This window comes from Bos grunniens, chromosome 13 (assembly GCF_055505025.1).
Source record: "Bos grunniens cultivar Pamir isolate PY7600 chromosome 13, Bosgru_T2T1.0, whole genome shotgun sequence".
Lineage (NCBI taxonomy): Eukaryota > Metazoa > Chordata > Mammalia > Artiodactyla > Bovidae > Bos > Bos grunniens.
This window is the reverse complement of record NC_141177.1, coordinates 22,953,845-23,098,023: the sequence shown is the minus strand read 5'-3', so window position 1 is coordinate 23,098,023 and position 144,179 is coordinate 22,953,845. Positions and strand designations below refer to the sequence as shown.

At 43.9% G+C, this 144,179-nt stretch overlaps 2 protein-coding genes and 1 pseudogene across 4 annotated transcripts; all 3 read left to right on the top strand.

The window, feature by feature from the left end:
• Window positions 1-17,038: 17,038 nt before the first annotated feature.
• Window positions 17,039-23,296, top strand: TCF15 (transcription factor 15). Its single transcript, XM_086332624.1, has 2 exons — window positions 17,039-17,665; window positions 22,599-23,296. The coding sequence occupies exons 1-2, from the start codon at window positions 17,147-17,149 to the stop codon at window positions 22,671-22,673; spliced, it is 594 nt and encodes a 197-aa protein (XP_086188750.1). The 5' UTR covers window positions 17,039-17,146; the 3' UTR covers window positions 22,674-23,296.
• A 34,117-nt stretch (window positions 23,297-57,413) lies between these two features.
• Window positions 57,414-57,991, top strand: LOC147360472 (deoxyuridine 5'-triphosphate nucleotidohydrolase pseudogene; annotated as a pseudogene).
• Window positions 57,992-74,000: 16,009 nt separating this feature from the next.
• Window positions 74,001-131,746, top strand: CSNK2A1 (casein kinase 2 alpha 1). 3 transcript variants are annotated; one of them, XM_086332621.1, is made up of 14 exons: window positions 74,001-74,119; window positions 79,847-80,046; window positions 106,588-106,799; window positions 109,059-109,170; window positions 113,312-113,413; window positions 113,928-113,978; window positions 115,163-115,222; window positions 116,686-116,769; window positions 121,367-121,477; window positions 122,215-122,316; window positions 126,070-126,170; window positions 126,908-127,056; window positions 128,252-128,338; window positions 130,358-131,746. In XM_086332621.1, exons 3-14 carry the CDS (start codon window positions 106,699-106,701, stop codon window positions 130,471-130,473), a joined length of 1,176 nt encoding a protein of 391 aa, XP_086188747.1. In that variant the 5' UTR covers window positions 74,001-74,119; window positions 79,847-80,046; window positions 106,588-106,698; the 3' UTR covers window positions 130,474-131,746. The 3 variants fall into 3 exon arrangements, with proteins under 3 accessions (XP_086188747.1, XP_086188746.1, XP_086188745.1); XM_086332620.1 differs by lacking the exon at window positions 79,847-80,046; XM_086332619.1 differs by lacking the exons at window positions 79,847-80,046; window positions 106,588-106,799.
• Window positions 131,747-144,179: the final 12,433 nt, after the last annotated feature.

Here is a 144,179-nt window from a genome sequence, read left to right as displayed (position 1 = left end):
TTAGCATCTGCATGCAAATTGAGTTTCTTTTGTTGACTGATGCAGAAGGCACAGAGGACAGCCGTATCAGAAGTGGTTTTGCTCACCCAGGGTTCATAGCCCTGTGACCAAAACAGTTACCTCTCGGGGTAGAGGCAGCCAGAGGAGCTCCAGTCCAGCTTGGCAAATCAGGGCAGGCTTCCTGGAGGATGCAATGGATGAGCTGAGTCTTAAAAAGTGAGAGGATCAACCAAGAAAAATGACATCGGGCATCCCAGGACAGGGAGAATTAGGGATGCTCACATTGAGAGGCAGGAGCGTGAATGTTTGAGAGATGGAGTCTGGGTTTGAGTTCCCGGTTGCCGTTCCTAGTCGGTGACATTGGGCAGAACACCTTGCCTCTCTGAGCCTCCGTTTATTGTAAAATAGGTGTGATAATAATTGTGCTATCTTCAAGGGAGAAAATGTAGCAAGGAGCCTTCTAGATGGAAAACAACAACAACAACAACAACAACCCTCAAACTGTCAGCTCTGACTGGGAAGCCACAGGTAAAGGTGAGCGGCTTAGGCTGTCTGGGGATCAGAAGAGGAAATGGGCAGAGATTTGCCCAGTGCCACCCAGTATCCAAGAGGAGGACATGGACCACACCCCCACTGACTTACCACAGCCTGACCTATGACCCCTCCCTGTCTGCTCTTACTCCTCACATCCCCCCGACCCCACAAGTTCACTTGAGACAGGGGGTGTCACTTCTTCCCTGTATGTGCCCCATCCAAGAAATCTTGTGAGGCCTCCAAAGGGGATCACCTGATCTAAAGGTGAGGCCTTGAAGAGGGGGCGTGACTGCTGGCCTGGTAAGGGCTCCCCTCTGCTCCTTTCTCTGCATCTCCATTCAGCAGGAATTCCTCAGTCCAGCACAGAGTTCCGGCAGATTTTATGGACCAGCCGCAACAGACAAATGGAGAAGAAAACTTCCCTCTGGAGCTCTGCTCAGCTCTCAAAATGTGATTTCCGCTCTGCTGGAAGGAGCCTGGGCTGCTTTAACCCTCTGTGGGAGGGGACCACAGGGTCTGATTCACGATCTTCCTAGCTGACTGCCCTGCCTGCCCACCCCATTGGCTCCCTTCCTTCCTCAGCGGCTCTTACTCTGGCCCCCACCCTGCCCTGGGGCTCAGCTTCCCCTCCTCCCTTTGCAGAACTGCCTCAAAGACCCCAAAGCCCCTTTAGGATCATCCGCAAAGCATCCACTTGCCATGAGCATGCCACATGCCAGCATCTTGTAAACACAGGCTCATGAGAAGTCTGGAGTGAGGTGGTTGAGTACATGGGCATTGGATGTGAACAGAAATGGGTTTGAGATCAAGCTTTGCCTGTTCCAGTTTGCAAGATCTTGGACTAAGTCCCTTCACCTTGCTAGGTCAGAGTTTCCTCATCTGTAAAATGGGCTTCATGATAGGATCTGTCTCATAGGAGTGTTGTGAGGAATCAGTGAGATCAGAAATGTAAAGTGTTTAGCATGTAGCCTTCAATAAATGATAGTTGTTATTATGACTACCTCCTCCCCTCCACAAACCCGACAGGGTAGGTATCATCACCCACACTTGACTACATGACAAAATCAAGGCTCTTGGGACTCGTCTTCACTTGCTCAATGCCTTACTTTCTACAATTATCAATCAGGACTGCAAACCCTGAGCCTGTCAAATAATACAGTCAATCCTTATTATTTGGAGATTCCGTATTCGTGAATTGGCCTGCTCCCTAAAATTTATTTGTAACACCAAAATGAATACTTTCTAGTGGCTTTATGGTCATTCACGGATGTGTGCAGAGTGAAGAAAAATTTGAGTCACCAACACCCACCCACTTTTCCAGCTCAAGTGGATCATACTAACTCTGCCTTCTCTCTCCACTCTTATGCTGTAAACAAGTGTCTTGCTTGTGGTCTATTTAGCACCACTCTTTGCACATTTTCATGCTTTTTGTTGGTGATTTCTCTGTTTAAAATGATCTCAAGCATAGTACTAAAGTGCTATCTGATGTCACCAAACTCAAGAGGGCTGTGAGGTGTCTTACAGAGAAAACAATGTGTGTTAGATGAGCTTTGTTCAAGTGTGAGTTATAATGCTGTCGTCCATAATTTTAATGTGAATGAATCAACAGGATACATTAGCTAGTGCATGTGTACATGCTCAGTCATGTTCTATTCTTTGTGACCCCGTGGACTAGAGCCCGCCAGGCTCCTCTGTCCATGGGATTCTCCAAGCAAGAATACTGGAGTGGGTTGCCATTTTCTTCTCCAGGGGATCTTCCCAATGCAGGGATCAAACCTGAGTCTCCTGTGTCTCCTGCATTGCAGGCAGATGCTTTACCACTTAAGCCATCAAGGGGAAGCATCATATATAATAGATAAGGCATCCTTATCTAATCTGCTGCTGCTGCTGCTGCTAAGTCACTTCAGTCGTGCCCAACTCTGTGTGACCCCATAGACAGCAGCCCACTAGGCTCCCCCGTCCCTGGGATTCTCCAGGCAAGAACACTGGAGTGGGTTGCCATTTCCTTCTCCAATGCATGAAAGTGAAAAGTGAAAGTGAAGTCGCTCAAGTTGTGTCCGACCCTCAGCAACCCCATGGACTGCAGCCTACCAGGCTCCTCCATCCATGGGATTTTCCAGGCAGAAGTACTGGAGTGGGGTGCCATTGCCTTCTCCGTTATCTAATCTAAAGCACACCTAAAACAAGGCTATTTATTGATCAGTTGATGAAAATGTGACTAGAGTCTCACAGCAGACTACCTCTATATTTTTCCCTAGGAGTGATGTGTTCTGTATTTGCTAATTCAGTGTTGGTGGTAACTTTACAGACCATAATTACAGCAAATAATAAAAAAATCAATTAAATTTTCAGGGGTTTGGTACTTTCAGGTGTGAAGATAATACTTAGGAGGCATTGCAGTGAGCTGCAGTGACAATTAGCATTGCTATGGGACAAATTACCCTACAAGTTAGTGTCTTAAAATACCCATTTTCTTATGTTCACAGAGTCTATGGTTCAGGATTCATAATAATCGACACAGCAGGGAATGCTTGCCGCTGCTCCCTGATATCTGAGGCTTCAACTGGGAAGACCCAAAAGTAGGGGTGAGGGAAGAGGGAGGCTCAAGAGGGAAGGGATATACACATAGCTATAACTGCTCTGCATTGTTATACTGCAGAAACCAGCACAACGTTTAAAGCAATTATCCTCCAATTAAAAAAAAAGTGAAGATGTTTCAACAGCTAGGGATGGAATCATACAAAGGCATTTTCATTCACCCATCTGTCCCCTGGGCTGGGAGGATGGGAAACATAGTATAATCGATTAGAAGCACCATCATGTGGCCTGGGCTTCCTCACAGAACAGCAGTCTCAGGGAATTTGAACCTGTTACATGGCAACTCTGAGCTCTAAGTAAAGAGGGTTCCAGTGAACAAGGCAGAAGATGCGTCACCTCTAAGACCCTGCTTCAGAAGTCACAGAGGGTCACTTCTGTCAAATTCAACTGGTCAGGACCTTCCCTGGTGGTCCAATTGTTAAGAATCCACCTGCCAATGCAGGGGACACTGATTTGATCCCTGGTCCGGGAAGATCCCACAAGCTGCAGGGCAACTAAGGCTGTGTGACAAACTACTGAGTCCTCTCGCCTAGAGCCTGTGCTCCACGGCAAGAGAAACCACCTTAATGAGAAGCTTGAGCATCACAACAAAGAACAGCCACCGCCCCACCTCTCCCACCACTCCCCCCACCCCCGCCACCAATTAATGCAACTAAAGAAAGCCCCAGAGAAGGCAATGGCACCCCACTCCCGTACTCTTGCCTGGAAAATCCCATGGACGGAGGAGCCTGGTAGGCTGCAGTCCAAGGGGTCATGAAGAGTCGGACACGACTGAGCGACTTCACTTTCACTTTTCACTTTAATGCATTGGAGAAGGAAATGGCAACCCACTCCAGTGTTCTTGCCTGGAGAATCCCAGGGACAGAGGAGCCTGGTGGGCTGCCGTCTACGGGGTCTCACAGAGTCGGACACGACTAAAGCGACTTAGCAGCAGCACAGAGAAAGCCTGCATGCAGCAACGAAGACCCAACACAGCCAAAAATAAATAAATAATTTTTAAAATTCAACTAATCAAGCAGCCACCAACCTGTCCAGACTCAAGGACAGGGGACATAGCTCCTCGTTATTAATAGAAAGAGTTGGGGGAAGGGTATGTTTTCAAACCACCACAGCCATTAACACCAACTTAATAAAATTAGAGACCCAGGTCCAAATCTTTGACTCTTCCCTTCTCCTAGTTGGGCAATTGTGGGCAAGTTCCTTAACCCCCTCTTAACCCCTCATTTCCCTTTCTGTTACATGATGGTAATTACAGGCCCCCACTTCTAGGATGGTGAGGATGAAATGAGACAGTGGATACGAGACTGTTACTCAGTGCCTGACACGCAGTGCAGCACAGATGGTGACAGTATGAACGTTATTCGTATGAGACCTGGATGGACTGATAACAGCTTGTATTTGACTGCATGGAAGAAAAATCCCATAGAGTAGCTTCACCAAATAGGAGTTTTGTTTTGTCTTTTTTTTTTTTCTCCCCCAAGAGATTAGGAACTACTGTGGCTGCTCAAGGAAATTATCCAGGACCCAGCTATTGTGGCTTTCCACTCTGCCGACCTCAGCATGTGACCTTTGTCCTCACGGCAGCAAGTTAGCTGCTACACCTCCAGGAACTGCATCTCCATTCCAAGCAGGAAGAAGTTGAAGGGGAAGGGACAAAAACTCCTTAGGAGACTCTGTCATTTCACTTACGGAAGTAGGCCCTCCCTAGGAACTTCTGTCTTCATCTCATGGGCCAGAATGAGGCATATGGCCACCCCTAGCTGCAGTGAAACCTGAGAAGGGGATTATTAACAGGGAGCCATTGCCACCCTAGACAAACTGAGGTTCTGTTGCTAGGGAAGGCGTAGATATTGTGTAAGCAGATAGAGAAGTCTACATGCCAATCCAGGAGGACGACTCACAAATGTACCTGTTGTGCCAGCATCACCACTGACAACTGAGGTTAGACGGAAATACAACTTAATCATGAGCGAGTGAGTGAAAGTCCCTCAGTCATGTCCAACTCCTTATGACCCCATAGACTATGCAGTCCATGGAATTCTCCAGGGCAGAATACTGGAGTGGGTATCCTTTCCCTTCTCCAGGAGATCTTCCCAACCCAGGGATAGAACCCAGGTCTCCCACATTGCTGGTGGATTCTTTACCAGCTGGGCCACAAGGGAAGCCCACAACTTCATCATGGGACTCCCTTATTTAAGGTAACTGAGACGCTGTAATCTGGATCCAGACCACCTCCCTCAGAAAGCCTTTCCAGTCTGCACAAGGTATCTGATGTCACTCTTCTCTGAAATCCTGTTGTCTGGTCTGGGCTACCAAACCTGGAGCTGGGGATAGATGATCTGTCTATGCCAGAGTTCTCAGGGGCCCACTCCCCGACTTGCACCCCCTCCACCATGCAGAGTACAAAGCGGAGTAGAGCTGTCCACAGGCACAGTCAGCAGCTGAGCTGGGAAAGAGGTGTCTGCCCCTGACACTCAGCCTTGAGTATTTTTAATAGGACTCTGACTTTTCAAAGGACTCCTTCAATGGTGGTTTCATTTAACAAGTTTTTAACTTCTGTATCATCTTAGTGACTGTGTCACCTGGCACTGGTATGAGTGCCAGCCTGAGCCAGGTGGGTATCTGGGCAGGCTAAATTACTTAGTACTTTCTAGAGGCCATCATACAGCTTGATGGCCTCTAAACATGAGACTGATACTCCTTTGGAGGGATGGAGCTGAAGGCAAACAGCCATAGCAGGAGCAACCTCCTCTCTATTAGTGAGCAATTTCACCTTGGCCTCAAATTTGCATCCCCAACCCCACAAAATCAGAACACTGCAGTTAAAAGGCCTTTTCTCCCTGGGGTGGAGTTTTGTGAGCATCTGAGTTTAAAATACCCTAAAGTGGGTCTCTTCCCTCCTCATCCAAATTGTCACAAACAATTTATCAAAGAATTCCTGTCACTCCCTAGCTGTATGACCTTAGGCAAGTTACTTAAATCTCTCTGCTCCTTACTCTACTCATCTGTTAAATGGGGATATTAGTAGTACTTAGCTCATGGGGCTGTTCTGAGGATTAATTGAGAAGATGCCTACAAATATTTATAAGAGTGCCTGGCAAATAGTAATCTCTCAAATAGTATTCTTCCTATTTTCATTGCTCTTTCCCTGATGAAAGTGCCAGGAAACACATTTCCCCCCCACCCCACCCCCAACATTCTATACTTCTAATGATGTTTTGGTGTCCCATAGAGAGTGGGGCTCTGGGAAAATGCCCAGAATCCCTTTCTTAACCCAACTCTGCCCGGTAACCAGCAGTCAGCTGCTCACTCCCCCTCACTCTTATCTAATGTACTTTCAAGAAGAATGGGATACCCACTCATACCAAGATAACTGTCATGGACAACAGCTGGAGAAACGTCCTCTGCAGTCTTTACTGAGTGTCTGTGTGGGGAGGGGTGAGGGGGTTTGCGGGGGGAGAGTATGTGATCAAATAAGCCTAGAAAATGAAGACTGAAAAAAAGCCTATGGACGTTATTTGTGCAGGATTTCTCAGGGATTTTAATAGGCTAATATCTGCCGCTCTCTAGAGAGAAGATGCAAAATGCAGCTACCCAGACTTTTTCTTATCATGAAACTCTGGGCATCTTCCAGAACAAGAGTTCCCAGGAATTCATTCTTAAAAATAATGGCCTGGAGGGACCTCACAGGGACTGAGCTCTTGTGATGGAATCAAAGATACCAGCTCCTCACCGGAGGAACCACATGGGGTCAATGATGCCTTCTTATTAATAGAGCAACAAAACAAAATAAAACCTGGCATCTTTATGGAAGGACAATTTAAGTGTTTATTCGACAGATATTTCTGGATACATATTATGTGCAGGGTACTGCTCTAGGTCTTGATCTTGCTCTCTAAGAATTTCAATGGGATGATGCAAGTGGGAAAAATTGCTATCAGGCCAAATTCTGCTTCCACAACTTACTAGTTGTGTGACCTTGAGAAAACCTCTTTCAAGGATTATATAATGGTAACAGCTAACACTTATGCCAAGTGCCAGGATTGTTACAAATGCTATGAATTTTGAGTCATTTAATCCTTACAATAACCCTCTACAGGTAGGCTCTCTTAGAGCCCATGATTTACAGCCAAGGAAACTGAGGCACAGAGAAATTGGGTAAATTTTTCAAGATCACAGGGATGGTAAGTGGCAGAGCTGAATACAGGCAGGCTCCCAAATCTCAAATTTAACCATGTGACACTGCATCATCTCCAGAGGTAACCTCTATGGCAGGCATCACTAGGGAGTTCCAGTATCTAGTCTTCCTTTCTTCTATAGGAAAAGAAACCCAGCAATGAAGACTACATTCCTTAGTCTCCTTTTCAGGAAAGTACCTTCAAAGGGCAAGGTCTGGCCAATGGGACGTGAGCAGAAGTGAAGTTGTAACTCCCAGACAAGTGTCCTCAGCAGATGAAGTGTTCCCTTCCTTCTGATTCATCCTCCTTTTGCCTCCTTCACAGACAGAATGGCTCCAGCAGCCATGCTGATCCATGAGACGACCTAGGGAGTGGAGGTCACAGATGGTGGAGCAAAAAGACGAGCAGAGCCTGGGTCCTTGATACCATCTGCTTTAGTGAATTAATGTTACATAGCAAAATACTCTAAACTTAGGGGCTTACGACATCACTCATTATTTATTATCTTTATATTTCTTTGTTATTTTTCACAGTTCTTGCAGGTTGGGAATCCAGGATCCACATCAAGGGAGGTTCAGTCACATGGCTCCAAGTTGGTGCTGGCTGTAGGCTGGGGGCCTCAGTTCCTCTCTATATGTATCTCTCCACAGGACAACTTGAATGTCTCCTGATTGGTGGTTGCCATCCCCACAGTTAGTGATTCAAGAGAACAAGGCAGAAACTAAGTACAGGCAGACCTTGCTTTATTGCACCTGATTTTATTGCACTTCATAGATAATGTATTTTTCATGAATTGAAGGTTTATGGCAACCCTTCCTCAAGCAAGTCTATTGGAGCCATTTTCCTATAAGCCTTATTTCTAAACTAAGGTATGTTCTAGACATACTGCTATTACACACTTAATAGACTACAATATAGTATAAACATGACTTTAATCTGCATTGGGAAGTCAAAAAATCTGTGTGATTCACCTTTTTTTGCAATGCTCATTTTATTGATGTGGTCTGGAATGGAATCCTCGGTATTTCCAGGTCTGCCTATATCTTTATCACCTCGATTCTACCATCAAAGTCAGATCTGATTCGATGGGGGGAGGTGTCTACACAAGGGGGTGACAGGGAACAAGGATCACTGGAAGCTATGTACACTATGGAATGTCAGACCAGCCCTACCTGCAAACACCTTGAATGCCAAAGAGAAATACACTTCTATTTTGCCTAACTGAAATTAAGATTGTGATTAATATATCTATGAGTTCTTGGCACACAGTAGGTCCTCATTGGGCTTCCCTGGTGGCGCAGATGGTAAAGAATTCGCCTGCAGTGCAGGAGACCTGGGTTTGATCCCTGGGTTGGGACACAGAAGGGAATGGCTATCCACTCCAGTATTCTTGCCTGGAGAATTCCATGGTCAGAGGAGGCTGGTGGGCTACAGTCCATGAGGTAACAGAAAGTTAGACACAACTGAGCAACTAACAGTTTCACTTTCAATTTTCAGGCTCTCATTAAATGCTGCTGCTAAGTCACCTCAGTCGTGTCTGACTCTGTGTGACCCCATAGAAGGCAGCCCACCAGGCTCCTCTGTCCCTGGGATTCTCCAGGCAAGAATACTGGAGTGGGTTGCCACTTCCTTCTCCAATGCATGAAAGTGAAAAGTGAAAGTGAAGTCACTCAGTAGTGTCTGGCTCCTCGAAACCCCGTGGACCTCAGCCCCCCAGGCTCCTCCGTCCATGGGATTTTCCAGGCAAGAGTACTGGAGTGGGTTGCCATTGCCTTCTCCAAGTCACTATGTGAAGTGAAGTCGCTCAGTCGTGTCTGACTCTTTGCGACCCCATGGACGGTAGCCTACCAGGCTCTGGGTCCGTGGAATTTTCCAGGCATGAATACTGGAGTGGGCTGCCATTTCCTTCTCCACATTAAATGCTAACTACCATTAATCTTTTTTCCAAGTAGACTGAGTTGTAGGACTTTGTCCTTGTTTGTGTGTCCCCTTGTTTGCACACAAACACTTGTACCACCACCATCAAGGTCAAGGTTTGGTATAAAGTAGGTTTAAGAGGCTGTGTATTGGCCTTTTAACTCGTTCATTCATTCATACGATAAGCATTCACTATTACCCACAATGTCCGGGTTCTGGCCTAAGATTCTGGGGTAATTTCCCTGCCTGGAGAACTCATAGTCTAGTGGGAGAGGCAAGCACAGTGAGGCAGAAAACAACCCACTTCTCTGTCATCAGAGAAACTCAGATTAAGACAGCAAGTAGGATAATTCCAAGTGCCAGGGATGACATGGGGGAAAGTGGTCCCTTTGCCCCTGTTGGGCATGTGGACGGCAGCAGTCATCCTAGACTGCAGTCAGACAGCACTTAGGCTATGTGTAAACTCTCCACTTCCGGAATCCTCCCCCTGGGTGTACAGGCCAGAGAAACATGCACAGGAGTCCAGGAGAGCCATGCACCAAAGTTTGTCATAGCTTTGTTCGGGGAGGTGGGAAGTGGAGTTAGCCACAGTGCCCATTAGTCAGAGAGTGGAGAAAGGAGGCATGGTGGACACATGCACGCCACAAATACTAAGCAGAAGGAAGAAGCAATGACTCCAGTTAGATTTCACGTGGAGCTTGGGGTCAAGTAAACAAAACAACCTAGAAACAGACCTATGAAAACTTCACATCTGTGTAAGTTTACTAACAGGAGGGCATGGCAACCCACTCCAGGATTCTTGCCTGGATAAACCCATGGTCAGAAGACCCTGGTGGGCTACAGTCCATCGGGTCACAAAGAGTGGGACAAGACTGAAGCACTTAGCGTACATGCAATAACCCACTCACACAAATCAGCACCATATATTTGTATAAGGACACCCACATGTTCAAAGACATGCATCAAAAACATTAGAGTAAATACAGAATATCCAACACAATATAGAGAAGGATGTTGGAGGACTGACACCACCCGACTTGGAGATTTACAATAAAGCTACAGTAATCAAGACCGTGTGGAGCACAGATATTCTCTTCAACCAATGGTGCTGGAACAATAGACATCAACATGCAGAAAGATGAATCTAGACACAGACCTTTCACCCCTTGCAAAAATTAACTCAGAATAGACCCTAGGCTGAAAAGTCAAACACAAAACTATAAAACTTCTGGAATATAATGGAGGAGAAAACTTAGATGACATCAGGTATGGTAATGACTTTTTAGATATGACACAATCCATGTAAGAAATAATTGAGAAGCTAGTCGTCACTAAGATTATAAACTTTGGGGGAAAAAAAGATTATAAACTTCTGCTATGCAAAAGACAATGCCATGAGAATAAGACAAACAACAGACTGGGAGAAAATATTTTGCAAAAGACACATCTGATAAAGGACTGTTACCCAAAATAATACAAAGAACTCAAAACTCAACAATGAGAAAGCAACCCTATTAAAAAATGAGCCAAAGACCTTAGCAGACACCTCACTAAAGAAGATGTACAGATGGCAAATAAGCATATGAAAAGGTGCTCTTCATCATACATCATAAGGGAATGTAAATTAAAATGACATATCGCTACACACCTATGAGAGTGGCAAAAACCTGGAACACTGTCTACACCAAATGCTGATGAGAATGTGGAGCAATAGGAACTCTCATCTATTTCTGGTGGGAATGCAAAATACTACAACCACTTTGGAAGACAATTTGGCGGTTTCTCATAAAATTAAACATACTCTTATCATCTGATCCAGCAGTTGTTCTCCTTGGTATTTCCCCAAAGGAAGTGAACATTTATATCCACCCAAAACCTGCACACAGATGTTTATAGCAACCTGATTGTTAATTGCAAAAACCTGGCAGCAACCAATATATCCTTCAGTAGGTAACTGGATAAATAAATTATGGTACATCTAGACAATGGAATATTATTCAGTGCTTCAAATAATGAGCTATCAAGCCATGAAATGATATGGAGGAACATTAAGTACATTCTGTTAAGTGAAAGAAGTAGATCTGAAAAGGCTGCTGCTGCTGCTAAGTTGCTTCAGTCGTGTCCGACTCTGTGCGACCGGATAGACGGCAGCCCACCAGGCTCCCCCGTCCCTGGGATTCTCCAGGCAAGAACACTGGAGTGGGTTGCCATTTCCTTCTCCAATGCATGAAAGTGAAAAATGAAAGTGAAGTCGCTCAGTCGTTTCCGACTCTTAGCGACCCCATGGTCTGCAGCCTACCAGGCTCCTCTGTCCATGGGATTTTCCAGGCAAGAGTACTGGAGTGGGGTGCCATTGCCTTCTCCATCTGAAAAGGCTACATACTATCTAATTCCAACTACATGACATTCTGGTAAAGTTTAAAACTATGGAGACAATAACAAGATCAGTGGTTGCAGGCATTGTGGGTAGATGAACAAACAGAACACAGAGGAATGTTAGGGTAGTAAAAATACTCTGTATGCTACTATAATCATGGATATGGGTCAGCATACGTTTATCCAAAGCCATAGAATGTACAACACCAAGAGGGAAACTAAGGTAAACTATGGATTCTGGGTGACCATGATATGTCAATGGAGGTTTAACAACTATAACAGATGTACCACTCTCCTGGAAGTGTTGATGACAGGGAGGCTATTTACTTGTGGGGACAAGGAGTCTATGGGAAATCTCTGAATTTCTCAAGTTTGTTTAAACCTAAAATTGCCCTTAAAAAATTGTCTTTAAAAACATAGAGTGGGGACTTTCCTGGTGTGTGTGCTTAGTTGTTCAGTTGTGTCCAACTCTTTGAGACCCAGGCTCCTCTTGCAGCCACCAGGCTCCTCTATCCATGGGATTCTCTAGGCAAGAATACTGGAGTGGGTAGCCATTCTCTTCTCCAGGAGACCTTCCAGACCCAGGGATCGAACCTGGGTCTCCTGCATTGCAGGCAGCTTCTTTACTGTCTGGTCTAGTTGTTAAGAATCCGCCTGTCAATGCAGGAGACATGGGTTCAATCCCTGGTCCAGAAGATTCCACATGTCTTGGAGCAACTAAGCCAGTGTGCCACAACTACTGAAACCCACACACCCTAGAACCTGTGCTCTGCAACAAGAGAAGTCCCGGCTCACCACCACTGGAGAAAGCCTGCGTGCAGCAATGAAGACCCAGTGCAGCCAAAAATAAATAAATGTATTAAAAGAAAAGAATTTTTAAATAGGGTGGTTGCCATGTAGGGGGATTCCCTGATAGCTCAGTTGGTAAAGAATCTTCCTGCGATGCAGGAGACCCCAGTTCAATTCCTGGGTCGGGAAGATCTGCTAGAGAAGGGCTAGGCTACCCATTCTAGTGTTCTTGGGCTTCCCTTGTGGTTCAGCTGGTAAAGAATCCATCTGCAATGCGGGAGACCTGAGTTAGATCCCTGAGTTGGGAAGATCCCCTGGAGAAAGGAATAGCTACCCACTCCAGTATTCTGGCCTGGAGAATTCCATGGACTGTATAGTCCATGGGATTGCAAAGAGTTGGATACAACTGAGCCATGTAGGGAGAGGGAAAGGGAGTGGGGAATCAGGGAGAGAAGTCAAAACACGGTATATCAACACAGGACTTTGCATCAAGGTGGAGAAGGAGCCACAAAGGGGGCTCCACTGAGAAGCTCCACTGAACTTTGATAGAGCAGGAGAGCTGCCTGGTCAGACCCAAAGGAGTGGGCACTCCAAAAGAGGTGGTCAGACGGGTAAAGCTGGGGCTGCAGAGGAGCTGCAAGTGTTTCAGATGACTGAAGTTAGGGTGCCGTGGTCGGGAAGGCAGGGGCCATCTGTGGTCCTCTCAGCCTGGAAGACCCTCCTCCTCTAACCTGGCAGGCCTCAGCCCTCACACGCCCCTGGGATGCCTAAGCTGTGTGGTCGAGGAAGACTGAGCTGAGCTCCCCTGCTGGCCCCTGTAAGACGTTGTTGTTTAGTCGCTCAGTTGCGTCCTACTCTTTGTGACTCCATGGACTCTACCCGCCAGGCTCCTCTGTCCAGGAGATTTTCCAGGCAAGAATAGTGGAGTGGGTTACCATTTCCTTCTCCAGAGGATCTTCTTGACCCAGAGATAAAACCAGAGTCTCCTGCTTGGCAGGTGGATTCTTTACCACTCTGCCACCTTGGCAAGACCCGTTTTCCCTCTTGGAACTTCAGTTTCTTCACCTGTAATGTAGGAATAACAATACCTACCTCAGAAGGTTGTGATGGGCAAAGTACAAAATATAAAGTCCCTGCTGTAAGAAGCTTTCAGTAAGTCTCCTATATACAAACCTTCAAGTTGCAAACTTCCAAAGATGCAAACGTGCATTCCATCAACATCAGGTGTGAATGAAACTGCAGCTTGCCCTCCGTCTCCTATTGCTGACAATCCTTCAGCTCTACCGTCTCCCACCTCCTCTCCCTCCCGTAACTCTTCTTGCCATTCACTCGACACCAGCCTCTGTATGCCAGCTGCTGTACCGTACTACTGTACTTTTCAAGGTACTGTACTGTAAGATTAAAAATATTTTATTTATTTTTTTAAGTATGATTTGTGTGAAAATTATTATAAACCTATTAAAGTACAGTACTATATAGCCAACTGTGTTAGTCAGGTACCTCAGCTAACTTTGTTGGACTTATGAACAAATTGGACTTTTGAACACCCTCTAGGGCTGGAACTCATTCATAAGCAGGGGACTTATCTTCCTGATGAAGACAGACAGCTGGCAGACAAGTAAATATGTGGTGTGTTTGCTGCTGTATTCCCAGTACCCAGAATCACGCCTGACACAGAGTAGGTACTCAATTAATGTTTGTGGATGAATGAATAAATGAATGAGTGAAAGAAATGATAAATACTCTGGAAAAAAAATAAAACAGGGGAAGGGGAGAGGGAGAGCCAGAGAGGTGCTGGCGGGTAGGGAAGGCCTACCTGAGGAGATGAGATTTGAGGGAAGATGGGGAGGAAGGAACGGAACTAGCATTGGGAATATTTGGGGACAGTTGGCGCCTGGCAGAAGTGTGCTCCAGGGATAGCAAGAAGCCCCATGTGGCTGGAGCAGGTTGAGGAACAGAAGAGGGGAGGGGCTGAAAGCCTAGTGTGGGTGGGCTGAGAATGTGGCAGGAGCCCCCTCCCCCTCCTAGGAAAAAGGCCTAAGAGAGTCCAAGCTGCTCAACGACTTCCTAGGGAGAATGCTCCTTGGCAGGGCCCAGCCCCTGACACGGCTAACGGCTAGCACCAACCACTGCTCTCGGGTGCTGTGCATTCCGTGTGCCAGGCCCCAGCTTTACTGGCATCAACTCGGGGAACAACCACCAAAAGCTCTAGGAATGTGGAGGTGGTAGTTTACTTGCTCAGTCCTGTCCAACTCTTGCCACCCCATGGACTGTAGCACGCCAGACTCTGTCCATGGAATCCTCCAGGTGAGAGTACTGGAGTGGGTAGCCGTTTCCTTCTCCAGGGGATCTTCCTGACCCGGGGATCGAACCCAGATCTTCTGCAGTGCATGCAGATTCTTTACCGACTGAGCCATCAGGGAAGCCCTAGGAATAAGTACTATTATTACTCCTCCGTTTTCAAAGCAGGAAGCTGAGACTCCAAGAGGCAGCTAACCTTGGGCCGGAACTGGGTCTCTCTGATGCCAGGCCCTGGCTTGCACCGTCCACATTGTCCTGGAATTCTTTGTTTACAGCTTGCCTTCCCCTCTGGGCTGCAGAAGGCCTTGAGTCTCATTCATGGTTTTATTTTACTCCCAGGGTCCCCTGTGTCAAAACCTGCCTGAGGAGCGAATGAATGAATACGCCTTCCAAGGAAGCCCCCCTCCCCGCCTTCCGGGCCCAGTTCACGCCCTATTTGGCTCCTCCGGGTCGTGCTGGAAGGGGAGGGGGCTGGACAGAGGAATCTCAAGCTGCCTGAGGGTCCAGAGCAGAAGAGAGGGGGAGAAGGTGGGGGGGGAAGCGAAAGTGAAGGGAGCGGGAGCCCCTGTGAGGAGGCGCAGACAGGGAAGGAAATCTCCCGGTAATAATTCATCGGCTCAGGAAGCAGCAGCCTGGCCTGGGGCTGTGTGTGGGGCTGGCCCTGCAGGGAGGGGGCCGAGCAGACTCCTTCTCCTCCTCTCCAAAGCCCAGCCTGGCTGGGGTCATGGTCAAATGAGGTGGGAGAAAGCCAGGTGTGGGAACAGACCTTCCCGAAGACCCTAGGGCCTGAAGACTTCAGGGACTGCTCTCCCAGCGGCCAAGGAAAACCCTCCAGCTCCCCGCCTCTCCCCCATTCTGGCCTGGGTCTGGAGAGCCAGGAAAGCACAGCATGGCAGAGCTGAGAGGTATCGTCCAGAGAACTGATGCCCAGAAGGAAGATGGAGCCTAAACGTACCTAGAGCTCCTCTGACTTCACTCCCTGGGCTCTCTCTGCTTCACGGGCCGCCATGTGGGCCAAAGAGAAAGTTATTGTCAAGGCCAAGTGAATCCAGGTTAGGCCAGCCCCACAGAAGGGAGCTGGGAAAGGGACGTGAGCAACCTGGGGACCCCAGCAACCATCATCATTTCAGTAATTCTTCCCAGAGCCTCTGAGGAAAAGGACGTGTCAGAAATCTGGCTGAACAATCTAAGGTTTCCAGAAGGAAGGAAGGCAACAAGGGAAGATAGTTCCTCCCACCCACTCTCTCTGTAAGCGCCTGTGTTTTGAGGGGGTGGTGTTGGCACTTCAAGCAGAAGGAAAGGGGAGGGTGTGGATTGGGAGCCAGGGGGGCTGCAGCAGCCATACAGGATGGGACTGTGGAGAGTGAGGGAGAGAAGTTCTCCTTGTATTGGGGGTGGAGACAGAACAGGGGTGATCATGAAGACAAGCAGGCTAGGGCCAGTGCTCTCACTCACTCTGAAGGACAGAGCTCTCTTCTGTCAATCAGGGGCACTTCCCCACAACTTCAGCAGAGAACAGTAACCATCAGTAAAGCACTCAGCCTTGTGTCTGGCACAACCATTTTGGTGGTAGAACCTCAACCAAAACGCCAACTCTGTGAAAGCCGAGAATTCGTTTTGTTCACATTTCTCTTCTCACCTAAAACCATGCCTGGCACAGCCGGGACCCAGAAAGTATTTGTTGAATGAATAATGAATAAAGCTACTGGCGTTTGTGTGTTTCGTTTTCGTTTTCTCTCTCTCTCTCACCGCCTCTCCCTTCTAAGTTTGTTGTCAGGGACGTGACACCACTGAGTCCTTATTTGGAAAGATTATTAGTGTTTCTCCGATTGTTCTCCGTGGACACCACCATCCTGTAGAGAATGCAGATTCCTGGGTCTGCTGAATCAGATTGGGAGGAATCTGGGCATTTATCAAGTTAAAAGATCCCCCCTCCCTTATTTGACAACACGTGAGTTGTAGCATCAAAACAGCGGAATTTGAGGGCAGAAAAACCCGAGTTGGTTTCCCTGCAACCCTCTTTCCAAACAAGGAATTGAAGCCAAGAGAGAAGGGATCTGCTCGCAGTCTCCGGGCGGTCTAGGCTGAAGATGAGCCTGGATCTAGGTACAGTCCATCCCACCCTCGCCGACCCCCACGTTTACCCAGCTCGCCAGCGGGGACCTGGAGCCTTCAGGGCGGGCCACCAGCTCGCGGGCCGCTTTCAACCTGGGGGACGGGGGCGGTGGGCGCCTAGCCATTGGCCGGGCGGCGGCGGGAGCCTCCCCATTGGCCGGGGCGGTGCCCCCCCGCCCCGGCCGGGGCGGCCTCCGGACTGGCCCCTCCCTCGGCTATAAGGCTGCGGCCGGAGGGGCCGTGGGAGCGCGCGGGAGCGCACGGCGGGGCGCGGCAGACGCCAGGACGCTGCTCATCCAGGGGGAACGCTGCTCATCCAGGGACGAGGCCGGGTGCCCATGGCGTTCGCACTGCTGCGCCCCGTTGGCGCGCACGTGCTGTACCCGGACGTGCGGCTGTTGAGCGAGGACGAGGAGAACCGGAGCGAGAGCGACGCCTCCGATCAGTCGTTCGGCTGCTGCGAGGGCCTGGAGGCGGCACGGCGCGGCCCGGGCCCCGGGGGCGGGCGGCGGGCGGCGGGCAGCGCGGGCCCGGTGGTGGTGGTGCGACAGCGCCAGGCGGCCAACGCGCGGGAGCGGGACCGCACGCAGAGCGTGAACACGGCCTTCACGGCGCTGCGCACGCTCATCCCCACCGAGCCGGTGGACCGCAAGCTGTCCAAGATCGAGACGCTGCGCCTGGCGTCCAGCTACATCGCACATCTGGCCAACGTGCTGCTGCTGGGCGACGCGGCCGACGACGGGCAGCCGTGCTTCCGAGCTGCGGGCAGTGCCAAGAGCGCGGTCTCCGCCGCCCCCGAAGGCGGCCGCCAGCCACGCTCCATCTGCACCTTCTGCCTCAGCAACCAGCGAAAGGGGGTGAGTGCGCGCCGCGCTCCAGCACTGCGCCCGTGGGGTCAGGGAACTGGCCCCTTAGGTAGCAAGAGAGAGGCAGAGACCCCAGTGAAGAGAGAGGGGAAGCAACACCGAGTCGTCGGGGGTGCGGCCCTCCAAGCCCAGGGTTTGGTGTGGAGCACAGCAGTTCACAGTGTCCCCCAAACGCGGGGTGCAGAGAAGCCCGGCGCTCAGGCGTGCTTTAGAGGATGGAGATTGCTCCTCCAGGGACACTCCCTCCAACTAGAGGTCTGCTGGGAAGAGCGCTTGGGGAGATCATAACAAAGGCATCGTTTATTGGGCTCTACCTACGTAGGGGCGCCTTCGTGGTCTTTCTTTTTACCTTCGCAGGACCCCATCAGGCAGGTAGCTTTGCTGGTTTCATCACTGATGAGGATCTGAGGCTCAGGGGTGCCCTCATCACCCAGCTCGGAAGCCAGAATGCAGGCTCCGGGTCTGCTGGGTGTGTGTGACCTGAACTGCCCTTTTTGTTAAAGATTTGTCCTGCATCCCGAGACTGACCCAGGGACAGGGGGCTAGAAGAAAAGGGGACGCACACCCCCAGTCAAGAGCCCGAGGTACCCAGCTCATGAGCAGTAAGCATGAATGAGGGGGTCCCCTGAGGATACCCACCCCTTAAAGAGATGCAGTGTCCAGGAAAAGCACTGTTGAGTCATTGGGGCAGAGCTTGAGGTAGGCTTCTGTGGTCTGCCCTAGGTAAGGATGGGTACCAGGCTGGTAGGGACTGGGTAAGGGTGAGCAGCTGCAGAGGTCGCTGAGGGGCACTTGTGGCGGAAAGCTGGTTCATCTCTGCACCAGTCCCAGGGAGCCTGCTTTACCCCTAGCCTTTCCCTTTCTGGCCTGGGCTTTTCTTAGTGTAAGGAGTCTTGTCTGTGTGACAGCTTTGCATCCCAACAGCTTCCATTTGCAACTGCAGAAACTGAGGCTGAGAGAGTCCCTGACCGGCCCATGGCCTTTTGGAAAGTGACAGGGCATTGGGGGCACAGGGAACTCTGCTCAGAATTCTGTAATAACTTAAATGGGAAAAGAATTTGAAAAATGATCGTTGTTCTTCAGTCGCTCAGTTGTGTCCGACTCTTTTCTACCCAACGGACTGCAGTGCGCCAGGCTTCCTTGTCCTTCACCAGCTCCCAGAGTTTGCTCAAGTTCATGTCCGTTGAGTTGTTGATGCCAACTGACCATCTCATCCTCTGTCATCCCCTTCTCCTAAAAAAGGATAGATACATGTATATGTATAACTGAATCACTTTGCTGTACACTTGAAGCTAACACAACGTTGTTGATTAACTCTAACATAAAATAAAAAATTTTTTAAAAAGCATGGGGGATTGGAGCCAGGCCTCTGGGTCCCCCAGTCTTTGGTTCTCAAAGCTGCCCCAGCTCCTCTCTTCACTCTGTTTGAGGAAAGCCCCTGTGTCCTAGCCTCAGACCACCCCCTTCCAGCTCATCAGACTCCCGCCCTGGCCTCTCACCCTGATGGCTGCCTCTGTTTCCCTAAGTCAGTCTTGGTAGGCTCAGACTTGAACTCTCTCCAGGGTCCCTGTTACTCCCAGCTGTGGGCCCCTGTCTGTGCTCCAGGCTGGACTGAGAAGCTAGGGTGGGCCTGCGGGCAATCCAGCCCACGCTGTGAAGGGCTGACTGGGCCCTCAGCGATATTCCCTGACTGCCTTTCACCCATTCACTCAGTTCAGCAAACCTCAGCTACCTGACAGCTGCTTTCCGTTGGCTCTGAGAACATTCCCAGAGAAGCAGGTTGTAGGTGCCGATGTACTGCAGTCAGAAACTCCCAGTGTGGTGTCAGGGCAGGGCTGGAGGTGAAAAGAGGGATGCTATGGTCTGATGGGGGTGCACAGAGGGACTGTCAGGGCCAGAGGAAGCCCCTGGCCCAGGGGCTAAGTCCCTGATGATGTTGGAGGATGGAGGCGGGCAGGTTGAAGGGTAGGGGAAGGTGTTCTAGGAGCAAGACACAGCTAGAGCTGGCGTCAGAAACCATGACCTAAAGAAGGGAAGACCTTGAAAGTGGCACCACACAAAGAGGAGGCGAAGACAGGCCAGTGACAGCAGTGTCGGCAGTCTTGATGAGCACTGATCTCTCGTGCTAACCGCCCTCCGTGTGTTACCATTAAAATCCCCCAGCAGGGACTTCCCTGGAGGTCCAGTGGTTAAGATTCTGAGTTTCCAATGCAGGAAACACAGGTTCCATCCCTGGTCGGGGAACTAAGATCCCACATGTTGCATGGTGCAGAAAAGAAAAAAAAAAAGATAAAAACCCTCAATAGCTGGGGAAGAAGGTGCTCTGGTTATCCCTACCTGTTTAGAAATAGCATCACTGGTTCAGAGACACTGCCCATGAAGAAGCCAGGATTCAAACTCAGGCCTGCTCGATTGGGAAATAGGAAAGGTTAGTGTGGGAAGGCCTGGTAACAGCAGGTAGCCTGGGGGCTTCTCTGCTGGTCTCACGGCCTCGCCTGGATCTGGCTCCTTCCCTGGGATCTGTCTACAGGACCTAGAACCCAGCCAAATTTGGCTATAGAAGCCATGCTGTCAAGTCCACAGACTCCTCTGGGAGTAGGCAGAAGGGGCGATCCTGGCCGGCTCTGGCTCCTCAAAGACTTGAGGATTCAACTGGAAGAAAACTGGCTGTCTTGGGGAGACCATGGGAGCCTTCTGGAGAGCTCTAAAGCCCTGGACCCTATCCCTTCACTCCGAGCTACCGCCTTGCCCCAAGCTGGCTGGTCAGGGGTTGGGGTCACCATGGAGATAGCTCCCTGCCGCATCTTGTTTAAGGAGGGTTAGGTGTGGCCCTCTGTGGTAGAAATAGCAAGGGGAGGTAGGGGGTTCTTTTCTCTGCCCTGTTTTCCCTTTTGTCACCTGAGGGTAGGGGTCACATAAGATCATCTTGTAAAGCCTTCCCCACTTGGGGTACCAGCCCAGGAGTCGTGGAGCAAGGAGATGCCATCATCAGGTGATGCTGATGCTAATACTTGTGAATGTTCGTTGAACACTTGCTATGTTCCTGACTCTGCTAAGGGCTTTACCTGTGTTAATGTGTATAATCCTCATGGTAACTACACGTGGGGAAACCAAGGCTCCATTAGCTGAAGTCACTTGCCCGAGGTCTGACAGGTAGTCCAAGATAGAGCTGGGGTTGAAGCCCAGGTCTGCTTTGCTCTAACCACCTACTAACTACAGTGCTTCCCAGAGCCCTTGGCACTCAGGGGCAAAGGGACAAAGAATCTGGGGCCTAGTCAAGGCCTCTTCTAAATGTGTTTGGCAGTTTATAAGCCTCTTTTGCAGCTGCACTTGCGTTTGATTGCACCCCTGTGGGGGCAAGTAGAATCATTTTGTCCCCATTTCATAGATGGAGAGATTGAGGTTCAGGGAGGTGAACAGTCTCAGCATTCTCAGGGGAATGCCAGTCTCACGATGACTGCCAGATGTGGGGTAGAGGCAGCTCTCCTGACCCTGAAAAGGTGGGAAGCTGGTTTTCTATGCTCCAACCTCAACCCGACCCCCACCCCCACCTCCATCCGCCCTTCTCAGCCACGGCTGCCAGAGTTTGTCTGAGAAGCCCAAGCCCCAGGCTCTGCTGGGACTGTGGCCTCAGCCCTCAAAATAGCCTTGCCTGTGAATGAACACGCTGTCCCTGGGCCCAGAGAGCCTCAAGGGAGGCTGGGCTCGCATCTGGATGGATCTGCCCCAACCTGGGCCCAGGAGTGGAGGGGGGCAGGGGGCAGAGCTCCCAGATGGTCAGCTATTTCTCTAGATGGCTGAGAAAAAGGCTGGTCCCGTCATCCCCTAGTCAGGCTCAGGAATGAGCGTTTACAGTGGGATTTCAGACCCCACCATGTCCTGGAAACCAGACAGACTGTGGACAACATGGATTTTCTAGCCCAGCCCTTTTTACCAACTGGCTGGGTGCCTCTGAGCCATTCATGCAGTGCTGGAGGACGCAAAAGAAGGGGTGCTCTGATGTCTGTGACTTCGCTGGTTTACAGTGAGGCTGAAACCCTGGAGTCAGACTTCAGAATAGCGGGGAGAGACTGTCCCTGCCGCGTGAGGGAAACAGGTGGCCTCCAGGCCTGCCACCATTAGCTCATCTTCCAGTGGACACCCCTGATCCAATCAGCATTGGTTGGTAACTGCTCCATGCCAGTTCCCAGGCTGGAACTGGGGCTACAGAGTGAAGGACTTTCCCCAGCCACCCCACTGAGTTCCCAGCCTGATGGGAGAACAGAGAGATCCCATATTCCCCTTCTGGGTTTTATCCTGGCCCCAGAAAGGCAAGGACTGCCAGGCAATTGCAGGAACAGAGAAATCTTCCTAGGACAGGACCGGAGTGCATATTCCTGGGAACACCTTGAATGAAGGCAGGGAGGCCAGAATTCCAGAATCTACTTTTGAGGCTGATGAGGAGGCCACTGAGTCCCCAGCCCGGGCAGTAGGAGAACCACTGTGGAATGTGTTATGCCCTTGAGTGTAAAATTGTATGACTTGACCTATATTGGATTTTTTTAAGCAACAGATTACATGGCAAAGAAATGAAAAAGGTAAAAAAGTATACAGAGTTTTTTAAAAAGCCTCCCTCCCATCCTGTCTCCTTATCACACTCTTCTTCTCTGAGGAAACCATTAGCAGTTTCCCATGTACCCTTCTCTCTGGACATCTCAGCACACAGGAGCACGCACTCAGTCCTTGATCTTGTCTTTAAATGATGTTATTGCAGCATCATCCCCTGTTAGTCCATATAGTGTCTTCTGCGTTCTGCTTCATGAACTTGATTGTGTGGCTAAGTGATGTGTTTATCAAGTCCCCTATTGCTGGGCACAGAGATTAGTTCCAGTGTTCAAGGGGAGCCAGTTGAACCCCCTAATACCTCTTTTTTCCCTTCCTACAGGGAAGCCGTCGTGACCTGGGGGGCAGCTGCTTGAAGGTGAGGGGGGTAGCCCCACTCCGAGTGCCACGGAGATGAGCCTGGATCCCTGTTTCATTTGCTCCAAGCAGGACCCTGAGAAGAAGGCCAGAGGCCAGCCACTGGGTGAAAAGGGGAGAAGACCCCAGGAGCCAAACCTGGGTCCCTTCTTTGTGTAGGGACCAGAGGACAATGACCTGGGCCCACGTCCCTCAGAGCAGGCCCCCGGGACATCTCCGCCCCACCCTGGAGAGCCGTGAGGACCCATCCAGCCGGCCCCAGCCCTGGCTGGTCAGAGACAAGGCAGATCTTTTGGAAAAACATAGACTGTTGGTGACAGGATGTGTGCGTGTCTACGGATGAGTGTGGGTGTATGTGTGAGAGAGAGAATTGATGGGTTTAAAATAAAAGGTATTTTTAAGTAAAAGATGTTCCCAGCTGCAGAAGGGAGGGGCCTAGGGACATCAGAGGTCAGAGGTGGCGCTTCTCCTGGACCTTGGAAGAGACACAGGTGTCACAGGGGCCGCCCTGTGCCCTGGAGGGGGTGGGGCTGAAGGAAGATAGGGGTCTTCCTCTCCAGAAATCGAGAGAACCAGTCTTTCATCGCTGTCTTCTTGAACAACTGTTGGGTATCTGGTGTGGCTGGTAAAAGAAAAATCTTAATTTTATTTATTTTTGAATGAGGCATGTATTCATCCATGTGGTTCACGATTCAAAAGGTACAGAGGGGTATGTGGTAAAAAAAAGCCTCCCTCCCTCCTGTCCTCCGGCCACAGCTCTCCCGCCGCAGACAGGCTCAGCCACTGGCTTTGTGTGACTTCTCTATTGTGTGTGAATAACCAAGCAAATACAGGAATACTCACGTATGCTTTCTTCCACCCTTTACACAGACAGTAGCCCCTTGTTACCTTCTTTCTTCTCCGTGCATTTTTTTTTTTCCTCTTAATCTAGTTTGGCTCTTATCCCAAGTCAGTACATAAAGGTAAAGGGTTCTCTTCCTTTCTGTAGTAGCTGTTTGTTCCATCTTATGAACGTACCATACTTTAATCCATCCCTTATCCATGTCTTTACAAACAGGGTTGGGAAGGCATGTGGTTTTCCACATGTGCAAATGAGTGTGTGCTAACAGAGGGTACTCTTACCCATGTTGTAACTGAGATGATTTGAAGAAATAATGACACCCAAAGGCGCATGGCTGGAGCATGGCAGGTTAATGATGTGAGGTCTGTCCACCTGTAAAGCCCAAAGTGAGCTCCTTCCCCTGCCCTGGAGATGCCCCAGTCGGGGTGCCAGCCCCTGTGACCCTTGTTATCCTCCCAGCAGCCCTGGGATATGGTGTTTCCCCATCTCACAGGTCCAGCCGAGAGGGTGATGGGAACGGCTGGTGAGTGCAGCCATTCTTGGCTCTCTCTGTGGGGCTCTGTCCCTGTGGGTCCAGGATCAGAGAAGCTGGGGAAGCTGGAGGCACGGAACAAGGAGAAGGGCCAGGAGAGACGGCAGAGCCAGGCAGCCACGCTTTCCTCCAGGTACTTTCGTATGCCTATTTTTAAATTTATTTTTTTTTAACAGACACTTTTTACCAGCTGAAGCCTGGCTCCAGATTCCATGCTGTACCCACTCTGTCACACCCTGTATTTGGCCCTCAGTCAGAGCCTGAAATGGGGCTGCCCATTTTGCAGATCAGCAAACAGTCCCCCTCTGGGAGCTAATTAGGAAAGCACATTGTACATCCCACACCTACTCAGGTCCAGGCAGCCCCTGGCAAAGCCACGGGAAAAGGACTGTGACCTTGTCAATGGCAGGAAACCTGGGAGTGAGGACAGAGCAGATAGTTGGATGCTCCGGGCTAGCGGCCCACTTCTGCCACCAGATTTGCTGGGCGACCCCAGAGAAGGTGCGTGACCCCTCCCAGTCTCCCTAGCCTAATCCCTAACCAGCAAGAACAGCTGAGACAGAATAATAACTATTTGTTTTGCCTTGTTAAATAGTTTTTATTATGCCATTTATGCATTGGGTAAACAAAGCCAGTTGTATCCAGTAGATGCAGTGAAAAGTATGTACCTCCCTCAGGCTCCTCCGCAAAGGCAACTGCTATTAGCAGTTTCCTGTGTGTCCTTCCAGAAATGCTCTTTACTGATTACTGGTTCTGAAAAAGTATTTATAGATGTCTCTGCTTATGTATTCATTGTATGTGTATATATATATATATACACATACTCAAATACTGCAGGATCTTAGAAATATCACCCATCCCAAAGACAACCACTGTTAACACTATAATAATCCTGCAGAGTTTCTGTAAAACACATACGCTTAAATAATCATTTACAACATACTAAGTTAAAACTTTTATCAAAGTGTAACATAAGTGCGGGACGGTCCATGTGCCATTAAGTATACTTTCACAGGCTGAGCATACCTGCGCACCCAGCATGCAGAGCAAGAAATGCGATTAGCATCATCCTAGGAGCCCCTCACGCACACCTCCTCGAACGGGGTTGCTGCCATTGTATTCCCCTTGAGATAGACAATGCACTTACAGAGCTCACACTTCAGAAGACACAGAGTAAACTGACGAGTCTCCTCTCCCAGCCACTCGCTTCCGGTTCTCAGAGGCAATTCTGTTAACCAGAGCTTAGGGATTCTTATAGAAATAGTCTTTGTAGATACAGGCATATCACATGTATCTTGTTTTTCCACATGAGAGGTGACATTTCACACACTGATATGCACTTGCGTGTTTTTTTTTCCCTAAACAATACATCTTGGACACGCTTCAGTGTTGAAAGAGCTGCTTCATGCTTTTTTGCTGCCTCATGCTTTTCTGCAGCTGCATAGTGCTCCATTCTGCACATTTTGTTGCTGTTGTCTTCCCTGGGCCTCATTCCTGGGTAGTGGACGGTTAACATCTTGGGGCCCATGTAAGCTACAAGGCCAGCACAACACACCTGACTTGGGAGAGGCACGGCTGTGGACCAGTATCTCTGGGAGCCGCTTGCCAAACATCCCTGCCCCCAACACACACGCTTTCTGCCTTTAGGATGGGACAGCCCAGCCATTCCATGTTGCCTGAGTGAGGGCTTACTCAGGGCTAGAGGAGTTAAAGGAGTTCAGGGAGGAGAAACCCAGGGCTGAGGCAGGTGGGATGAGCAACTTCATCCAGGCCACCTGGGACCCTGAAGGGGACACCTAAATATCAGTTCGCACCCTCCACCCAAACCTTCTTAGCCACAAGGAGCATCAGCACAAGAAGGATCTCAGAGTGCATCGTTTCATCATGAGAAGTTGAGCCCATACAGATGAAGCAAACTGCCCGAGGTCCCCTAGCTAGTCCCTGGCTCTGCTGAGCCACTAGGAGCCCAAGTCTTCCTGCCTGCCATTCAGGACGCTCTTCTCTAATTCCTCAGTTGCAAGTTGGAAAGCCTCAGAGGCCACCCACGGCAATGGAGAAACAGAGAGGGACAGCAAAGGGCCAGAGCTGCACAGCTTTTGGAGCTGAGAATGCAAACTCCCTCTGTCTAGCTCAGGGCTCCTCCACCACTTTTAGTTCCCCTCAGTGGCCCAGACCACTTCCATTTTATGATGCTCCCATTAGATTTAAAAAAATAAACACACTACACAATGGAATCCCCCAAACTCTAGCATATTCAGCAAGTTAACTTATTAAGCAACCATATACAATCACAAGAATGATGAATTATCATGAGAACTTAGAAGATTTACAAAATCATCAGTCTATAGGACACACATGTAAGGTTGACCATCTTTGTTCAACCCGTCTGCATCTCTTGCTATTGTATATTTTACATCCTGTGGGCTTTATATCTAAAGTCTAGACAGGGACAGCAAGATGCCATGTGCCCCTGGCCTGAGTCCTGTCCTACCGGGGGTTGATGCTATAGAGGATGTTACTGGGCAGTTGACAAAACTGGAGTAAGAACAACAGATTAAGGTATCCTATCAGTGTCACACTTGGGGCTTCCCAGATGGCTCAGTGGTAAAGAATCTGCTTGCCAGTGTAGGAGACACAGGAGACTCAGGTTCAACACCTGGGTTGGGGAGATCCCCTTGAGAAGGACACAGCAACCCACTCCAGTGCCTGGAAAATCCCACAGACATAGGAGCTTGGTGGGCTGTAGTCTATGGGGTTATAGAGTCAGACACAACTTAGCAACGGAGCATGCACACATATATCAACATTACATTTACTGAATTTGATAACAGTATGGTGATGTAAGAGGGTATTCTGGTGCTTCAGAAACACACTCTGAAGTATTATGGAGTAGAATAACATGATGTAGGTGATATACTATCAAATGGAATAGAAAAAAGTAACTGCAAGAGTGAGAGCAAGACAAAGCAAATGTGGCAAACTGTTAAAACTTGGTGAATCCAGGTAGAGGGTATATTGGAGTTCTTTGCACTCCTTCCATTACTTCTCTGCATGTTTGTAAATAACTCCAGAGCAAAAAGTTAAAACAGAGCTGAGATCTTGGCCCTCTAGGAGGTAAGGCCTGCCAATGGTCTCTTGGCCAGCTCTGACCTGCCCTGCTCCAGCTGCCCCAGCAGAGACAGAAAAACCCCCAGTGGACCCAGGCATTTCTGCCCATGACTCTCAGGCCCCTGTGCCCTTCAGGAGGCTAAGGTGGTCCCAACCCCAGAGGCTCCTGCCACCATGATTTATATCCCTGTGAGCTTCAGCAGCTGTGAGCACGGGTCCCGCCAGGCAGCCTGCTGGGGGGGCCCGGCGTTTGCTTACCAGCGTGTCTAATCCAGACCAGACTTGTAGGCCCCACGAGCCTGGGACTGGGCTCCCGGGGGGACCAGGGTCAGAGGGTAGGCCACTAGGGCCTAGAAACCAAGGAGATCCTAAGGTTGAACTGGTTGGAAGACAGGAGACCTGGCCTGGTCTACCTTGGCCGCTATTCCTGTGTGACCTAGGGTGGGTGTCTGCCTCTCTCTAGGCCTTGGTTTTCCTCGTTTTAGCACAGCCTGCACAAATTAGACCGGAAGGGCTATATGAACTAGGACAGACTGGCCCTGTGGAGGGAAGACTGATAAAATTTAGGAGCTGGTGTTTTCTGAATGCCCAGATCCTCTAGACTTGGAAAAGTGCCTGACTTTTTCTAAGGTCCCACTAGGTGTCAGGTCTTCGTCTACACACTTTACGTAAGTTAATGTAACCTACCCAACAAGTTATGGCTCCATTTTATAGATGCGGGAACTGAGGCACAGGGAACATGCCCACCTTTACATGGCCCCTGGCAAGCAAATGGATTTGAACCAGGTGTTCTGGCTGCAGAGCCTCACTGAACTCTCGCCACTGGCCCACACGGCCTCACTAGGTATGTGCCCAGTCCTGTAAGGGCCTGGACTGAACCTGAGCTTGCAGAACAAGATCGAAAAGGTCATTCTGGCCAGAGAGCAAGACAGATGTGGTGTCTGCTCTCATGGAGGCCAAGGTCTATCAGAAAAACAGGCTGTGAGCAAAGAAAGAGTAAAAATATGATTGGTGCTTCCAAGGTCTGTGGGGGTGTGTGAATGAGAAAGAATAGAGGAAACATAAGGATGATGCCTCGGAGGCAAGAAAAGACTTTGCCGAGCGTGCAGAGGTCCTGCAAAGTGGTTCAGGCCACCCCTGCATGAGATGCAGTGCTTGGGGCTCTTGCGGGTCCCTGGACCTCCCCTGAACATAACTTGATAATCCCTGACACGTCTCCTCTGGGCACCCAGAGCTGCTCTGCAAAGTACTCAGAGCAAGGCGAGCCTCTGTGGACCGAGGAGAAAAGCATGGGGGAGCTCACGGAGCACCAGGTCCGCGCCGGGCATGGTGTGAACCCATAATTTGTCGACTTCTTCCAACCGCAAGAGGCAGGGGCTGTTAGCATCTTCATGGTCACTCGGCCACTGAAGGACCAGGATTTGGACCCAGGCATGAAGAGTCCCTGGAGGAGGGCATGGCAACCCACTCCAGAATTCTTGCCTGGAGAATCCCGTGGACAGAGGAGCCTGGTGAGCTACAGCCCATAGGATTGCACAGAGTCAGACACGACTGAAGAGACAGCGTACACGCAGAGTGCAGAGCCACCCCTTCATCTTCCTCCTCTGCTGTCCGTGCACTCAGTGTCGAGGTTCCGAGGCAGGAGGCAACTCTCCAGGCCCCTGAGCTGGGCCAGAGCCCCTGCTCACAACACCTCTGGATTCCACCATCATGCGGCAGCATCCCAGGGCTTCACATGGTGCCAGCACCTAATGGGTGCTTAGCAGAGACCTGCTGAAGGACCAAGAAATTGGGCTTCCAGAACAAGACAGAAAAGTTCATCCCTCTGAGTCTGGGTCTTCTCCCCTGCCTGGAGTCCAGCCCTCACTGAGGGAACCAGAGTCTCAGAATCAGAGTCTCATATCCACCCTGCAAGGCGAGTGTGACCCATTTCACAGATGGAGACTATAAAGGAGCAGTGGCTGACCCGAGGTTACATAATGAGGAGCACAGTGAGACCTCAAACCCAGCTCTGCAGTTCATCCCATCTGTAGAAACCCACGCCTGGAAGCTCAGAAGATACTGGCAACGGGCCTTTAGCCAGAGAGGAGAGAGGGATGGGCCCAGAGCTTAGGGAAGAGAGGAGGCGCTGACCAGCTGGGAACTCCGTGGGAATGAATCTTGCCCCCAACCCCACCCCACCCCAGTGCATCCCCCCAGGCAGCAGCCAGGGCAGCGGGAGGAAGGGGTCAGGGAGATGGGTCTCAGATTCCCAAGGAGCACGCCCCCTCCTGTCCCCTGTGGGGTGGTTTTGAAGCCACCCAGTCGGCGGCGCTGGGCCTGTCTGCAGCTCACCCAGCCTTCTCTCTTCTCCTTCGAAGCAGCCTCCCCCTCCTCCCCACCCCTCACCTACCTTCCCCTGCCTCCCTCTCTCCTCTCAGCCCAGGCCCACCACCTCCCCCACCCCAGGCTCTCAGAAAGCCCTGGAAAGGCTGCTTTCTTTGAGACAGGAAGGTGTCCTCAAGTCTCAGGAAGGAAAAACAGTCAAGCTGAACCCACCAAGACCGTCTCCAAGGGGCCGGGGCTGGCACGAGGCCAGGACTGACATCACCTGGGAACTGCCACGGCCCGCAGCTGCAACACGCCTCCTGGGGGGACGAGCTTTGGCTATTTAAAAAAATAATAATAATAAAAATAAAAAAAACATTTCCAGTCTGATGTTTTCAAATGTGCTTTTTATAGTGGGCCCTGGGGCGTGGGTGTTTTGGTGTCCACCCACCCCCCTCCGCTTTTTCCTCACGTCCTGACTTTCACACTACACAATGCAATCTTTGACCAATTCCAGCTAATTCCCGGGGATGCTGGGTGGGACCTCCTTCCAGTCTCTGATCCCCTCAGATTATCTTTTATGTATCTGAATACATTTAATTTTAACTTTCAAAATATGTATCAATAATACATGCCCATGGGGACTTCCCTGAGTGTCCTGTTGTTAAAACTTCACCTTCCAATGCAGGGAATGCTGGTTGAAGAGCTAAGATCCTGTAAGCCTCGTGCCAAAAAACCAAAACATAAAAAACAGAAGCAATATTGTAATACATTCAATAAAGAGTTTTTAAATGGTCCACGTAAATAATAAAAATAATAATAATAATATTTGCCCATGTTACCAAATTCAAAAGTTGCCTGAGAGCATGAGATGAAATAAGTCTTTCCACCACTGCCTATCACCTCCTGTCTGCCCATGCAGCAAGTCCTCTTTTATTTTATTCAACAAAATCTCCTCTAGTACTTATTACGTGCCAGGCAATTTTCTAAACAATTATCTAGTATTAACTCATTTAATCTTTATAAAAATTATATGAAGTAGGGTTTCCATTGTCTATATTATTGTGAATATTGCCAGATATTCTATCCATATAGAAACAAATCTAGATCTGTACTCTTACCCTCAACTCCCTTTCTAAAACAGAAGCTTATTATATACCCTCGTCTGCACTTGCCTTCATTTACTTAAAAATGTATCTTAGAATCATTTCAGATCGGTGCTGAAAGAGATTCCTCATTCATCTTTACAGCTGCATGGTGTTCCCTTCTATGGAAGAATTACCATAAAATAATCTGTCCATTCTTGGTGAACATTGAGGATATTTCAAATTTTTTCTCTTATGAATAATGCTGCAATGAATTGCCCAAGTGATCCTTCCAAAGCATAACTTGGAATTCATCAGTCCAATATTCAAAAATTCCCCACCTTTCTCTTGTATGCAGAAGAACATCTTGAACATAGTGGTTATCAAGAACCCCTCTGAGACTCTGATGACAGCAATCAGCCTGCTGTCTGAAAACCGCTCACGAACAACTGAGCTTCATATAAAGTTCAGAGACTCCCGGAAACCCCACCATGGGCCCAATAATGCTACTAAAACCTCCCCTGACTGTGTGATGTGCCCATAACTTTGAACTGGACACTCTGAACTGTCAGCTCTGCTGCCAGCTCCGCTCCCATCTCCACTGCTTCTAGGTTTCAGGGCTATGGAGAAATTGCTTAATCTCACCAAGCCTCAGTTTTCCCATCTCTAAAATGGTTCTAATTATAGTAGGTTCCTCCTAAGACTGTGAAAAAGAAATTAGATCCAGACTCTAAAGTATTTAGCTTGGCACGTAGCACATCCTTAAACCAAGTTAGCTCTTGTTGTTTCTGCAAGATACATTCCAAACTCATTCATTTATTCAACAAATATTTATTGAGAACATACTATGGGCAGAGAACTAGGGCGTTCCAGGAGGTGAAGAGAGGTAGAGGTTTGGAAAAAATCAAACCAAACCAAGCAGTCATGAGTGACAGGGTCCTCTGGACTGCTGGTGGAAGAGGCGGGGGAACACAGAAGAGGAGGCAGCTAAGGTGGCCTGGGGTAGGGATAGTCATGGAAGTCTCTTCAGACAGTGGTGCTGGGTTGACTCTTAAAGGATCATGGGGGAGATTCTCTAGGTAAAAAGGGACCTGTGTAAAGGAGAGGGTACATGCACCAGCCTTGAGGAGAGAGCCTAAGGCAGCAGGGGGACCCCCTGGAAGGCTCAGAGTAGCCAAGGTGTTGGGGGTGAACGTGAGGGGAGAAGAGACTGGAGAGCTGGACAGGGCTGAACTGGAAAGTGGGAAGACATGGCTCTCATCTAGGGAAGGACTGGTCACGAGTGCAGGTAGAAAAAGCCTCCAGTAGACATGGTGGAGGCCCTATTAGCAGGAGGCCTGAAGGCTGGTTGGAGGCTGCTTGTGTCATCCGTGTTAAAAAATGATAAATTAGGTAGTGATCATGAAGGTAGGCAGAAGAGGGCAGCAGCCCAGGAGAGATATTCAGAAAGCAGAGGTGAGATAACAGGCCTGATTAAGAGACAGTGCTGGAGAGAGGGGGAAAGTTGAATAGAAAGGGCCAACTCCTGCCCCTTCTCCTGCCCACACTTGCAAGGGTTCCCATCACTCTTACAACCAAATCCAAAGTTCTCTCCCTGTGCTTCTGCCCGCCATGTGGCCTCATCTTCCTCCCTCCCTGTCCCCCTTGCTCTCTGCCTTCCCTCCTTGCCCTCTCGACCCCAGGCACACCAGCTTGCTAGCAATTCTCACAACACACCAGGCACACTCCAGCCTCCTGGTTTTTGTTTGTGCAGTTCCCTCTGCCTAGACTGCTCTTCTTCCATGTATCCTCAAGGCTCACTAATTCCTGTTTTTCATATCTTTGCTCAAATGTCACTTCCTCAAGGAGGTCTGTCTTGACTACCATCACTACAATAGCGCTCCTCCACCCATCTATTTGTTTAATTCTGATAAAATAGACATAACATAAATTTCACCATTTTAACCATTTTTTATGTACAATTCAGTGACATTAAGTACTTTCACCATGTACACCATCACTGCCATCTGTTTTCACAACATTTCATAATCCCAAACAGCTCTCCACCAATCTCCATCCACTTTGTCCTAGTTTTTCTTTGTAAGTTATTACTACCTGACATTATGATACTTACTTATCAATTTATCAGGTTTATTGTCCATCTGTGTAGAATGGAAGCTACAAGATAGCATGGCCTTTGGCTGTGTTGTTCACTGTTGCCTCACCAGCCCTTCAACAGTACCTGGTATGTAGATATTGTTCACTTGGTAAGTTGTGTCTAACTCTTTGCAACTCCATGGACTGCAGCATGCCAGCCTTCCCTGTCCTTCACCATCTCCCAGAGTTTGCTCAAACTCATGTCCATTGAGTCGATGATGCCACTCAACCATCTCATCCTCTGTCACCCCCTCCTCCTCCTGCCCTCAGTCTTTCCCAGCATTAGGGTCTTTTCCAGTGAGTCAGTTCTTTGCATTTGATGGCCAAAGTATTGGAGCTTCAGCTTCAGCATCAGTCCTTCCAGTGAATAGTCAGGGTTTACTTCCTTTACGATTGACTGGTTTGATCTCCCTGCTGTTCAAGGGACTCTCAAGAGTCCTCTCCAGCACCACAGTTCAAAAGCACCACTTCTTCAGTGCTCAGTCTTCTCTATGGTCCAACTCTCACAACCATACATGGCACATAATAGGTGCTCATTAAATGGTTTATTGATGCTTTTGAAGTTTGATGTGGTGTTGGAGAAAACTCTTGAGAGTCCCTTGGACAGTAAGGTGATCAAACCAGTCAATCCTAAAGGAAATCAACCCTGAATATTCACTGGAAGGACTGATGCTAAAGCTGAGGCTCCAATACTTTGGCCACCTGATGTGAAAAGCTGACTCATTAGAAAAGACCCTGATGCTGGGAAGGATTGAGGACAAGAGGAGAAGCGGATGACAGATGAGACAGTTAGATGGCATCAATGACTCAGTGGACATGAGTTTGAGCAAACTCTGGGAGATGCTGAAGGACAGGGAACCCTGGCATGCTGCAGTCCATGGGGTCACAAAAAGTCGGATGCAACTGAGCAGCTGAACAACAAAATGGCTGTGGGTAAATTAACTTCTCTTCCAGAGAAGGAAGATACAGGCAGAGAAGTAGACAATTTCTGCAAAATTCAAGAACATTCCTTCTTGTCAGCCCCTCTCCCACCACTTCTCTAGCCCCCCTCCTCTCTCCAGCCACAATGGCTATGTGGTCCCAGCACTGTTCTACTGCCTGAGCTGCTCCCCTTACTGGAAAGATCGTTCCTTCCTCATGCATCAAAATCCTCTTCCGTTTTTCAAAACCCTGTTCAATCCCACCTCCACAAGAAAGGATTCCAGACAAATTTTCATCACTCCAACCTCTCTCTCTTTCGAACCTAATCCTATGACCATCTCTGAAGTGGGTGTACGGTTTGCCTTACCTGAGCTACAAAACCAAGAATGGGAGGAGGGGTGGTTTTCCCAAAAGAAATGGCTACTGGGGCAGACAAAAGTCCCAGATATCAGTAGTGATGGATGTAACAGCTATGTCTCTGTTGGAGCACTGGCCACACTGCCACCAGGAACTTAAGTTATTTTTGTCTTCCCCTTGAATCTGTGAGTGCCCTTGGGGCAAGGTCTAAACCCAGGGTCTAGCACTTGGACTCTGCTTGAGGGACACCACTGTGCTTCCCTCCTCTCCTTCACAACCCAAGCCCTCTTTACATTCAGTCTGTGTTTTGGCCATCTTTGGAAAGACCCTGACCCTGGCTACCGCAGTGGCCGCGAGAGTATGCGTGACTCCTGACCCTGCCCTATCCCTCTGGCACAGCATATCCCCACCACAAGGGGATCAGGAGGTCCAAGTCTCAGTCCGTGTCATCTACGTGACTTTAGAAAAGTCCCTTCCCCTTGACAAGCCTCAGAGGTCCTTTCTGTTCCACAGGGGCTGGCAAGGCATTTGACCTAAGAGGCATTTCCTCCCTCTCAGCTCATCATGTCCCTCTTTTCAATTTTTTCCATGTCTGGGTACCACCTGTGCCATCAGTTACATAATATTTTTTTTCTTTAAATGAATCCTCTTTTAAAAACATAAATATATTCATTTCAAAAGGGAACTTTAGATCCCTCCATAAATGGAAAACCAGTATCTCATGCCATAAATAGAAGGTAACCATAAAAATAAGTACAATGAAAACAAAACAATGTCATTAAATTCTTGCCAGATCCAGCTGCCTGCCGAAGGCTTGGAGGTGGAGGCCTGCTCTCTGTTAAAAAGGGAAGTAAGTGTTAAGAGAGGTGTTAAAAACACACCAGCATTCAACAGAGACTTTCTCCTCAACAACAAGTTGAAGGAAAATGGGAAAGGGAGGAAAATTCCACTCTGGGCTCAGTTGTTCTTAGGTTGGGAGTGGCTCCACCTGGCAGCAGCTCAGGTGGGACCTGTCCCACTCCACCCACTCTTAGGAAGCCGTTTTTCCTGTGGAGGGGCCGAGCCTCCCCTGCACACAGGCCAGGGTGGAGAGGGTCAGAGCCCCATCCAGGATGGAGCTTGAGTTCAGAGCTCTGGTTCTTGTACATGGACAGAGGAGTTTCCACCTGTTCAGTCCCACTACTCTCACCAAGCATGGCCTGGGGGTCAAAGATGTAGTTTTCATTTGCATAAATTTGAATGAAGAATCTCTGGAAAATCAGAAATGAATAAAAGTGGTGGGAAGGAGACAGACTGGGAATGAGACTCTTCACAGGATCCGATTTTATACTTTTTGAACTGTGTGACTATATCACCCACTCAGATTTTAACAAATATTTATTAGGCCCTGTTATGTAAGCAGACTTTGTGTTAGGCTCTGAGTTCATTCATTCATTCATTCACTCTTTTATAACTGCGCTTCTGCCCCTGGTCCCTTTGCTATTCCTCAGATACACCAGAGTCTTTTCTACCCCGTGGTCTTAGCACATCCTGTCCACTCTGCTTGGGATGCTAGCTTCTTCTCATTCGTCAGGCTTCATCTTAGGAAGCCCTTGTAAAACTGCATTATTTAAAGCAGAGATTAGCAAACAATGGCCCATATTCCAAATCTGGCCCACGATTTGTTTTTATAAATAAAGTTTTATTGGAACACAGCCGTATACATTTATTTACATATTGTCTATGGTTGCTTTCCCATTATAATTCAGAGCTAAGAACTGTAACAGAGACTAGATGTGGCTCAAAGCCTAAATATTTACTGTTTGGTCCCTTACAGAAAAAGGTTTGCTGACTCCTTATCTAAAGTAATCTTTCCCCTCTTCCCAAGTTTTATTTTTCTTTTTAATTAAAGTATAGTTGATTTACAATGTTGTGTTAATTTAGAAAGAACTCAGTTGTACATTGTGCACATTCATTTTCATATTCTTTTCCATATGGTTTATCGCAGGATATTGAATATCGTTCCCTGTGCTCTACAGCAGGACTTTGCTGTCCCCAGTTCATCTTGATTGTGTTACTGCATTGATTTATTTCACACACTTAGAACAGTGTATAATTATCCTGGTTGTTTGGCATGTGTGAGTGTATATAACTGTTAGTTGTCTCAAAGAAAATTTAGAGACAAAAGCAGTTAGAAAGCAAACAAAAATTTACCTGACAAGAAGTTTTACAAGAGGGTCCAAGTTTTAGAATGATAAATCACTGAATAAAAAATATAACAGAGGGGCTTTCCTGGTGGCTCAGTGGTAAAGAATCTGCCTGTTAATGCAGGAGATGTAGGTTCAGTCCCTAGTCTGGAAAGATTCCCACATGGCATGGGACAACAAAGGCCTGTGCCACAACTACCGAGTCTATGCTCCAGACCCGGGAGTCACAGCTACCGAAGAATGAACACGCTAGAGCCTGTGCTCCACTGCAAGAGAAGCAGCTGCAACGAGACGCCCTTGCACCACAACTACAGAGAAGCACCTGCTCTCCACAACTAGAGAAAAGCCTGTGCAGCAACAAAGACGACAGATACGATACAACAGATACTTGTATAAACAAAATAAAAATGCAACAGATACGTCAAGGGAAAAAAATTACCAAGGATTAGTTTCTCCAAGTTAGAAAAAATTATTTTCTCACCTGATTATTATATCTGCAAAGGTAATCACTTATTTTTGGACATAGTTTTGCAGAAGTAAGAAATAAAATTGTTTTTGTTAAAGAGGTGGAAATTCACAGGAAAGCCTCAAAGCCTTGCTTGCTTGGGGATTTAGAACCAGACAGAAGAGCCCTGGTTTTTCTCAGGCTATAAAGTGTTTTTATAATCTGATCTGACTATTAGACAAAAATGGCAGAGACTTGGTTTGGCTTCCCAAAACTTTCTGTTCCCTAGCCCACTGCCCCACTATAAGAACTTAAGGGAACATTTAACATTCTTCTCCCTGAGGGAGATATTGTGTCTGTATGGTTTACCTCTGTATTACTAGTACCTAGTACGGATTTGACTCATATTAAGGAAAATTGTGAACGACTTCAAGATGGCAAAATGCAAAACAAAACAAGAACCACAAAGATCACCAGCTGTCCTATAGAATCTTGTCCCTAGTCTTCGCCTCATTTTGGGTTAACTGATTCTATGGTAGTATATCCCTTTCCCTTTCTTTGAGCTATGGCGCATCTCTATGTAAGTTGTAACAAGACTGGTAGTGACACAAATAATTCTTGCTCATCGGGAAGCAAGTTTTATCTGCTGGAGGTATAATCAATTCCCCCACCCTGCTCCCCATCCCTCTTAGAAGAAAATAGTTTTGCATCTTAACAAATTAATTTCAGCATATATATGCTTTGGCTTCTCCTTTGATGTAGTTTTTAACACCTTATTGTTTCTCTTATTAAGTAATCATTTAAATAAAAACTTTGACACGTGTTCATTTTATGTTTGAACAAGGAGCATGATTTTTCTTCTGAAAAATTTATTTTTAATATATATAAATAAGCTCCCTTGTTAAATATTTGTATAATGAATGCTGGAATGAAACGTGATTGTGCTCTCATAGCATTCTGTACTTGTTTAGCCACTAAGTCATGTTTGACTCTTTTGCTTGCCAGCCTCCTCTGTCCATGGCAAGAAAACTGCAGTGGGTTACCATTTCCTTCTCCAGGGGATCTTCCCAACCAAGGATCGAACCCATGTCTCCTGCATTGGCAGAAGGATTCTTTACCACTGAGCCACCAGGGAAGCCACTGTACTGATTTAATAATCTAATTAACTTTGTAGCACTGATTTAATAATTTAATAATTGTAGTTATTTGTGTATTCATTTGTGTATTATCTGTCTCTCCTCACTGTACACTCCATGGGGCAAGGACTTCAACTTGTTCACCACTGTGTTCCCCAGAGACTAACAGAGTGGCTAGCACCGACAGAGTAGATGATTATATACACATATATACATACGCATGTGTCTGTGTATATGTATATATACACTTGCATAAGAGATAGTTAGATAGATAGATAGATAGAATGGGGTTATGTGCTTCCCAGTTTAGAATAGACCTGGAGTCTTTAAAGCTCCCAGTACAAGATGGAATCCTTCCAAATTTCTGAGATAAACTGAATAAATAAAAGGGGAAAGGAAGGAAGGAAAGGAGGGAGGGAGAGCAGGAGGGAGGTAAGGAGGGAGGGAGGAAACCAGTGCTGGTTCTCTGATAGGAACAGGACAGGCTAGTGGCATTCAAGATGCACCTCATGCCCCCCACTTAAATTCAGGCACCATCTGGCCTCACTGATAAGGTAGCAGAAGCCAAGATGCTCTGTGGACTGCTGAGCATGTTATTGCAGAAGATCTGTGATTACTGCACGGTCCCTTCTGCCTCCAACTCTGCCTCCTCCTTCCAAGATCTTCTCTGCCCCTTCACCCAATCCAGTCCTCCCGTAAGTCACCTTCCTGAGTCCCTCCACTATTGCTGGCTTCCTCCCAGATGCCCAGCCTGAACTGTAGTCCTCTCCATTTGATTATCAGCAGGCAAAAGCCCTCTAACCCACTTGTTCTGATTCCATCATATCATCAAAACTCTATCCGAGGTCTGAGAGAGCTTCCTTCTTAAGTCTGAGCTAGAAGCTGCCAGGGATATCAGGGTGATGTAACATAGCCTCCTGCCCCTTGGGGACCCTGCAGTCTAGTGGGAGAGACCATATCTGTCCCTACCAGAGTCTTCACACCATGAAGAATACTGGTGCTCACACAAAGGGTCCTCATTTGTGACAGAGACCACTGCTGGCCCTCATACCCATTTTCCCCTTCTTGTACAGAAATAAAACCTCTGATCTTTAGCTGGACACCTAGCCACACAAAATAGACTCTATTTCCCAGCTTCTCCCTTGCAGCTAGTTCTAGCCATGTGACTAAATTCTGACCAATGGTACACAGAGTACCCTGCATGTCTTCCAAGTCATGACTGCCCCTTTCCTTCCCCGAACCCCACCCCTGCTGGCTGGCCATGGTGTAGACACGGAGGAGCTATCTGAGACCATAAGGAGCCAGGCAACACCTTAGGGATGGCAGAGCTACAAACTAAGAGAAGCCTGGGACCCCAACTTTATCAAGCTAGTCCTGAGTTATTATGTCCAGGCCTGAAACAAAGAAAATACTTTCTTCTTTATGCTATCATTACTTAGGATTTGCGTTAGAACAACCGAGTGTATATGCTTTATATTCCAATTGGTCACCAATTTTCTTTGCAAAAGAATTCAATCAAGGACTTCCCTCATGGCCCAATGGTTAAGAATCTGCCTGCCAAGGAAAGGGGCATGGGTTCAATCCCTGGTCCAGGAAGATTCCACATGCCACAGGGCAGCTAAGCCCATGTACCACAACTACTGAAGCCTGAACGCTCTAGAGCCTGAGCCCTGCAGCAAGAGAGTAGCCCTTACTAGCCGTAACTAGAGAAAAGCGCACGGGCAGCAGCAAAGACCCAGTGCAGCCAAAAACAAATAAATAAAATTTTAAAAGATAAAGACTGACCTTGTCCTAAGCTATCAGTCACATTTAAAAAAATAATAATAACAAAATTTTTTAAGAATTCAAGCAAAAACAAATATTTATTATCTACTATGTGTCAGACACAGTTTAAAAGTCTGGTGATACAGAGATAATCTCCAATGTGATGGAGCACATGTTTTAGTACATGAGTGACTTTGTCTAAGTCATGTATGATTCTCCTCTTCCCACTTCCCCAACTCCTTCCCTACTCACCCCCGATGCTCAGTGACCAGCACAACCATACACCATGCCTAAAGGACCATGAGAGAGAGGAAGTGGAGTGGGAAAGACATGGAATTTGTAGCCACATGAACTAGATTTAAATCCTAGCATTAACTTCTCTTATTCTTACCCTTGTTCTTAGCCCTGCTTGAACTGAGTCTTTTGTTTTGCACTGAAGATTTGGGTTACATAGAGTCGGAAACAACTGAAGTGACTTAGCAGCAGCAGCAGTGGGGGAAAAAAGGGCCTCTCTGTTGGCTCAGATGGTAAAGAATCCGCATGCAATGTGGGAGACCTGGGTTCAATCACTAGTTTGGGAAGACTCCCTGGAGGAGGGCATGGCAACCCACTCCAGTATTCTTGCCTAGAGAATCCCCGCAGACAGAGGAGCCTGGTGAGCTACAGTTCATATGGTCGCAAAGAGTCTGACATGACTGAGTAACTAAGCAAAGCACATTAACTTCTCTGGAGAAGACTCTTGAGAGTCCCTTGGACTGCAAGGAGATCAAACCAGTCAATCCTAAAGGAAATCAACCTTGAATATTCATCGAAAGAACTGATGCTGAAGTTGAAACTCCAATATTTTGGCTACCTGATACGAAGTGCTGACTCATTGCAAAAGACCCTTATGCTGGGAAAGATTGAAGGCAAAAGGAGAAGGTGAAGGCAGAGGATGAGATGGTTAGATAGCATCACCAACTCAATGGATGTGAATGTGAGCAAACTCCGGGAGACAGTGGAGGACAGGGAAGCCTGGTGTGTTGCAGTCCACTGGGTCATAAAGAGTTGGTTATGACTTAGTGACTGAATAACAACAATAAATTAATTTCTCAGAGACTCAGTTTCCTCATCTGTAAAAAGGAAATAAAAGTAGTAACTACTTCTTGGGGTTTCTGAGGTGTGGGGAACAAAATGAGATAATGCATGGAAAGCTTAACACATAGTCTGTGATGAATAAAACATGGCTGTAAGAGTGTAGCAATATTATTAATAATTTCCTGAGTAAAGGTAACAAGGATATACTAGGTGTCTCTTTTCTGATCCATCTTCACCTAAGAAGCTAAAGACTAAATATTTTCACTTCACCTGCTGCCTGTCTCCTTGCCTCCCAAGGCCATTCTTTTCTTCTCATTGTCAAATCCATGCCAGTTCCTAGGGCCTCTGCTGTTACCTCTCCATGAATGGAGAGCTGAGGTCTAAGGAAATCCTCTTCACCATCCAATCCTAAGCAGCCTCTCCCCTGCCTTGACGTGGGTTTTTCTTCACTGACATGTCTGCCCAGATTTGGGAAGTGGAAACGTTAGTCTAGGAGGCTGCAGGCAGTTACAAGTCTCTACTGTGTTGCTCTCATTAAGGTTGTGTGCTCACTTCCCTGCTTTAGGACTCAGTTTTCCCCCAACAAAAACACCAGCTGAACTTCTACTCACCCTTTAAAACCCAGTTTACTAGCCACCTCTCTTGATAATCCTTCCTTTGTTCCCACAGAGTTTATGGGCTGTCTTCTCTGTGTTCTCCCCCACAGTGCTTGGTACAATCATTCTGCTATAACAGAAGCTGTCACATTATGTTTAACTACTTCCTAGTTTGTCAGTCTTTCTCTACTAGACTCTGAACTACTTGAGGACAGATTGTAGTTTATTTAGCCTGTATCCCTAGTGTAGATTCCTAGTGTAGATTATCCCTAGGTAACACGGAAAATGAAACATAAATGGATGGATGAAACACAACTGGATAGATGGATACAAATGGATGATAAAATGTTTAGATTAATTGTATGTGGCTTCATAGATGATGATAGATGTGCCTAATAAATGATAGATATTTAGTAAAAGAATGAAGTATGGATAGTAGATGGAAGAGAAACAGATGGAACCTAGATTGGTGACTTGATAATTAACTTGTGAATGATGGATATGAAGAAATGAATGGAGAATATATGCTGAGTGGATACTTGAGGTATGAGAAAGAGTAGAAAGATAAATGACAAGTGGAATAATCAATGGATGGCTGGATGAGGGATAAATAGATGCATAAAGAATGGGTGGATGAGGAACTAATGATTGTATGAAAGATGGTGGATGGCTATTAATGGCTAGTGAATGGTGAGCAGATGAATGATGGTTGGATGAATGATAGATAAATAGATGGAATTATGATGGCTGGCTGGGTGGCTGACTGAATGGAAGTACAGGTGATAAATAGATTGATGAAGGATGGATATAGAATGGATGATAGGTAGATGGATAGTGGGTTGGTGGTGAATATATGATGATGGATAAGGAATAGACGGTGGGTGAAGTCTGAATTGACATTTGGCTAGATGGATGGTGATGAGTGGTAAATGAGTTGTTAGTGTTTGAATGGCTGTATGAAAAATGGATAAATGATAGCTGGGTAGATTGATGGATGATGTGCGAACAGTTCATGTATAGGCATGTGTGTCACCATATATATATATTTTGAGGGTCCTTCTTGCCTTGATTTTGTGTGACTACCTCTTCCCTGGGAGATGAATGAAGCTGATATTTGACATGTTTCCATGAACCAGGCCTCTTCATGGGTACTTGACCTTGTCATCTCCACTAATCATTGCAACAACACTGAAAGGCAGATATCGTTATGCTTACTTTACAAATAAGGAAAATAAGGTCCAGGGGAGGAAGAGATTTTCTCAAGCCTGGTTCCACCTTGTTTCTGTGTATCTTTTCTCCTTCTCCCTCTAGTAGTACCTTATCCCCTCTGCTAACCATTTTGCACATCCCTGCACCATTCATGGCTTGCCTTCCCACATCCCAACCCTCAGGGATCTTTCTGCTCTGCACTTGAGACCTCCTCTTCACCCTGCCCTTTTCTACATTTCACTGGTTCCTACCATGATTGACAGTTCTCATTCATTACAACAGGTTCAATAAATACAACCATTTATTGAGTGCCAACCATTTGCTGGGCATGGAGCTTGGTGCTCTACATACATTACTTCATTTTCTGTCCACGAGAACCGTAAAGGTAGATATTATTATTCTCATTTTAAACATAAGAAAGTTAAAACTCGGAGAAATACAGTGACTTGCCCCAGGTCATCAGCTAGTTAGTGAAGAAGATGGGAGTGAAACTCTGGACTGTTCAGTTCCAAAGCCTGCATCTCAAACGTTGACACCATATTTCCTCTTGGCTACTGTGATGTTTGGCTATCCATGTTCATTTGTTTAAGTGTGTATTTATGTGTATCCTCATCTCTTTGTGTCCAATTACTTCATGAATTGGAAGAGAGATACTTTGTCACACATTTCCTAAGCCCTCTTCAACATCAGATATAGAGAAGAGCCACAGAACACTAATGAAGATAGGCCACCTCCGCAAACTGGAGTTCAACCCCTTTATGTTCCCAGTGAGATCACTCCAGGTCAGAGAAGTGATGCAATATGCTCAAGGCCACACAGCACACTGAAGGACTGGGCTGGGACCTGAACCTGAGCCTTGGTGCTCAGCCGAAAATGTATTGGGAGGAGGAGGTGGGAAAAAGGAGGAGAAAGAAGAGGACAAGAACAAAGAACAAGGAGGAGAAGAAAGGAGAGGAAAAAGAGAAGAGAAGGAGAAGAGAAAGGAGAAGGGGAAGAAGAGGGGAAGAGAAGTGAAGCAAATGTAATCCTTAGGCCACTTCCAATGTAAATAGTCTCCATTCCACTAAGTGGCATAAACTTAGTCTTGGTCAATTCTGGGTATCTTGTTTCACTTTCCCTGCTCAGATGATGTGCTCTCTCACCTCCTGGTATGTGCAGAAAGAGTCATGGTCCAGGGGGCCTGCACACCTTCTCGGACATCTAGGTTCGCAGCTTTCTTAGGTTTAACCCAGGACTGAGACCATAAATTCTGCTCTCTGATCCTTTAAGATTACCTGAGGTTTCTGTATTCTTTTCTCAGGGTCACACACCAGTATGTACTCACTTTATAGCTTCCTGTATCCAACCTTCTGTTTTACTCAGGATGTGAATTTATCTAGTGTAACACAGGCCAAACTATGTCCCACATAAGACAGAATGATGCTGAAGCTAAAGCTCCAACACTTTGGCCACCTGGTGCGAAGAATTGACTCACTGGAAAAGACCCTGATGCTGGGTAAGACTGAAGACAGGAGAAGAAGGGGATGACAGAGGATGAGATGGTTGGATGGCATCACTGGCTCAATGGACATGAGTTTGAGCAAGCTCTGGAAGTTGGTGATGGACAGGGAGGCCTGGAATGCTGCAGTCCATGGGGTCACAAACAGTTGGACATGACTGAGCGACTGAACTGAACTGATACAAGATAGAAGTCGATTTCTGTCGCACTAACCAGTAGAGGGTAGGAAGTGCAGTTGATATGGAGTTCCCTGGTGTCAGAGATCTTAGCTCCTTCCATTTTATTGCTCTGATATCCTTCTCACGTGGGTTTCATCTTATGGTCTAAGACAGCCACTCCAGCTTCTGCCAGGATGTCAAACTCCAGCTGGTAGGAGTAGAAGAGGAGTGATGATAGACCGTCTCATTTTTCTTTAAATAATAACCCAGAAGTTGCACACACCATTGGGTTCACATGTCCTTTATCAGTACATAGTCATCCGGCCACATCTAATTGCAAAGGGCACTGGGAAATGTAGTCTTCAGCTGTGTGACCATCTGCAGCTACAGAAGGGGAAGTCTGATAATTGCCTGATGACTAAATATCTTTGCTACACTTCCTTTCTCCCCACTTCCCAGATAATCTTTATCTCATTTCCTACAGAGGAAAACCAATTTTGATTCACCTATTCTTCCCACTCTGTTAGTTATAGCATAAATTGTATATGGTCAAATTCTTCAGGGCTTTGACTAAATTTCTATATTTTTTCCAAACCAAAAGCTTGGGACTTTGAGACTCAAAAAAGAATTCCTTCCATTTCTGCCTCACTATTCCCTATCTATGGTGATAGAGGCCACTAACAAACAGGGGAAAGGAAAGGCAAAGTATAAAAGAAATGCAAGTGATGTCTTCAACATTACAAAATGCTTACAACTACAGATACAACCCCGACACCTCCCTTTCCTGACAGCTCTTCTGGTGGCTTCTCTCGACCTTAGATTCTTAGTCTTGGCTTAAATGTTAACTCCTCAAAGAGGTGTTCTCTGCCTACTCTATTTGTTTCCTTCATAACAGACACCATGATATGTAAGTTATAAATATACACACTTTATTTGGCTTGTGAATGACATGAGGGAGAGATCATGTCTGTCTTCTCATCTGTGTATCTTCAATGCCTGGCACAATGCCCAACAATAGATGCTCAACAAATAGACTGAATGATGAATTTGCATACCATGTTTCATGAGGTGCAAACAATGTTCAAATCTTTACTCAGGTGACTAAGAATGGAGTGACTATAACTGTATTTACATTTAGTGTCTCAGGAAGAACTATGTTTCTTTGGCTCTAGAAGTCAAAGTATCAACATGAGTGGAGTTTTTCTCAGTGGATGCCAAGGGGAGGCATGCTGGAGAGCTAGCGGGGCTGGGCCGGGGGGGTTGCTACATCTTGAGAAATACCAGTCATGGACCTCCCCATTCACCCCCAACGAATACAAGATGCTCCCACCCATCCAGGACTTAAATCAATCCAGGAAAAAACGGAAGACAGGGAAAGTTTGACTCATTCAATTTCATTCAAATCTGAAATAGCTTTTTTTTTTTGCCTAGATTTGATTGAAGTTTGCATTTTTTGGCATCAGGAAAAATAGGAGCTCAGGAGAAGCAAAATCCTTACAGAAAATGGAGTGTTACATTTTTTTGCATGTCTGAGTACATGGCTGAGAGGTGTGTTTTGGCCACATTAGAATGATGCCATTCTGGAATCACAGATGGATTAACTTATGAAAACTTGTAATCGCAGAGTGAAAGTCACTCAATCTTAGAATCACAGAAGGTTAGAATCATAAACTGTATTCAGAAAGAATGTTAGAGATTGTCTTAGCTTGGATTCCCCTGAGACCAGAACCTGAGACAAGGATTTGAGTGCCAAGTAGCCCAGGAAGCAAGGGGGGAATTTGGGAGACTGAAACAAAGAAGGGAGGAAAAGCAATTAAAAAAAAAAAAGGAGTGACTGAACCAGTTTCCAACATGGGTAAATGTGCTCTATCTCACCGCTGACATTCTGAGCAGCCGAGGCAAGTCATCTCCAGTGAATAAGAGGCTGAGACAATAATCTACTCACTTCAACCTCCCACCCGCATGAGAGAGGGCTGCCTCTGGAGAGGCTCAGTTGCTCCCAAGTCCTGGCTGGGAGTTCCCAAGGCTTCAGAGAAGCCAAATGACTGACAGGTACTTGAGGTGGGATGCCATCAGTATGCTGGGAAGTGACCACCACAGCTCCAGCCAAAGTCAGCAGTGTGGGATGCCAATAATAACCAGGGACCCAATTTTACCCCAGAACAAGAATTCCCTTCTAAAGTCTAGACTGAGAGTCTGCACACTACGCCAGTCTAGGGGATTCATTTTGTTTCATTTTATCGTTGTTCAGTCGCTAAGTCGTGTCTGACTCTTTGTGACCCCCATGGACTGCACCACGCCAGGCCTCCCTGTCCTTCCCTATCTCCCAGAGTTTGCTCAAACTCATGTCCATTCAGTTGGTGATGCTATCCAACCATCTTATCCTCTGTCATCCCCTTCTCCTCCTGCCCTCAATCTTTTCCAGCATCAGGGTGTTTTCCCATGAGTCAGTCGGCTCTTCACATCAGCTGGCCAAAGTATTGGAGCTTCAGCTTCAGCATCAGTCCTTCTGATGAATATTCAGGGTTGATTTCCTTTAGGATTGATTGGTTTAATCTCCTTGCTGTCTGAGGGACTCTCAAGAGTCTTCTCCAGCACCACAATTCAAAAGCATCAATTCTTCGGTGCTCAGCTTTCTTGATGGTCCAACTCTCACATCCATACATGACTACTGGGAAAACCATAGCTTTAACTATATGGACCTTTGCTGGCAAGTGCTGTCTCTGCTTTTTAATAAATACACTGTCTAGGTTTGTCGTATCTTTCCTTCCAAGGAGCAAGCGTCTTTTAATTTCATGGCTACAGTCACTGTCCACAGTGATTTTGGAGCCCAGGAAAATAAAAGCTGTCACTTTTCACCTTCTATTTGCCATGAAGTGATGGGACTGGATGCCACAATCTTAGTTTTTTGAATGTTGAGTTTTAAGCCAGGTTTTTCACTCTCCTATTTCACCCTTATCAAAGGATCCTCATCAAAAGGATCTTTAGTTCCTCTTCACTGTCTGCCATTAGGGTGATATCATCTGCATATCTGAAGTTGTTGATATTTCCGCCAGCAATCTTGATTCCAGCTTGTGATTTATCCAGTCCGGCATTTCCCATGATGTACTCTGCATAGAAGTTAAATAAGCAGGGTGACAAATATACAGCCTTGATATACTCCTTTTCCAATTTTGAACCAGTCTGTTGTTCCATGTCCAGTTCTAATTGCTGCTTCTTGACCTGCATACAGGTTTCTCAGGAGGCAGGTAAAGTGGTCTGGTCTTCCCATCTTTTAAAGCATTTTCCATAGTTTGTTGTGATCCACACAATCAAAGGCTTTAGCCTGGTCAATGAAGCAGAAGTAGATGTTTTCTGGAATTGCCTTGCCTTCTCTATGATCCCACAGATGTTGGCGATTTGATCTGTGGTTCCTCTGCCTTTTCTAAACCCAACTTGTACATCTGAAAGTTCTTGGTTCATGTATTGCTGAAGTCTAGCTTGAAGGATTTTGAGTATTTTTTTCATTTGCACCTTGTTAAAATGAAATCAGAATGTACAGGCCGTTAGGAGATGCCCTCAGTCTTCATTTTGCTATATGCTCCACCACTCCCCATTGCCCACATGCTCTCAGACTTTGTTACCTGTCCAGCCTGCAGAGCCATCTGGCCCTAGGCCCCGACACAGCAGCTCCCATCAGCTGCAGGGCCCTTAAGAAGACCTTAGTCTCATATTTGTGTCTCCAGTTCCTTTATGCACAGCCTGGCCCGTGATAGGGCCTAGTAAATCTGCCAGGGAATAGCCCTTCTGCTTGCATTTTTCCCTGCCTGGGAGCTCATTTCTTTCAAGGCTGCCTGTTGTATTGTCTACTACCTGCCCCCACCCCCTCCTGCCCAGGCCCCAGTCATTCCCAGTGGGGACTGGGGGTGAAACTCCCTGCTTGGGGTGAGCAGCAGGTTAATTTCCTCCTGGAGCTTCCCTCGGCAAACAATGAGACAATGGCGAGCCGGAGGTGGCCTGCGTAAGACGGCCGTGGAGGGGAAGTTGTAATCTGTGCGTGAAGCCAGCGGGCGGGCAAAGGGGCGAGAAAAGCAGCCCCGGCCAGACCAGGCCCTCCACCCAGCCGGCCCATGGGACCAACCTGAAGGTCACCTGAGTCGCCCTTGAGGAAAACAGCCACGAACCACCACAACGAGGAGAAAACACGGATGGGTGGGGCACGCCCCCACACCCCTTCCCCGTCCAGATGATCCTAGTTCCTCTCTGCATAACCCCAACTGCCCACCTTCTAAGCCCTGCTGGCTGGGAATCATCCCCAGACAGACACCATCTGAGTCTGGCTGTGCTCCGGCGGTGTGACCTTGGGATGTGTTACTTAACCTCTCTGTGCTGTTGGTTGCTTATCTGTAAAAAAAGAGAATAATACCACCTCCTTCCTCTGGTTGTCAAGAGGATTCCTCCATCATCCCATAGGCATGTATTGAGCATCTGCTATGTGCAGACACTGTGTTGGATGCTGGGGCTACCGCTGTGAACAAGACTGCATCCCTGACCTCATTAACTATAGTCTTAATGTGGAGATAGTCAATAACCGAATAATCACACCGTGAAATTACAACAGTGATAGGTGTTACCAGAAGAGGAGGTGGCAACCTTAGGACCAAGCAACATGAAACTCAATCTAGTTTGCAGGTCAAGATAGGCTTCCTCTAGGAAGAGGCAGTTAAAAACTGAGCTGAACAGGGCACAGAAGTTTACCTGGCCAAGGGGGATGGGTGTAGGGATCAATGCAAGGTTCGGATGCTGGAACAAAGTTGGCATCAATGAGGAAGAACCAGGAGGCCTGTGCATCCGTGACAGGAGTCTGTTCTTCATCTGGAGGGCAACAGGAAGCCACCGAAAGTTGGAGGAGGGAAGTCGTTCCACTGGCTTTCCACTGATGCAGGGCAGCACTCAGCACAGTACCTGGGCAGGTGGGGTCCCTTCTCCTCGACAGGGGGTCCTGTCCAGGCACCTCAGGCACAACAAACCACTGCTTTCCTACCCTTCCCATCATTGCGCCAAGCCTGGGTTTTGCTGTGCTCCCTCACAGAGGCTGAAGATCAGGGGAGAGGGAGACCGACTAAGCATACTAATGGGTCTAGCCCGCTCTGGGGCCGAAGGATGAGTCAGAAGGGCATCCCGAGACTGTAGAGGAGGACCCCCAGACTCCTCTGCATCTCAAGGCAGCTCTTTGCCCCTCTTCCCTCACCCTAGTGGCTCTCCTAAATCCAGCTCTGGCCTCAGAAAGGGAAGTCAGCTGCAGACAACTCAGGGGTATCCCCATCCAAGGTCATGACCCCACATATCCCTGGGAGTTGAGCAGCCTCATTCAAAGCCACACGCACGCTCACATTCAAAGCCAGCCTTGAGCTCTGCCCAAGCAAGTGGCCTCAGACTCACAGAAAGAGCAGTTACACCCTGGGAAGCTGTCGCTACGCTCTTTATGGTCCTTCTTCTTGGCCATCTGAGTGCTATGAGCCTCCCTTTTACCGAGGAGGAAACTGAGGCTTGAGGGGGAGAGTTCCCTGCCCACACTCAGAGCCGGGAAGCAGCCGCACCTGGTCTCAAAGCCCATGCTCTGAGGATGCGTCTCCTGCAGCATCGCCTACGCCACCCTCAACCCCTGTGGGTTATTTTACAGACATGTCACTGCACATGCCAGAGCCCTTGGTGGTTTCCCATGAACCAAGCCAAGGCCCTTCCTGGGCTACAAGCCCCTACCTCTCTCTCAACATGGGCTTCCCCCTCCTTCCCTCACTTGCACCCACCTCTGAGCCTTAGGAGCCCACCACCTCCTCTGCAGCCTGGCCTGCTTCATTCATGCCTCGGCTCTCAGGTCCCCCAGCAGAGGCTCTCCCCCAACTCTCATACCCTGCTTCACTTTTCCCCATCTCCTCTTGACTGTATGGGGACTTTTGTCTGTGGATTGAGCCTTGGTCTCTTGTGCTCACTGCTGTGCGTCAGTGCTTGACACAATGGTAAATGCTCAACAAGTTATTTGTCTCATGAATGAATGAAGGAGGATGGAGAATCTTCATCCCACTCTTGCTCCAGTGTATCCCCCAAACCTGCCTCCCCAACACCCCCCAAACACCTCACTTGCTTGTGCTGAGCTTTATCCCTTCACTGGACCATCCACAGGCCTTGGCAGGTCCTGGTCACAGGCCCCAGGCTAAGGAGTGAGGAGACCAGAGCCCAGCAAGAACCTGTGGCTTGTCCAAGGTCACAGAGCCCCAAAGGTCACAGAGTCACAGTTGTCTGAAGGGGTGTCTCGTGGCGGCCCAGCATTGCAGCAGTATGCACCTCTTATAGGAGCGCCCAGTGGAATGGAACTCCTGAGGCTCCAGCTCACCCCCTTTTTCCAGAGAAACCAGTTATGTCTGGGGGGCGGGGTGGTGTTCTGCTGCCAGCAGCTTTCCTCCTCCCAGCGCTGGGACTCCAGCTCCGAGTGTTCCAGGAAATCCAGGCCGCATTTCCCTCCAGGAGCCGCCGCCCAAAGGGACCCTCTGGGGAGAGACAGAGCATTTTTGAGGAAAAGGGGGGTGAGGGTTGGGGGTGTGGGAGAAAGAGTCACCAAAAAAAAAAAAAAATTAGTGGCTGGGCCAGGAATGTGCCTGGGTGAATCGGAGCCAAGCCTCCTGTCACATCCCCAGCTGTGCCGGCCAGGGCGGGATGCAGGGCGCAGGCGGGGCCGGGTCACTCTCCGGGCAGGACACCAGCTGCCAACCTGCTCCTGCTGGACTCCCTGCCACCAGCCTGGTGGGGGAGGAGCTGGGCCAGCATCTGGGCCAGGAGTCAGGACCCGGGGCTCTGTCACCCTAGTCCACTCGCCAGCCGGGGGGGCCTCAGTTTCCTCCTCTGTGCAATAATGGGATTTGGAGAAACTCTGACACGGGGTGACTTTTCAATCAGAGATGGGGGTGAATAAAGTGAGGGCAGCCACACTCTGTGGCAGAGGTTCTGGACCTGGGCTCCAGGACTCAGGGACTCTGTGAGCTCAGATAGGAATGAAATAAAAACTGTACAGTCACCAACCTCTAACTGAAATTCAGCGTTCCCTTCAAGTATAAATGGGGACCACGTGCCCCAGGAGGGTCGGCAGTGCCCTTGCCACAACAGAAGTTGGAGACACTTGTCTGACATCAGCACAGTGTGCGCAGACACCCCCACACACATATTGTTTAAGCTCATCGAGACCCCAAACCTGCCTGCGCACTTTTAACTTAATGTCGTTATAAAGGAGCTCTTCTATTACTACATCGTGAATTCTTGCTGCTGTTGCGGTCATGGCATCTCAGTGTGACTGACTTCCTTTGTAAGTCTATGCACTTTATTTTATGTGGTTAAAAACCATGATTGTGATAAGGGGTCCATCCTATCACCACATGCCAAAGGGGTCCATAGGACAAAAACCTAAAAATCCCTGCTTTACATGCAGCCATTTTGGGTTGTAAGTGGGGAGGTACTCTGTATATTGACTTGGAACAATGTCAAAATACCGTGCTAAGTACAATACAAAAAGCAGGATGCATCAATGTCCGTGTAAAAACAAGCTGGCTACCTACATTTGCTTGATGTGCAAGGAGGCCCAAGCTGGAAACAGTGGTCATCTCCAGGCTCCCAAGGAGATCCATCGCTCAACACCTGGAGTACTGATTTTTTTTCCCCTGTGCATAAAAATTCAGAAAGAGTCAGGCTTCTGGGAAGATGACTGTGACTGTGGTGGAAATGCAGTTTTTGAATCTTTCCAAATCCCCACATCAAAATAGGTGAACCAACTAGTTAGCAAACCAAAACCTCACCGACCAGATTTACATACAAACCAGGTGACAAGGCGTCCCTACAAATCCCCAAATACAAGTGGATGGAGACCAACCTGCACAGGATCAGGGTCTTCATGGGAGAATACTTACACTGTATTTGTCTCCAGGGATACATGACTTTTAATAATAAAGTCTCAGTCCCTGCCCCAGGGCCCAGGATTAGTGGGAGACACAGTTAATCACAGAAAGACATATAAAATTGCAACTGTGGCCAGAGTAATTCTAAGAGTTCCAGATCTTGAAAGTATACAACAGAAGCCATTTCAAACAAATCATGGTTGAGAAAAAAGAACAAAGCACAAAAGAAGAAAGAAAGAAAGAGCCCGGTAGACAGACACACAGATAATCCCTTCTTTGCAGACCCAGCTCAGTGGCCAGGAGACAGAGAGGGCAGCTGTCCATCCACGCCTGCTCCAGGGAAACTCCCCAGCCCCCAGCCCTAGCCTCAACACCCACCGCCCAGCGTCTTCCTTCACGATGAATCATGTGTTTGTGGACTGAAGACAAGGTGACCTAGCCAGGAAGTCTGCAGAGTCATTAGCATGGAAGCAGCCCCTCAGAGCGGAAAAAACACAGCCCTCAGAAGCTGGAGACATGGGTTCGAGTCCCAGCTTGGCCACATAATTCACAGTGTGAGCTCACACAGACCTCAGAGGTACAGAGAGCCCGTATCTCCCAGGTCTCACACGCACATCTGAGATGCCTCTAGACTCCCAGGTGGGCTCTTCTGCACCTCAGCTCCTCTGTGTAGAGGGAAATCAGAGGCCCTTGGCAGCCACTGGATTGTCACTCACAGGGATGAGGATGAAGGCCTGTCGTGCCCTCTCGCCTTAGGCTCTCCAGATACTCTGGTGGCACCAACAGAGCCCTGGGGACCCAGCCACACTTCTGTCCACTCTCAAGAGCAACTCCAGGAGGTAGGTGTCCTCATCCCCATTGGACAGATGAGAAAACCGAGGCTCAGAGAAGGGAAGGAGGTGACCTGAGGTCACACAGCCCTATTGTGCTTTGACCCTGGTCACTCGATGGGTGCACCTCACCCCCCTCCCCAGGGACAACAACTCTGTCCTGGCAGCTCTGGCCCCACGCCCAGTCTGGAAGCCCGCTCAGGGGTGCGGCTGTCTCCCTGTGAACAAGACTATTTTTAGTGTCGGCAGCAGGGGCCAGGGGCCAAAGCCAGGAGTGACAATGGGGGGAAGGGGGTGGGGCTGCTGGCGGCCGCCCCCGCACCCAGCAGCCGCCCCATTTCCTCGAGGAACCAGGCTGTGCACAATACAAGGAAAGCCGAGTGGGGAGCGGCTGGGGGCTCCTGTTGGGGGGGCTGACCTGGCCCATCAGGGCAGCTGGGGGACTGGAGGAGGCCTCTGGACCAGGGGGGAAACGGACCGTTAGTCCAGCTGCCTGGCCTGGGCAGAGATGATCTCTCATGCTTTACGCATACACACACACACACACACACACACACACACATTCTCTCTCACACACACCTCAATCTGTCTCTCACACTCAGGCTCATTCTGTGTTTCTTTCTCTCACATGTACTCACCCATACACATGTACACACACACACACATATACACACACAAGTCTTTTCCTAACTCCTACAGTCTCACCTCCAGCCTCAGAGGCAGAGAACTGGGGCCCTGGGGACTCAATGAGGTGATTCTCACAAAGGAGCTGATCCTCCCCAACCAGGAACTGATCTGGGGTTCAGGTGAGAAATGCCATCATGAGCACCCCAGACATTCTGCCAGGCTGTGGCTTCTCGGGGAGGGGTGTCCCTGCTGAGGAGGGTCCTAGACTGGGGCTCCCAGTCGAGGGGGAGCCGTATGACAGGAGAGGAAGGTGGCTCCCTCCAGTCTGGCAGCAAGGGCTCCTTCCTTGGCCTCTACACAGGGGGCTCCAGTGCTGCTGGGCAAGGTCCCTGAACCGAATTTGATGTCTGAGGTTGTCACCGGTCCTCCCATGGCTCGGGGCAAGAGACTGTGCCTCCGGTTCCCTGCCCCTGCACTGTCATCCATCACACCTCCACACCCTGGCTTATGCCATGCCCCTGCCAGGGGTGCCCTCCTGGTCTCCCCATTCTCCTACCACCATTAAAGCTCTGAGAGCAAAGACAGCAACATTCTTATCTGCCACCATCACCTCTCCAGAACCAAATATGGTGCCAGGCACACAACGGGGGTGCAATACGCACCTGTGGAATAAAATCCTTGCCGCCTGCTGGTGGCCTCCTCTTCCCCAACTAAGGACAGACTTATCTCACTGGACCTTCTCACTGCCCAGTGAGGCAGACACATTCATCCCCACCTCGGGGAGGAGAAAACTGACACTAGGAGGGGAGACAGCTTACTGAAGATCACACGACAGATAGTAGCCTAGGCAGGATTCAGTCTAGACCAGGGACCCCAGGCTGTGTCCTCACAAGCCCACACCTGCCCCCGGCTGTCAGCTCTCAACCTGAAATTGACGTGGTCTAAGTGCCATCACAGTCCAGCTGCCAGATGAAAGTGACAGTGGGACAGGGGAGACGGGATGGAGTTCCAGATGTATGTTAGAGATGGGACCGACAGGACAAGAAGCAGGGGTGAGGTGGGAGGAGTCAAGGAGGTCCCTCCTCGGTGTTGGGCCTGAGCAGCAGCATGAAGGGTGGCCCTTTACTGACAGAGAGAATTGCAGAAGCAACAGTGGTGGGCACGTTGATGGGCAGATATCAGCATCTAGAGCTCAGGAGAGAGCCTGGATCCACATGTTAGATTTTTTTTTTGGCTTTCCCTCACAGTTTGTGGGATCTCAGTTCCCTGAGCAGGGATTTAGCCTATGCCCCCAGCAGTGAAAGCACAGAGTCCTAACCACAGGACCACCAGGGAATTGCCTACATGTTAGATCTACATTTAAGAGTCATTAGGGCATGGGTAGGCTAATGTCACGGGGCTGGGTGACATCACCTGGGAGTGAGTCCACAGAGGAGAGAAGATGGCAGAATTTTACTAAGAGAGTAATCAATGCTGGCATGAGTGAGGTTCCTTTGCCCCAAGATTTCAGGTCTTTGTTCAAATGTCACTTCAGAGAGGCCCTCCCTGACTACCCTCATAAAACAGCTCTTGGGCTTTACAGCCTGACCTGATGTTATTGTACACTGATTTCTTTCCTGTGTTTTGTCTGTCTCCTCGTGGGACTGGGGGCTCCTTGAATTGGAACTTAGTGCCTCCTCAGAGGGACTTAATTTCCCACTAGGAGCCCAGCCTGGCACACGGTGAGCCCTTCATAGGTATTTGTTGAATGAATGAATGAATGCCCTGGACAGTGCCCATCTGGTCACTCAGCTGAGCTCAGACTGTGTGAGCCACTGAGGGCAGGGACTCTGGGCTCACCTTGGTGTCACCAGCATTGCACAGCGCAGGAGTGAAAGGGGCATCTGTTGAGGGTCCCTCCACAGGGCCCATCTGTGGAGTCTGGAGTGGCAGGGGTCCAGAACCCTGGGCCAAGGGCCTGGCCTGTCCCCAGCCCACCCCTTCCACTCTCCCCTGAGACTCCAGACTCTGCTTCCTCCCTTGCAGCTGTATCTTCCGCCTCCCAGCCTCTTCCTTTCCTCCTCATCTGGGCCCCTAGCTACATCTCCTTAGGACTTTATCTTCCCTTCAGCTGCTCTGGAGGGACAGAGGCCCTCCCTACATCCTCTTTCCCCTGGCCTGCGCCCTAAAGCCTCTGCCTCAGGCTCAGCACCCCGGCCATCCTCTCTTCTCCCCTGCAGCCACTTCCAGGGGGCACAGTGGGACAGGACCAGGCAGGAGTGGCCAGAGGATCCTCAGGTCCTTCCAAAGGCCTCCAAGCCTCCAACTTGCTGTGTGGGCTCTCCACTCAAAAGGCCAGCTTGGGAACTCGGCTGTCTGTGCTCCAGTCCCTACTCTGCCACTTCTTATCTGTGTAGTTTTAGGCAAGTCACTTAACCCTCCTGTGCCTCATTCTTCTCAGGTGAAAAATGAGGGTCAAGACACCCACCTACTTCACCTGGAAGAGTAAAAGATAAAGCCTGTCTGGCCTTTAACAGAAGGTTTGACACAGAGAGTTTGTCTTAACACGAGGTCGTGATGCCACTGCGGGGAAATCTTTGTAAACTGCAAAGCCCTAAATGGCCCTTGGCTGTGTATTGTGCCATGTTTCTGACCCAACAAACCCAAAACTCTGAAGGAGGACCTCCTAGTGGCCCCTAATCTATCCCAGATGTTCTCTACCATCATTATCCTTATCAGTACATGATCAATAACCTCCTCAGGCTTTAGAAAGGCCACAGACAAGTGTTGAGGTCCCAGAGAACACCCTAGAATAGCACCACTCCAGCTAAGCCCACTGTCCTCAGAGGCCTCACAATAATCTGAAACAGGGAAGAGTCATTATTATTCCATTTTACAGATCCTGATGCTAGAGCTCAGAGAACTTACAGCTGCCTGACCCCAAAGCCCAGGCTCCATTGCTGTCCCCAGCTGACTGACTGGAGTCCCGGCCCAGCAGTCCACACCTGCGCTCAACTTGGGGACTCCTTTGAGCTCCCCCACAATCCTGCCTAGCAGCTTCTCCCTCCCATTTTCACCAGGTACTTGTCTCTCCTTCCAGGATCTTATGCCAGTCAGCCCGGGAACATGCTTAGAAGCTTCAGTCATGTCCTACTCTTTGCGACCGCATGGACTGTAGCTCACCAGACTCCTCTGTCCGTGGGATTTCCCAGGCAAGAATACTGGAGTGGGTCGTCATTTCCTACTCCAGGGGATCTTTCCGACCCAGGGATAGAACCTGCATTTCTTGCATCTCCTGCATTGGCAGGAGGGTTTTTTATCACTAGGGCCACCTGGGAAGACCAGGAAGAGCCAGCAACAAATCAACTGCTCTTTCCCCCTGGATTCCAGAACAAGAGAAGCTGGTGTCACTGTGAGCCTGGAGGCCCCAGGCCTAGATTTGCCCATCAGTATTACCAACAGCCCCCACGTGGAAGGGGCTCTTATTCCCATGTTACAGTTTGACTCGGAGAAGTTAGGTGAACAACTTGCCTAAGGTCACTTAGCTAAAGAGGCTGTGAGCCAGAGTTGAAACTCAGGTCTATCGGATTCCAAAAGGATTGCTGCCAAGGCATCAAAGAGTTAAGTGACATCGAGTGACTTCTTTCCCGATTCTAGTCCTTAAATGCAGATAGCAACATGCCGTTTGTTGAGTTGCAAGAATTAAGTGGAAGAGTTTATAAAGTGCCCAGAACAGCACTGCACACATGAGTGTGGTATTGCTGAAGGACAGGGAGCGCTGAGGTCAGGCCAATCTAAGGTCGAGACCCAGCTTCACTTTTGCTCATGGAGACAAATGTTGTATCTCTCTGAGCCTCAACACACTCATCTGGAATACAGGGATGATCAGCCACTCTCATAAAGATGGTCCTCAAAGATTAATTTTTTAAAACTTAAAGACATAACTCTCATACAAATAAAAAGTAAGCGTGTGCCAAGGGGTTCCCTGGTGGTCCAGTGTTTAAGAATTCGTCTTGCACTGCAAGGGTTGTGGATTTGATCCCTGGTCAGGGAATTAAGATCCTACATGCTGGGGGCATCTAAACCCGAGCCCCACACTACTGAACCTGCACACCACTCACTGCTAGAGAGTCGGTGTGCTGCAGTGAGGATCCCGAATGACACAACTGAGACCCTGTGCAGGCAAATAAATAATTTGCTTTTTAAGTGCGTGTCCTCCCTGCTCTCTCTTGGGTTCACATTCTGCCCAACTGTGTCTTGCTCTCAAGAGGCATAAGTCGTCTCCCCCAGCAAGGCCACCCGGGTTGCAGAGGAGGTGGCATGTGGCTCCTCTTTGCTCGGCTCTCAGAGCACATCATGGCCCTGATCATGGCCTGAAATTCAGCTAGCCCTTCCTTATTGGTGCTTTGGGAGAGTAGCTCCATGTTCTGGCATGACTGTAAAACACTTCATAGGTGTAGGAGCTGGTGTCATAGATGAAAAGCACAGAGGAAATGTTGGTGTTGCACTGTTATTTTGGTCAAAAAAAGTTTGAAATCAAAAAGGGTGATAGAACTGCACAGCTCATTTTACCCAGAAATAGAGAAAGTTCAAGTTTTAGATAACACTGAAAGGGGTTCAGGAAGTTTTGGTTCCTGGAAATAATTAAAATTTATGTGAAGAACAGAAAATGAGAAAAGGTACTTTTTCCTTGAAAATAGAGACTTTGCTTAAAAAAAAAAAGTAAGCATATGCTAAAATTATCTGTAATTTATTAGCATTTAACCAATCAGCAGGGCTGTTAAGCTGGTTCAAAGAGTGTAAGAAAGTTTATAATCAGTGAAAGACAAAATGCTGAAAAATGATTGCAGAGTGAAACTGCCTAAACTCCTACAGGGCAAAACAACTACAACCTTCAGGATGACCTTTTCTACTGGACAAAAATCATAAATAAACCTACAGTGAACACAGAACTTCCCCGTGTTCGGGGCCTAGCAAATGAGTAAATGACAAGTCAGGAAAAGATCTGTTCCCCTAGAGACTTAGATAACCCTTGAGTGGGCCTGTTAAAAGGATGCTCCAGCATGTTTCGGAAAGGACAAGCAGTTCTCCTTTTGCATTATTGCTGAGTGTGGGGTAGTTTTTTTTAACCTGAGGGTGCAATGCAATAACAGAGGTAGAAAGGATTTACAGATTTATTATTTGTGCAGTGTCTCTGCCCACCAAACCCAGAACTCTGGGGGAGTCCCTCTGAGCCGCCCTTCTGATACCAAATGAGGTAGACAGTGAGCTAGGAATGCTTGAAAGGCTATAAACTATTTACAAACACCATCTTATTCATCTTTTTTAAAAAATTCATTTAGTTGCTTTTGGCTGTGCTGGGCCTTCTCAGGCTTTCTCTAGTTGTGGCAGGTGGGGGGGGGGGCACTCTCAAGCTGTGGCGTGCAGGCTTCTCACTGCTTCTCTTGTAGCACAGCACAGGCTCTAGCGTGCAAGAGCTTCAGTGGTTGTGGTGCACAGGCTTTAGTTGGCCTTCAGTATGTGGACTCTTCATGAACCAGGGGTCAAATCCATGTCCCCTGCATTGGCAGGCAGATTCTTAACCAACGGACCACCAGGTAAGTCCCTTTACTTATCTTTATTTCCTTCCAGATCATTCTGAACATCAGGGTTGGGACTAGGGTGAGGTGATGCTGAACATCACATGATCCATATCCTTTACATGGAGTCCCTGCTCACCCAGTGGCTCTCTGGTAGGGTCTGGAAAAGTGTTTAGTTCTATTTATTCAATGACTATTTCCTGGGGGGGCCTACATGCTGCCAGCACTGTCCTGGGTACTTGGGATGAAGCAGAAAGCAGTCCCTGCCTTCAAAAGCCTAGAATCTAAACAGGAGACAATCAACCAAGATAAGGTTGCTGGGCTTCTCTGGTAGCTCAGACGGTAAAGAATCCGCCTGCAATGTGGGAGATCTGGGCTCAGTCCCTGGGTGGGGAAGATGCCCTGGAGAAAGAAGGGAATGGCAACCCACTCCAGTACTTTTGCCTAGAAAATCCCATGGACAGGGAAGCTACAGTCCATGCGGTTGCAGAGAGTTGGACACAACTTGAGTGACTAACACACACACAAACACAAGCACTCAAAAGGAAAAGCACAGGGATGAAGAGGAGCAGGGCTGCCAGCTTCCGGGCCAGCAGAGGAAAAGTTTTCCAAATGGGGACGTTCAAGTTGGGGCATGAAGAATGAGAGGATGCCAACGAAGGAAAAGATTGTGAGGAAGGCATCACAGGCGAGAGGCACAGCACACGCAAAGGCTGTGATGTAGGAACCAGCTTCAAGGCATGGAGCAAAACAGTGTGGCCATTGCTTAGACAGTGGCAGGAGATGAGGTGAGGAGAGAAACCAGGACTTGTGGTAAGAGTGGAGGTGAATCTGATCAGAGACTTAGATTTAATTCTAAACATGATGGGAAGGTACTGGAGTGTTTTGGTCAGACACCTCTGTTATCCCATCTCTGAAAGGGAGGCGGTCTTGGTTTCTACCTCAGGGCTCCAACCAGGGGTTCTGATGGTGAGGTTCCTGAACTGGCAGCATCAGCATCCCCTGGAACTTGTTAGAAATACAGATTCTTGGGACCAACCCCAAACCTACAGATCAAACACTGAGAGCTGGGTTTTAACAAGCCCTCTGGGTGATTTTGATGACATACAAGTTTGGTAACCACTGCGCTGGAATCAATTTTGTCATTCAGTCACTCAGTCATGTCCGACTCTTTGTGACCCCATGAACTGCAGCACGCCAGGCTTCCCTGTCCTTCACCATCTCCTGGAGTTTGCTCAAACTCACGTCCATTGAGTCGGTGATGCCATCCAACCATCTCATCCTTTGTCGCCCCCTTCTCCTCTTGCCCTCAATCTTTCCCAGCATCAGGGTCTTTTCCAATGAGTTGGCTCTTCGCATCACGTAGCCAAAGTATAGGAGCTTCAGCTTCAGCACCGGTTCTTCCAGTGAATAATCAGAGTTGAATCAATAACCCACAAGTTAGAAACGCGACCCCAAGTCGCCACCTCGTGTTATGTTATGGGAACTACAGCCTGGATACACATTCCATCACCAGCCAGCTGGGAAAAGGAAGCACATTTTCCACCAAAAGGACACAGACCGTGGTCCTGGACAGGAGGGCGGCTTTAGAGTGTACCTGCCCACTTTTCTCATATGCAAGGAACACAACATAGGAGGGCTTCCTCAGTGAGTAACTTCAAGCTTTCTCCCTGCTACAGTCGGGATAAAGCCCAGATTCCTTGCCAGGTTTGCTCTCTCCCTATCTTCCTGTCCTCATTTCTCTCCTCTCACTCATGTACTCCCTGCCAGCTTACTTCCTTTTTGCTTCTCAAACACACCAAGCATATCAGGGCTTTGGTACTTGCTGTTATGCCTGGAAAGTTCTCCCTGCAGACTTGCATGGCTCATTCCACTTCAATCAGATCTCATTCCAATGCCACCTCATTCAGGAAGTCTTAACTATACCCAAGCAGCCCTAGCCCTATTTCTACGACCCTGTCTTCTTTTTCTTCCTCCCTGACATTGTTTTATACGTTTATTTGATTTTTGTCTATCCTTCTGAGACCATGCGTTCCAATAAGGGAGGGATGTTCATTCTGTTCACGTTATAGTTCCAATACACACAGTTGGTGCTCAACAGATATTTACCAAACAAATAAATATACTGTGAGACAGGTTTCCCACCCTCTTTCTGACCAATGGGGAGACTGAGGCTTAGTAAAGTGACATGACATGCCTCACTCAAGCTCATACAATGAGTGAGGGGCTGGGATTCATACAGAAAGAAGGAGTTCTGGAAGCTGAGGTGTGAGCTATGTTGATAGAGGCTGGAGGAACTCCAGTAACCCTGCAGTTCTGGAGGCTAGGGAGACTTTTTTTCTTTTTTGGTTCCTCTAGGTCTTCATTGTTGCGTGTGGGCTTTTTTCTAGTTGCAAGAGAGCTTAGCTGCTCCATGACATATAGGATCTTATTTCTCTGATGAGGGATCGAACCTGTGTCCCCGGCATTAGAAGGCGGATTCTTAACCATTGGACCATCAGGGAAGCCCCTAGGGAGACTTTTCAATCTGGCCATCAAGCCTCCATCACCCAAGGTCAACAAGAGGTACTTATGAGTTTTAAAGGATGTTCTTCAAGGTCAAGGAACAGAGGGCAAGGGTCCAGTGCCAAGATCTCAAACGGGGCAGTGTTGTCAGGGGCGTTGGGCAGCACCACTGATCGGGGTGTGGCCTGGACAAAGAACAGGAGGAAGCAGGAGTGCAGACATTCTGCAATGGATCCCAAGTCAAATGCGGTATTCAAACATTCCATTATTAATTAGCATAGGTGAAAATATTATTTGGAATAATCTGAGCCTGGGACTAAATTCTATTTCACAGAAAACAGTGTGTGTGTTGGGGGGGGGGCGGGGGTTGTTGTTTTTTGTTGTTGCTTTGCTTTTGCTTTTTTGGTGGAGCCATGAGGCTTGTGGGATCTTAGTTCCCCAACCAGATATTGAACCTCAGCCCAGGGATTGAACCTCGGCACTTGGCAGAGGGAACATGGAGTCCTAACCACCGGACTGCCAGGGAATTCTGGGAGGCTTGTTTTGTTTCGTTCATTTTAATAGGCTTTATTTTAGTTTTAGGTTTGCAGAAAATTTGTGCAGAAATTACACCAAGTACCTCCATACTTCTCCCCCCAACAAACCCAGTTTCTCCTATTTTTAACATCTTGCATTAGTGTGATACATTTGTTACAACTGATGAACCCTTACTGACACATCATTATTCACGGAAGCCATAGTTTACATTAAGATTCACTTTTTTATGTTGCAAGGTTCTGTGGGTTTTGACAAATGCATAGCCCTGTATTCACGTGACAGTATCATAGAGAAGGGTTTCACTGCCCTAAAAATGCCCATGCATCATCTATTCATCCCTCCTGCCCTTCCCCCAAATCCTTGGCAACCACTGATCTTTTTATTGTCTACAATTTTGCCTTTTCCAACACAGTATTTGCTTGGTTTTAATATACAGTGAATCTGCCAAGAAAGCAAATAAGTTGGGAACAGATCAGGCTGCGCTTGGTTCGGAACTTTACCTAGAGCTGGCACTCACATTCTGGACCATCACAGCCATGCAGTTGTGGTGTTTGAGTAGTCGGAGCTCCTGATTCAGCACACAGATTCACAGTGATTCCACTTACAATCGTGCCCTCCCAACTACAAGTCATGCCCTGGAGGAATTGGTTCCAGGACCTCCTGCAGATACCAAAATCCACAGATGCTCAAGTCTGTGGATATATAAAATTATATAAAATGGTGTAGCATTTGCATATACCCTACATACATCCTCCCATATACTTCAAATCATCTCTAGATTACTTATAATACCTAAAACAATGTAAATGTCATGTATTTTGGTGGTGGTGGTGGTGGTGGTGGTGGTGATGGTTGTTGTATTTTTGGCTGCAGTTTGGAGCATGTAGGGTCTTAGCTCCCTTCTGCTGCTGCTGCTGCTGCTAAGTCGCCTCAGTCGTGTCGACTCTGTTTGACCCCATAGACGGCAGCCCACCAGGCTCCGCCGTCCCTGGGATTCTCCAGGCAAGAACACTGGAGTGGGTTGCCATTGCCTTCTCAAATGCAGGAAAGTGAAAAGTGAAAGTGAAGTCACTCAGTCGTGTCCAGACTCTTAGCGACCCCATGGACTGCAGCCCACCAGGCTCCTCCATCCATGGGATCCTCCAGGGATCAAACCCAAGCCCTCTGCATTGGAAGCAAGGAGTTGACCACTGCACCTCCAGTGAAGTCCCAAAGCCAAGTAAATAGTTGCCAGTGTGTGGCAAATGCACATTTTGCTTTTTAGGTCTTTCTGAAGAAAAAAAAAATTTTTTTTTCCCAAATATTTTCAGTCTGAGGTTGGTTGAATCTTTGGATATGGAGGACTGACTGTACTTTGTGACAATATTGTGCTCAAATATTTATGTGTTGCTTTTTATTCCTACTTAGCTGTTCTGGGTCTTTGTTGCAACACACAGGCTTTCCCTAGTTGTGGTGAGTGAGGCTGGGCTACTTCCTAGTTGAGGTGTGCAGGCTTCTCACCATGGTGGCTTCTCTCGTTGCAGAGTTAGGCTGCCTGGAGTGTGAAGTCAAGTGGCCTTAGGAAGCATCACTATGAACAAAGCTAGTGGAGGTGATGGAATTCCAGCTGAGCTAGTTCAAATCCTAAAAGATGATGCTGTGAAAGGGCTGCACTCAACAGGCAGCAAATTTGGAAAACTCAGCAGTGGCCACAGGACTGGAAAAGGTAATTTTCATTCCAATCCCAAAGAAAGGCAATGCCAAAGAATGCTCAAACTACCGCACAATTGCACTCATTTCCAAGCTAGCAAGGTAATGTTCAAAATCCTTCAGGCTAGGTTTCAGTAGTGCATGAGCTGAGAACTTCCAGATGTAGAAGCTGGATTTAGAAAAGGCAGAGGAACCAGAGATCAAATTGCCAACATCTGTTGGATCATAGAAAAAACAAGGGAATTACAGAAAAACATCTACTTCTGCTTCATTGACTACATGCTAAAGGCTTTGACCATGTGGATCACAACAAATTTCGGAAAATTCTTCAAGAAATAGGAATACCAGACCACCTTACCTGTCTCCTGAGAAACCTTATGTAGGTGAAGAAGCAACAGTTAGAACTGGACATGGAACAACGAGCTGATTCAAAATTGGGAAAGGAGTACATCAAGGCTGTATATTGTCATCCTGCTTATTTAATTTATATGCAGAGTACATCATGCAAAATGCCAGGCTGGATGAAGCTCCAGCTGGAACCAAGATTACCAGGAGAAATGTCAATAACCTCAGATATGCAGATTACACCACCCTAATGGCAGAAAGCAAAGAAGAACTGAAGAGACTCTTGATAAGGGTGAAAGAGGAGAGTGAAAAAGCTGGCTTAAAACTCAACATTCAAAGAACTAAGATCATGGCATCTGGTCCCATCACTGCATGGCAAATAGATGGGGAAACAATGGAAACAGTGATAAACTTTATTTTCTTGGGCTCCAAAATCATTGAGGACAGTAACTGCAGCCATGAGATTCAACGATCCTTGCTCCTTGGAAGAAAAGCTTTGACAAATCTAGACAGCATATTAAAAAGCAGAGACATTACTTTGCCAAAAAGTGTCGGTCTAGTCAAAGCTATGGTTTTTCCAGTAGTCATGTATGGATGTGAGAGTTGCACCATAAAGAAGGCTGCGTGCCAAAGAATTGATGCTTTTGAATTGTGCTGGAGAAGACTCTTGAGAGTCCCTTGGACAGGAGATCAAACCAGTCAATCCTAAAGGAAATCAACCATGAAGGGGTTGGAAGGATTGATGCTGAAACTGAAGCTCCAATATTTTGGCCACCTGAGAAGAGCCATGACTGACTGGAAAAGATTCTGATGCTGGGAAAGACTGAGGGCAGGAGCAGAAGAGGGTGACAGAAGATGAGATGGTTAGACAGCATCATCAACTCAATGAACATGAATCTGAGCAAATTCCAGGAGATAGTGAAGGACAGGGAAGTCTGGCCTGCTGCTGTCCATGTGGTCACAAAGAGTCAGACACAACTTGGTGACTGAACAACATTTCCTCGTGATTCAGCCATGCACTTTAACAGAAATACCACTGAAAGTATGCTGCATCCCTCTCAGTGCACCATATGAGGGACAGGTCAATCTGCCCCATTACTGGTGATTCTTTACTTCATCACTTGATTGGTTTCTTCACTGTAAAGTTACAATGTTACCCTTTGTGATTAATAAGTACCCTGTGAGGAGATACTCCAGGACTATGCAAATATCCTGTTTCTTGTCAAACTTTAATCCATTATTGCAATATCCATTAATGATTCTCTCCTGAAACAATTACCACTAGAATGGTTGCCAAATGGTAAATTTCTAATTCCTCTGTTTCTACATTTACTAGTTGTCCTTTTACTGTTAAGAGCTTTCCTTTCCCTTATGTGTATATGTATGTATGTATGTATGTTTATACCTTAATCTTATATACACTCTCTTAATCCTACTCCAATCAGACTCTTGCTCCCATTTTTCTATTTATACTCTTTCCTTTCAAAGTAACAATGCCCTCCACTTGGCTAAATCAGTTCTTGATCTTCATCTTCCTGGACCTCTCAGCAGCATTTGACAGCATTTGACACAGTTCATAAATTCTCCCCGCCTTGAAATGTTTTCCTCACTTGGTTCCCAGGCCATTTTCCTCACTGGCTGCTCTATCTCAGGCTCCATTGTTAGTTCTTTGTCTCTTAATGTTGGGGGCCCCGGGGTCTGAGTCCTTAGCCCTGCCCTCTTCTCTGTCTATGCTCACTCTGTTGGAGATCTCACCCAGCCTCATGGCTTTAAAAACCATTTTCACAATGATGACTCCTGTGTTAATCTACTAGGGCTGCCATAACAAGATACCACAGACTGGGTGGCTTAAAAACAGAATTTTTTTAATTTCTCAGAGTTCTGGAGGTTGAAAGTCCAAGATAAGGGTGCCAGTAGGGCTGGTTTCTGTAAGAACTCTCTTCCTGGTTTGCAACCTTCTTTGTGTGCCTTCCCACAGCCTGTCTTCTGCACACACACACACACACACACACACACACACACACACACACACACACATACACAGAGAGAAAGACAGAGGAGCCACTCAGATGTCTCTTCGTCTTCTTCTAAGGATTATTGAATTAAGGCCCAACCCTCATGACCTCTTTTAATCTTAATTACCTTCTTAAAAGGCCCTATCTCCAAACATAGTCACATTGGGGTGTTAAGAGTTTTGACACAAATTCTGGGGAGACACAAGTCAGTCCATAACAACTATCAAAATTATAACTCCAACCTGGGCTCAGATTCATAAATGCAACTTCTAACTAGACCTCTTCACTTGGAAATCTGACAGGTGCCTTAAATTTAACAAGTTCTAGATATTAATAGAACTGCTAATTCTCCTCTCCTTTCCCCTGCAAAAAAAAAAGTTCTCCTTCTACAGACTTCTACATCTCAGTTAATGGCAAATTCCTTCTTGCAATTCTTCTGGGCAAAAACCTTGGAGTCATCCTCAATTCCTCTTTCTCAAACACTCCATCATCAATCTGCTCCAAAATGTATATTAATTTCATAATAACCCCATTTATTACCTTAATAATAATCCCAAAGTCAAACTTTGGTTCAAACCATCACCATCTTTTGTCTGGACTGTGGCAGCAGCCTCTTATCTGGTCTCTCTGCTTCAGCTCACTCATATCCCATTTGTTCTACACCCATCAGTTACAGAGATGAGATCCTGTAAAAATGCAAATTAAGTCCTGTCCTTTCTCTGGTCAAAACTCTCCAACATGGTCCACCTCACTCATACCAGAAGCCAAAGTCCTTACAATGACCCACAAAGGTGTGCATGAACTAGTCCCAGGGGAATCTCCCTGACATCATCTTTCCCTTGCTTATTCAGCTCAGCCATCCTGTCTACTGGCTTTTCCTTAAACCCACCAGGCATGAGTCCACTTCACGATCTTTGCCTATTCTCTGCTTGGAACAATCTACTCCCATATACCCCTGCGACTCCCTGCCTCACCTCTTCCGTGTTTCCTTAAGCAAGGCTTCCATCGACTATCTGTTTGAATTTACACTATAGCACTCCCTTCTCCCTTCCCTGCCTTGTTTTTCCTTCATAGTGCTCGTCACCATCTGACAGAGCACATATCTCTCTACAAAGCAGGAGACCTGTGAGAACAGGGACTTCTCTGTCCCCAGTGGCACCCCCATAATAATCACTCACGCTGACTTTACTCTTGTTATATGTCAGCATATTTTTAAGGGCTTTACTGTACCACTCGGGGGCTTCCCAGGTGGTGCAGTGGTAAAGAATCCACCAGCCGACGCAGGGGATGGAGGTTCGATCCCTGGGTAGGGAAGACTGCCTGGAGATGGAATAGCAATCCACTCCAGTGTTCTTGCCTGGAAAATTCCATGGACAGGAGCCTGGCGGGTGGGCTGCATACAGTTCATGGGGTTGCAGAGTCAGACACAACTGAGTTACTGAGCACACACATGCTGTTATCACTCATTTAATCCTAACAAGTGCCTTCAGAGGTGGGTATAGCATAATAGTAATGCTACATAACAAACCATCCCAAATACCTATGCCTTACGGCAGCAAATGCTAATTTCTCCCTCTTCCACCTGCATTTGGGGTTTGGCTGATCTCAGCTGGGCTCTGCTGGGTTTAACTACTACATGTGTCTCTTATTCTTCTGGATTTGATGTTAGGGATTTGGATAGAAACTATTGCTTTCCTACATTGACACAGAGCATTCTCTTCCTACCTGTTTAGTTTCCTGACATTCAAAAAAGAAAGAGTTCATGGGAAAAAAAATAATACATGCAAAAGAGGAGACTTCCCTGGAGGCTTCCCCGTGGCTAAGACTCTTCTCTCCCAATTCAGGGGGCCCAGGTATGATCCCTGGTCAGGGAACTAGATCCCACATGCTGCAGCTAAGAGTTCACACGCCACAACAGAAACTGGAGATCCCACATGCAGTGATGAAGACCTGGCACAGCTAAATAAATAAACAAAAATACAACCTAAAATTTGATACTGGGAACCCCCTGGCAGTCCAATGGTTAGGACTCGGCACTCTCACTGCCAGGGGCCCAGGTTCAATCCCTGATCAGGGAACTAAGATTATGCAAGCTGTGTGGCTCAGTCAGCCAAAAATAATAATACAAACAAAACACTAAACTACGAAACTATCCTTATCCTAGACTTTTCTATGGCAACTTTGATTGACACTGTTTCAAAAGATGGAATACACTAATGACAGCCCCATCCTTGTGACAGAGATGGAAATTCCAAGGAGGCAGCTGCAAACACGAGAGATCTCTTAAGGCCTTGGCTGAACGTGCACATTGTCATTTTCATCCACGTTCCACTGGCCAAAGCAAACTGCGTGGCCACATCTAATATCAACAGAGAGTATCAATCAGTCCTAACTAGGGGAGAGACTGAGTCATTGAATAGTAATCTAATTTGCTGCAAGATTTGTCATGCTGCACCCCAATGTTCATAGTGGTACTACTTAGCCAAGAAATGGGAAAAACCTAAGTATCAACAGACCAATAGATAAGAAAGATACAGCATACATACATACACATATGTGTTATTTTTCATTTCCACAAATAAGTGATGTCATATAATATTTCTCTTTCTCCAACTTATTTCACTTAGTATGATAATCTCTATGTCCATTCATGTTGCTGCAAATGGCAATATTTCATTCTTTAATGGCGGACTAATATTCCATTGTGTGTATATGTGTACTTGTCTCTTCTGTCTTTCATTTGGTTTTTACATTTACTGATTTTTAAAAAAATATGTATTTGGCTGCATCAGGTCTTAGTCGTGCACTCGGGCTCTCTGGTTGTGCCATGCGGGCTCCAGAGTGCGTGGGCTTCAGTAGCTGCAGCTAGCGGGCTTTGTTGTTCCATGGCACGTGAGGTCTTAGTTCCCTCCCTGACCAGAGATTGAAACCATGTCCCCTGCATTGCCTTGTGGATTCTCAACCACTGGACCACCAGGGAAGTCCCCGTTTTCCTTTTCTGACCCTACCCCAGCCCAGCCCCTTGTCAATTCTGACCTGAAATTGTGTGACTGTTGCAGGGGCCCCTCCTCTCTCCCTCTCCCACGGGCTCTGCACACGGCTCCTTTCCTGCTCAAGAGTTTTCAGTGGCATTGCATCACCTTCAGAGAAAGTCCAAACATCTTGGTCTCAGATACATAGCATGTGTAACCTTGACTCCAACTTGACTGGATTCCAGCTCTGTCATTTACTAGTAGTAAATCTTGGAGAAGTTATTTGACCTCTCTGAGCCTTAGTTTCCTTATCTGTTAAGAGAGAAAGAGAAGGAAGAAAGAAAGGGGAGAGGATATAGCATGACATATAACTTTTGTATTTGTTTCCTGTTAGGATAATATACTGATTGCCTTTTTTTTTTCAGGATTCTTTCTTTTTTTAATGGAAGTATAGTTGATTTACAATATTGTGTTAGTTTCACATGTACAGCAAAGTGATTCAGCTATATATATATATATTCTTTTCCAGATTCTTTTCCACTACAGGTTATTGTAAGATATTGAATATAGTTCCCTATGCTACATAATAAATCCTTGTTTATTTTATATATGATAGTGTGCATCTGTTAATCTCAGTTGCTCAGTCATGTCCGACTCTTTGCAACCCCATGGACTGTAGCCTGCCAGGCTTCTCTGAACACGGAATTCTCCAGGCGAGAATTCTAGAGTGGGTTGCCGTGCCCTCCTCCAGAGTATCTTCCCAACCCAGGGATATAACCTGCATCTCTTACGTCTCCTGCAGTGGCAGGCGGGTTCTTTACCACCAGTGCCACCTGGGAAGCCCGTTAATCTCTCACTCCTAATTCATTTCTTCCCCCACTCCCCTTTGGTTACCGTAAGTTTGTTTTTTATGTGTGTGGATATGTTTCCATTTTGCTACATGTAGAAATAAAGTTATCTTTGTTGTACAAAGAAAAAATCAAACAAAAAATTCACACTGTGCAAAGGGTTTAAAGTAAAAGTTTCCTCCTCTTCCTTTCTCCTGAAATAAGTTCCATTAAGAGTTTATGGTAAATCTTTGCTGAACTATGTCCAAAACCACATAATACTTATACATATACCTGTTTTTAAAAGTTTTTTTAAATGCGTTCTCACCAAACTTTTGTCTCTTGCTTTTTATCACACACTAGTATGGCAAGGCCAGTTTTCTATGTCCAGAAATCACTTTTAACGATTTTGCCACTTACTAGCTGTGGGATCTTGCACACGTGGCTTAACCTGAGACTTGGTGTATTTAATTTGTAGCTGCAGATAAACATGTACCTGTCACACAGAGCCATTATGAGGATTAAATGAGTTAATACACATAAAGCATCTTATACAGTCTGACATATTAAGAGCTCAAAACATATTAGCTCTCCCTATTAATAGCTCCATGTTTAGCTATACCATAATTTACATAACCAGTTCTGTACCCATGGTCATTTAGTGTGCTGTGTTGTTCATAAAGATGGTCACAATGATTCCCCCACCCCACATACTTGACTCTGCAATATGACTCTGTTGTCTTTTCCATCAAGAGACTATTTCTAGTCTTCTTGAATCTGAGTTGGACATGTGATAGGCATTGATCAATAAAATGTAGTGAAGATGATGCTATAGCACTTCAGAGCACTTCAGAACCTAGGCCTCAAGAGGCCTTGTTGCTTTGGTGTTTTCCTTTCAGAGGCCATCATGAGGAAGCCTGAGCTAGCTTGTTGAAGCCACGTGGAGAAGAACCTAGGCTCTCAAGCCAGCAGCCCCAGCCATCTGCCAGACTCGTGAATGAGACCATATATGTATGATTAATGAGTTTGCTGACTTGCAAACTGACTGCAATGCAGCAGTAAGCCCAGGCAAAACCATGTACAGCCAAAAAGAGCTGTCCCAGCTGAGACATGTCCAAGTTACCAATCCACACAAATATAAGCAAAAAATTACTGTCATTTTAAATTACTCTGTTTTGGGATGATTTGTTAAGCAAAAATAGAAAGTTGATATGCTGAGGTTCTTATGCAGTGCCTATGGCTCTGGTTGGAATGTAAGCTCCATTTCTTAAGTGATCTTGTGTATGTCCTGCAACCTGACTGAACCTCAGTTTCCACCTCTGTACAGTGGGATACTTTTAGTTCCTACCTCACTAGGCTGATGTGAGTATAAAATGAGATGATGAACATTCAGTGTGTGGCACAGGACAAGTACTGTGAACATTTTAACTAGGGCTGTGGCTATTGTTATTGTTTGAAGAAAGTTTAGTCTGAGAGCTGTACTATGGAGGGACAGGAGGAATTAGTATTAAAGATAACTGTTTTTGGAGGCGCCATAACTACTGAACATTGGAGATTGAGGACTTTTTGGAATCAGAGACCTATACCAGGCCGGCCTGGAAGATAGCAGGGGTTGGGTCTCAACTGTGACCTACATGTGTGTGTCTGGGTGAGCCCTCTGAATCATATCACACATGGAGGCTGGAATTGGGTAGAATGAAGAACTGAGGCTATGGGAGCTGCTGAGATTATTGAAAAGGTCTCCTGACGGTTACACCCTGGGACCTACCCCTACTCTTTTCAGATGAAATTCCAGACTCCTAACCATGGCCTGAATGCCCTGGCCACCTTTCCCACCTTATTTCCTACTCTTCTTTCCTTCACTCAGAATGCTTTGGCTGCCCTGGCCTCCTTCCTCGAACTTATCAAGCTCTTTCCTGCCTCAGGACTTTTGTTCTGTCTTTCCCTCAGAGGGACCTTCTGAACCACTCAAGCTAAAGTTCTCCCCTCATACCTACTTATCTTTTTCCTTCATGGCATTTGTTCACTTGTTTACCTGTGCATTATTTGTTATCACTTTAGGTGAGTTTTACAAGAACCACATTCTCAGCATCTAGCACACTATCTGTCTCATGGCAAGTGATGAAAGGGTATGAACTGAATAAATGTGAGTAAAGATAGTGAAAAGGAACCAGAGAGTGGAAAGACACCTGAAAAGCTAAATGAAGGCCTCATTTCCTGGAAGATAGCTTCACAGAAACCTAGAATCATCTTGTTTAACCTGTGAAACTAAGACTCATAAAGCAGAAGGAACTAGCTTGAACTCCAATACTTTGGCCACTTGATGCAAACCTACTCATTGGAAAAGACCCTGATGCTGGGAAGGACTGAAGGCGGGAGAAGGGGATGACAGAGGATGAAGTGGTTGGATGGCATCACCCACACAATGGACATGAGTTTGAGTAGGCTCCAGTAGTTGGTGACAGACAGGGAAGCCTGGTGTGCTGCACTCCATGAGGTCGCAAAGAGTTGGACATGACTGAGCAACTGAACTGAACTGAACTAGCATGAGGGCACTCGGAGAGTCATTACCGTGGACTTTCAGTCCACTGAGGTCAAATGCCACAGACCTCTCTGACAGACAGAAAAGGCCCAGAAAAGGTCACAGCCACCTCCCTGAGGCCACCACTGTATGTCTGAAGCTGCCACCACTCCATCCCTGGAGGGGAGGAGACTGTCTCTTTGACAGTAGAGGTGCCAGTCAGCTGAAGAGCTGTGAAAGGAGAACTGGAGAAGGTGGGGAGGCCCATCCCCTGGGTCAAGCAGCTATTCTGAGGCAGCTCAGGGATAAAAACAGGTACCAAAATAACCCAGCCTTCTCACCCTTGTTCCAGACCTCACACCTCTGCTCCACCAAAGGTGAGGCAAACACTTGAATTCCTCTCAGTAACACACACACCAGCTTTCAGCAGGGCCTGCAGGGAACAGAACAGGGTGACCATCAGACTCAGCCCTGTCCACTGGAAGGTCACAGTCTGATGGAAGAAGCAGGCCACAGACGGTGAAGGACAGGGAGGCCTGGTGGGCTGCAGTCCATAGGGTCGCAAAGAGTCGGACACAACTTAGCAACTGAACAACAAAGGGAGGGAAGAACCCCAGAGGAAATGATCCTTGGATTGGTTCAATGGACATACCGAAGTTAGCCGGTCAAGGAGGTGGTAGTACCAGAAGTAATTGCCAGTGCAAAGGGAGGGAGGCAACACAGAAGAAATCCAGGAACAGTCTGCAGTTTTAGTGAGTGGGAGCCTCAGGAAATTCTTAAGAGAGCAGCAGAAGTGGCTTGGGGCGGTGGGGGGAGAAAGGATGGCGGTAGTGTCCAAATTATGCAGGAACTCCGATGTTAAGAGAAGAGCTTGGGCTCTTTTTTGGTGCACAAAGGAAAGTCTTGGGAGATGTTCAACCAAGAGGACGTCATAATCAGTTCTGCACAATAGAAAGTGTCCTACACCTGCCTTGGGGCGGTTGCCCGGTAAAGTGGGGTGGAGAGGCAGATCGAAGAGAGAAAATATTTTATTCTGGCTAGGGCAGCTCTGGCTAGGACTCCTGTAAGAGCAGGAACTGGGTCTAAGTCTCCAGAGGGCTAGTACCGTCACTTCTCGACTCCTGCGCCACCCCACTCCTGGGGTCCAACTTTCGTTCACTTGTCCCGGAACTCGAAGTGTGAGCAGAAAAAAATGTGCTGCTGGAACCCCGAGCCTAGACGAGGGACCAGTGTAGGAGACTTCAACTCCCAAAATGCTTCGCTCTCCAGCTCTGCAGGTCGCGCATGCTTCTTTTCACGAAAGGCGGACCGGCTTGCAGACTGTAGGACTTGCCAACTGGATGAAATGCAGGAAACCTAGGGACCGCCATCTTACCTGAGGTCAAACCAATTGTACACTTAGGGGGAGGTTAGTGTTCTCTCTCTCATCAGCTCGTACAGTACTGCAATAAAGTTCGCTTAATTATTGCAAGTCTCCTTATTATGATTTACGATAAGAATGCCTTCCATTTTGCGCCGCAGTTCAGAACTGAACCCCTGGGGATTCAATGAGACATCCCAGCATGGCCGCACTCTGCGAGACTCCGCTGGGGGAGGAGTCGGAAGCGGTCCCTCCCCGCCTCCCGGTCGGAGGGGGGTTTCCGCTTCCGGCAGCGAAGGCTGCAGCCTCGCTCTGGTCCCTGCGGCTGGCGGCCGAGCCGTGTGTCTCCTCCTCCGCCGCCGCCATATTGTCTGTGTGAGGAGAGGGGAGAGCGGCCGCCGCCGCTGCCGCTTCCACCCCAGGTACCGTGGGAGCTGCCGGGCGAGGTCGTTGTGGGGTGCGGGTGGGCCCAGACGGGGCAGCGGGGCGCGGCCGCCTCTCACGCCTCCAGCAGACTCCGGAGCGGCCCTTCGCCTTCCCCTGCCCCCCACCCTCCCCCCCTCACCATCCGAGGCCCCTGCAGCTCATCGGAGAGGCCTGGGGCCACTCCCCAGGGCGGGGAGGGAAGCTTTGGGGGCAGAGGTTGATGTGAGGATGGGAGCTGGCTCTCGAGTCTAGCTTATGGCTGGGGAGAGGGTTGGACTGGGGCGGGGACTAGGGGGCAACTTGGAGAAGGGGGTCGCCAGAGGGGGAAGGGAGCTTGAGGGGTGGGGCCGCAGTGGGGGATGCTGGGGGAGGGTGTCTAGGGGACTGATGCCCTCAGTGTAGGCTCGGGTGGACCTTCCTGTGGAGCAGAGCTGCTGGAGTGGGGGCCTCCTAAGGTCCCTCTGGGCGAGGCAGGGCTTCCCACCTGCACACTGGGGTGCAAGGTGGAGGCGACCCGGGGCGAGGTCATTGAAGATAAAGGGGAAGGGTACCTAGAAGTGGGGCAGAACGGGTGGAGTTGGAGTTAAGGGTTAGTTGGGAGCTTGGGTGGAAGACGAGAGGTACATAGAATGAAAGATTGGCTGAGTTTACATGTTAGTTTGTGACCTTCTGAAGAGTAGGACTTTTATTTTTGTTTTTCGATTGTGTTTTTGTTTTTGCAGCATTGGAACATTTCTTGCCTTGGCAGGTGAAGGGTGGAGCTTATGTAGTTTGTTTTTGGGAAGCAAAGTCGAGGTCAGGAGAAGTTGCTTCTTGGCTCTTGCTATTGTGAGAAGGAAAGAGTTCTGGCAAGGAGGTGGCAAATTAATTGGGGAGGCCTGATTACCTTTTCAACTGCTAAATTCTATGAGAAGTGGGCGTGCAGAGAGGAAATGGAAAGAAAGCTAGAAAGGGAAGATTTTTCTAAGAGTCGGAAGAGTCCATTCCATCTAAGGAGTGGCAGTACATCTCTGGATTCCCAATTAGAAGTGCCACTGCTGTTTCCCTGTGTGACCTAACTTCTCTAAATCTCTGTTTTTCTGTCTGTAAAATGGGGATGATAATATTTCTTAGAGGATAAGTTTGTGGTGAGTGAATAAGATAATTTGTGTCAGGTGCTTACTACAGTGCCTGGCAGGTCATGAGTGCTCGATAGACCTTACGTGTCGCTTTTCTTAAAGGGCCTACTTGGTATATTTGAGGTTCCTCCAATCTAGGTAAAGTGTGTGGTCAATAATCTGACAGTAGGCAAGGCTTCAGAATATTATATTTGTAGCTGTTGTAGTGTTTTGTTCTAAGTCACTTGGCTTAACTGTCTAGGTGGACCTTGAGCTGAAACACCAGGACCAATGCTAGTTCTCCCTCGTGGTTTTTTAAAAGTTCACCTGCAGTTTTACCTAGACAGGTTTGTCCTTCTGTGACTTTGAAATACTTGACTTTCGTTTGCTGTTGGAGGAGGGGGTGTGCCTTGAAGAATGAAAATATTTCAGGTTTGCTTAGATAAGTTTATCAACTGATTACAAAATTAGGTCACCCCGGGGTAACTTTTTTTAAAAAGCAAAACCCAAATATGTCTAGTTATATCCTTTTATATGGAATACAGTAGAGAAGAGAAGCACACGTTTAAGGGAGAGCAAAGGGTGAGTTTCTACCTAGTGTGTTAATTGCATAACTGTTTAGGGATGAAACAAGTATATTTTTAATCTCTTTTGCTTAGCCAGTCTCTTCCAGGATGAGTCCTTGGTTTTACTGTTGTCTCTGTCTCTGAACATATACCTTTACTTCACACACTGTTGGAGAAAGAAATTTTCTTTGGGAACTGAGTTTAAAGCTTTACTTAGGGTTTGGAGTTGTAGTGGGCAGAATGACCACCACTACCACCCTTAAGATGTCCAAACTCTTAATTCCCGGATCTGTAAATATGTTACATGGCAAAAGGCCTTTGCAGATGCTATTAGGGTTAAACATCTTACAACAGGGAGATTATCCTGGATTTGTGGGTAGGCCCAATCTAATCACATGCGCCCTTAAAAGCAGAGAACTTTCTCCAGCTGGGAGTCAAGAGAGATGGGGCAGAAGGGGAAATCAGAGAGAATTGAATCATGAGAGGGACTCCATTTGCAGTTGCTAGAGGGAGTTACATGGAAAGCATGAGAAGGAATGCAGGGAGCCTCTAGTAACAAAGACCAGCCCCGGCTGATAGCCAAGAAGGAAATGGAGACCACAGTCCTACAACCACAAGGAACTGAAGTTGGCCAACAACCTGAATGAGCTTGAAAGTGGATTCTTCCCAATTTCCAACAAGGATAACACCTTGATTTTGACCATATGAAACCCTGAGCAGAAGACCTAGCCAAGCCCACCTAACTTCTGACCTACAGAAACTATGAGATAATAAATTTCTGTTGGTTTAAGCCACCATGTTTGTGGTTTTGTTACGGCAGCAGTAGAACACTAGTATACATTTTTGTACCAGAAATAGGGTACTTTTACCTAAAAACGTTGGAAGTGGCAGTAGAAGAGGCCAGCAGTGTTTTGAGGAGCGTGAGATAGAAAAGGCCTAGAAACAGATTATTAGAGTAATGACTCAAGTGGAAGTGAGGTATACATTGGAAACTGGAGAAAAGAGGATCTTATTACATAGTGGCAAATGAACTTAGAATTGTGTTCTGAGGTCATGTGGAAAAGAAAACTTACAAGTGATGAACTTGGATGTTTAGCTGAGGAGATTTCCAAGCGAAGTATTGGTTTATTTGTAGATGTAGGTCTAATGGTGAGCTCCTGTGAAATTCACGTGAAGCCCTCTAAGTTCTTGAGCATTTTGTTACTAACAGAATGTCCGCTTGATTGAAAAACATAGAGTAGGAAATTAAAGGGGGGCTCTCAACCACTCCCCTCCCCCAGATTTTTTTTAACTAGTAAGAAGCAGGCTGGTAAAACTAGAGATATGAACGTGTTTCTTTTCTTTTAAAAAAGGGTGACTTAGAGGCTGGAACCAAGAGCCCAAAGAGGTAGAACTGAAGGTTACAGAAGAGATTTCCCTGGGTTTGAAATGTAATGGAGTTTGCCCACATTTTGGAACTGCTTTGGACCGATGGATCCACTTTCCCTTATGTTTTGCCTGCTTTCTTTAATAGTTATATTCCCTGTTTGAACTGGAATGTTTTTGACTATTGCCTTATGCTTGTCTCACCATTACAGATTGGGAGCAGATAACTAGTTGTCTTTTTTGGTGTTTTTTTTAGAAATTGTGCTCCAGGGTGTTGCACTTAATGTTTTATACCCAGAGCTTCATCCATACCTGCTTTACATGGTGAGATTTGGGAGTTTTGAATTGATGAACTTTAGATGAAATTTATGGACTTTGAGTTGATGCTTTAATGAAATGAGACCTTATGATGAATTGGATGGTTTTTGCATTTGGGAGAGGTATGAGTCTTTGGAGGCCATTAGGGTGGACTCTATTCCAAAGATCCTCTGGAATCTGAGTTTGTTACTGTTTTGTGGCAAAAGGGACTTTTCGGATATAACTGTGGTTTAAGAATTCTAACAAAATGGTTATCCTGGATTTTCTGGGTAGGTAGGTCCAATCTGTTCACATGAAAGCAGACAGCTTTGTCCAGCTAGAGTTAGATTTGAAGCATGAGAGGGACTCAACCTGCCATTCCTGGAGGGGGCCACGTAGTAAGCACAAGAAGGAATGCCATCAACACCAGCTGACAACCAGCAAGGAAATAGGGACCTTAGTCCTGTGCTCAAAAGGAACCTCTTTCAGCCAGCAGTCTGATTGAGCTTGAAAGCAGATTCCCTACCCCAGAATTTCCACCAAGGAACATAGCCCTACAGACACCATGATTTTTGGCCTTGCAGGACCCTAAATAGAGAATCCAGCCAACCCTACTTCACTTCTAGTCTATAGAAACTGTGAGATAATAAATTGTGTTGTTTTATGACGCTTACTCCTTGGAAGGAAAGTTATGACAACTTAGCATATTCAAAAGCAGAGACATTACTTTGCCAACAAAGGTCCGTCTAGTCAAGGCTATGGTTTTTCCAGTGGTCATGTATGGATGTGAGAGTTGGACTGTGAAGAAAGCTGAGCAGCGAAGAATTGATGCTTTTGAACTGTGGTGTTGAAGAAGACTCTTCAGAGTCCCTTGGACTGCAATGAGAGCCAACCAGTCTATTCTAAAGGAGATCAGTCCTGGGTGTTCATTGGAAGGACTGATGCTAAAGCTGAAACTCCAATACTTTGGAGTTGACTCATTGGAAAAGACTGATGCTGGGAGGAATTGGGGGCAGGAGGAGAAGGGGACAACAGAGGGTGACATGGCTGGGTGGCATCACCAACTCGATGGACATGAGTTTGAGTGAACTCCGGGAGTTGGTGATGCACAGGGAGGCCTGGGGTGCTGTGATTCATGGGGTCACAAAGAGTTGGACACGACTGAGCGACTGAACTGAACTGATGTTTGTGGTAGTTTGTTGCAGTGACAATAGGAAACTAATTAGGAATTTTGAAAGAAAACTAATTAGAGGGGTTTTGCTTACTTTATTTAAGAATCTTTCAGGGATTATTTTCTGGAGAACAAAGACAGCAGAGATTATTCTGTAAAGTGGAGATTTGGTCCTGGAAGACCTCACAGAATAATGGTGTTAAGTGGAACCTAGGCTTCTTCCTGGAGAAGGCAATGGCACCCCACTCCAGTACTCTTGCCTGGAAAATCCCATGGATGGAGGAGCCTGGTGGGCTACAGTCCATGGGGTCACTAAGAGTTGGACACGACTGAGCGACTTCACTTTCACTTTTCACTTTCCTGCATTGGAGAAGGAAATGGCAACCCACTCCAGTGTTCTTGCCTGGAGAATCCCAGGGACGGGGGAGCCTTGTGGGCTGCTGTCTATGGGGTCGCACAGAGTCGGACACGACTGAGGCAGCTTAGCAGCAGCAGGCTTCTTCCTCGATGTGTAAGCATCTTTACACATCCTTACACACTTCCTAGATGTCATGTGTCATTAGATGAAGTTTGAAGGGGCTAGATGAACAGCTTGGTAAAACATAGATTCTAGAGTTCTAGGCCATTTTGGTAGAATTTCTATAAATTGATGATTCTTCCATGCCTATAATAAGCATCCTGGATAATTCCTTCATCTTTATTAGCTGAATAAAGCATCGAGTTTATTTGACAATCCTTTAAAGACTTTCTGTTTTTTTCGAAGAGCTGAAAATGGGTGATTATTTTTTAGGAATTGATAACCACCTATGTACAGTAATCTGTTCTTTCACACTTCCTACCCCAACCCGAAATTGTTACAAGGTCTTTTCTCCCTGTCATTGCCCCCCCCCCTTTTTTTTTGGCTGAGCTGGACTTTTGTTGCTGCATGGACTTTCTCTAGTTGCAATACACAGGCTTTTCATTGAGGTAGCTTCTCCTGTAGCAGAGGACAGGCTCTAGGGCACAGGCTAGGTTGCCCCACAGCATGTGGAAACTTCCTGGACCAGGGATCGAACCCGTGTCCGCTGCATTGGCAGACAGATTCTCAACCATTGGACCACCAGGGAAGTCCAGTCATTGTCACTGGCCACTTGGGGTTAAGAATAAGATTTGGGGACTTGCCTGGTTGTACAGTATATAGGAATATGCCTGCCAGTAAAGGGGACACGGGTTCCATCCCTGGTCTAGATAGATTCCACATGCCACAGAGCAACTAAGTCTATGCACCATGACTGCTGAGCCTGCATGCTGCAACTACTGGAGTGAGTGCGCCTAGATCCTCTGCTCCCCAACGAGAAAAGACCGCAATGAATAGCCTGCTCTCACGTCTACTAGAGGAAGCCCATGCACAGCAGTGAAGACCTGTAGCAGCCATAAATAAGACTTGGGTATGTGTGTATAACTAAATCACCTTGCTGTACACCTGCAACTACTGTAACACCGTAAATCAACTATTAATTTCTAAAAAAGCCAAAACAGTTTAAAAAAAATACGATTTTGGAATCATAATTGCAGAAAAGACTTCTGACTTTTAAGAAAGGCTTTATTGTTGTTTATCCGTATGTTACTGATTAGATACATAAAATGTGGACTCTCAACTTTAGTGAAGGGAACTTCAGAGGATGGAGGAAATAAGACAGTTTCTCTTTGAGTTAGTTACCTGAATAGAAACATGATTACAAAATTAGAGCATTTCAGGATATGAAGGACTTTTGTGATTATCTGTGTGACTTTTAGGTTTAGAGTAAAGGAAATTGGGCCACCTGAAGGTTAAGTGACTAAACCAAGCATCTCAGTCCTTCAGCTGGCCTAGAATCCTGGTCCAGGCAGTGGGGATTTGTGGCTTTAAGAATATATTCTCTGTGTACCTCCATCCTGTCCTTTTTCTATATTTTACCTTACATAGGTTATCTCTCTCTGCCTCATTTTCTTCATGCAGTCATTGTGAGGATTGATTGAGGTAACACATAACACATTTAGCATAGCACCTAACACAGTAAGTGCCCAAAAGATGTTAACTGTTATGTTTATGATAATTGTTTTGACAATTGTTTGACATCTTTTGCATAAATATTACAGTACAATTTGTACAAGTTCAGAAACAATTACGTGATTTGGCATTGGATTAGGTAAGGACTTACTGTTTTAAGTAATGCTTGTGATCCTTAATTTAAAATGAGAATTGGATTTGATCCTTGGTCTGTCACAATTAATTCGTTGGGTGACCTGGACCAAGTTTGTTTCATAAGAATGTTAGTGTCTTCATACACCCAAATTTCTTTGAACTCCTAAAATGGATAATTTAAAATGGTACTGTATCATTTAGTTGTTCCTTAATAGAGATCTAAGCCATCTAGCTTTTCAAAGGAAACAATTCCTCTAGAATTATTAAGAAAAAGGAACTGCTGTCATCGTAACAAATATTTACATTGGGTTATAGGCAATTGGTAGTTTCTCCAAGGCAGAGTTCAGCTGACCTACTTGTTGACCAAACTTTTTCTCCTTCACATTATAGAAATCAAGTATTATCTTTTTAAAAGTTTAAGGTGAGAGAATTAATAGTATCATACTAGGAGTGACTTTTCACTGGTTTCTACAAGCATGTGTCTTTCAGCCTTAGACATAAGAAATGTACTTAGCAACAGTTACTATGGTGGGCAAGCTTTTATTACATTAGTGATGATAGTGTTTTCTTGCATAGAAAGTATGTGTTACCTGAAGTGAGGGTTTTAGGGTTAAATACCGGGGTATACTTAGAATACTGTTTTATAATTTTATATGTGTCATGTCTTAAATGCCTTTATATTGGCCATTTTTTTCTTTTCACACTTTCTGGTCTTGTGGATTTTTTGACAGATTTTTATTAGCTGAAACTTTTTAATCTACTTGGAAAAGTGAACACTTGCAATTTTTTGAAGTTATGACTAATGCCCTAGTGGGCATTTCTCAATTTAGCTACCTCATTAATGTTCTATAGTTTTTAAGAAAGCAACCTTGTTAAAATGAATGGATAAATTATTTTCCTAAAAATTTAATCATGTCATATCAGAAAGTACAAAATAGCCGTTTGACCTTATTGGATTTATAACCGGTGAAACGATGTTAATTCTTTCAACAAGCCGTGAGTGCCTGGTGTATTTCAGGTAGGTGCTGTGCCTACCTGATCTCTAGATGGTCCTTGACCTCAAACTTAAAATTGAGTGTCATTTTGTCGTAACTTGGCAGCTTTCTGCACTTGATCTTAGCCAAAAGGCAGAGAAGCCATAGCAGCAGCTTTCTGGAGTGTTTTCTTATGAAAACTCATATTGGCTTTGTATTTAGGTATAGTTTCTGAAACAGCTGCAGAAATTTGGTGGGCAGTGGATTCAGGATTTCTGATTCTTAATGAAATTCTTTAAGATTACTGGGGCTCAGCCATAAAAAGGAACACATTTGAGTCAGTTCTGATGAGGTGGATAAACCTAGAACCTATTATACAGAGCGAAGTGAGTCAGAAAGAGAAAGATAAGTATCATATTCTAATGCACATATATGGAGTCTAGAAAAATGGTACTGAAGAATTTATTTACAGGGCAGCAGTGGAGAAACAGACATAGAGAATAGACTTCTGGACATGGGGAGAGGGGAGGAGAGGGTGAGATATATGGAAAGAATAATATGGAAACTTAACATTACCATATGTAAAATAGATAGCTAACAGGAGTTTGCTGTATGGCTCAGGAAACTCAAACAGGGTATCTGTGTCAACCTGGAGGGGTGGGATGGGGAGGGAGGTTCAGGAGGGGGAGGGGTATATGTATACCTGTGTCTGATTCATGTTGAGATTTGACAGAAAACAACAAAATTCTGTAAAGAGATTGTCCTTCAATAAAAAAAGAAAAAAAGATTACTGGGGGAACTAAGGGAGGGAGCCAGCAGGAGAGTTGGAAAAAGCTTCAGCTTTGGAATGAGACCAAGTTTGGGTTTAGTGACCAAGTTTACTTAACTGTTAAGCCTGGATTTTGTCATCTCTGCAATTGGGATAGCAACTACCTTGGGCAACTTATTTATTAGCCTTTTGTTCCTTCATCTATAAAATGGGCATCAGTACTTACCTCAGAATATTCTTGTGAGGATTAATAACTAAAGCACCAGCTGGTTATCATAGCCCAGTTGGTAAAGAATCCGCGTGCAATGCAGGAGACCCTGTTTTGATTCCTGGGTCTGGAAGATCTGCTGAAGAAAGGATGGGCTACCCACTCCAGTATTTTTGGCTTCCCTGTGGCTCAAGCTGGTAAAGAATCTGCCTGCAATGCAGGAGACCTGAGTTCGATCCCTGGGTTGGGAAGATCCCCTGGAGAAGGGAATGGCTACCCACTCCAGTATTCTGCCCTGGAGAATTTAGGTCACAAAGAGTCGGACACAACTGAGCGACTTTCACTTCACAACTGAAAATTAAAGGAGATAATTTATAAAATGCCAGGTACCTTTTCCTTCCCTGTCAGTGACAACTGTGTGTTCATTGCCAGTGCCTATACTCTTGATTCTCATTTTCTGCTGCCAGGAGTCCTTATTTTTCAGTGAGGCCTTTCAACCTGTACTTCCTATTTCCGACGTGGCCTGTTGGATGGGTGAGGTACTGAATTGCTGCTTAGGGGTGGGTCAGTATGTAACTCATGCCCAGTGTAGATTGCCTCAGTTACTCATCTACAGTGAACACAGTCAGGGTGTTATCCAGTCTTGGTGAATCCAGGGTTCTGTTGCTTCTAGATAGAAAAGTGACTTTCCATCTCAGACTTGGGGAAAGTTCAAAGTTTACTCACCTATGGACTTGTGAACCTGAGATCAGAGATCTTATTCCTGATGGTTCTTTGATCACAGTTTGGGAATTAACTTGTGTATTGTGTGTTGGGCATATGTTTGGAGGAGAACTTTTTCCTGCATTAACATCTTCTCTGTGTCTTGCTCACTCAGGTAATCCACTAACTTGCTTTCTTTGCTCTGTGTTCTTAAATCATACACACACACCTTTAGGCATAGCAGAAACCTGTCTTCATCAGTACTTACAGTCCTCTGTATATTCATGACTCTGTATAGAATGAATACAAATAGCCATCTGCCTTGGGAGTTGTCCCATCTTTTCAAATCTGATTTTTTATACCACTGTGACATTGTGGCCCGTTCAGGTAAGAGAATAACAAAGACTCCAGATTGTCGAAACTCAAATCTCTCACCCCTCACCTTGCCTCCAAATTTAAAGAAATCCATTTCATTTTAATATTACAAATGATAGGTTGTTGTTGAATCAGTGTGAAGAATTGGGGAAATAGTGTTAAATTAGTAAAACTAATTTCCTGTTTAGGCTTTGAAACATATTTGACTTGGGTTCAAATCTGGCCTCAGTTACTTAGTAGTCCTGTGATATTTGACAGGTTATTTATCCTCTGAATCCGTGTTTATTTCTAAAATGGGAATCTACATCTAATACCATGTCTGGCTTATAAGAGACACTCAAATGATAGTTATTACGTACATATATGGGTTATACTTTAGATTACTGTAGGTCACAACAAATCTTTTGGTTCCAGAGGGTGGTGGCAAGTGGAATAGAGTAGCAGATTGTGACTTTATTTCACTGTGTTGCCTGGTAAAAAGACGCAGGTAATAGCTTCTTTGCCCACCATTTATTGTATTTTATATTACTGGAAACAGTATTGTACTTCATGCTTATGTCAAGTGTTTGAGGTAGAACTGTGTTAATTCAGATCAAACTGCTTGGGGATGTTTGATTTAGGTATTATTAAAGTGTGGTTGACTTATAATGTTTCAGATATACAGCAGAATGATTCAGAAATATTTGTATGTGCTAGAGTAGTATAGTGTTAGTCGCTCAGTCATGTCCGATTCTGCGATCTCATGGACTGTAGCCCGCCATATTCCTCTGCCCATTCTCCAGGGATTCTCCAGGCCAGAATACTGGAGTGGGTAGCCTTTCCCTTCCCCAGGAGATCTTCCCAACCCAGGGATCAAACCCAGGTCTCCCACATTGCAGGCAGATTCTTTACCAGCTGAGCCACAGGAAAGCCCAAGAACACTGGCATGGGTAGCCCATCCCTTCTCCAGTGGATCTTTCCGACCAAGGAATCAAACTGAGGTCTCCTGCATTACAGGCAGATACTTTACCAACTGAGCTATCAGGGAAGCCCTTGTTAGGATTATATCAGGTGTTATTGTGAAATTTATATTCCAAATTCAGACCCTTAACAGATCTAAAAAAATTTACAGTTAGCTTTGAACCAGGTAGTTTTCTTGCTTTTCAGTGTGCTCTTGGGATCTTGGAATTTGAGGGTTGGAGTGGGTATGGTGAACTGTCAAGGAGCTAAATTGTTAACTTTTTTACCTCTATATTTTTCCCCAGTTGAAAAAATAAAACACCATTACTATGGCATTAGTTTGACAGATGAGGGAGAATCATTTTAAAATAGAGGAAAGAAGATCGCTTCATTTAATCTTCATTTATTTCCCCCATTGACCTGTTTTCTTTTGGCTTATTCTTTCAAGCCATAGGGTTAGGAGGTTTAGGTTGTGTTTATTGTTTTGGTTTTCTTGTGCCAGTGACCTCCGAATGGATGACCTCCCAGAAGAAATGGTAGTATATTCGTGAACTGCACTTGAAAGCTGCGAAAGATGAATTGTGTATCTCTTAAAGGAGCACTATGAAAATAGTTTTCTCAGCCAACTGCGTGGATTTTGACAATTCAGCTCATGATCTCTTTAGTTAATCAGAATTTTTCAGCCAATGGACTATGTCAGGGAGAGTAACAGATATGCTGAGATTCTGGTCCCCTCAGACTTCAGGCCATTTGGGCAGAGTACAGGGCCTCCAAACCAGTGACCTTAAGTCCAAAAGTCTTGATCATTTATCCATTATTACAAATACTATTTTCTCCTTGTGTTTTGAGTTTTTAAAAGGCTACGTGTAAGCACTAGTTGAGAAAGTTCAGTAATTGAGTGTCTTAACAGTTTTAAGGTTTGAGGGGATGCCGATCTGAAAATAGTCTTGATTTTAAGTTTAGAAAAGACCATTTTAAAGTGTATCTTTCTGATCCTCAAGCAGTTTCCTTTCCACATGTAATTCAGGGGTTATACTTTAAAATGTGGGACCGAACGATTAGAGTTTGGGCACTTGTGAAGAAATTTGAGTTCTTAAATTTGTTTAAGCAATAATGTGAAGCAAAACAAGTTCCCTTGTATAAAATTGGTGTCCTCATCTGACTCTGAATGCCACTGTATCTTTTCTGGGAACTGACACTTTGTTAATCATTCATCAGGCATGGGTCTCCTGCTTTAACATAAATTGAAACCGAGGATACATTGTCTTCCCCTCTTCCTTTCGGAAATAATGGGATATACTTAAAATTTTTAATTGTTTAATATTTATGTAAATTATGAAGTTAGCTCCCCCGCCCCTTTTTGACCATGCTGTGCAGCCTGCAGCCTCTTCCCAACCAGGGATCAAACCTGTACCCTCTGCAGTAGAAGCATGGAGTCCTAACCACTGGACCACCAGGGAGTTCCCATCAAGTTAACTTTTAAAAATTGATATTTTGCAGTGTTAAAAATACACCTCTCCTTTTGTCTAACTTAGCAATTCTTAATTCTGCTGGGGTTTACAGATTTATCTGAGCCTGTAGTGAAAGCTACAGATCTTTATTTCAAAAAATGTACTGTACATGCTACTTTGTATTACTTTAGGGAACTCATGGACTTCCAATCTCATTGATGAATTCCAGTTTGAAATAATTTGTTTACTCCAAATAACAGTTTCCCCTTTTTATTATTTTTAATACAGTAACATTTGTATGATTTATCGTTTTTCACAATTTTTTAAATTGAAATATAGTTAATGTACAGTGTTGTGCCAATCTCTGCTGCACAGCAGAGTGACTCAGTTTTACATATGTGTGCATTCTTTTTTTTTTAAAATATTCTTTTCCATTATGGTTTATCCCAGGAGATTGGATATGGTTGCCTGTGCTATATAGTAGGATCTTGTTTATGCATTCTAAATGTTGTAGGTTGCATCTACCAACCCCAGATTCCCAGCCCACCCCTCTTCTTTCCCCCCTCCTCCTTGGCAACCACAAGTCTGATCTCTGTGTCTATGAGGCTTTCTCTGTTTTGTAGATAGGTTCAGTTGTGCCATATTTTGGGTTCCACATACAGCTGATGTCATACGATATTTGTTTTTCTGACTTACTTCATGTAGTTTTAATAATCTTGCATCCATGTGGCTGCATATGTCATTTTTATGGCTGAATAGTATTCCATTGTGTATACACTACATCTTCTTTATCCCTTCATCTGTTGATCAACATTTAGGTGGTTTCCATGTTTTGGCTATTGTGAATAGTGCTGCTATGAATGTAGGGTTGCATATATCTTTTTGAATTACAGTTTTGTCCAGGTATATGCCAAGGAGTAGGATTGCTAGATCATTCTATTTTTAGTTCTCTGAGAAACCTCCATACAGTTTTCCATAATAACTGTATCAAACTTACCTTTGATACTTATGTTTCCACCTATAGGGTAGGAGAGTTCTCTTTTCTTCACACCCTCTCCAGCATTTGTTATTTGTAGACTTTTTAATGATGGCCATTCTGACTAGTGTGAGGTGGTACCTCATTGTAGTTTTGATTTGCATTTCTCTAGTAATTAATGATGTTGAGCATCTTTTCATGTATCTACTGGCCATCTGTAGGGCTTCCCAGATGGTACTAGTGGTAAAGAACCCACCTGCTAATGCAGGAGACATAGAGATGTAAGTGTGATCCCTGGGTTGAGAAAATTCCTTGGAGGAGGGCATGACAACCCACTCCAGTATTCTTTTCTGGAGAATCCCATGGACAGAGGATCCTGGTGGATTACAGTCCATAGGGTCGCAAAGAGTCAGACACAACTAAAGCAACTTAGCATGCACGTACGCTCTAGCCATTAGTATGTCTTCTTTGGAGAAATGTCTGTTAAGGTCTGTTTGTTTTTGCTGTTGTTGAGTTGTATGAACTGTTTGTATATTTTGGAGATTAAGCCCATGTCAATTTGCAAATATTTGCAGATATTTTCTCCCATTCCTTAAATTGTCTTTTCATGTTTTGTTTTGGTTTGGTTTTTCAGTTTCTTTAGTTGTTGTTTTCCTTTGCTGTGCAAAGTCATGTGTTTGATTAGATCCCATTTTTGTTTTTATTTCTTTTGCCTTGGGAGACTGACCTAAGAAAATACTGGTACAATTTATGTCAGAGTATATTTTGCCTTTATTTTCTTCTAGGAGTTTTATAGAGTTGTGTCCTATGTTTAAGTCTATAAAGCATTTTGAATTTATTTTTGTGCATAGTGTGAGGGTGTGGTCTAACTTCATTGATTTACTTTCCCAGCACCATTTGCTGAGAAAGAATATTTTATATTCTTGCCAGCTTTGTCAAGGATTAATTGCCTCTAGGTGTGTGGCTTTATCTCTGGGCCCTATTCTGTTACATTGATCCATATGGCTGGTTTTGTATCAGTACCACACTGTTTTGATTATTGTAGCTTTGTAGTATTGTCTGCTTTCCTGTGGCTCAGACTGCGAAGAATCTGCCTACAGAGCAGGAGACCCGAGTTCAGTCTCTGGGTTGGGAAGATCCCCTAGAGAAGGGAATGGCAAGCCACTCCAGCATTCTTGCCTGGAGAATCCAATGAACAGAGGCAGGCTACAGTCCATGAGGTCACAAAGAGCTGGACACAACTGAGCGACTAACACATACACACATATATACATACATAGTATTGTCTGCGGTCTGGGAGAATTATACCTCTTGCTTTGTTTTTTATTGCTTAGGTGTCACAGTATCCAACAAATGTTTTCTGCATGGTATTCTGTGTGTCAGCTTCAGTGGTAGACTCCTGAGGATGCAAAGGCAATATTCTCTGCCTTTGAAGCTTTGTTTGGCTAGGGCGACAGATGTGTAAACAGTACAGTGACAGTGCTAAATGGAAGAGATACGCAATATATGCTGTTGGAGTAGAGGGAGGAGGGTCTTGATCACTGAAAATTTTCTATAAATTTAGTCAGTTCTATATTTTCTAATTGGCTGAAAACATACTGCGAACTACTCCATGATTTTTGTTTTTTAAGCTCTAATTGAACTAGTAATGGAAACTAAATCAAGGAGCAAATGGTCTTAAATTGAGAGCTTAAATGGGCTTATTACTGTTGCATCTGATTATGCTGAACATTTTCTTTGCCTGTTTTTCCCTAGTTATCTTTTTTAAATAGTTTTATTTATATATTTATAAATTTATATGTTTAGTGAAGGTCAGGGATTGCTAACTGAAATACCTGCAGGAGTCAGGCCAGTAAGATAAATGTGTAGAATTGTCCAGGTTTACCTATGGCATCTTTGACTGCATAATCAGTCAGCAGATCCAAAGTGATGTGGTCAGTGCCGGAATGCAGAATCATTGTTAGCAAAAAGACAGACCTACCTATCTTTTCTCATTTCTTCTTATAAGAAACTGAACATTAATTTGGTTTTTAGTGTTGGCAATCAAATCACACTTAAAAATACTAATTATTTATCATGAAAATCTTTAACACATAATTCAATTTAATAGCTGATTGACTTTTTAAAAACACTGTGGAAAATTTGCATAGAATGTTCATAGCAGCATTAGTCATAATGTCCGTAAAGTGAAAACAAATGTCCATCAACTGATGAATGGATGAACAAAATGTGGTATATTCTTACAGTGGATTCAGCTGTAAAAAGGGATGAACTATTATAAAGCTACATCATGAATGAACCTTGAAAACATGCTAAATGGAAGAAGCCAGACACTTAGAGTTATGTATTGTGTGATTCTGCTTTTATGAAATGTCCAGAATAGGCAAATCTATAAAGACAGAAAGCGGATGAATAGTTGTTAAGACGTGGAGGGGGGGAGTGGAGAGTTATTAGGAGTGACTACTGTGGGATGTTTGTTTTCTTTGGAAGTGAAGGTAATCATATGGTAGTGATGGTTGCATGTTAAAAACGTTAGAAAAACCACTGAATTGTGCACTTTAAAATGATAGATGTGATGTTGTGTGGATTTTATCTCAGCTTTAAAAACTGGATGAAAAGAGACTGCATGAGCTAAATAGAGTATATATGTTTGCTGTAAAGCAGAATGAATCGGTTTTGAATCTAGACAGAATATTTTAAAGTCACTTGCCCTCTGTGACATTGTAAAAGTTGTTCAGATTCACCTGTTGTAACATGGGAAAGGTATTACATAGGTCTGGGCTTCCCTGGTGGCCCAGCTGGTAAAGAATCTGTCTGCAGTGCAGGAGACCTGGGTTCGATCCCTGGGTTGGGAAGAACTCCTGGAGGAGGGAATGGCTACCCACTGCAGTATCCTTGCCTGGAGAATTCCATGGACAGGAGCTTAGTAGGCTACAGCCCATGGGGTCACAAAGAGTTGGACACGACTGAGTGACTTTCACTTTCACTGGGCTTGTTATGTTCAGAAGTGATCATTTTAAATCCCAAGAAACAGTATAGGTATAGACATTCACATTTCTTTAGATTTGGAAGCTGGATAGATGATGTTTGCTGTCCTGTTTCCAACCTATTTGTTTTTGGCAAGTCTCCGAAGAATTGATGCTTTTGAACTGTAGTGTTGGAGAAGACTCTTGAGAGTCCCTTGGACTGCAAGGAGATCCATCCAGTCCATTCTAAAGGAGATCAGTCCTGGGTGTTCTTTGGAAGGAATGTTGCTAAAGCTGAAACTCCAGTACTTGGCCACCTCATGCGAAAGAGTTGACTCATTGGAAAAGACTCTGATGCTGGGAAGGATTGGGGGCAGGAGGAGAAGGGGACGACAGAGGATCAGATGGCTGGGTGGCATCACCAACTCGATGGACGTGAGTTTGAGTGAACTCCGTGAGTTGGTGATGGACAGGGAGGCCTGGCGTGCTGCAATTCATGGGGTCACAAAGAGTCAGACACAACTGAGCGACTGAACTGAACTGAATTGAGGACAACCCACCCTATTTTTTATTGATTATTGATCATCTGCAAGAAGTATGATTGTCTCCTAGGTAACCTGCCTCCATGATAATAAAGGAGGGAGAGGGAGAGACTGTTACTCCTTATATCCTGCAGTTTCCTCAGTGGAATCAGATAGGTTAAATGACAGTCCCAGAGCCATATTTGGTCTTCATGGCTCAAGTGTTCCTGTTCTTTCTACCACCTCATGAGGCCTTAAAATTCAAGGTTCATGTTTTTCAGTAACAGAGCACTATATTGTTTCTGTAGTTCTATCAAGGATGCTCATCACATGGGTAAATTACATGGCCTCATAAAAGCTCATGGCTCTAAAGAAGCATCTCCCACACATATTGACTAAATTCATATCTCATTGGGAAGTGATAGTATGACTGTTTTACTTCTGGTGTTAGTGATGTGTGTGATAAAATTTACATGTAAGACCGAAGAGCAACTTTAAAATCAGCTACAGATCAAATACCCACTGTACAGCCAAACTGCTTTTCTCATTGTTGAAGAGGAGCGGATCCATATGCAGACAGGTTTGATTTTTGCCAGTATATTGTCTGTTGCTGTCTTAATATCAGTTCATCAAATATTCATGAAACATATTCAGCATGGCTTAGGCACAGTGATAAAAAGTGTTATAGAAATATTAAGCTAACTGCATAGCTTAGGATGGAAAGGAGGAGAAGGCAATGGCAACCCACTCCAGTACTCTTGCCTGGAAAATCCCATGGACGGAGGGGCCTGGTGGGCTGCAGTCCATGGGGTCGCTAGGAGTCGGACACGACTGAGCGACTTCACTTTATTTTTTCACTTTCATGCTTTGGAGAAAGAAATGGCAGCCCACTCCAGTGTTCTTGCCTGGAGAATCCCAGGGACGGGAGAGCCTGGTGGGCTGCCGTCTATGGGGTCGCACAGAGTCGGACATGACTGAGGCGACTTAGCAGCAGCAGCAGCAGCAGGATGGAAAGGAGGTTGAAAAGTGATAGCCAATTATCATAGTGATTGAAATGGAAATGGCTAGATATTCAGGATTTTCATTTCTTCTTGTATCAGCTTTGCTAAGTCTTTTTCCTTTCAATATTTCAAATTTGTCCCTCATGTTATCCTATGTTTTAGGATACGGCATATGATAGAATTTTCCCCCTTTTTTAAATTTTATTTTTTTAATTAATATACAGTAAAACTGATTTCCTTTCTGTGTGTTAGTCACTCAGTCGTGTCCAACTCTGCAACTCCATGGGCTGTAGCCTGCCAGGCTCCTCTGTCCATGGAATTCTCCAGGCAAGAATACTGTAGTGGGTGGCCATTCCCTTCTCCAGGAATCTTCCCAACCCAAGGAGCAAACCCAGTCTCCTGCCTTGCAGGCAGATTCTTTACTGTGTGAGCCACCAGGGAAGTAGCCACCATCACAACCAAGACATAGAACAATTCTATCACCTCCCAATATTACCCAGCCTCCCACCCCTATTCTCTGGCAACCACTCTTCTATTCTCAGTTATTATAGTTTTATCTTTTTGAGAATGTTACATAAATTGAATCAGGCAATATATAATATTTTGAAAACTGGCTTATTTATTGCTTTTGAGATTCATTGAAATTATGTATACCAGTGGTCAGTTCCTTTTTATCGTTAAGTAGAATGGCACTGTATGGATGGACAACAGTTTGCTTATCCATTTAAGATTTTTTTGGTGATTATTAGTTGAGCTGCTGTAAATGCACTTGTATAGGCTTTATGAACATGGTAGGGTTGCCAGGTTATATGAAAATTTGTAACTTTCTAAGAAACTGCCAAACTGTTTCCAGAAGGGCTTTGCTATACTAGTTTGCATTCCCACTAGCAGTGTAAGAGAGTGTTCAATTGTTCCATATCTCTCTAGCACGTAGTATTGTCTGTATTTAACTTTTAATTGGAAATAATTTTAAACTTACAAGAGTTGCAAAGATAGAATCCTCACATACCCTTCACCCAACTTCCCCTAAAGTTAACATATCACATAACCATGACACTTTATTGAACTAAGAAATTAGCACTGATACACTGTTAATTAGCACTGTTAATTAAATTGTGGGCTGTATTTCGATTTTTACCAGTTATGTCCTTTTCTTATATTTTCCCTGACTCAATCCTAGAATCAGCCATTTCTCTGAAGAGCCCTCATTCCTTTTTATTGGAGAAAGGTATTGAGAAACCAAGGTTTGGACGCTACTGATTCCTGTTGCTATTCATTAGCACAGCTTCTAGGTGCTCTCATTGGACGGAGCTAGGAATTTGCAACCAGTAATGTCCACTCTTTGTCGTGGACAGTTCTGTGGGTTTTGAGAATACTTAGAGTAGCAAATTAATAGTAAACAGAACAGTAGCATTTCCATGTGTCAGTCATTCTTGTTCTGTCTTTTTCGGTACGTCTTACTGGAAACATAAAATATCTAGCTTTTTGGATCTGGCTCCTTAACAAATACATATTTATTCATCCATGTTGTACAAATAAATAACTTATTTTCCATTGTGTAATTATACATATACCATTTGTTTATCCATTCACCTAGACATCTTGGTTGTTTCCCCTTTTTTTTTTTTGGCAATCATGAATAAAGCTTCTGTCTACATTTGTATGCCGGTTTTTGTGTGAACATACATTCACTAGAGTAAATACCTGGGGGGGAGTGCTGAGTTTATGGTAAGTGTTTATGTAACATTGTAATCAGTGACCAAATTTTTCCAAGGTTCCTGTACCATGTTATAGTCTCATCAGAAGTCAGTCAGTTTCTGTTGTTCTAATTTAGTTTCTGTTACATCCTCACCAGCTTTTGGTGCTGTCTTTTTTTTTTTTTTTTTTTGGCTATTTTAATATATAGTGTATCTCACTTCTTTGTGTGGTTGCACTGGCTTTTCATTGCTACACGCGGGCTTTCTCTAGTTGTGTCAGGTGGGGGCTGCTCCTTATTGCCGTGCATAGGCTTCTCATTGCACGGGCTGCTCTTGTTGCAGCGCACAGGCTCCAGGTGCATGGGCTTCAATAGTTGCAGCACGCGAGCTCAGTAGTGGCATTTGGGCTTAGGTGTTCCACAGCATGTGGGATTTTCCCGGAGCAGAGATCGAACCCGTGTCCCCTGCATTGGCAGGTGGATTCTTAACCATCAGGGAAGCCCTGAAATGGGCTCTTTTTAAAATATTCTGTTCCCTGCAGATAGTCTGAAGTTTATTTCATTTCTGTAAGGGTGGTCAACGTAGTTGTTTCCTTGAGTTTGAGATCAGAAGTCTGTAGGGTTTTTTTTTGTTGTTGTTAAATGTTCTTTTTCTGCTAGTTCTTACTCTGTTACAAGCTGGATGTTGTATTTGAAAAATTATTTATTTATAAGATTCATTTGAAGCCCATAGCAAGGTTGTTTTCTCCACAGAGAACTTGCTCGTGTCAGGTTATCTGTGGACACAGGTGATCTAGAGGTCACCTTAAAACAGGCTTCACTGAAGATACTCCCTCTGTAGTAGGACTGTAACTCTTCCCTGAATCTTTTACTTTCTGTTCACTTCCACCCTAAGATTGTGACTCTGAAGTCTCAGCTTATTGTGACAAATCGCCTTTCTCCTCCCTCCTTCCCTCCTCCCTTCCATTTATTTACCTGTTTACTAATTATGAATAAATTTTTAATAATAAATATGTATTCATTATTTATTATGACTCCTTACCTTGTCAGAACCCTGGGGCTTTGCTTTCTGTCAGAACAACGTTCTAATTTTAGGGGATCAAACAAAGACCCTTTGTGCTTCCTTGTTTGCTTTCTTCTCTGAGTTCTCATTTTCTCTTCACTTTTGGCTGTATGCTTGTTTGTCAGATGTAAAGAACAGACTTGTGGACTCGGGGAAAGAAGGAGTGGAATGAATTGTGAGAATAGCATGGAAACACGCACATTACCCTATGTAAAATAGATAACAAGTGGGAATTTGCTGTTTGACACAGGGAGCTCAACCCAGTGCTCTATGACAACCTTGAAGATGGAATGGGGAGGGAGATGAGGGCGTTGTTCAGGAGGGAGGGGATACATGTATACCTATGGCTGATTCATGATGATGTATGGCAGAAACCAACACATTATTATAAAGCAATTATTCTCTAATTAAAAAAAAAAAATTTTTTTTAAGTGAGACAGATGAGCAGAGGAAGAGGGAAGTGGCGGGGAGGGGGGGTGTTAAAGCCATTATCTTCGTTCCTCAGTAGGAAACTTCACCTAGTCTGCCATTACTGAAAACAGGAGTTACCTGCAAAAACCTTGATTTCTTATTTTTAAAACTGAGAAGGAATCACACTTTTAAGGATCATCTACATACTCTAGCTACTTGCCCTTTCTAGGCATTTTCCTTTGTGACCTCGGCATCTCTACAGTAGAACTGATTTGTTTGAGGAGTAGAAAAGGAAAGAATGAGATCTCGAGTGCAGTGGTTGTGAATTAATCATTATTTCAGGACAGAGGAGAGAGGCACACACAGTAGCAGTGGAGTAGAGTGCACTAAATCAGATATTAAAAGATTGTTGATCTGATATGCTTCTTATAGAGGACTACAGGGTATGCCAGCTTTTGGTCATTTGTCTTTAAAATTCCTAACTTGCTTAAAGAAGGGCTTTGTGATTTCTTGTTTTGGTGTTTTTCACCTGATAATTCCTGTGCATCCTTCAAAACTGAGTATAGGTGTTATTTCTTCCTTGACTGCCTTTCCCAAACATTGAGGTACTCCACAGATATTTATTGAATGCACGGTAATGGGTTGGTGGGTGACTTGACTTCCCTTCAATTCCTGCAAGAGTACCCTGACTTTATTCTTTCAAGTACTGATTGCTTGTGATTGTAATGGTCTGTTCTCTTTGTTGGAGGGCAGAGTTACTTTCTCTTTATTCTCTAGGGCCTAGAGAAAAGATCCCTTCCTGGCAATCGAGCATGTTTCCTGGTACATAGTAAGTATTAGATAAATGCTTAATGAGTGAACATCTGCTCTTGATGTGAAAGGAGTAGATAATTAGAAATTAAAAGCAACTGTGGACATTTGAAACAAGTAATTTTGTGTAGTGTTAACTACTTAGGCTCTTTTGGTATTCATTTGGCCTTCTAAACAGTGCTGCTTTGAAAGAGGAAAGGACAAGTTTGTATGACTAAATGTTTGCTTTTGCTTGTACAACAAGGCAAAAACATATACATAGTTTGTTCCACAAATCCTCTCACTAATTTATGCTGCTTGGTTGCTGAGAAGAGGTCATTGTCTGCCACTGCTTCAAAGGTGTTTTTTCCTCATACAACTGCTTTTCCTCTAAACGAGAAGACCTAAATCATGTAGTCAATGCAGTATAAGCACATTTCTCATTCTTTACAGTAGAATTCATCTTTGTCCTGTCTGGATGATTATGAGCTGTTGTTTGTTCACCATGGTTGATAGAGGGATGGAAGGGGTAATTTTAATTTTTTTTAAGATGGAGACCATCAGTAAATTTTAGGCTTAAAAGACCTAGAACTGTTTCACGGCTTGGAAATTGTTGAAAGTTTCAGAATAATCTTTTCCAGTTCTCATACTAGAAAATTGATCCATAAAAATATATTTAACACAAATAACTGATTAGACTTATGTAGTTTTCTGATTTTGGACCATTTACTAAGCCTATAATTTTCTTTTTTAGTTACCAGATTGAAAAACGGAAATCAAATGGAGTAGAAGAGATTAGAGGGAGAGACTGGCTGAAGAGGGCAAAAGGAATTATTATTGAAATTAATTAGTTCTGTTACATTTATGTCAATAAACTTATGATTTTGACAGTATATATTTTAGCCTGATGATTTAATAAGTTTTCCTTGCATTTTATTAAAGAATAGGTCAATCAGAGCCATGTAATTGGCTTTGGTTGCAGTTGTAGTCTGACTTTAGTTGGGAAACTTTTGTTAACAAGATAACTTTTCATAGTTGATTAATTGGCTTTTATTAGGCTAAACTTAACGGACAAAACTTAGCCATGTCTTCATTTAGTCTGAGGGCTTTTGAAATAGAAGTGATCTGAAATTGTTAACCACAAAAGTTGCATCTATTATGCATTACATGGGGACAGGAAAGACTAAGTAAGGTCATTTAAAATAGAAATTAAAAGAAAAGGTGATGCTTGTTCTATAAGTTATATATTTTTTAAGGTACACTTGATTGTGAATGGTAGATAGGAGAATTGACCTTCAGAACTCAAGCAGTTTCCCTGACTTTTCAGATAAGCCATTGTAAAAATTGCTAAACTAGATTTCTTAGTATTCTCTTAATTCTAATTGTTGTGTGAAAAAAAGACAAATTTTAACTGTGGCCCTGTTATTTGATAGAAAAAGCTGTATTGGGAAGGGGGAGAGAGTGGAAGGAAGAATTACTCAAGAGCCCTTGAGTTAATCTTTTAGTTTTCCTAGCTCTGTACCAGATGACCTGAAGTGTTTAGGGGTACACTGCCTTTTGGAGGCAACTTCATTTATGTTTCAGTTTTTGGATAAAAAACCAACATTGATTTAATTGATGAATAATATTTACTGAACATCGTACAAAATGCAATGCCTTGGGCTGGGTACTGTAATGTAAAAAGATGGATTAGATAGTGAATCTTGACTTCAAGGAGTTAAAGGCATAATAAGGAAATTAAAGTTTGAAGACTACCATGTGATGTAGGAAGTGGTAGGTTCGATAGGAATGTAAAGACACCTTGAAGGCCAGTCATCTGGGATTTGAATCCCAGCTCCATCTCTACTGGATGGTCTTGGTAAAGCTGCTGAATTTACTTAGGCTGTTTTCTTACCTGTAGATTAGGAAAAGAAATGCTGCCACATAGAATACTAGGGGAGAGGTGGGGGGTAGATATTTTAAAGCTGGAAAACTTTTAGCTCCAGACTTGTAATACCTAATTGCCTGTTCAGTTCTCTTTTTAACATGTCAAAGAACCATTCTAACCTTACGTTCAAAAGCTGACTTGTGAGCTGTCTTCCAGAATGTTTTCTATCTCCCTGAACGGCATCAACAGTCTCTTTAGCCAGACATCTGAAAGTCACTTCCACTCCTTACACCATTAATCCAGTCCACCCAGAGCTGTTGATTTTACACGATAAATTTTGTTCATCTTAATTAGTTCTTTTATCTCCATTGCTACCACCATAGATCAGGCTTTCATCATCTCTGTCACATAGGCTACTGTTGATAACTTTCCTGTTTCCCCAAATGTATTCTCTCTGCCTGTCTCACACCAGCCAGAATAAACTTACTCAAAATGTACATACAGGTCACTTGTCTGTGTAAAACTCTTCAATGAATTTCCATTGTCCTTAATCTATAGGTAAAATCTTAAAGGCATGTTCATCTCACCCTTTTCTGCCTTGCTCATTATTATATTCCCACAGCCTAGCACAGTACTTCTTCATAGAAGATGCTCATATAGTTAAAGGGATGAACAAAGGAAGGAATGTCTGAAAGAACCAAATCTGTAGTTGAGAGATTTAGCTCATCCCTGTATTTCCTTCTTGTTAGGCTGCATGTAAATGTAGTTCAGTTGCTAAGTCGTGTCCAATTCTTTGCAACCTCATGAACTGGAGCATGCCAGGCATCCCTGTCCTTCACTGTCTCCTAGAGTTTGCTCATACTCATGTCCATAGAGTTAGTGATGCCATCCAACCATCTTATCCTTTGTTGCCTCTTCTCCTTTTGCCCTCAATTTTTCCCAGTATCAAGGTCTTTTCAATGAGTCCCAGCATCAGGTGGTCAAGGTATTGGAGCTTCAGCATCAGTCCTCCCAGTGAATAATCAAGAGTTGATGTCCTTTAGGATTGACTGGTGGTTTTGTTTGTTTGTTTTAACCCTAAATTAGTTATTTTTATTTATTTTATTTTTGGCTCTGCTGGATCTGTGGTATGGCACACAGGGTTAGTTCCCCACAGAATGTGGGATCTTCCCAGACCAGGGATGGAACCTACATCCACTGCATTGGAAGGCAAATTCTTAACTCCTGTATCACCAGGGAAGTCTTAGGATTGACTGGTTGGATCTCCTTGCTGTACAGGGGACTCTCAGGAGTCTTCTCCACCACCACAGTTCAAAAGCATCAGTTCTTCAGCGCTCATGCTTCTCTGTGGCCCAACTCTCACATCCATACATGACTACGGGAAAAACCATAGCGTTGACTAGACAGACCTTTGTCAGCAAAGTGATATCTCTGCTTTTTGCTATCTAGGTTTGTCAGAGCTTTTCTTCCAGGGAACAAGGGTCTTTTAATTTCATGACTGCAGTCACCATCCCGAGTGATTTTGGAGCCCAAGAAAATAAAATCTGTAAACAGTTCCTAGTTGTTCCCCATCTATTTGCTGTAAAGCGTTAGGACTAGATGCCATAATCTTAGTTTTTTGTATGTTAAGCCAGCTTTTTCACTCTCTTCTTTCACCTTCATTAAGAGGCTATTTAGTTCTTCTTCACTTTCTGCCATTAGAGTGATATTTTCTGCATATCTGAGGATGCTATTTCTCCTGGCAGTTTTGATTCCAGCTTGGAATTAATTGAGCCCAGCATTTTGCATGATGTACTCTGCATAGAAATTAAATAAGCAGTGTGACAGTATACAGTCTTGACATACTCCTTTCCCAGTTTTCAACCAGTCCGTGGTTCCATGTCTGGTTCTAACCATTGCTTCCTGACCTACATACAGGTTTCTCAGGAGACAAGTAAGGTGGTCTGGTATTCCCATCTCTTGAAGAATTTTTCACACAATCAAAGGCCTTATCGTAGTCAATGAAGCAGAAGTAGATGTTTATCTGGAATTCCCTTGCTTTTTCTGTGATCCAACAGATATTGGCAGTTTGATCTCTTGTTTCTCTGCCCTTTCTAAATCTAGGTTCTACATCTGGAAGTTTTCGGTTCATGTACTGCTGAAGCCTAGCGTGAAGGATTTTGACCATTACCTTACTAGCATGTGAAATGACCACAGTTGTACAGTAGTTTGAACATTCTTTGGCATTGCCTTTTTTTGGGATTGGAATAAACACTAACCGTTTGCAGTCCTGTGGCCACTACTGAGTTTTCCAAGTTTGCTGACATATAGAGTGCAGTTCTTTAACAGTATAATCTTTTAGGGTTTGAAATAGCTCAGCTGGAATTCCATCACTTCCACTAGCTTTATTCATAATAATGCTTTTTAAGGCTCACTTGACTTCACTCTCCAAGATGCTCGGTTCTGATGAGTGACCACATCATTGTGGTTATCCAGGTCATTAAGACCTTTTTTGTGTAGTTCTTCTGTGTATTTTTGCATGAAATGTTCCCTTGGTATCTCTAAGTTTCTTGAAGAGATCTCTAGTCTTTCCCATTCTGTGTTTTCCTCTAATTCTTTGCACTGTTCACTTAAGAAGGCTCTCTTATCTCTCCTTGCTCTTCTTTGAAACTCTGCATTCAGTTGAATTTATCTTTCCATTTCTCCTTTGCCTTTCACTTCTTTTCTCAGCTATTTGTAAGGCCTCCTCAGACAACCATTTTGCCTTTTTACCTTTCTTTTTCTTTGGGATGGTTTTGGCCACCACCCCCTGTATAGTAATATGGATCTCTGTCCATAGGTCTCCAGGCACTCTGTCTACCAGTTCTAATCTCTTGAATCTGTTCATCCCCTCCACTGTATAATCATAAGAGATTTGACTTAAGTCATAGCTGAATGACTTAGTGGTTTTCCCTGCTTTCTTGAATTTACACCTGAATTTTGCGATAAGGAGTTCATGATATGAGCTACGTCAGCTCCAGGTCTTGTTTTGCTGACTGTATAGAGCATGTGAATATCCATACATATTTATAGAGATGCAAGTGAAGTAGTATTTCTGAGTTAGAATAATTTTTATCATCTTTTTTCCATCTTCACATCCCCTCTTTACTCCGTTCCATCACCCTCCCTCACCCCTGCTTGTACCATTTTACTTATCTGAAGTTGCTGGGCTATGTAGTTCAGAAATATACACATGCACACACACCCATTTTCTTCTCCCCACATAATTAACGAAGGCCAGCTATTTGAAATTCATGTGAATGACTCTTATTCTAAGCAGATGACTTGGTATGCATGACAATAAAGTAAAGTACTGCTTTGAGTTGCTGCAAAACAACCATTTGTCCTCCCAGTGGAGGATCAAATCCCCCTGTTCATAAATTAGGTCCCTGTTGATGAGGCACAAAGCTGCAAATGTCAGTTAAGCAGGTATTTGAGGATCTCAGGAGTTTCGTTAGTGAATAGTCTTGCTCTGCTCTTCTCAGAGAATACCAAGGCTGTATGAGAGCCGAAGACTTGGTGGTTAGAGTGTGATTGATATTTGGTCTATTAAAGGAGTTCGGGAATATTTTCCACTTGAGTCAGATGATTTCCATGGAGAAATGAGTCTCATTTTGTAATGGCGTGTCCACCCATAAGTTGGCTCTCAGAGGCTGGGAGTTAACCTCAACTCCTATAATTTTTGTGAATGAAGTGAAGAAAACTAAAATTGAAGAGCACAGCCTTTAAAGGCCAGGCTTCTGCTTATTAGTTTTCACAACAATGGTATAGTAAGCATTTAATGTTAATTTACATTGTATTTGGTGTTTCTGAGCCCTTTTTAGAAGAATATCTCACTTGAGTAAGTGCAATTAGACAAGTTTTATAAGTGATGAATCAAAGCTGGAAGAAGCCCAGTAGAGGTCCTGCAGTCAATTAGGGATTTGAACCTAGGACTTGACTGCTCATTTCATCACCCTATTGCATCTAATCCCAGTTATTAAATTTGTGCTGATTTTGTAAACTTGTTAAGTTCATAGGGGAAGAGCTTTGAGACCCACAGTTAAAGGTCGTGTTATAGGTATAGAATATCAACAGAAAGAATAAATTTTAAAGCAGTATAGAAACTGAAGAGGAAGATACTGTTGCAGAGAAGAAGGTAAGAATTTAAAAGTATCTAATATCATTATAATTTATAAATTCCCAGGACAGTATTTCTTCTGGCTTAATGCTGTTGTCTCTACTGTTTTGGCTGTTTGTGCATACACACACCTTTACTCATCTCCCTAGTGTCTTTTGCTGTTTTTAGTGAAGGGATAATAATCACCAAGAAACCAACAGCCCTAAAGCACAAATGACCTTGTTTCTTTGGGAAAAAGGAAAGTTAAAAGTGTCTGCTTTCTGGTTTTTTGCTTGTTTGGGGTATATGTGTCTGTTTATAATTAATCGATATTAGATAAAGATAAATTAGGTTATTATCACTCAGGTTGTTTTATAAAACCAAAGAAATAATTTGGAAATATTTTAAAGGCAGTTTTGGTCCACTTCTTAATAACTATCTGAACCATGTTGTTGTAATTTCTGGCCATATAAATTGTATACTTAAGGGACAGCAGAGGTCAGCAGAGGTGGTTATATTGGGTTTTATGAATGGGGGAATCCATAAGTAGACAAATGGATCTTTTGGCCTCAGGTATTGTGAGGGGAGTGGGAGTATCACTGTTTGCTACACTTCTGGAGTATATCGTTAACCCTTGCTCTGGTCTCTTATGCTCTTCCTCTAAAGCCTTAAGCCACTGAAACTAGGTATAAGGAGACAACACTGGTTTCTCTTTTGGTGTAATAGCTAAGCTCCAACTTAAATACAAAGTGGAGAGAACGTGCAGATTGCTGTAAATGAGTTCTCAAGTAGGCAGAATTCTACACACTTTATTAACTTACTGAATCATCACCACAAACCTGAGAGGTAAATAGTTATCTCTTGATGTGTAGTCTGGTTGAACATTGTCAGCTCCTTCTAACTGTGTGTCCTTTGGCAAGTTACTTTAATCTTTTCTTCACTATTTTCCTCATCCTGTAAATTGGAAATAATAGTAACCTTTCCTTACCATTTCCTCATGTGGTAAGGATTATGAAATATTCACACAAAGCACATAATGAATGCCTGTAGATGTTAGTTTTTGTTATCTAACTAGTTTATGATTACTTGGCAAAAACAAGTTACTGTCACAAGAAACAGAAGTTCGGTTTCTGGTCCTTATTCTGCTATTAAGTAGCTATGTGATTGTAGGCAAATTTTCCTCTGAGGTAAATGAGCCTCAGCTTTCTAATACTCGTTTTTTAAAAACTTTTTATTTGGAAGTAACTTCAAATTTACATGAGACCAAAATAAAAATAGTACGGATAGGACATCAAAAGCACAGACAAGACAGAAGAGACAGATTAGACTTCATCAAAATTTGAAAGTTTTGTGCATCAAAGAATACAATCAGCAGCTTACAAACACAAACCGCAGGGCTTCTTTGATGGCTCAGTGGTAAAGAACCCACCTGCAACCCAGGAGATGCAGGTTCGATCCGTGGTCTGGGAAGATCCCACTTGCCACGGAGCTACTAAGCCCATAAGCCACAACCACTGAGCCTGTGCTCTAGAGCCGATGCTCCGCAACAGGAGAAGCCACTGCACTGAGAAACCCGTGGACTGAACTAGAGAGTAGCCCCTGCTCTCCGCAACTAGAGAAAAGCCCACACAGCAACCGGGACCATCACGGCCAAAAAACAAGTAAATAAAATTATTTTTTTTAAAAAGAGACAAATCACAGAACGTGAGAAAATATTTGCAAATAATATATCTGATAAGGGATTAATGTCCAAAATATATAAGGAACTTCTGCAGCTTCAGTTCAGTTCAGTCGCTCAGTCATGTCCGACTCTTTACGACCCCATGAATCGCAGCACGCCAGGCCTCCCTGTCTATCACCAACTCCCGGAGTTCACTCAGACTCACATCCATCGAGTCAGTGATGCCATCGAGCCACCTCATCCTCTGTCGTCCCCTTCTCCTCCTGCCCCCAATCCCTCCCAGCATCAGAGTCTTCTCCAATGAGTCAGCTCTTCACATGAGGTGGCCAAAGTACTGGAGTTTCAGCTTTAGCATCATTCCTTCCAAAGAAATCCCAGGGCTGATCTCCTTCAGAATGGACTGGTTGGATCTCCTTGGAGTCCAAGGGACTCTCAAGAGTCTTCTCCAACACCACAGTTCAAAAGCATCAATTCTTCGGCACTCAGCTTTCTTCACAGTCCAACTCTCACATCCATACATGACCACAGGAAAAACCATAGCCTTGACTAGACGGACCTTTGTTGGCAAAGTAATGTCTCTGCTTTTCAATATGCTATCTAGGTTGGTCATAACTTTTCTTCCAGGGAGTAAGCATCTTTTAATTTCATGGCTGCAGTCACCATCTGCAGCTTAACCCCCCCCCCCCCCAACCGCCAAAGAAAAAAACAGTTAAAATACTTGCATAGTCATCTCTGAATAAGATAAATGGCCGATAAACACTTGAAAAAGTGCTCAGTATCACTAATCGTTAGGAAAGTACCAGTCAAAATTACAATGAGATACTACTTTATACCTGTTAAGATGGCTGCTATTTTTTTTAAAAAGCTATTACTTGGAGAGGATGTGGAGAAATTGGAATCTTTGTGCATTGCTGTTGGGAATATAAAATGATGCAGCCACTGTGGAAAAGAGTGTGCTGGTTCCTCAAGAAATTAAAGGTAGCGTTGCCATATGATCCACAATTCCACCCGGAAGAATTGAAAGCAGAAACTCCAGAAGATAGTTGTACATCACTTTTTCTAGCAGCATTATTCACAATAGCCTAAAGGTAGAAACAACTCAGGTGTCTATTGATGAATCAATGGATAGACAAAAATATACGTACAATGGAGATATTCAGCCTTAAAGAGGAAGGAAATTCTGGCATATGCTACAACATGGATGAACTTGCTAAATGAAAAAAATGAGCCAAATGTAAAAGGACAAGTAGTCTACAATTCCAGTTGTATAAGTTACCTAGAGTAGTCAGACTGAGAATAGAATGGTGGTTATTAGGAGCGCGGGGACGAGGGAGTCGGTGTTTAATGAGTATGGAATTTCAGTTTGGCATGGTGAAAATTTCTGAGGATGGATGGATGTGATGATTGGACAAGAATTTGAAAGTACTTAATGCCTTTTAACTGTATGCTTAAAAATGTTTAAGTTGGTAAATTTTATATATATTTTACAATAGTTTTAAAAAATAACGTTTCAGCAAAATAAAAATAGTACAAAGAACATGTTACCCCATTTGCTTTATCATGTGTAAGTATACTCTTGTACATACCTACTGTCTAAATTCCAGTTTTGTCATTTGACCTGATAGTATTGTTTTTTATAGCATTTCTCCCCCTCTAGTACAGGACACAGTCTAGTCTAGGGTAGGACATTGTATATAGTTGCCATGTCTCTTTCAGTTCAGTTCAGTTCAATTCAATCTCTCAGTCGTGTCCGACTATTTGTGATCCCATGAATCGCCATGAATCGCAGCACGCCAGGCCTCACCAACTCCTGGAGTTCACTCAAACTCACGTACATTGAGTCAGTGAGTCCAGCCATCTCATCCTCTCTCTTCCCCTTCTCCTCCTGCCCCCAATCCCTCCCAGCATCAGAGTCTTTTCCAGTGAGTCAACTCTTCACATGAGGTGGCCAAAGTACTGGAGCTTCAGCCCCAGCATCATTCCTTCCAAAGAACACCCAGGACCGATCTCCTTTAGAATGGATTGGTTGGATCTCCTTGCAGTCCAAGGGACTCTCAAGAGTCTTCTCCAACACCACAGTTCAAAAGCATCAATTCGACACTCAGCTTTCTTCACAGTCCAACTCTCACATCCATACATGACCACAGGAAAAACCGTAGCCTTGACTAGACGGACCTTTGTTGGCAAAGTAATGTCTCTGCTTTTCAATATGCTATCTAGGTTCCTTTATCTTTTATAATATTTACATTTTTGGAGAGCACAGTATATTATTCCCCACTCCTGACTATTTTCTTAATAGAAGCTTCCTCATTTTCTGTTTGTGTTTTCCTTGTAATTAGATTGAGGTTACACAGTCTAGGCCAAAATATGCACGGCCTAGAGACTCATTACATTTTTTAAAAATATGATTGTGTTTATTCAGATTTATGCATTGGACAGTGTCCCATCAAACAAACAGAGGGGAGTTCCCTCAATACATTTGTAGTTAAATGCAGAGTTAAGGGAATCAAGAAACACTATAGGACTCTTAGAGAATGGAGAGAACTGGATTGGAGTGGTTGGTGATGAAGGAGACTTCATTTTTTACTGGTTTGGTAGAAAGCACGTTTCTGAAATTTTACCAGCTTTTCCTGGGTATAAAATTTTGCATTAGTTCAGCCAATATATATTACCAATTTGTATTAAGCTTGCTCATATATTAAATAAATCAGGAGAAAATTAATGTTTTTTTAATGAAGTGTATTTCTCAAATGATGATCACCAGCCTATCGATTATTACATAAGGTTCCCCAAATAATAAAATAACATTGAACTTTGATGTATGAGAGCAAGTGTTTATTCCCTTCCTGGTTTCATCAAATATTAGAGTAAGACTAAGGTTTATACTCAACTTTGCCACCATTCTAGAGCCGTTTAGCACCCCTCTTTGAGCTGTAGAAAACTGCTGAAAGCTTTTTGTAGAATGTGTAAATAGTAGCAATGGTGATGGGTGTAACCTCAATGCCATTCTTCGCTTTCAGACTGCAAGAGCATCCAAGCTTTTGATGAGGAGGTAACAGGCTACTTTGTAGGATAGGATCAGGGCCAGTATAGGCTTAGATATGTTTCTTAGAGTTCTGTTGTTTTACTTTTTCCCCATGTTTTAGGAAATACTGATTGGCACAGTTGGGATACATTCATTGGTTAACCAGTAGAGAGTCTGAGGTATACTTGAGACCATTACTGTAAGATGACTTTTTTTCTTCCCATATGCTTTTCAAAAATGGTTCCTTGGCATTTATGTGTTTTGTTTCTGCAGTTTTGAAGAAAACAGGTCTGAAACAAGGTCTTACTCCCCAGCTGCCTCTCAACACAGTGACTACCAGCTCTCCAGATACCAAGTCCAGCTTTGTCCGCCAACCTGTCTGACATGTCGGGACCCGTGCCAAGCAGAGCCAGAGTTTACACAGATGTTAATACACACAGACCCCGAGAGTACTGGGATTACGAGTCACATGTGGTGGAATGGGGGTAATAATTTCCATTCACTTCACTGTACTCATCCAAAGGGCTGACTGTGGTGAATTTGTTGAGTAATTTACGTCAGAAATTCCCTGACTGCATTTATAAACCTCAAGATTGAACCCAGTTTTTGGTTTCTTCTGCAATAAAGAAACAGGTTATTGGCTTTGGCAAATTAACAGTTTTGATGGGTTATCATTTAAAAATCATTTCAATCTTTTATTATTTTTTTCTCTGATATATATATAAAGCTGGTAACAAAGTTACCTATTAGCTTGCTCAGCTAAAGGCTTTGCAGTTAGATGAGAATTAATACTTGAGAGAGTTTGAAAATACTAGACTCTTACATAAAAGAATTTTTGAGGTCAGAGAATGTTGTCCCATGATGATACTGATGGATAAAACAGTTCTCCAGAAAGGTGTCCTCTTTCTGATGAGAAGCAAAATTAAAATCTTAAAACATTTGCCCTTATCATGAGACTAGCCATGTGTAACATGGAATTCAGCCCCTTTTCCATTCTGAACAGTTTCAGTCTGCCTGAACAGCTATATTTGCCCTTCTAATCCTCTGTGCAGTCTCATCTGGATTTTTGCATATCTTGTCCCAGCATAGTATGTATTTACTAAAACTGATCGGGTTGTATGTTTTGTGATAAAATTATTTTGATATTCAAATACAAAAGATAGCAATTTGAAAACTCAGTAAAGCTGCAGCTCCTATATGTTATATTTTATATTTGTCCACATGTGATTTTCATAGCATGTGAGTGTTTACAGACAGTCTTCAAAAATTATCATAGGTCATTAAAATTATCATTTTAATCCTGATGATGAATATGATGATGGCCATAATTCTTAACAGTAGGTATATTGCCTCTGCACAAGGAAGCACAGTGTGCTTCAAAGATGCCATCAAGAACTGTGGTACAGTGCCAATAAGTGTTACTGATAATCTTAATTTTCCTTTATATCACATGCTTTGGACTCTAGGAATATCTGAGTTTTACTGCAGAAATTTTAGCCACTGTCTTCAAATTAAGTGCATTGTGCTTAGTTCTGCTTAAATGACACTAAACAACCCTTTTGAGTTTTTGGCTTAGTGCTGTTTGCTTGGTTGCATTGATCTAGGGCCTTCCCACAGGAAAAGAACTCAACCAGAACTAAGCTTCCTTCCTTAGACCTGTAATGATTATTATATTGTCCATTGTCCGTAGTACCTTTTGCCTTCTCTGTTCATTCACTTTCTTTATAGTTGCTTGAGGAAAATGAACGGTGGATTTTTTACATGTTGGATTTTCAAGGGTCCGCAGCAGGAGTAAATAGTATTTAGGCCTTATTGAAAAGGCTGTCATTCTTTAGAGCAAACTCCTCTAAGTTGTAAGCAGAGACAAAGAAAAAGTGTTGGCATTTTCCCTTATTCCTTTTCACCTCAGATGTTGCTTTGTGGTCTTGGAATGTGGGTGAAGGTAGCGGGAGGAGCACCAGACTCTGACTCGTGTTCTGTAATGTGGTTTGCAAACTCCAGTACATGCACTGTCCTCAGAGCCTTGGAGAACAAGTTGGCGGTCAGACCTATATGTTTGAAAGCCGCTTATCTGCAAAGAGACCCATTAAAAATCAGCAACTCCCAAAGTGTGGCTGAACTTACAGCACATGTTGACTTCTTGCTAGATGCCACCAGTGGGCAAGGCTGTGGGGGGCAGGAATATAATAAAAATTATTTTCCAAGGGGAAAGCTGTCTGTTGTTGGAGATAAACATACATAACAAACCCCAATACGAGCTATCTATGTGTGGTATGTCAGTAGAAATATAAACAGCTTGGGATTTGAAAGAATAACTGAAAGACTTTAATTTTTTAATTCTGGGATTTGGAAGACATTTTTAATTGGCCAACGTACAAAATACAAAGAAACAATTAAGGAATTATTTGAAATAGTCTTATTTCTTTTACTCTACTGGGTATAGTTTTGTATGGACTTCTCTGGTGGCTCAGATGATAAAGAATCTGCCTGCAACGTGGGAGGCTGGGGTTTGATCCCTGGGTGGAGAAGATCCCCTGGAGAAGGGAAGGGCTACCCACTTCAGTATTCTTGTCTGGGAAATCCCATGGAAAGAGGAGCCTATAATCCATGCAGCTGTAATCCATGGGGTCGAAAAGAGTCGTACTCAACTGAGCGACTGACACTTGACAGTTTTGTAAATTCAATTAGTACTTGATAATTTGAACTTTGTAAATCACTGTAACTTTGATTCTTTTTGTTCCCAGAAATCAAGATGACTACCAGCTGGTTAGAAAATTAGGTCGGGGTAAATACAGTGAAGTATTTGAAGCCATCAACATCACAAATAATGAAAAAGTTGTTGTTAAAATTCTCAAGGTAAGTACAAAAAGATTGTAATTCAGAGGTTTTAAGTAGCATTTGAAGGTATTTTTCTAGTGCTTTTAATGCCTTTATTTTACTGTTCCTTTGAAGTTGATAGAAGAGATTATCTTCATTTGACAAATCAGGAAACTGAAGCAAGAGCAGTTTTTTGACTCAAGTCAGATAGAAGAACACTCTACAGGCCACATTGGCCTGTGGGCTACTGGCGTGCAGATTGCTTTAGTTATAACTGTGCTGTGCACTGCCACATACCAGGAACTCAGCATACGGTCCCTTACCACAGAAGCTCCTCCATAATTGACACGAGAAGCAGAGGGCCCCAGACGTTCTCACATGCCAGGAACCCAGCATACAGTCCCTTACCACAGAAGCGCCTCCATAATTGACACGAGAAGCAGAGGGCCCCAGACGTTCTCAATTTATAGCACCCATATTGCTTCAGTAACTTTGATGATGCCCCTAAGCCAAATGAAACAGGTTTGTTTCTTAAGTGAAGTTCAAATAACTAAAAATAGTATTTCTGTTTCAACTTGGCAGCCTTTTAAAAAACTATACATAAGAAGTTAAAGAGAAAAGTAATTTTGTTGTATTCTTCTGTCACCATAATTAATTACTATTGGGATATGTATACCTATTCGTTGCTACACAGCTTCTCATATGGTGGAATCACACTGGACATCGGTAGCCTCATTTCCTGTTCCACACTGGTTTTTGCATAATACTTTTTGTCACAGCAGCTGCTGAAAACCCAGCTTCACAAAGATATGCCATCAAAGAGAATGTAGTGCAGTGTAATTTTGAAGCTGAACTACCTCAAGCTGTGGTAGTGTGCTCAGTGACTGGCAGACCACAAGTAGTAACTGGTGCTTCCCTCAAAAATTAAAAAGCCCACAGAGCACCTATGAATTTTCTGGGGTGTTTTGGTATACCTTTCTGGAACCAGAGAGTTTAAGTATTTATATCTTATTGTGTGTACAAAGAGAACTCGGCTGAAATCCGGACTTCTAGATTCTAATCCCACTTTAAAAGTGATTAGCCACGGTACTTGTTTTTTTAAGACATGTTTATCTGTGAAAATGAGATAGTCTGGCTTTACCTGTTTTTCTCAGAGTTATTAGGATCAAGCACAAAATTGTATATAGATATATACTTTGGAGACCGAAGTTTTATGTAATTATAAAATTATATTCCTACAGAAAAGTATATGATAGACTGAGGTGATAGATCATTTAGAGTCATATGAAAGGCACAAATAGTGAGTCTTACGGTGTAGAAGACAGCGGTGGTGCTTGGGAAAAGGTCTCTGAAACTGTTTTCAGGGCCTGAGTGAGGAAGATTTGGATTGGTGTGCATGGGAGGGTGGGAGGGAAGCATAATCTAGAATGCACAAGATAAGAGAGGAAGAAATAAGTGAGAGAAATGTTTCATATGGAAGTTTACATAGGAAGTAAACTTGGAAAGGGAGAATAGTGATGACCTGGAAAAGATAACCTCTGCATTCCCTTCCAGCCTAAAAATTACAATTTTTGTCTCTTCTAGGTTGTTGGGAGCCATTAATGGCCTTTAGTGATGGGTGGTTTGGAAAGATTTTTTTATTTAAATCTCCTTCCATTTATTAAGACAAAATTTGCATTGATCACATTAAATTAGGGTTTAAGTGACTTGCCTGGTTTGTCACAAACTAGCTTTTGTAAGTTTATAGATTTTAAAGGATTCTATAGGAAAAACGTTTGTAAACCAGGAGCTATTTGCCATCAACCAGCAGTAGGGATATAGCAAGTAGTAGAAAACAGAAAAATTAATGGATTAGTGTCTGGAGAGAGGGGATTCCCTGGTGGCTCAGATGGTACACATTCTGCCTGCAATGCAGCAGACCCGGATTCAGTCCCTGAGTCAGGAAGATCCCCTGGAGAAGGGAATGGCAACCCACTCTATAGTTTTCTTGCCTGGAAAATGCCATGGATGGAGGAGCCTGGCAGGCTACACTCTATGGGGTTGCAAAGAGTCAGATACAACTGAGCAACTAACACTTTGACTTTCCTGGAGAGGAGAAACATCTCCTAGATACTCTAGCAGATGAGAAAGATATAGTTGAAGCAAAAAGAAAACTTAAAATTAGCTAAGCTTCCCACCCAGTGTACTGAATTCTAATAGAAGCAAGGCTGAGGCCATGGATTGAATTAAAAATGGAATTCACGGTTAGTCTAATAAAATAGCTTTCATTTATTGAATGCCCACTTTGCATTGGACTTTTTTCTTTACTTTTTGTCCACCCAAGGTCCTCATTGGTGTGCATGGACTTTGTCTAATTATGGCAACCGGGGTTACTCTCTAGTTGTGGTGCAATGGCTTATCTTGCTGCAGAGCACGGGCTCTAGGGCACACGGGCTTCAGGAGTTGTGACATGCATGCTCAGTAGCTCTGCAGCATGTGGAATCTCCCCAGGCAAGGGATTGAACCTGTGTCCCCTGCATTGGCAGGCGACTTCTCTGCCATTGAACTACCAGAGAAGTCCCCGAATTGGGCCCTTTTCTAGCTGTGGTATTGACATCACAATTCTGCAAGACTGGTGTAAAGTTCAGAAATACTTAAGTATCTTTCCCAAAGCTGCACAGCTACAAAGCCAGGTTTTGAGGACAGTCTGTTTCTAAAACTTTCTCCTTTCTGCTGTACCATGTGATTAGGACTCAAGGTTTAAAAAGTCTGCAGTATTGTTTAGTAGTCCCTAGACCTAGTTAGTAGTCCCTGGGAAATGTCTAAAAATAGCTCTCCAGCTCTGTTCTCAAGATTCTGATTAAGTGGGTCTGTACAGTTTGTATGTTAAAAACTCCAGGTTGATCATCAAAGTTTAGTAACCAGTAGTCTTGTTAAAGAAGAGATATTACATGTTTACAATAATTTCTAAGAAGTGTATACTGTGTGTCAGTAGTCTTAGGTGACCAAAACTGATGGGAAAGACTCACATGGTCCATTGTGGCAGACACAGGTCACACTGAGCATTTGAAATATGGCTGATCCAAATTGAGATATGCTGTAAGGATAAAATACAGCAATTTTAAAGGCTTAGTACCAAAAAAGAATATAAAATGGTTCATTAGTAATTTTTTATATTGATTTAAATATTGAAATAAGATTTTGGATATTTTTTTTGTTAGCCCTAAAATATTAAATGTGGGTGCTAGAATATTTTAAATACACATGTGGGAAAATCCCTAGCAGTCCAGTGGTTCAGACTTTGTCCTTTCACTGCCATGACCTCTGAGTTCATTCCCTGGTCAGGAAACTAAGATCCTACAAGTCTCATGGCATGGCCAAAATAGATTGAAAAATAAAAATAAAATACACATGTGGCTTGCATTGTATTTCTTTGGACCAGTACTGTTTTAACTGTTTAGAAAAAAGGCTTTGTAGAGGAGGTGCATTTGGACCACAGCCCTTCTCAGAAAAATGAAAGCAATTTCTGTACTAAAACAGATGTGGAAATGATGGGTGAAGACAAAGAAATATGAAAGATACATTGATTATAAAGCTAAACAGATATTATGTCTCAGCCATATTCTGAGATCTTTTTAGATGTCTCATTTGAGTCTTGCAATAATTTTATAAGTATTCTTATTGATTGTTTTACCTGTAATTGAAAGGTTTAGAAAGGTTATATAACTTGCTCATAAGCACACAGCTAGCAAGTAATGAAAGTAGGAGTCACATTAGGCAATCTGACTCCCAGGCCCACATTTAACCGAAAAGGTTATACTACACAAAGATAGTTTGACCATCTTTGCTACTGGTCCTGATTTCCTTCATTTCTGTAGGGTGTTTAATAAGACTTAAGAGGAAGGAATGGAAAGAGCCCTGTGTTTCATTCTAATGTTAACACATAAAGAATGATCATCAGAATTAAATGCTAATTCTGCAGAGTTCAGGTGTTTGGAGTACAAATCTTTATTTTCTTTCAATTCAGTATTGCTAAGTAGCTGCAGAGTACCTGGCACAGGACTAGGAGAGGGGGATTCAGAGGTGAGTCTGAGACATTTCCTTCCTTCAAGGAGTTCATAAGCAAGCCATTTGTGTATTATACTACCCGTTGAAATATCCTGAAATAATTGTTTTTAATGATGTACTTTTACCCTTTCAGCCAGTAAAGAAGAAGAAAATCAAGCGTGAAATAAAGATTTTGGAGAATTTGCGAGGCGGTCCCAACATCATCACACTGGCAGACATTGTAAAAGACCCTGTGGTGAGTATAGTAGGCACTAGTAAGGCCCACAAGGGCTGAGGTGGTGTTTGACCTTGAGCACAGCTGGCCTCTTTCTGTTCTTCCCTCTGCCATTAAGTCCTGCTTTAAAAGTGCTTAATCAGTTATACCATTTGACTAGTTTGGGTCTTTCTTTCAAAGAGACCTCCACCCACAGACTATTTCTTATTCTTCTAGGCTAAGAGACTGATAGCACTGGAAACTGAAATGTGTTAATCCATTTTGCAAACTCAGGTCCGATGCCGATGGGCGATGGGCGCATTGTCGGGCTGCCTAGAGCCTGGTGAGACTTCAGCTCCATATCTTCTGTTTGAAATCCATCCCCAAAGTGACCTAAGTGTGGTGATAATCAGAGTGGGGAGGGCTTGTAGCAATAGAGGGTTTCCTACTACTGAGGCGAGGACTGCCAAATTCACCACGTAGTGTCCACAACCATTGTGCCCACTAAAGCTGCCAGGTCTATTGCTAATGTGTGTTTTCTTTTTCTTTCCCCTAGTCACGAACTCCCGCCTTGGTTTTTGAACACGTAAACAACACAGACTTCAAGGTATAATGTATAACCAACCATTTCAAGCTGGGTTTTAGGCCACATAAAAAACCTTTTAGGGATGTTACTGTTAGAAGAGCATCCTTCTAACTTACTTTAAAAGAGCTTTTCATCCTGATACTATTAATTTAAAGATAGACATACTCTTGTACAGTGCCCACTTTGCACATCTTGTATTTTGCTCTTTTATTTGTTTAATGCTCTTTAATGACCAGTGTGTAGGTTTGTCACCATTTGACAGTTTACCATTCATTTGACAGGTCCCACTGATGTCAAACTTAATGAAAGCAACAGCTCATGTTTAATCAGGATCTGGCCTTACAGCATTTTGCTTTAAAAATGACAAAGTTCCAGAAGGAATATATTGTATATATGAAAGCCAGGACTGCTTGCTTATAGCTTAGAATTCCTCAGAAACTTTAGGCTCTTGATCTTAAAAAGAGATGGATGGGAAAGAAAGGGTGGTAGTAAATTCTGCTAAAACACAAACTCCTGCAATAGGTATCTCTGACTTTTAGCCAGTTTCAAATAATTCTCAATTCCAGTACAGTAGAAGAATGTGGGCACTCTCTTGGATTTTAACTTGCAGAAATATTTGATTTGCCTTTGCACAAGTCCAGTATCAAGAATGTTGGATGTCAATAAATGATTGAATTCTTATGCTGAGAGGACAAAAACAAGGAAGAAAAGTTTACTTTCAAATTGGGACAGAAATATTCTGTTAAATTGTCCTGATGTGTTTGGCAACAAGCCATCTGCGTACCCACTGGTGATCTGCAGTGGCTATGACTGTGTAGACCAAAGGTGGGTTAATTCCCTACTAAGGAGGTTATGTATTTGCCCACATTCCTTTTATGAGAAGATCTGGAAGTAAATGAAAAACAAAACTAAGCTGAAAATGTGTATCAGCGCATGTTGCAAATATCAATTGGTATGCTTCCAAAAGTAGATTATAGTTTGAACAATATGAGCTTAAGTAGTTCTTCACTTTTACATATAGAGTTGAAACCCCAAAGTATATCTTTAAAGTTAATGTTATGTTGGAGAAGTAGAGACTGGTAAACAAGTCTTAGAACAGTGGTACATGAGCCAAGTCTTGATTTGAATTACTACAAATGAGGATGAGAAGTTGCCTTCCTTTCAGTACTATTTCATGGCTCAAATGTTGCATTTGTCTTTAACAGCAATTGTACCAGACGTTAACAGACTATGATATTCGATTTTACATGTATGAGATTCTAAAGGTAAGGAATTCTTGAATATTAAATATCTTTGGATTGATCTCCCCTTTGTTAAATAATCCAGATGACTGTAGAAAAGCCAGTGGGTTGACTTTGTAAAATATGTTGGGGTGGGGGAGTCTGTTTCTGTAACTACTTAATAAACTAATAGCATCAGAACTCACGCTGACTGAAAGATAGGGTCTAGTAGAAATATAATTTATAATGCTTTGGAAAGGGTATTTAGAAGAGAGATTAAAAGACTCCTTAACAAATATTTGTAATCTCTATCAAAAATAATTCCTGATGTACTGGCTTCTGGTATACTTTATTTCACTTAAAATTGGTCAAATAAAACAGTAAACTTTGACTTAACCCTTAAAGAGCCATTGTCCTAAGGATTGTGTGAATCTCTGCTTAGAAGTTGCTGATTTAGAATGAGCTTTGATTTCTAAAGTGGGATCACCAAATATGTTGCTTCCAGTACTCAAAAGATCAGCTTTATAGGTAAGAAAATTGCTAAGAGTTGACTAGTGCCTTACTAAATGAGGGTTGACGTAAAGCCTACATTTGAACTATAGAAGTACCCCAGAGAAACTATGTCAGCAGAAGTATTTTATCTTTCATTGGCTCATGCAGTCTTGTGCCACACAGGACTTCACAAAGTTAAGGATATGCTTGTCTAACCCTTGGTATCATAGGAACCCAAATTGCCCTTGAGAAAGGACAAAAACTTGGCCAGTGACTTCAGCTGGCTTAAAGGCCTGGATTAGCAAACTCCAGAAGTTATGCCACTCACTAGCTTGAAGTTGGACTTGGTTTTCAAATCGTATTTGGTGTCATAAATCAGGAGTTTGCAAACTTCTTTACAAGGCCAAATGGTTTAAAAATTTTTGGCTTTGTGGGTCACAGGGTCTTGGTCACACTACTCAGCTCTGCTGCTGTAGCATGAAAGCAGCCACAGGCAACATGCAAGCAAATAGTTATGGCCATTAAACAATAAAACCATTTATAAAAACCTTCCAATAAAACATTCACAAAAATAAACAGCAGGTCATATTTGGCCCATGGGAGCGTCGTGGTTTGCCGACCTCTGTTGTAGACTCTTAATGCCAGAGATTTACTATTCTTTGAATAAGAGGTTTGTAGTACAGGTCAGGTTTCTTCCTTTGAGGGGCTCATATTTATTAAAATAATCCAGGCTCTCGGTAAGAGGGAGAAATTAGAAGTGATGTAGTTGGTATACACTTTGAGTCTTTAACAAAAAAGATGTTGAAATACCTCTGCAGAAACAGGTCTTTGGAATTTAAGAGTCTGTGGGTTTGCACAAGTCTCTGAAAAATACCTGTGGAACTGATTGTCCTAACCTTGACTCTCAGGAGTGTTGTGAGGCTTGAAGGAAAGCTGAAAGAGAAAGTAAAAGACTTCAACTAAAAAAATCTCTTATACAAGCTAACTCTTCCCTTTTTTACATGTTCCTCCCACAGGCCCTTGATTACTGCCATAGCATGGGGATTATGCACAGAGATGTCAAGCCCCATAATGTCATGATTGATCATGAGCACAGAAAGGTAAAGTGATAGAAGGCCAAGTCTTCTTTATCAGCACAAGAGAGTTAGCAGCCCATTTTTCAACATTTTATCCCTAGCATCTGTCATAGTCTGTGGTACCTATTAGGCACTTGATAAATGTTTGACAACTGAATGAATGAACAAATCAGTGTGGAATCTAAAATACGGCACAAATGAACTTGTCTGTGAAACAGACTCACAGCCTGGATGCCAGAGTGAAGTTGGGTGGGGAGGGCTGGGCTGGGAGTATGGAATTAGCAGATGCAAAACTATTATATATAGAATGGATGAGCAACAGGGCCCTATTTTAGAGCACAGGGAACTATATTCAATATCCTGTGATAAACCATATGGAGAAGAATATGGAAAAGAATGTATATAAATGTATAACTGAATCACTTTTCTGTACAGCAGAAATTAACACAACATTGTAAATCAACTAGAATAAAACAAATTTTTTAAAAATCACAATGTTTAAAACTTCATTCATATTCCTATCAAAAATAAAAGAGATTAGTGTTGTGGGTAAAACATTAGTTTGAGTTTTAGTCTTATTTATTGAAAAACTACTCTGTTGGGAAATGGTGTTTCTCATCTGCCTCTTTTTTTCTTATAGGGGTATACAAGTAATATTTGTTGTATGTGCCACTAGGCTATTAGGAGGATTAGGTGTGTACAGTTGTAAAATGGATGAAATATTCAGAAACTGCTGATGCAGGTGTCATGAGTATTAGTTGCAGTATAACATTTCTGTTTTTTAAGGTGACCCAAGCCCACCTTTTGTATGCAGTGATGGCTCTCTGTTGCAGGCTTTGGAGATAATAGGTGATTTATTCATTCAGTTAATATCCTGTTACACATTTACACACTGTGTGTAATGGGTACTATTCTAGAGGCTGGGGTGTATGTGTAAAACAAAAAATTCTTGTCCATAGAAGCTTGCGTTTGAGGGAGACTGGTGGGATACAGAGTTAAAAGTGGTATGGAAGAAAAATAAAACAGGAATGGGGAGTGTCAGAGGGTGTTGCAATTTTAAACAGGCTGACAAGGAAAAGATTTTGTTAGGAAGGTGACATTTTGTAGAACACTTGAAGGGAATTAGCTGTGCAGTTTTGAGAAGAGGGTATAGCAGACGCTAAAACCCTGAGACAAGAATGTGCCTGGCATATTGAAACAGAACAAGGGTAGAGCTGGGGTAGAATGAACTCGGGGAAGAGAAGAAGGAAATGAGATTGAGAGAGATAAATAGAACCATATCTTGTAAAACCTTGAAGATCACTGTCAGACCTTTTCTCTGAAGATACAGAGGTTTTTGCAGGGTTTGAGCAGAGGGTTGATAAGTTCTCCGTTCTGTATTTAAAAGTTCACTGCACATCTATTAGTACAAAGGATTCCAAATATAGACAGGAATGCAGAGTAACTCAATCTCTCATACATTGCCGGTGGGGATGTTAGGTGGCACACTCATTTTGGAGAATGTCAGTCTGTATTGTTTTATAGTTTGTCAGTTTCTTTAAAAGCTAAACATACGCTTACCAGACAACCCAGTAGTGACATTTATCCCAGAAAAACAGACTGAGATCTATACAGAAACTTTCAGTTGGGTAAATGATTCATTAAACTCTGATGTATCTATACCATTGTAGTATTATTACTGATTAGTAAGAACTCTTGGATAAGTCTCATGCTGAGTGAAAAAAGCAATCTCAAAAATTTAAACTGATGGTTCCATTTCTATAATTCTCACGATGACAGAGTTAGAGAACGGAAGGGTTGCCAGGGGTTAGAAAGCAAGAGGAAGGAGTAGCATAAAGGATAACTGTTGTGATGCTCTTTTTATAATCATGGACTAGATAGGAATCTAGCTGTATGAATCTGCATATGTGATAAAATTGTGTGGAACTATACACACGTGTAAAACTGTTGAAAAGAAAGGTCTCTGAATTGTGTCAGTTTCCTGGCTTTAATATTATACTGTAGTGACGTAAGATGTTACCATCGGGGAAACTGGTTGAAGGGTACACAGAACATCTCCAGATTCCTATGAATTTATAACCATTTTAAAATATTTTTTAAGAGGATCATTTTGGTTCCTGTGTGGAGAATCGAGGGTAAAAGTGAAAGGTAGACCAGTTAAGAAAAGCAGCTATTGCAGTGAATCAGAGATTGGTGAAAGCATGGACCAGGGCGGTAGCAGTGGATGTGATGATAGGCTCAAAATCTGATAGAGCCATCAGGATATATTGACAGATTAGATGTGGGATAGAAGGGAGAGAAGAGTCCAGGGTGAAAAGTTTTTAACCTGAATGACAGGATAAATGGAATTACATTTAAGGTAACAGGAGGAGGAGGAGGATTCCATGGGAAAACAGGTTTTGCAGTGAATAATCAGAGTTTTAGTTCTGAGATGTCTTTCAGATGATCAAAGAGAGATGGCTGTTGAGAGGTGTGGGCTAAATATAGGTGGGAATATCAGAGATGGTGTGTGTGAAGCCACAGACCAGAAATAGTCACCTGGGAATACTTCCTGATAAGACAGGAAGCTCAGGAATAGCTCTGATATTAAGATGTTGAAGAGAAAGACTATAAAAAAGCTACATTTTCATATTTTTTGTTATATTTCCCTTTGTTTACTAAAAGAAGACACTGAACCTAATAAACTGAAGTTTTGGAGACAGTGCTGGAACAGTCAGGCGTTACTCAGGCCCTTCTGCTCACACTACAAGTTATGGTCGTGCTTTGCATGAAGGTCAAGTAAGGTGGCCTCTTGTCCTTGCTACTATTGGGGTGGCCAAAAAGTTTGTTTATTTCTCCATACGATGACTGTAGTAGCACTTAGCTGTCTTTAACTTCATTGGAAATAATTTTGTTGGATTATATTATTATCAGTGTGCGTTTTTTTAAAAAACTTAGCCAAATTGCTGAATTTTTGTGAAGCCATTTTAATGTTGAAGATGGAAGAAAAAAAGCGACATTTTCAGCATATAATGTTTTATTGTTTCAAGAGAGGTGAAAATGCAACTGAAATGCAAAAAAAGATTTGTGCAGTGTGTGGAGAAGGTACTGTGACTGATTGTGTCAGAAGTGGTTTGCAAACTTTTGTACTGGAGACTTCCCACTGGATGATGCTGTTTGGTCAGGTAGACCAATTGAAGTTAATAGCGATCAAATCGAGACATTGATTGAAAAAAATCAATGTTATATACCACGCAAGAGATAGTCAACATACTCAAAATATCCAGATCAAGCGTTGAAAATCCTTTGCACCAGCTTGGTTATGTTAACCACTTTGATGTTTGGGTTCCACATAAGTTAAGTGTTAAAAAACCTTCTTGACCGTATTTCCGCATGTGATTCTCTATACTTAAACGTAACAAAATTGTTCACTTTTAAAACGAATTGTGATGGATGATGAAAGTGGATACTGTACAGTAATGTGGAATGGAAGAGATCTTGGGACAAGTGAAATGAACCACCCATCAACCACCCCAAAAGCCGATCTTCATCCAAAGCTGGTGATGTTGTATGTGTGGTGGGGTTGAAAGAGAGTCCTCTATAGTGAGTTCCTTCTGGAAAACTAAACGATGAATCCCAACAAGTACAGCTCCCGGTTGGACCAACTGAAAGCAGCGCTCCAGAGTTAGTCAACAGAAAATGGGGATAATCCTCCACCAGGATAACACAAGACCGGATGTTTCTTTGATGACCAGGCAAAAACTGTTTAACACCTTGGCTGGAAAGTTCTGATTCATCTGCCAAATTCACCAGACATTGTACCTTTGGATGTCTGTTTATTTTGATCTTTATGAAATTATCTTAGTGGAAAAAACTTCAGTTTCCTGTAAGACTGTAAAGGCACCTGGAACAGTTCTTTACTCAGAAAGAAAAAGTGTTGGGAAAATGGAATTGTGAAATTGCCTGGAAAATGGCAGGATGTAGTAGAACAAAACAGTAATACGTTGTTCAATAAAGATCTTGGTGAAAATGAAAAATGTGTCTTTTATTTTTACTTAAAAAACAGAAGGAACTTTTTGACCAACCCAATACTATTTTGGTAAGAGCTGTATTTTTATTTTTCTCCTGTGTACTGAGCATTGCATTGAATTCTAAAAATTAGCAAAGGTGAATAAAACAGTCCCTATTCTCAAGGACCTTACAGTCCATATTTTGTAAAAAAAAAAAAAAGTAGAAAGCAAATATTCAGTAAAGAGTTGTAGGTTCTATTAAAGAAATTTATCTAAGGTTGGTGGGTGAGGCAGTTCAAAGACAGTAGTTGCTTCTATTTACATAATTAGAAAAGATTTCATTGAAGGAGTTAACTCAGAAGAGATGTTCACCAGAATAGGAGTCAAGATTGAGTAGTAGAGACATTTTAGTCAAGAGGAGGAGTATAAATTTGGAGAAACACAAAATAATTGTATGTTAAAAAGAGTAGTTTTGGGAATTCTTAACTGCCAAGGGCCCAGGTTCAATCCCTGGTTGGGGAACTAAAAGTCCCACAGACCACACAATGTGGCCAAAAAAAAAAAAAGTACTCTAATGGCATTGTGGAGGGTATCTTGAAAGACACATTTATTATCTTTTTTTCTCCCTTCAGCTACGGCTAATAGACTGGGGTTTGGCTGAGTTTTACCATCCTGGCCAAGAATATAATGTCCGAGTTGCTTCCCGATATTTCAAAGGTCCTGAGCTACTTGTAGACTATCAGGTGAGAAGAGAAGGGCAGATAAAATTTTTGTCCTATGTTTGTTTTGCATGTAATTTTCTAAGTGTTATTTTGCGTTTTGAATGGGCCATTTTTGCACATCCGTGACTGTCCCTTTTATAGGAGTGTCAGATATGAATCTCTTCAGTTCGTCTACCACAACTTTTGTGTATATTGTCAAAATGTCTGTAGAATATAAATAAATCTGCATTTGATCCTAACTGAAGAGAAAGACACTTCTAATCAGAAATTCCAGAGCTTGTTTTAGAATTGAAAGAAGATCAGGCTCTGTCCTAGAAATTTATTTTCTGGTATAGCACTGAATTCAAAGAATTTTTATACATAAAAATATTCTTTAGAGCATTATTTATAATGGTGAAAAACACTGTCCTACTATAGGGTACACTAAAGATTAAATTCTGAAACAGTCATGCTATAAAATATGGTACACATTAAAAGGTTTCCATAAACTTTTTGTTTATGGGTGTTCTTATGTAAGTGAAGAAAGTATCTCAAAGTAGTATGTACGGGTTTCAGATGAGAGGGTTAGGGAGTATAAGTGGAAATGCATAGAAGAAAAGACTGAAAAGAAATATATAAAGATACTGGTATTTGGAGCTTAAAGTCAATGGAGTAGGATTTATTTGTTTTTCTATTTTTAAAAAATAGCTTTTTAAATTTGAAGTGACAAGATTCATCTTGTCATTTCACATGTGATGACAACATTTTCTTTAATGCAGATGTACGATTATAGTTTGGATATGTGGAGCTTGGGTTGTATGCTGGCAAGTATGATCTTCCGGAAGGAGCCATTTTTCCACGGACATGACAATTATGATCAGGTAATATATGTTGTTCCTATTGAGAAATTTATTGATGTACCCTAGCAATGGCCAGATCTGCTTACTCCTTAGAAACTGCAGTGGATCTTGGTAAAATACAAATGCCTAACCCCTACCTGAGAGCTATTTAGAATCTCTGAGTGTAAGCCCCCAGAATAATTTTCAATTAATGGCTTGTTCAGTTAATGATTCTAGGGCCTTGTGGGAGGTACCGTTGCCTTGTTTGAGCACAGTGATTTAATTTTGAGATAATGTAAATTGTTGTGAAAGTCACTCAGTTGTGTCCGACTCTTTGTGACCACCTGGACTATACAGTCCATGCAATTCTCCAGGCCAGAATACTGCAGCAGGTAGTCTTTCCCTTCTCCAGGGGATCTTCCCAACCCAGGTCTTCCACGTTGCAGGCAGATTCTTTACCAGCTGAGCCACCAGGGAAGCAAATTCACGTGAAGATACCATAATTAATACAGAGAGATATAGTATCTTTTACCCAATTTCCCCCAAATAGAACTTTTTGCCAGCTATGTACAGGATCACAACCAGGATATTAATATCAGTACAACCAGAATACCAGAACATCTCTGTCACCTCAGGAATCCTTTATATGCCCTTTTGTAGTCCACACCAGCTTCCCCCTGGCCTTCACGCTACTATGTTGTATCTCATTTCTGCAGTTTTATCATTCCAAGAATGTTATGTAAATATGACTTTATGAAGTCATATTTACCTATGACTAACATATTACAACTCATATGAAAATGACTACTCTTCATATGAGTTGAAGAATATCAGGTAAATTCAGTTAAAAATCAGCAGCTTTTTGTTAGATGTCACGCAGGTTTGAGGAATATAGGAAAAAAATAGCCCTCTGCCCTGCATAAGGTTTTTCACAGTCTTACCTAGTAAGAGAACCAAATGTATAAGAAAATAAGTCATGGTCATAAATGTCGGTAAAAGTGTAGATAAGATATAGAAAGGCAGTTATAATGCGAGTGAGTGGTCTGATGAAGTGGAGAACTTTCCAAAGGAAGTAATATCTTCAGCTAGGCTGTTGCAGTGTGGGGCGGAGGGGTGGGGGATGAGACTTCAGAGGGAAGTTCAGTTTAGTTTAGTCACTCAGTCGTGTCCGACTCTTTGCCACCCCATGAATTGCAGCACGCCAGGCCTCCCTGTCCATCACCAACTCCCGGACTCCACCCAAACCCATGTCCATTGAGTCGGTGATGCCATCCAACCATCTCATCCTCTGTCGTCCGCTTCTCCTCCTGCCCTCAATCTTTCCCAGCATCAGAATCTTATCCAGTGAGTCAGCTCTTCGCATCAGGTGGCCAAAGTATTGGAGTTTCAGCTTCAACATCAGTCCTTCCAATGAACACCCAGGACTGATCTCCTTTAGGATGGACTGGTTGGATCTCCTTGGAGTCCAAGGGACTCTCAAGAGTCTTCTCCAACACCACAGTTCAAAAGCATCAATTCTTCTGCGCTCAGCTTTCTTTATAGTCCAACTCTCACATCCATACATGACTACTGGAAAAACCATAGCCTTGACTAGATGGACCTTTGTTGGCAGAGTAATGTCTTTGCTTTTTAATATGCTGTCTAGGTTGGTCACAACTTTCCTTCCAAGGAGTAAGCGTCTTTTAATTTCATGGCTGCAGTCACCATCTGCAGTGATATTGGAGCCCAGAAAAATAAAGTCAGCCACTGTTTCCACTGTTTCCCCATCTATTTGCCATGAAGTGATGGGACCAGATGCCATGATCTTAATTTTCTGAATGTTGAGCTTTAAGCCAACTTTTTCACTCTCTTCTTTTACTTTCATCAAGAGGCTCTTTAGTTCTTCTTCACTTTCTGCCATAAGGGTGGTGTCATCTGCATATCTGAGTTTATGGATATTTTTCCTGGCAATCTTGATTCCAGCTTGTGCTTCCTCCAGCCCAGCATTTCTCATGATGTACTCTGCATATAAGTTAAATAAGTAGGGTGACAATATACAGCCTTGACATAACTCCTTTTCCTATTTGGAACCAGTCTGTTCCATGTCCAGTTCTAACTGTTGCTTCCTGGCCTGCATACAGATTTCTCAAGAGGCAGGTCAGGTGGTCTGGTATTCCCATCTCTTTCAGAATTTTCCACAGTTTATTATGATCCACACAGTCAAAGGCTTTGGCATAGTCGATAAAGCAGAAATAGATGTTTTTCTGGAACTCTCTTGCTTTTTTGATGATCCAGCAGATGTTGGCAATTTGATCTCTGGTTCCTCTGCCTTTTCTAAATTCAGCTTGAACATCTGGAAGTTCACGGTTCACGTATTGCTGAAGCCTGGCTTGGAGAATTTTAAGCATTACTTTACTAGCGTGTGAGATGAGTGCAATTGTGTGGTAGTTTGAGCATTCTTTGGCATTGCCTTTCTTTGGGATTGGAATGAAAATTGACCTTTTCCAGTCCTGTGGCCACTGCTGAGTTTTCCAAAGTTGCTGGCATATTGAGTGCAGCACTTTCACAGCATCATCTTTCAGGATTTGAAAGAGCTCAACTGGAATTCCATCACCTCCACTAGCTTTGTTCATAGTGATGCTTTCTAAGGCCCACTTGACTTCACATTCCAGGATGTCTGGCTCTAGGTGAGTGATCACACCATTGTGATTATCTGGGTCTTGAAAATCTTTTCTGTATAATTCTTCTGTGTATTCTTGCCACCTCTTCTTAATATCTTCTGCTTCTGTTAGGTCCCTACTATTTCTGTCCTTTATTAAGCCCATCTTTACATAAAATTTATGTTCCCTTGGTATCTCTAATTTTCTTGAAGAGATCTCTAGTCTTTGCCATTGTATTGTTTTCATCTGTTTCTTTGCACTGATCTCTGAGGAAGGCTTTCTTATCTCTCCTTGCTATTCTTTGGAACTCTGTGTTCAAATGGGTATATCTTTCCTTTTTCCCTTTGCTTTTCGCTTCCCTTTTTTTCACAGCTATTTGTAAGGCCTCCTCAGACAGCCATTTTGCTTTTTTGCATTTCTTTTTCTTGGGGACTGTCTTAATTCCTGTCTCCTGTACAGTGTCACGAACCTCATTCCATAGTTCATCAGGCACTCTGTCTATCAGATCTAGTCCCTTAAATCTATTTCTCACTTCCACTGTGTAGTCATAAGGGATTTGATTTAGGTTATACCTGAATGGTCTAGTGGTTTTCTCCACTTTCTTCAATTTAAGTCTGAACTTGGCAATAAGGAGTTCATGATCTGAGCCACAGTCAGCTCCTGGTCTTGTTTTTGCTAACTGTTTAGAGCTTCTCCATCTTTGGCGGCAAATATAATCAGTTTGATTTTGGTGTTGACCATCTGGTGATGTTCTTGTGTAGAGTCTTCTCTTGTGTTGTTGGAAGAGGGTGTTTGCTATGACCAGTGCATTCTCTTGGCAGCACTCTGTTAGCCTTTGCCCTGCTTCATTCTGTACTCCAAGGCCAAATTTGCCTATTACTCCAGGTGTTTCTTGACTTCCTACTTTTGCATTCCAGAGGGAAGGAACCAGGTTATAAAACCGTTTGTTTTTTCTTATTGATATGTTCACACTGGTAGTAATTAGGGAATGTTGTATGGAAATCCATTCATGCTATGCAAAGAGATTTGAAGTAAATGGGTGTAGCGTTCGTACCTGTAGCCATGATGGTCCCATATTGTTAACTTGATCATGGTTAATTGTTGATTTAATCATGTAATAGCTTTTGGTATGGGTTTTGTCTTCTTTCAATCCTAGTTGGTGAGGATAGCCAAGGTTCTGGGGACAGAAGATTTATACGACTATATTGACAAATACAACATTGAATTAGATCCACGTTTCAATGATATCTTGGGCAGGTAAGTCATAAAACAAAATACGTATCTGCACCATAAGCACTTTGGGTGTAAAATGATACTTTGGATTCCCAAAATAGTTAATGTTCTCTTTGCCTGCATAGTGTCTGTGGTCCACTACTGCAGGATGCTGCATAGGCAAGCCTGTGATGAAAGCTTTGGATTTGAATGGCCATTTTCCCAGATTCACTAATAGGAGTCTGAGTGTGGAGGTTGTAGGCAGAGAATCCCTGACCTTGTAGTCTAATAGAAGGGTTGTAGTTGAGTCAGAAATCAAAATCTAGATTTATCTTGCTTTTGTAGATGACAAAACCCCATCTAAGAGAAAAAAGTAATCATAAAAAGTGCATGTTTCAGACTAATTTACAGACAATAGACTCTAAAAGTAGTGACTAGACCCAATACTAATTCATTCACCACTTAATGGGAAGAGGTAGGCTTTCTTGTTACGAAGGCTTTTGGGGGCCAAGCAGTAGAGATGCCAGGAATATGGGTGGGAGTTGGGAGGAGGCTAACCAGCCCAGCCTTCTGTAACCTGAATTATGTTTGTTTCACAAAATTGTTGGGATCCAGATTTCACTTCTGCAACACTGCCATTTCCAGTCTCTCCAGTTAGCTCTTGAGTTTTGACCTCTCTTTATGATTGGCTGGAATGCTAGACACTAAGGAAAATGTAGGACTGAAATGTTGGGCTTCTCTCCCCCTGGGTCCATTTCTCATTCTCCCTTTTGGCTCTGCAGACATTCCCGTAAGCGATGGGAACGCTTTGTCCACAGTGAAAACCAGCACCTTGTCAGTCCTGAGGCCTTGGATTTCCTGGACAAGCTGCTGCGATACGACCACCAATCACGGCTCACTGCAAGAGAGGCCATGGAGCACCCTTATTTCTGTGAGTCCAGCTGTTTAGTCCACAGAGCTTTGCAGGCCTGCCCAGCAGACTGTACAGAGCAAGGGAGAATATATGCTGTGAAGAAAGCTCTGGACCCACAGAACACAATTGGAATCCCAGCCTCCCTTACTTAGCTTGCTGCAAAGTTACTTCTCCCACAGTGAGCCTTGGTCTCTTCAATGTGGATAGTGATGGCAGTTGTCTTGCAGAATTGTTGAGAGGATTCTTGTCTAACAGAGTACCTGACACATGATCATCCCTAAATAAACTTCTTTTCTTACTGTGTGGGTGACAGTTCTCATGGCTAGTTTGGAGTGGTTGGATTAGAACATACAGCCTTATGTCTGTCCTATTAATCATTCATTGGAGAGAGCCAGAGAGGCTTAAAAATCTAATTATATGAACACCTTGATCTAGGTTTGTGAATATAGCTAACTACTGTCTTGAGTGAAAATGCCACTTAGCTAGCTCCACTGCATCCTCACTGTGATGTTAGCTTTAGTATCGGGTTGTTCCTTGGGGAGTGGTGGGATGATATTTTAGTGAATCAATTATATTATTGCTCAGTCTCCTGTACTTGAAGCAGACTGACAGGCTGTTTGAGATGGAGAGTGAAGTCTGTGGTCATAGTAGTAATTTGATCAAACCTGTGGTTTTGGCCCATTTGGCACCATGCTTGACCAGCTGCAGTAAAACTCATTTCATTCTCATAATATAATACTGATAGGTAGGGTAGATTGTATTGTCTTGTTAAACTATAACAGGATTGTTTTTGTTTTAAATTAGCTGTACTGGGATTTCCCTGGCAATCCAGTGGTTAAGACTCTGTACTTCCACCACAGGGGGCATAGGTTCAATCCTTGGTTGGGGAACTAAGATCTCACATGCCATGCAGCATGGCCAAAAGTAAATACATTTTTGTTGTTGTTGTTTAGAAATTAGCTCTACTATGCTTACTTCATTTTCCTACCATTTAATAGTTGGCCTTTGTCACAGTTTTAAGCAAAAATAGTTCTATTTTATATTACTTGTTGATTTCATAGTGAAGGTAGTTGACACCTCAATTCTGTTATTAGGGGAATAATACAGAGTCTAAATAAAATGTGAAGAATCAGGATGGCTGCTATAAGACCCTAGACCATTAGTTCAGTTCTTCAAGCATAACAGAACCTAACATTTTTGTCTCTTTTTCTAGACACTGTTGTGAAGGACCAGGCTCGAATGGGCTCATCTAGCATGCCAGGGGGCAGTACGCCAGTCAGCAGCGCCAATATGATGTCAGGTCAGTGTCATTGGTAAATTTCTTTTTTTTTTTTTTTTTTTAAATGTATATATAGAAGTCAGTTGTCATTCTTAATTTTGCTCCTTCTTTGTGGCCTGATTTCTGTGGCTCTCCTCTATAATGATGACTTGTGTGGCTCTCTCCACCAGGTTTCAGGATGCTTTTGAAACCTGTTTTCCCTTAGTAGTTAGAGCAGGGGTCCCCCAACCCCTGGGCCACAGAACAGTACCTCCTGTCAAATCAGCAGTGGCATTAGGTTAGAAATAAAGCACACGATAAATGTAATGTGTTTGAATCATCGCAAAGCCATTCTCCACAACCCCAGTCCGTGGAAAAATTAGCTTCCTTGAAATCAGTTCCGGGTGCCAGAAAGGTTGGGCATCACTGAGTTAGAGTATCAACAGTCTCTTTGAGGCCAGAATCACAAAAGTTGTTTGGGACTTGAAAGTCTCAACAAGCCATTAAGAATGAAAAGAGATTCTTTCATCTAACAAGTTAGAGTGGCAGTAGGTGATGTGGTCCTCATCACATGAGAAAATGAGGGAGAGTAGAGATGGGGTTTGTACATGGGCACAGATGTGTATAAGCATGGCTCTTTTTTCCAGAGCAGCTACAGGGTACCTAGTAAATTACAGTGGTTTGTGTGCAATTACTTTTTATTGTTGTTGAGTCATTACAATTTAGAGTGAGTTTTTACCGGGGAGAAACCACAGTTACCCAAAAGAAACCATAGGCCTATCCCCTAAGAATTATATACATGGGCAGCATCCACGTGGGTGCTCTTGTGAGAATACTTTTGTGAGAGTACCTACTCCAACACCCTCAACAAATTGCTGTTGTCTCAATTTTTTTTTTTTTTTTAAGAACTAGCTGCCTTCTAGAGTTCAACCTCTGGGTATCATGCAAGTGTGCAAAATGATACATACACAAGGTTACTCATTCTAGCCATATTTGTAATCAGAGACCATTAAAAACAGCTCCTTGTAGAATAAGGAATTGATAAGATGAATTATGGGGCATCCTTTCAGCAGAGTACTGTATACTCAGAAAAGCTTGAGTGTTTCTGTTCTTTTGTAGCCTCAACTCAAAGGTAGTGATGTGAGGTGAAAAGAAGGAAGATGCAGAACCATGCTCAAGACTAGAAATGGGCAAAAACATAGAATCAAGTTCTTATATGTGATTCTTATATGCATGTTTTTATAAAATTCAAGTATACCCATAAAATATTTCTGAAAGGATACACTGCCAAAAATAGTGCTGTAAGTTGGCCAAGTTATAGGATAAGGGAGAATTCTCACTGTATCCTCTTTGCAGTTATTTGAGTCATGGTACCATATTACCTATTCAGGAAATATATATAATATTTTGAAAATTTAAAGAACTAGCTGACTGAAGGCAATGTAACAGGTAATATGATCAAGAAAGTAAATGGAAATAAATCCTAAAACACTGTTTTAACTTAGAGATGAGAGATGATCCTCTCTGCACCGGCTGACTCTAGGCACAGTGGCCACGAGCACATGAACTTTGACCCCAGCCTTCTGCTGTTCCATTTGTAGTGACTAGCCACATGTGGTTATTTAAATCCACTGAAGTCAAATAAAATTGTAAAATCAGTTGCTTAGTTTAGTTACACATTGCAAATGCTCAGTAGTCACATGTGGCTAGTCACTGTCATGTTAATACAGGTTACAGAGCAGGTTTGGTTGGACAGTGTTATCTTAGACAGTCTTGGGTTGGAATCCAAGCATACGTAGCTGTACATGCTTAGCTGTGCACCTTGGACAAACTGCTCAGACTCTCCAAACTTAGATTTCCGTCTCTGTCTTCTAAATTTATTGGAACTTAAATTTTAATTTGTGAGGATTTAATTTGAAATTAATTTGTAAAAATTAAGATGAGGCCTTCAATAAAGAGAGTATTTATTATGTCACTTTTGAGATAGGTGCTTTGAAAAACTGGTGACTTAAGAGTTCCGTGATTGGTGCTTCTAGCTCACTGTCAGCTGTTTTCTTTCAGGGATTTCTTCAGTGCCAACCCCTTCACCCCTTGGACCTCTGGCGGGCTCACCAGTGATTGCTGCTGCCAACCCCCTTGGGATGCCTGTTCCAGCTGCCGCCGGCGCTCAGCAGTAATGGCCCCTTCTGTCTCCTGATGCCTGAGCAGAGGTTGGGGAGTCCACTCTCTCCCTTGATGCAGCTTGCGCCTGGTGGGGAGGGGTGAAATACTTCAGAAGCACCGTGTCTGAACCGTTGCTTGTGGATTTATAGTAGTTCAGTCATAAAAAAAAAAATTATAATAGGCTGATTTTCTTTTTTTTTCTTTTTTCTTTCTTTCTTTTTTTTTTTAACTCGAACTTTTCATAACTCAGGGGATTCCCTGAAAAATTATCTGCAGGTGGACTATTTCATGGACAAATTTTTTTTCTCCCCTTCCAAATTCAGTTTCTCATCACTAAAGATCAAAGATAAACCAGCCTCAATTCCAGCTGCTGTGTTTGGGTGGAGATTTCTTCCCATGCTCACCATTGCTCCCCTACCATCCCACACTCTGGGGGGGTTGTACTTCACGCTCTTCTCCAGAGATTACAAAAATGTAGCTTCTTCAAGGGAGGTGGGAAGGAAGGAGGAAGGGAGGACCCAACCTATAAGAGCAGTACACTGTTAGTCACTTACATCACTTTACTCCAAAAGTGCTTCAGTGGGGTTATCCTGGTGAATCTAGTGGAAATATGTCTTAGTTACATTGAGATGCTGAAAATCTACCCAAAATGCAGACAGGTCCTGAAAACTTCTGTGCAGTTTGAATCATGTCTTATTGACCTAACCTAAATCCAGCTCATTTATAATTTAGTTTCAGTTTAGTTTAAAACTTTAATATCATCCCTCCCAGATTCCTTACCTTGGTCCTCTGCCTTTCATCTCCCAACATGCTCTATAGCTGGTAGGAGGGGGAAGGTAAAATCTTTTTCAGTTTTCTTTGACTTGGCCCTTTTGAATTCAGTTAGTTATTGGGCATAACTTATTGCTTTTTACAAAAGGAAAAAAAAAACATTGTCTATGTAGGTTTCATGCTAGCAACTCTTTAAGAGCTAATGAGAGATGTGGCCACTGAAGTTTATTTTCAGCTTTCTACCTTCATTTCCTCCTACCTTCCCTTTCCCTCATATGCCATCCAATGAGAAGACCTGCCCCTCAGGTTTATAAACGTATCTGAGTGGTAGGAGCAGAGCCACTATCTCCAGTGAAACTGATATGGTAGACCTGTAATTGTGGGAAAACTAAACTCTCTTGTTACAGCCCTGCCACCCCTTGCTGTGTGTATATATATAATACTTTGTCCTTCATATGTGAAAGATCCAGTGTTGGAATTCTTTGGTGTAAATAAACGTTTGGTTTTATTTATCAAGGTTAGATTTAAGTTCCCTGTGTAAAGGTCTCGCTGGGTGGGTGTCTCACGTTCACATCTGAAGGGCCTGCAGCCCTGTACCATGGAGGCTTCCCAAGGCCCCCATTTTTATACACCCCTCGTTCAACCCATGGTACCGGGCAGGGCAGAGAGGCCTTAAAAAAGCACCACAAGCCAAAGTGTCTCTGGGGATTAAGGATCCTTTGCCATAAAATCATTTTGTGTCTCAGCAGTGCAGGGATTGGGGATGGGAGAAGTCGCCAGTTTTTGTGTGTGTGTTTGTGTGTAAAGTGGATTTTCCACTGTAATCCAACCACCTAAGTTTATCAGGTGCTTCACTGAGGAAGCCTAGTTTTTTAAGCACAATAGCAAAATCATCAGCTCTGTATTTTCTCCTGTTATTCCATTACAGTAGCTGCTTGTGGGGACTAGGAAAAATTCTTCCAACATATTTTAAGACCTGAAGTCTTAGTTCCCCATTCTCCTACCTTTATAGATTTACAAGTCTTTCTCACCCGGGCGGCAGAGATAAACATAATTGTTTGAGGAGTTGAATTTAATGAACTTATCTAACTTTGTAACCCATCTTGGCTTTAGTAACTTTATCAAGGTGGTGGCTTTAGTGACTATAATGGTAAACTTTAGAGAAAGCTAAAGCCTTCTTTTATAATGTTTCTCCACCATAGGGAAAACATTCTGACTGTGTGGCAGGGTGATTTTCTTCTTTGTGGCCACGTACAGTGGATATTTATTGTTCTTGATCCTTTTTTGCCCTAGAATGCTGTAGGGGGTTACCATGTTGAATCTGTGCAGAAGCTCAAAGTGCCGAATGTGCCAGAGATGCAGTCTGTGATTTCATTTGCACTGGATTATGATTTGAACAGGACTAATGAATTCTTTCTTCTGAGGTGGGGAGGAGGGTTGTAAATCAAGATTTTACATCACGTCCTTGTAGCTCAGAGAACAACCTAGGTGTAGCTGAGGCTGATGTGGGAAGCTGCAAATAGCTGGACCTCCTAACATGCATCAGACCTTGAAGGAAGCTGAAGGTGAATGCAGAGGACTCTGAAATGCTACGCAGGAGCCTTTTAAAAGAAATAGAAGTTTTTAAAATGCTACTTAAGGAGTCACTGCAGAAGCATGAAAAATTTAAAAAAGACCCAATTGGGTGGGTGGGAGGGACAAGGGTTTACAGAGTAACAACTTATGTGTTGTTGTAAATTACCTCATCTGTATACCTTGTATTGGGACACTTCATTTCTCAGCACTACCTGTTTGCATTGATTAGATGGCAGGATCTGGAATGCCAATCTCAGACAGTTGTGTTGGCAGTTACTCTGAAAGTTTTTTTTTTTTTTTAAGTATTTTTTTTAACATTGTTTGAAGTGCCCCTCCCCCCACTTTTAAGTTTGAAGTCATAAGTTCCCCCTCCCCACCTTGATGATTTATTGGTTGTAATTGTATTGTTATTGGTATAACGAAAACATAAATTGTGCTGGGAAGAAGTTGTGCCATGAAGGTCTTTAATTTTTTTTTTTTTTAAATAAAAAACATTTAAACAAATGAAATGTCCCTGCAGCCTGAGCAGTATGCTTCTCCTGCCGACACCGTGTGTTATAAATGCCTTAGTTCTCATGTGCTTTGAATTTAATACTGGGTTGATGGCAGTGTGAAGCGGGATGGATTAAGGTTGGTGGAGGAGCACTGAAGTCTAGGAATTTTTAACATGGAGATAATAATGAAGAAAGCATGATGTTGCTAAACAGGATTGGTTTCATTCCTGCCCTTGTTACATACTTGGCTACTGGGCAAGTTACTTCTGGATCTGTTTCATCATCCATAAAATGGAGCCACTGCTTCTTTGGATTGAATGAGAGTAAATGTCAAGTGTCTGCCACCTGTTAAACCTAACTCCCCTGGCCCCTTGTATAGAGTATTAGTCCTTGGCCCTGACTTTGCAAGTAATTCACAGTATGACCTCTCTCTCCTCTGGCTCTCTCGGGACCTCTGTGTATTCAGTCAGGGGGAGACTGGATGAGATTTCTTCTGAGCTTCTTTTCAGCTCTGACACTGAGTTTAGAAAGTTTGAGTTGGTGCATAAAGGCCCGTAGAGACAGTGTGTTAGCAGAAAAGACCAGTGTTAGTTAATGGCAGTAAGCCCTGTGGAAGATCAGTCTTGGAGATACCTCCCAGTGGGAGGCAATTTGCAGTCTTGGGGCCTGGAATGAGCTTATGGTGAGCTTATGAGAACATACTTGGCAGCTTAAATAGAAACTATGAAAAGGCCAGTAAAAGAAGTGAAACAGAGTTGGTTTTTGTTGTTCATTTGGTAAGTCGTGTCCGACTCTTTGTGACCCCATGGACTGCATGCAGCACACTAGGCGTCCGTGTCCCTTGCCATCTCTTGGAGTTTGCCCAAGTTCATGTCCATTGAATTGGTGATGCCATCCAACCATCTCACTCTCTGTCGCCCCCTTTTTCTGCCCTCAGTCTTTCTCAGCATCAGGGTCTTTTCCACCGTGTCGGCTCTTTGCATCAGGTGACCAAAGTAGTGGAGCTTCAGCATCAGTCCTTCCAATAAGTATTCAGCGTTGATTTTCCTTTGGATTAACTGGTTTGATCTCCTTGCTGTCCAGGGGACTCTCTTAAGAGTCTTCTCCAGCACCACGATTTGAAAGCATCAGTTCATTGGTGCGCTGCCTTCTTTATGGTCCAGCTGTGACATCTGTACATGACTACTGGAAAGACCATAGCCTTGGCTATATGAACCTTTGTCAGTAAAGTGATGTCTTTGCTTTTAATACACTGTCTAGGTGTGTCATAGCTTTCCTGCCAAGAAGCAAGCGTCTTCTAACTTCATGACTGCAATCACCATCCAGGTGATTTTAGACGTCACTGCTTCCACCTTTTCCCCTTATATTTGCCATGAAGTGATGGAACCAGATGCTGTGATCTTAGTTTAATACTGAGTTTTGAGCCAGCTTTTCACCCTCCTCTCTCACCCTCATCAAGAGGCTCTTTATAGTTCCTCTTTGCTTTCTGCAATTAAAGTGTTATCATCTGCATATCTGAGATTTGATACTTCTCCTGGCAATCTTGAGTCCAGCTTGTAACTCATCCAGCCTGGCATTTTGCATGATGTGCTCTGCATCATAAGGTAAATAAACAAGGTGACAATAAACAGCTGTGCCGTACTCCTTTCTCAATTTTGAACCAGTGAGCTGTTCCATATAAAGTTCTAACTGTTGATTCTTGACCTGCGTACAGGTTTCTTAGGAGACAGACAAGATGGTCTGGTATTCCCATCTCTTGAAGAGTTTTCCACAGTTTGTTATGATCCACATAGTTGCTTACTGATGTCAAATGAGTATATTCTACAACATTATGTACTTGAATTGCCATTTATTCTTTCTCATTTAAAGAAATAAAGTTGAAATCAGGAGATGCTGTTATCCCAGATTCCTAGTTTTCTTTAAATGTTCAGTGCATCCATATATTATTAATATTGGGAGTTGAGAAACATGGTTTAGATAAAAGGAGCCATTGCATATCATGTATCTGAAATGCCTAGGTTAAACAGATGTTAATTTCTGACATTATCTCTTTCTTATTTTATCCATGAGACAGATAGGAAGATTAAATTGTTAGAGTGGGCCTATTAGAGACAGAGGAATATACTTTGTAAAATTAGAACTTCAGGGTGTGGCTAATGACTGTAATCCTAACATAGTAGAGAACATTGTGGATTGGTTGACAGATTTCAAATTTTTTTTATTTCCTCTCAGTCTTTAAATTTCATCATGTTTCACCTGTTGTCAAGTGTGTTACAAGTATCTCTTGAAAAAATACCTAGTTCTGTCACCATTCCCACTAGCAATTTCTCCCCTGAGTTTAGAATTGGGTTTGAGTAATTGTTTCATCTTTTCAGCCCTTGCCTACTTCTCTGCTGGTAATTTCACCCTCCCTTGTGCTTCAGGTTTGAGAACTGTGGCTGATCGTTAGTGGTGTGCATGCTAGGGAGGCTTCCTTCCTGGGACTTTTTCCTGCTTGACAAATGTTCACCAGATGTCTTTGAAGTAAAGCAGTCCCCAGTTCTGTCTTCAAAGAAATGGGTCTAAAAACTGTAATCTCCACCATATTTAAAGTCACCTTTGTCTGCTTCCCCCACTGCCATCTCTACCCCTGTGCCCTTTTTCCTAGTAATACCTGAACTTGTTATTTTTGTCTCTCTCCCAACCTGCATGTAAACTCCCTGATGACCTTGTATGTTTTACTAATCTGTGAATCCGTGCATCCTCATTATGAGGCTGTAGTAATATCCCTCAGAATTGAAGATCAGTGGAGTGTCACAGGGAAAATGCTTGGCACCGTGTGTGTGTATACTTAGTGCTGTCCAACTCTTTGTGACCCCATGGACTGTATAGCCTGCAAGGCTCCTTTGTCCATAGAATTTTCCAGGCAAGAATACTGGATTGGGTTGCTGTTTTCTTCTCCAGGGGATCTTCCTGACCTAGGGATTGAACTTGCATCTCTTGCATTGGCAGTCTCCTGCATTGACAGGCAGATTCTTCACCACTAGCACCCCCTGGGAAGCCCTACCAGGTTCCTAGTAGGTGCTCAATAAATAGTAATTCCATCCTACACTCTCAGTTCACCTTCCTCCTCCCTCACATACAATAAGTTAATTGGGAGTATTGTTGAATAAGATCTTAAGATCAGAAGAACCTTGTTCTTAGGTTTGCAGCTGTAATTATAAGCTATAGGCCAGACTGGATTAACATGACAAAATTTTTATTTAATGTTTGCTTCTTTATTTAGTAATATAATGAGCCTTTGGTGAAATCTTAAGTGGCTGAAGGCTGAGCAATGATCCTGACCAATTTAGAAGACTTAGATGCCACAATATCCCTGCTTTCCACCATTTGTATATAATAATGTGAAATTCAGGCTGTTCTCCAAGTAGAACAGACATACAGAGGGTGTCACAGGGTAGTCTGATTCTGGAGTCACACTTAATGTAGACAAGTGCTTTCTAGATTTTATAACCTTACTATGATTCTGTGGTAAATTTTAACTACTGCAAAGAAGTAACTTAGTTGGACTTCACATGCTCTGGTTCTGCTGAGAGTTAAGTACTACACTACACAAGAGTATAGTTTTAGATCAGTAGTTTAACTTCTTGAATCCTCAGAGATGACTTAAATTATCATTGTAAAACTTTTTAGATGTACCAAGTTGTAAAGAAGGTGTAACATACCCATGAACGCACCCAAGTCTGTATTACCAATACGAATGAAGCCCCTTTGCCCCTCTTCTCTTCCTCCCTGCCCCAGAGGTTCTAATATTGTTTTCATATGTAAAATTGGAGTCTTAGTATCTATTTTGGAAAATGGTTATTCAGGTTAGATACACATGCTTGCTACAGTGTCTGGCACATAGTAAAGTTAGGCTGAAGATTCATTTCCACTCTGAATTGTGTGTAATTGTGTAGGTCATGTGCATGTGCAGAAAAAGATGCCGCATAAGCTGTGCAGTGCTGTAGACTTGTGCATTTATTTCTATAATTTTACAGCAGATGGCTGTAAGTATCTGGTTGCAGAAGGAAAAACACCCACGCGCCAAATACGACAGGATTTCAACAGATGCAGGTTGTTTCTATATTGCATGAAGGCCAGCATTGGCCTGTTCTCACCCCCATCACTCTTTCCCTCTAAGATCCTACCACTCTTGTCTCTGAATTTTTCTCTACTGAAAGCCAAATATTTTTGCACTACAGCAAATTACAGTCTGGATTTGTCTCCCTGTGGTCATAATCACCAGGGATTCTTAGTGACCTCGATGTAAGAAGCTCTTCCCCAGACACCTCCAGATGGATGACTACAGAATGGCCAATCCCTTTCTTGGAGAAGTTCTTGAGGGGATTGGGTATTTCTGAATCAGCTTCAGTCTTGCATCACCTGCTTTGACAGAATTTTCTTGGCTCCTCTAATGATAAAAAAGGAAAAGTAGCAGCAGCTGGCAAGTGGTCTCCTGATTTCACCCTATGAGTCAGTCTCAGCTATAGATAAACATTTGTAGACTTATCTAGAAAGGTAGCACTTTGTTTCTCTGTTGAACAGTTTTTGAGAATTCTATGGTAAACTTCATGTGAAGAAACCTAAATTCTCATAGCTGTTTATTCATTCTGTTCCTTGCTTACCCACTCAACTTCATCCCCTCAGCCCAGAATCAGGGTTACTTATCTACTTATCTTGACTGGTCTTTGCAGAATTCATTTTTTAAATAAAATATGTCCCTCAATAAACATGTGCTGATGTCCATGAGCCTGGTCCCATGCTAAACACTGGAGATTGGGAGAGATGAGATGCACAACCATGGGGAAATGTGTTATTGTCAAATAGAAAAGCAGAAAACAAATTGTTCCCTAGGGGGGAAAAAAATCATACTGCTAGTCAGCATAGTGGATTGCTCTAAAGATAGATACCTACCTCTAAATATGTGAGGGTGCTGATATAACTTAATTTACTTTAAAATAAATAGCCAGTTTCAAAGAAAGAAATGGGAATTTCAAGATAGCAGAAAGGAAGACAGAATTCATCCTGAAGGTAAGTGGGTGTTGAAGTCACATTGGGCCCCAGGACATGTGACTTGGCTACAGGTGGGCCTCAGAGGCTAGGGGATAGAGTTTGGATGCCCCAAGGGAGAGAGAAGACAACCTCAGTGTCTTTGAAAATAAAAACAAAGAATCCTCTGGCACTTGAAAAGGCTGCCTCCGGGAAAAGAGTTTAGAAGAAAACGAAGTTCAGCTGTAGTTGTTTCTGAAGGGTGAGTTTGTGATACGATGTAGAAAAACTCCTTAGGAAGAAAGAAGTCCAGAACTCTCGGAGAGGAGAGAATGATCAAGAAAGCCTTTGCATAAGAGGGGATACTTGGAGCTGAGTTGAGAGAGGCCCTGCCTTAGTGAGTTCGAGCTGCCAGGGCCCACACTTGGCATCAGAATTCATGTGTCTTGTTTGGTTCTGCTTCCCAGAGTGCCTTTGTATAGCTGTGGTTCCAGGATTGCTGTCCAGGTTTCTAACCAGTCATTAAAGATAAATTTTCTCTTGCTTTTTTTTTGCTCTCTGGTCCTTTCATTATCCTCACACAGATCTCTAGGTCAGCTATAGTTCAACTGATCTAAAGTGGGTTCAGCCAAGCAGCTCAGCTTCAGGTTGAGGATTGATGGGACTGGACTGAGCTCCTGTGTTTGGTTTCAGGCTCCATGTAGTTCCTTCTGGGTCCCATGCAGAAGTGGCAGCAGCTACCCAGGGGATGTTCTTATGGTAGATGGCTTGGGGCACAAGAGGCCAAAGGACAGACACCAAGCCACAGAGAGATCCAAGAAGCTCTAAGAACATGAAACAAATTTATACACACAAAACTAGGCATACCATATTCAAAATGCTAAAAGGACTTCCCTGGTGGTCCAGTGGTTAAGAATCAGCCTGCCAATGGCAGAGGACACAGGTTTGATGCCTGATCTGGGAACTAAGATTCCACATGCCAACTAAGCTGGTGTGCCACAACTATTGAAGTCTGCATGCTCTAGAGCCCTTGCTCTGCAACAAGAGAAACCACGGCACTGAGAAGCCCATGCACCGCAGCTAGAGATTAGCTCCCCACTGGCCACAACAAGAGAAAGCCTACCTACAGCAATGAAGAGGCAGTGCAGCCAAAAATAAAATATTCTTTAAATTTTGTTTTAAATATTAAGAAAAAATCTTAAAGGCAGCCCAGAGGGCAAAAAAAAAATGGGACATGGCATGTAAAGGAAGCTTAAGAATTATCGGAAACCATACAAGCTAGAAGACAATGGAGTGACTTTAGTACTGAAAGAAAAAACTGTCAATCTAGAATCCTATGCCCACTGAAAATATCTTTCAAAATGAGGGGGGAAATAAAGCCTTTTCTCAGACAAAGAAAAACTGAGGAAATATGTTACTGGAAGAAATATTAAAGGAAGTTCTTCAGACAGAAGGAATAGGATACCAGACAGAAACTTGGACCTACACAATGAAAGAGTACTGTAAATGGAATAGATGAAAGTAAATTTTTAAAAGATTTAATTGCCTTAAATCTAAAGTAGGAGGTCAGCAAACTTTCTGTAAAGGAGCAAATAAATAACTTAGGTTTTGCTGATTACATGATCCCTATTGCAACCACTCTGCTGTGGCATGAAAGCAGTCTTAGACAGTAAAACTTTATTTATGGATTTAGATTTGCATTTCATATAAGTTTTATGTGCCACAAATTATCCTTTTTTTTTCTTTTGCCAATATAAAATTGTAAAAGCCATTCTTAGCTCATGGACTGTACAAAATCAGTCAGTGAGCTGGTTTTGGCATGTATGAGTTACCCTTTGCTAACCCCTAATCTAAAGCAAAAATAACAATGAATTGTGTATTTATAGCATGTTAAAGTTTTTAAATGTGAATAAATGAACCGCAATATATGATGAACTACTAAGCAATATAAAGTAATAAATGATATATGCAACAACATGGATCAATCTTAGAATATTATGCTGAGTGAATACTAGACCAAAAAGACTACATACTATATAGTTCCATCCATATAATATTCCAGAAAACGCCAAGCTAATTTAGTGACAGAATGTGCTTAAGCAGTTGTCTGCAAGTGTAGGTTGAGGCAGGGTTGGGGTAGAAGGGAGAGGAAGGAATTTAATAAGCAAAGCAAAGCATATGATAGCAGCATGAAGAACAAAAGGGAGGAAATGGGAATCTTCTGTTGTGAGGTCTTTATACTTTCCATGAAAGTGGGATATTATTTGAAGGCAAATTGGGTAATTAAAGATATGTATTGTAAATCCTATGGCAATCATAAAGTAATCTCCACCTCTTTCCCACTCTCAGCACCAGGGTTTGGGGACTTTCTTGGAAATGCAGAAACAAAGACAATTCAGCTGTATTTCACAGAGTCAGATGTAGGAAGTATGTGAAATCTGGAGCTGCCAGAGTCATGTTATGAACCCAGGGCCTGTGGAAGAATGCAATCAACATGAAGAGATGGGCAGCTGAGAGATAGGAGATGTAGAAGCACAACAACTTTTCATTTACTGTGAACTATTGTATCTTTTTGCCTGAGCTTTTTTTTTGGAGGGGGGGGGCAGTGAAATTGTCCATCCCTTGCTCTGTAAGAAAATACCACAAATTGATAAAAGGCCTACAGAAAAATATCCCCTGCTTTGAATGTCTCTAGGGAAGGCCTGCATTTTCTTTTAAATGACTTGCTTGATTACCCAGGTCAATCTTTCAGTTGACTACCGGATCAACTGATCTGAGACCTTCATTACCTCTGCAGAATGCCTTCGTCTTTGCCATATAACATCACTGAATCATGAGACTGAGATCCTATTGTGGTCACAAGTCCTGCCTACACTCAAAGGGAGGGAATTAATCAGGCATGTACACCACAGAGTGGGGATCTTGGGGACCATCTTATAATCCTGCCTACCACACAGACCTAACGGATGCTCCTGTGCCCTTTACTCAATTAGGAGTCTCTTGGTTTCTGGGATTTTCTGTGTTCTCCCGGATTTCTAGGTTGCCCTCTTCTGACCTCTATTCACTTGGCTTTTCAATTGCCTGGTTACTTGTCTCTTTCCCATTAGAAGTTGAAGTCAACTCATTCTATGGCCTAGCACTGGGTTCATCCATAAACGTGATTCTTATTGGAGATAAAGATTAAATTAGATGACATCAAAGAACTTATTCAATGCTAAAAAAAAAAAAAAAAAATCTTTAATTCACCCTGCTGACTCCATCCAGTCCAAACTCTGAATATGGTTGAAGAGATTCTGTCTGGCTTGTCCCTGCACACTTCTCTGCCCTCACTAGTGTCAAAGTTCATTTTGTCTTTCCTGCTGTGCTGTAAGAAAACTAAACCTCTTGTAGTTTCTAGACTACAATTTGCTTCCTCATAGCTTCAAGATAATGCCTGTGCTATTTTCTCCAACTAGAATGCTCTTCCCTACATCAACTGACTTACTGCTACCCTTCACTCTATATAAGTTTAGAAATCACTACCCCAGGAAACTTCCCTTCATCACCCTCTTCTGCCCTTGTGTGTGGTTGATCCCCTTCTTTGGGCTTGCATAACCCTCTAAGTTTCTCCCTTTCCTAAAACTTGTCACACCTTGATAAATCCATCTCCCTTACTAATCTGAGCTTCCTAGAGCACAGAGTAAAGCTTCATTATTTTGACTCCTAGCATGAGCCGGGGGAGGATCATGAATGTTTGTTGGGCAAACAGTAATCTCCATGTTTGTTACTGGGGGTCTTCCAAGATATTGTTTCCCAGGGTCAGTGGCAGACCAACCCAGTGGGTTCTACACCCCGGCCACAGGACAGTGGGCATGACCAGTGTTCAGATCATAGGCTAGTTTCTATTGACTCAGGAAGGTTTCTTAAAAATTTTCACTTGCCACCTAAATCTCTAAACAAGAGTGGACATGGGAAATTATGAGGCAAAATCACTAGCATCTTGGCTCACCCTCTCATTTAGAACTCCATGGTGATGAACTGCAACTGTAAGTGCTGCTCAGAGCCCATTTTTCCCACATCTCCACCAGCGTTTGACAAATTTTTGCCAGTCAGAGGAGCAAATTATATTTAATCATTTCTTTTTTGTATCTATTATTTACTGCTCTCTGTCAACCTGCTAGGGCAGGGGCTGTCATAAACGAAGACTCAGTAGATACTGATTGAATGAGTGGAAGAATGAAAAAAAAAAAAATTCCCTGGCAGTCCATTGGTTAGGACTCCATGATTTCACCGCTGAGGGCCTAGAGTTCAGTCCCTGCTCGGGAAATTAAGATTCTGCTAGCTTCATGGAGCTGCAAAAAAAAAAAAAAAGTGCTGTTCAGAAGATGGGGTACCAGTCTGGGACAGACAGTACTTGGTCCTCTCCCCCTTTTCCTCGTGAGCCAGCCACTTCGTTGTTTTACAGAGGATGTGAGCTGGCCCAAACCTCACAATAACCACACACTATTTAGCCCTAGCTTATTTAACTTCTATGCAGAGTAGTACATCATGAGAAACGCTGGGCTGGAAGAAGCAAAAGCTGGAATCAAGATTGCCGGGAGAAATATCAATAACCTCAGATATGCAGATGACACCACCCTTATGGCAGAAAGTGAAGAGGAACTAAAAAGCCTCTTGATGAAAGCAAAAGTGGAGAGTGAAAAAGTTGGCTTAAAGCTCAACATTCAGAAACGAAGATCATGGCATCTAGTCCCATCACTTCATGGGAAATAGATGGGGAAACAGTGGAAACAGTGTCAGACTTTATTTTTCTGGGCTCCAAAATCACTGCAGATGGTGATTGCAGCCATGAAATTAAAAGACGCTTACTCCTTGGAAGGAAAGTTATGACCAACCTAGATAGCATATTGAAAAGCAGAGACATTACTTTGCCCACAAAGGTCCGTCTAGTCAAGGCTATGGTTTTTCCTGTGGTCATGTATGGATGTGAGAGTTGGACTGTGAAGAAAGCTGAGCACTGAAGTATTGATGCTTTTGAACTGTGGTGTTGGAGAAGACTCTTGAGAGTCCCTTGGACTCCAAGGAGATCCAACCAGTCCATTCTGAAGGAGATCTGCCCTGGGATTTCTTTGGAAGGAATGATGCTAAAGCTGAAACTCCAGTACTTTGGCCACCTCATGCGAAGAGTTGACTCATTGGAAAAGACTCTGATGCTGGGAGGGATTGGGGGCAGGAGGAGAAGGGGACGACAGAGGATGAGATGGCTGGATGGCATCACTGACTCGATGGACGTGAGTCTGAGTGAACTCCGGGTGTTGGTGATGGACAGGGAGGCCTCGCGTGCTGTGATTCATGGGGTCGCAAAGAATCGGACATGACTGAGCGACTGAACTGAACTGATTGAGCCCTAGAGTTGTGATGGTGGAGAGGGGAGCCAGTAACGTCTCACCACTATTGCAAGCAAGAATCCAGCTGGCTCACTGGCCAGCACAGTAACTGAGAAGGGAAGAAATACCCCAAATTGCTCTAGCATGTTACTCCCAAATTGGGTTGACCTGATTTTTTCTTCAAAGCAATAAACATCTTTTAATCTCAACTATGATTTAAAGATCAGAAATGTTTTAAACTCTCACTGTTAATATTTTTGTGGTACTTTAAAAAAAAAAGTGAATTATTACATTTATAAATGCAGTTTCAAATGTTCAAAGGCAATTAATTGATGAAGTTTTATTAATGGTACCATTACCAAACCAAGCTTGGTTCTGCTGGCCCTTGCACAATAAAGCCAACCTACTGACCCAGGGTTGTGGCGAAGAAAAGTGCAGCATTTATTGCAGGGTGTCAACACAGAGTCCACACAGCTGGTGCTTAAAAGACCCAGGTTCCCTGAT

Coding starts and splice junctions, on each gene's coding strand:
- CSNK2A1 (XM_086332620.1), top strand. CDS start 106,699: ATGTCGGGACCCGTGCCAAGCAGAGCCAGAGTTTACACAGATGTTAAT. Junction 113,979..115,162: donor TAAACAACACAGACTTCAAG/GTATAATGTATA, acceptor TGTCTTTAACAG/CAATTGTACCAGACGTTAAC. Junction 115,223..116,685: donor ACATGTATGAGATTCTAAAG/GTAAGGAATTCT, acceptor TTCCTCCCACAG/GCCCTTGATTACTGCCATAG.
- TCF15 (XM_086332624.1), top strand. CDS start 17,147: ATGGCGTTCGCACTGCTGCGCCCCGTTGGCGCGCACGTGCTGTACCCG. Junction 17,666..22,598: donor TCAGCAACCAGCGAAAGGGG/GTGAGTGCGCGC, acceptor CCCTTCCTACAG/GGAAGCCGTCGTGACCTGGG.